Source organism: Malus sylvestris, chromosome 14 (genome assembly GCF_916048215.2).
Source record: "Malus sylvestris chromosome 14, drMalSylv7.2, whole genome shotgun sequence".
NCBI classification, from domain to species: domain Eukaryota; kingdom Viridiplantae; phylum Streptophyta; class Magnoliopsida; order Rosales; family Rosaceae; genus Malus; species Malus sylvestris.
Window position 1 is genome coordinate 13,771,176 of NC_062273.1, and position 144,179 is coordinate 13,915,354.

At 37.4% G+C, this 144,179-nt stretch overlaps 4 protein-coding genes, 2 long non-coding RNA genes and 1 pseudogene across 9 annotated transcripts; 5 read left to right on the forward strand and 2 right to left on the reverse strand.

The window, feature by feature from the left end:
- Positions 1 to 39,307: 39,307 nt before the first annotated feature.
- LOC126599597 (carotene epsilon-monooxygenase, chloroplastic) lies at positions 39,308 to 43,252 on the forward strand. Its single transcript, XM_050265992.1, has 9 exons — positions 39,308 to 39,932; positions 40,548 to 40,844; positions 40,947 to 41,144; positions 41,651 to 41,752; positions 41,854 to 41,994; positions 42,150 to 42,257; positions 42,370 to 42,452; positions 42,643 to 42,805; positions 42,975 to 43,252. The coding sequence occupies exons 1-9, from the start codon at positions 39,453 to 39,455 to the stop codon at positions 43,050 to 43,052; spliced, it is 1,650 nt and encodes a 549-aa protein (XP_050121949.1). The 5' UTR covers positions 39,308 to 39,452; the 3' UTR covers positions 43,053 to 43,252.
- An 829-nt stretch (positions 43,253 to 44,081) lies between these two features.
- On the reverse strand, positions 44,082 to 45,546 carry LOC126599598 (uncharacterized). Its single transcript, XR_007615204.1, has 2 exons — positions 44,840 to 45,546; positions 44,082 to 44,528 (listed from the first exon to the last, which is right to left on the reverse strand). It is a non-coding gene; the product is annotated as an uncharacterized LOC126599598 (long non-coding RNA).
- A 1,261-nt stretch (positions 45,547 to 46,807) lies between these two features.
- LOC126599038 (nicotinate N-methyltransferase 1-like) lies at positions 46,808 to 62,128 on the forward strand (annotated as a pseudogene).
- A 1,068-nt stretch (positions 62,129 to 63,196) lies between these two features.
- LOC126599600 (uncharacterized) lies at positions 63,197 to 64,281 on the forward strand. Its single transcript, XR_007615205.1, has 2 exons — positions 63,197 to 63,330; positions 63,493 to 64,281. It is a non-coding gene; the product is annotated as an uncharacterized LOC126599600 (long non-coding RNA).
- Positions 64,282 to 69,892: 5,611 nt separating this feature from the next.
- On the forward strand, positions 69,893 to 80,772 carry LOC126599596 (intracellular protein transport protein USO1-like). Of its 4 annotated transcripts, none has more exons than XR_007615203.1 (10): positions 69,893 to 70,321; positions 70,805 to 71,002; positions 71,180 to 71,302; positions 71,767 to 71,804; positions 71,888 to 72,056; positions 72,535 to 75,831; positions 75,927 to 76,052; positions 76,243 to 76,376; positions 76,535 to 76,805; positions 79,988 to 80,772. XR_007615203.1 is itself a non-coding variant. In XM_050265991.1 (10 exons), exons 1-10 carry the CDS (start codon positions 70,241 to 70,243, stop codon positions 76,749 to 76,751), a joined length of 4,302 nt encoding a protein of 1,433 aa, XP_050121948.1. In that variant the 5' UTR covers positions 69,893 to 70,240; the 3' UTR covers positions 76,752 to 77,007. The 4 variants fall into 4 exon arrangements, 2 of the variants coding, with proteins under 2 accessions (XP_050121948.1, XP_050121947.1); XR_007615202.1 differs by lacking the exon at positions 79,988 to 80,772 and adding an exon at positions 79,191 to 79,528; XM_050265991.1 differs by lacking the exon at positions 79,988 to 80,772 and having other exon boundaries at positions 72,535 to 72,682; positions 72,764 to 75,831; positions 76,535 to 77,007.
- A 10,179-nt stretch (positions 80,773 to 90,951) lies between these two features.
- Positions 90,952 to 92,326, forward strand: LOC126600187 (elicitor-responsive protein 3-like). Its single transcript, XM_050266753.1, has 5 exons — positions 90,952 to 91,188; positions 91,392 to 91,457; positions 91,624 to 91,750; positions 91,877 to 91,991; positions 92,162 to 92,326. The coding sequence occupies exons 1-5, from the start codon at positions 91,122 to 91,124 to the stop codon at positions 92,216 to 92,218; spliced, it is 432 nt and encodes a 143-aa protein (XP_050122710.1). The 5' UTR covers positions 90,952 to 91,121; the 3' UTR covers positions 92,219 to 92,326.
- Positions 92,327 to 126,582: 34,256 nt separating this feature from the next.
- LOC126599957 (uncharacterized) lies at positions 126,583 to 135,012 on the reverse strand. The gene is made up of 7 exons (XM_050266439.1): positions 134,782 to 135,012; positions 133,567 to 133,710; positions 133,382 to 133,483; positions 132,214 to 132,381; positions 130,964 to 131,059; positions 130,604 to 130,750; positions 126,583 to 129,708 (listed from the first exon to the last, which is right to left on the reverse strand). Exons 1-7 carry the CDS (start codon positions 134,863 to 134,865, stop codon positions 126,763 to 126,765), a joined length of 3,687 nt encoding a protein of 1,228 aa, XP_050122396.1. The 5' UTR covers positions 134,866 to 135,012; the 3' UTR covers positions 126,583 to 126,762.
- Positions 135,013 to 144,179: the final 9,167 nt, after the last annotated feature.

A 144,179-nucleotide genomic window follows, 5' to 3' on the forward strand; every position in this document is an offset into this window, starting at 1 on the left:
TGTAGAAATTAAAACAAGTTTGTCACTCAAAAGTTTCAACAAATGTAGAATGAACTATACTATTGTATAATATCCTTAGATCAATTAATAGTGATAATTACAAATAGATTTGATTAAAGCACCAAAGAGCAATTAATATATCAATATGCAATCACGAAATAGTAAACAGTTAACTAGAAAACTCAATTAATATAGGATCCATCCCAGAGAATAAATGACGGATAAGCAATATTAAAGTGCTTTGGTACCGAATAAAAAAAAATGCAGAGAATCAAAGTTGCAATGAAGGTAGTATTATAAACACACTTCTTTGCAATGAAGGCAATATTATAAACTACAGTTATTGGGCTTTCAAAGCATTGTGAAAACAGATTGTAAAAATTTGCAATTATATTATCACACTTCTACGGCTTTAGATTGTGAAATATATTGCAGAAATATAACAACTATTTATATGATCAAATATAATAAATTAAATATATAATCACTATTAGACTTAAGAAAAATTAAATTAGGAAAAAGGAATAAGAATATATGGCATGTGAACCAAAGAGAGACGCGATGTCGCTGCCCTAAAGACATAGAAGTCTCCCTACGTGCAGGTTATGGCTGTGCCTACAACTCCAAGATACAACCCAAAGCCTCACATGATGTCTAATCCGTTATGCATGCCAACGGCAGACGAAATTGCCAAGTAGTCATCAATTACCCAAGAATTATAAAGTAAGAATGCAAAATGACTGAAAGATGTCAAAAGTGAAGAAGACAAGATAGTTTTTTTTTAACGTATTCTATTTTCTGTCTGAGGTTCTTATTTAAAGAACTTCTCATACCTCTTTAGAAAAGAATTATGACTCTTTAAATAAAACACAGCTCTTAAATATTAAAAATAAATAAAATAATAATAAGTTTTGAATCTTTAAAATAAAATATAATTAAAATAACCAACAATATGTGGAACACACCTGTATTAGAGAGTGTTAATTTTGTGTATTCAATTAGTATGACTCCTTTAGTTTTTATTTGTTTGCTTTCATCATGATGTAAGGTTTGTTCTAATATGTATAATAGTACAATAAACTATTCGGACATTCAAAATTAACATACTTATTTACACACTTTTTACGTCGAGTACATGTGAGCTCTATCATTGTATATGGGTCTCTCTTATATTAAAATGTGTCAATAGAAGTGTCAATTTGTGCGTCCAAGTGGACATACAATTTGTGTGTGAATTTGTATGTTCAAGTAGCCACAACAATAGTAATATATTCTTTCTAGTTTCGCCATGGTATCAGCCAAATGTCAAATTTGAGTATTTTTTTTATATGAACAATTAACAATGTTCAATTGTTCATATAATGATGACAATTAACATCGTGAAGTAGTTTTTACATGAACTTTGGAAATATACAAAATGTTTCTTTTAATTTTGAAAATATTAGTAGTTCTTCATTTTTGAAACCAACTAACTTGAAACACTGTTAAAACTTTATTGAAATTCATTCAAATATTCTAAAATCATTACAATGATTGTTGTTTAACATATCTACTAATATTTGTTCTCAAAAGAAATGTCTACTTGAATTCCAAACTAACAAAAAGCAAATTGTGTGCACAAACTCCTCAAACTGTCATTGCTTCTCGTTTATCCATATGATCTTTTCCTCCAAGCTTGAAAACTTGACGAGCACGGTTATTCCCCACTGGGATCTGGGGTCCAAGAGGTTTGAATCACATCACGAAGCACCAGTGTTTTAAACAACTCGCCTTGGGGCGTGCCTAGGTGGCCTTGGAGGCGGGGCGCTAGGTTTTCGCCTCTATAATAATTGATCCACTCAACTTATATTTCATTTTAAATTCCCTATAATTGCTCCACTCGACATTTATTTTAAATTCCCTATAATTGCTACACTTAACCTTTATTTCCTTTTGAATTACCTATAATTGCAACATCAACTTTTATTTTCCTTGAAATTCCTTATAATTATGGCCACTCAGTCTTCTTTCTCTTGAAGTTCTCTATAATTGTTTACAATAAAATAAATAATTACAACATTTTAAGATTATATGACATAGTTTCCAAGTACAACTAACTTAGTAATGAAGACTATTATATTATCATTGATATAGTTATAAATATATTTTTTTCATAAAGTATTATATTTTATAAATATAATTTACCTATAATATATATTAAAATTTTAGGGTAAATCTCAGTTTACCACCCTTACGTTTTGTGGTTTTCAACATTTAGTACATCAAGTTTTTTTTGTCCCAAAGTCATACCTAAAGTGTTAATTTTTGGACACTCTCATACATCCGTTAGTTAAACTGTTAAGTCTGCCGTTAACTGATGACGTTGCGCTTATGTGGATAATGACTGGGCATCACGTGTCATTAAGGGGTCCACGTGGATTTTTTTTTTTTTGAGAAGAGGTTAAAAAAAAAAAAAAAAAAAAAAACTTGTCTCCTACCTCCCCCAACCCCCCGCACCCTCTACCTCCCTTCTCTCTTCTGCAACCCGCACCCCTTCCCTCCCTTCTCTCTTCTACAACCTGCACCACCCTCCCTTCTCTCCTCCTTCCTCCCTTACCCCTCCATTCCCTCCTCCTTCTTCCCTTATCCCTCAATTCTCTCATCTGCACCAACCCACCAAACCTTCATTTCCTCTCTGTGTTCAACTGTTCTCTAATGTTGCTTTCTTCTCTACCTCTGCGTTGCCACAAGCATACGCCCTCTTTTTCCTCTTTCCCACTTCGGTGCCCCTTTTCGTCATTTCGCCCCTACCATCTTCCTCCTCGAGAAATTAGACAGCGCACCTTTCTCCACGCCACCATCTTCTTCTTCATCCCCACGGCGACCTCTCATACGCACATATCTAGATTATAATTTTCATGTAAAATACCATCGAAATTATTAACCGCTTCGTCTTTTAGCTTTCTCTCTATAGCCTTTTAGGGTTTCTCATCTTCCACCCAAACGCAATCTCTCTTTTCTCTCTCTCCTCTCTTTCTCTCTCTACAAACTGTCGAGTTCTTGCACCTCCGTGCTCTACTAGTCAATTTCGCCGTTAAAGCTCACCGCAGGTATTCTTTCGTTAGATTCTCAATCTCTTTAATTTTTTTTTTTTTTTTATGATTTAGGGTAAAATTTGGTGTCAGTTATGAATCTTGCTTTGAATTTTGCATTTTTTTTTGTTTGGTAGTTGCAAATGTTGAGGATTTGTTTTTGGGTTTTAAATTAGGGTTTTGATTCAATGGAGAGAGTGGAAGGTAGTGCAAAGTTGATGAGGGTTTGGTGGGTTGATAGGAGCATATTTATGCGCCTTAGTTAGCTAGTTCTTATGCATTTTAGTTATGTTTTCTTAGTTTAAAGTAGTCTTTTAAGTTAGTTTCATGTGTTTTCAAGTTTTAAGAGCATATTACATAAATTGATGCAATTTGGAGCATTTGAGAGCAAAATTGAGCTGGAATGGAGTGTATGCTTATGGAGCACAAGGAATGGACGAGTTTGAAGGTCAAAGGAGCTTAAGAAATGAAGAAATGAAAGTGAAGAACAAAGAAGTCGGAATTGGCAACCAAAGTTTTTAAAGTTGGAAGTTTCTATTCTTAGAGGTTTCCATTTTCGAGAGTTTCTATTCTTGGTTTTGGGCTTTCTAGAAGCCCTATCTACAAACCCAAACCCTAGCCCACTAATTTGCCGCACCTAGGCCTTTAAAATTTCTAATTTCCTTGCCTTGCAAGGCTTTCTAGAAACCCTATTTTCCTTGCCTTGCAAGGCTTTCTAGAAACCCTAATTCATTGTGGATCTCTACCCTTGCCGCACCCTAAACCCTAGCCCATTACTTGTGCTGATTTCTCTAGGGTTTTGTGGTGCCTATAAATACATATTTTAGGGTTGAATCACCGAATTTTCGTCCATACTTCCAGCCACACCATTCTACACATCCAAAAACCTCAAAAACACAATTCTAGCCATTTTTCTTCCTGGCCGCAAGCCATCTACCACCATTCTTCCATATTTTCTAACCTTCCCCCATCCTTTTGCCGCAACACTTCCATTCCACCAAAGAGAGGAGCTTTGCCGTGACCTTTGGAGAGGAGGAAGGCTTTGTCGCATGCAATCTTCAACCATTGGAGTTTCTAGAGTTCTTTCTTTCTTTGTTTCTGTTTTCATGTTTAATTTAACTTGCTTTCCAATTATGTTAAACATGTGGAACTAATTTCTTTTTAGTTAGAGGTGAATTTGAAGCCATGGACATATGTTTTATATGATTTGATTTCTTCCAATTATGATTTCAGAAATTGTGAATGTGATTTACTTATCTATTTGATTGATAACTTGTTTATGTATGTGGGTTGAGGGTCGACACTTAATTTGCATGCTTAAACTTGATGCTAGGGTATAAGGGAATTTCACCTAATCGTTATTAACTTATATTCATAAGTAGTGAAAGTCGCTAGTCACGATTGTGTTAAGTAAATCCTAGGCAAGAGTAACATGCGTATCCCATAGTTATGAATGCCTCGTCAATGCTTATGATTTCCATTGAACTTAATGATCTTTGATATGTGTCTCTATCATGCGTATTCCATAGTTAGGGTCCTTGATAAGAATAATTTGGTTGTAATGCGTATTCCATTCAATTCAATGAATCTAGGGAAATCTGAGAATTAATTGGTGCAATCTAGTTAATTTGGGGCATTGTCATTCATGGTTTGTTGAAAGAGTAATTGGAGATCGAGTTGTATGCATATGTTCATGTGCGGATAAGGAACCCTCTAACTAGTTTCTCATCATTCTATTTCATCACAATCTGTTTTGCTTTAAGTTTGTTTTTAAAGTTTGAGTTTTAAAGTTTTAATTTCGTCAAAATCATTCCCCCATTTATTTTAAAGTGTTAGATTAGTTAGAAATCCATTTAGTTGTGTTTTTAAGTGTTTTGAGTCAAGTCATAGTCCAAATTCGTCCAAACTAGTGTTAGGTACTCAAAACTGCCCAGAAAGTGGTTTTAAGGCAGTTTTGAGCCTTTTAGTTGCTGTTTTGAGTTTTTAGTTTGTTTAGGTGTTTTAAACCCTAGTTTTGCATTAGTTGAGTCTAGTTTAGTGTTCTACATTATATTTTTATGTTCTTGAGTCAGTTTTACATTGATTAGCATCCCTAGTTAATCCCCGGTTAGAACGATCCCTATTTGCTCATATACTACAATTGTCATTCATAGGGTTTAATTTGTGTGTCAAGTTAATTTTCACATCATGGGTTGGTGCAGAGGAGAGAATGGAGGGATAAGGGAGGAAGGAGGAGAGAAGGGAGGGTGGTGCAAGTTGTAGAAGAGAGAAGGGAGGGAAGAGGTGCAGGTTGCAAAAGAGAGAAAGGAGATAGAGGGTGCGGGGGGATGAGGGAGAGAGAGAGTGCCGAGGGTTGGGGGAGGTAGAAGACAAGGTTTTTTTTTTTTTGAACCCTTTCTCAAAAATAAAAAAAAATCCACGTGGACCCTTTAATGACACGTGGTGCCTAGTCATTGTCCACATAGACGCCACATCATCAATTAACGACAAACCTAAAACTGATGTATAAGATTGTCCCAAAATGAACACTTTAGTTATGACTCTGGGACGAAAAAAACTTGATGTACTAAATGTTGAAAACCACGAAACTTGAAAGTAGTAAACTGAGATTTACCCAAAATTTTAAGTACCCTGAAGTTTCGCCTCATGCCTAAACAGGACTATCTATGGGACGACCTGCCTACCCCTTTACAAGCATAACAGAGATAAACAGACATAAATAAGAGGCATCACCATAAACCTACCTCTTCATGAATATTTGTAATTTCACGAGCTATGACACGCATTTTCTGCAACACAATTACACATAAAGTCACCTTATTAGTTTTTTGTGTTTTTTTTTTTGGTAAAACCATTAAATCAGTAAAATCACTTAAATGCATACATGGAAGATCAATTTGTAAATCACCATCATGGTCTAAAATATCCATAATATCCTGATATTTCCATCGAAATTTTCGTGTTTTTGGACTACCGATATTTTTTTGGACTACCGATATTTCCGATATCATCGATATTTTAGACTTTGCTAAGTCACTCATGTATCTTACCATACAATGTATAAAGTGTAAAATATTGTACTAATTCATTATATATAAATGATTATGGTGTGTTTAAACTTCTTTCATTAATTACTACATATTTTCTACACTCACAATGTTTGCCAGCTCGCTATATAATCAACTTAAATCAGTTATATCTATCATGCAATGCATTTCCTTCCAATTTTTTGTGATAAACTAATAGATAATTGACTAAATAAACATCCTGCAAAGTTTCAATAAAAATTTCCAAGTTTTTCTTACAATTTCCGTGGTTTTTATTCAATTTTTATCGATGTCGATAATATCCCGATATTTTCATCGAAATTTCCGTGTTTTTGGACTACCGATATTTCTGATATCATCGATATTTTATACCTTGATCACCATAACAAAAAACAAGGGTAAATTACATAAACTACATCAACTATTGGGTCAGTCACAATTTCATACCCCATCTTTAAAATATGTCAATGTTATACCTCATGTTACGTATTTGTTATAATTTCATAGATTTCGTCAGTTTGTCTGTCAATTCTTCAGTTAAATAATGACGTGGCTCAAGACAGAGCCTATTTTCTATTAAAAATTAATAAAATATTAAAAACTAAAAAATAAAATCATTTAATAAATTTTTTTTGCATGGAGGACGCCACCCTTATCCCCCTCACCTTTCTTCCCGCTCCCGTCTTCTCCCAACCTAAAACCAAAACCACCCAACCTAGATCCCACCCTCCCTCTCTCTCATCCGCTCCGCACACTCCCCCGCCTTACCTGCTCCCTTGCCACTTCCTCATCTTCTCAGGAGTTCAACATCACATTCACGCCATCGAAGCCCAAGCCCAAAACCGACTCCACCGAGCTTGACCAGAATGCCCTCGTCGGGCAGCTCATCATCCCCTGGATCCTTCGCGGCGAGGACGGCAACCTCAAGCTCCAGTCGCACCCTTCTGGGCCTTTCCTCTAGGCCATCGAGACCAAGAGTAAGAGTGCCAAGAAGAAGAATGAGGGTGCCAAGAAGCTCGTGCCCACGGCTGAGCCCAAGTACTCGAAAGCCGCCGAGAGGTTCTACAACGAGAATTTCAGAGACGCCAAGTAGCGGCTCAGCAAGGTTCTCGCTGCCGCTGGAGGTAATTGCATCGAATCCCTCGTCTCTGAAATGGATAAGAAGAATGGCATTGTTGACATTCAACTGCAACCTGATATAGCTTTTTGATGTGGCTCCGAGTCAGCGTGAGCTCTGAACAAACTCAGTACCGAGTCAAGGTTGTGGGTGGCTGTGGGTTCGAACTGGAGCTTTATGGAAGCAGAAATGGTGGAATCTGGAGACAAACCACATGATTTTTTGAGATGGGTGTTGGAAATGGAGGTTGGGAAATGGAGTAGGGGTAGGAGAGGGAGGTGAAGAGGACGCATTTGAAGGTGGGTTTTGGGGGATTTTACAGAGGGAAATGCGTTTTGGGAAATTGAATAGGAGTAGGAGGGTGCGGGGGAAGAGGGAGGGGGATGAAGAAGGTGGAGGAGCGAGAGGAGAAGCTGGAAGTGGAGGAGGCAAAGGCGGAAGCAGACGAGAAGCTAGAAGTGGAGGAGGCGAAGGCGGGTGGGATCTGGGTTGGGTGGTTTGGGTTTTGGGTTGGGAAAGACGGGAGCGGGAAGAAAGGTGAGGGGATAAGGGTGGGTCTCCCATGCAAAAAAAATTATTAAATGATTTTATTTTTTTAGTTTTTAATATTTAATTAATTTTTTAATAAGAAGTGGGTCCTGTCTCAAGCCACGTTACTATTTAACAAAAGAATTAACAGATAAACTGACGGAATGTATGAAAAACTAACAAATTCATAAGATGAGGTATAATATTGATATTTTTTAAAGATGAGGTATGAAACTATGACTGGCCCAATAATTAAGGTAATTTTATGTAATTTACCTAAAAAACAATCATATCAATGGATTGGTGGGGAATAAAAGTATTTACCTTGAAACACCAAAAATTGAAGAAGTCTCTTCAAGGAACTGATGAAGTTTGTGGGGAGGTACATAGAATATATGGGTCGTCACCTCATTTGCTGAAACCGTCAGCCTCTCTTTTCTAGATCCAGCATGTTGAGAGAGAAATCATACTGCAGAAGTATAATAAGTGGAGTCCTATATACCATAGTACTACTAAAACCCACATCCACCACGAAGATCGTCAGCAGCATCAATTCCATGGAAAACTTACCAAACGTATACTCATCAGTGGACAGGCCAGAGGCAGAGATAGCAGCCACAAATACGGACGGCCGAGGTATAGGAATAACAGGGATGTTTTCATCCACACATTGCTTTGCCTGCACCAAAGATTGAAATTAACAAGGTATATGAAAAGTATAGGAAAAGTGAAAGCCTCAACTGCACTACTTGTTATCAAACTTGATTATATACAATGTTCCAAACACGACAGCAACATATAGTTGAATATCAGAGTGCGAAACAAATAAGGCTACAAAATAATAAGAATATTATTAAACAAACAAGAATGCTGAAACGGTTACAAAACTCCAAGAGGCTACATTGTGAATAACTTACTTTTCTATAGAGTTACAAAGTACCATATATATAGAAAACTAACATAATAGGCAAGGAAACGGGCTAGGCCTAAAATACCAAACATTAAAATAAATCTAAATAGTAATATTTTTCCAACAACCCCTGTCAAACTCATGACGGTAAACAACATGAGTTTGCCAACAAACAGATGTGGATGTAAACTCAATTATGCTAATTTCCGATGCCAATTCCAATACGAAATTCCATCGGTACAAGTGCAATTTTCCAATATTAGTGCCAGTGCAAAATTCCAATGCCAATGCCAGTGCTAGTGCAAGATTTCTATGCCAATGCCAGTGCAAGATTCTATTGCCATTGCCAATGCAAGATTCCATTGCTAGTGGAAACTTTCCCATTGCCAATTACGAGCTTACAAACAAAAGAAAAATCAAATTCACCACGTTCACAACGTTCACAACGTTACTCGAGTGGTCTCCAGCTCAAGCACACGAGTGACCCTTGCGGTCTGCAACAACATGCCCCAAACACAAACTCATTATCAAATGTGGGCCCAAGAAAAAATCAAAAACCAACAATTTCTTCTCCTTCCCATGTGGGCCTGAAACACAACAATTTTTTTTTCTCACTCTTTCATTTTTTTTTTTTTCCTTCCTTCCTTCTCTCTGCCTTTCTTCAATTCGTGCAAAACCAATTGCAGCAAACAAGGCTTGCAAAACCAATACAAAAAAATTTCTAGTGCAAAGTCAAACTGTAGAAGGGGACTTCATAGGGTTGCTACAGATCCGACTCATAGGAGTCGGTATGGGTACCGCGAACGGGTGGATGTAGCAGCGGAGATGGTGGTACGGGTTAGACTGCAGGTGATCCAAGGCGGAGACGAACTCGATCCGAGTTTGTGGTTGTCGATTCTGGGCTTCTTCAAACAAGTGATAGGTTCGTGGTTGTCAAGCAGCAGCGGTGGTGGATGTAAAAAACAGTGAATGCAGGTGGTTCAAGAAGATGGTGGTGGGGTGGTTCAGGCAGGCGAGGTTCAAGACGGCATGATGCAGGTGGTTTGGTTGCGGTTTGGTGCGGCGGCGGGCAACAGCAGGGGATTTCTGTGTTTCCAGAAACAAACGTTCAACGATTATGGTGCGACTTGTGGTTCCGATGCAGATTCAACATAGCCGGCGAGCGGCAAGACTCCAGTTTCTCTTATCGACCATTTTTTTATAATAAAGATTCTAAACCCTAATCAAGACAAAGATCCCAAAACGAAGCCAAAATAATTTTCACAAACCAAAACTAGGCAGACAACAAAATGACATCAAACAAGAGCAGATTAAATGTTGAAGGATTGTACCTGCTGCTCTGATACCAAGTTGAATATCAGAGTGTTCGACGAACAAAACTACTAAATAATAAGAATATTATTACACAAATAAGAATGTCGAAACAGCTACAAAAACACCAAGAGATTACATTGTAAATGACTTACTTTTCTATAGAGTTACAAAGTACTATATATATATATAAAACTAACATAACCCTAATAGGTAAGGACACAAAACCTTAATACTAACGGGTTAGGCCCCAAATACCAAACATTAAAATAAATCTAAATACTAATATTTTTCCTAACAAAACTTTCGTTATTAGGTTAGCCATACGCTTTACATGTTTCTAATGATTCACATGGCATTATCAAATGATAAAAGTTTTGGATAAGAATCTACAACGCATTAGAACACCCTTGTTGACGATCCTTTACTCCGACAACATCTAGGGTTCCTCAAACAATATGATATCTCACACCGGGTAAATCCTTAACCTTTCGCCCGTTTACTAATACTACAAAATGTTCTTGTAAATTATGCTCAATGCCAGGTATATAAGCAGTGATTTCAAATCCGTATTTGTTATGTAGGATAAAGTACTAGATCAATATTGTGCTTCATTGTTGCCGATATAGTTCAAACTTTGTTGTGCACATGAGATTGACTTTTTGGAAAATGAGGTAATGTATCTAATGTGCTAAACTACTTACAAAATCAATACAAGGCTGACACATGATTAACTACTTTTTCAAAAAGTTAAGAAACAATACGGAGGAGAAGACCTTTATCAATTCTGTACCAGAATCACTGATCACTGAATCCCTAGCATCCTAACATCGCTTACGAGCCCCACGATTTCACCTTCCTTCAACCGCATGCTTCAACATAGTTTGCCCCCTTTGAGCTTCATTGAATTTGTGATAGCTCAGCTGTAATCTAAAGCATAAATTAAAACATTAGTAGAAAAAATTATTTGCGCGACGAAAATGACCCACCATCATGCAAAATCATCAAACAATGTGCGACGAAACGTTTTGTCGCTCAAAAGTGTTTGCACGATGAAAAAAAACTCTGTTGCATAAAGTGTGGGAGAAAAACACGAGTAAGTCCTTTTTTGGAGGCAAACAAATGTGCGACGAAACATTAGAGTAGTTCCGCCGTGGGATATTGTCCGGTGGATTGGCGTTGGAACAGGGCCAGATAGCCTAAGGGACTTGGTCTAACGTGTGCTGGCGATAGAGCCCGAGCGGGCCCGAGGGACTTGGTCTAGCGTTTGCTGGCGATGTGCCCGAGGGGGAGGCCCAACACAAGTTACCAGCCCGAGAGCCTGAAGGAAACGTGACGTGGGCTGACGTCAAGGCGACGTCAGCCACAATATAAAATTAATAAAAATATTAATATTAATAAAAAAATTTAAAAAATTGTAAAACCCATCAGGCTTTGAACTCAACGGTTTTCATCAGAGTTCGTCGCAGAGGTTGATGAACACTCACAGACAAATTGGCAGAGATCCAGTCCCTCTTCTGCAGCAGCATGCACTTGCGATCCCCCTCCTTCCACTAGCGCACCCAGATCGCACGATTTGGGATTTGTTTTTGGGGGAAAGAGGAGAGAGAGAGAGAGAGTTTGGTTAGGGAGCGGGGAAAATCGGGACCGTTGATGGAGGCTGAGGTGGGTAGGATGGTGAAGATGGAGGAACAAAGGCGGCGGTGGGGTGGTGAAGATGGAGGAAGAGAGGCAATGAAGGTTTAGGTGCGTTGGGGTGAGGGGACACAGGTTGAAAATATGGGCGTGGGTGTTTATTTTGGTTTTTTTTTTTTTTAATATTTAATTAAATAATTTTTTAATAAAAAGTGGTACAACGAGACCGATTAAAAATACTATCCGAAATTATAAATAAAATTATTTTGTATTATTTAAAAAAAACTAATATTTTACTGTCTATTGTCAGGGCTATTTAGTGTAAGGGTGGAGATGCAAAAGATAGTTACTGTTCATTAAAGGCAGTTATTGTTCACTGGGTGGACAACATAGTGGATAGCTCTATAGGGCCTTAGACACGGTGGAACCGATCTTATCTACGGAAATATTATGCGACGAAGGTTTCATCGTGCAAGATATGAACGTTTATGCCAGACAATCAGTTTTCTGAGTCAGAGGAATCAATACAGTATTTAGTGCACAGTTTTGCGCGACGAACCCTTCGTCGTGCAATGTCCTCAAACTTCCTTTAAATATGAAAATTCGCTCTCCTTATCTTCATAATTCATTTTAGAAACACTGTACATTTTTCTGAATTACAATTCCAATTGTTATTTAAATTTGAGTACTATGGCAGACTCAGGTGCTCGTTCGTCAAAGAGAATCAAGGATGAAAGTTCCAGAAAAGGTAATACGTACTAAACTTTGTGTTTTGTATAAAGTATATATTTTGCTTTACTATTTTTAATTTATATTTTGTTGGTGGACACGGAAAAAATAAAAAAAAATAAAAAAAGGAGTTGTGCCCCTAGTTCGATACACTTTTGGTGGGAGCTGTTACTAAATCACTTTTGAAGAATTAATTGGAGTTCAGAAGTTGAATATGCGTAACAAGTTTACGTGCGACGCGAAGGTATTAGTGCGTGACAAATGCGGTGTGGATTGGTAGTCTTGGAGAGTCGTCCCCAAGGAGATAATGACGCACTTGATCGATGAGTTAGAAGTTCATGTTAATTAATTAGTTAAATAATTATTATTTTTGTTAAATATATTATATTAGTGAAATTTATAATATATTAATTTTTGCATAACAGCCCTGGTTAAGACATTGACAAAAGTGACACAAATATGTTGAAGTGCATCGACAACATATTCAAATCCTCTTTCCGGGACTGGAAGTTTGATGCAGTGTTCTAAAAATCGGCCTAGGCGTTGGACGGTGGCCAGCCGAGGGGATTAACATAAAATCGGGACAGGGATTAGGCAGTCACCAAGACAGCCTGGGCGGCCTAGGCGGGCAACTAAGTGGCCTAGGCGGTCCAGGAATTTCAATTTTGTTATGTTTTCAAGAATGCAGATCAGCTGCATTTTTCTGGGTTTCTTTTGGTTCTCGCTCGGTTTGACGAAAAGGAAAGACGAAGAAGAAGACGTTCTCTCTCTTCCTTTCACACCACGTGACCACTCTACACACTCTTCTTATTTAATTTTTTTTTTTCTTAGTTTCTCTCCAATCAAATTTGGACAGCTAGCATCAAATTGCTTGCTTTGTGTAAAAAGCCATAGGCTGTCAGTTCGGTTCCTTGTTTTTTCTCCTAAAAAATGATGGGTGTGTCAAGTTGAAGATGTCACCATTAAGTATTGGTGCAGACTGCAGAGTTCCCATGCGTCCACATCCACATATTTGATATAAATTAATGGTAATGATGGGTGTGCCCTTTCCACATCCACATATTTGACACCTTTATTTCTCTTTAAATTCAACATAAATTAATATTATCTCTAAAAAATATTATTATGAACCACCATATTGACATCAGAATTTTCTCTTTATTATAAACCATCCAACCCAATATTATTACTTTTATTTTTTAAAAATTAGATATAATCATTCAAAATGTTTTAAGGTATATGACATATATGCTTAATGTGTTTTTAAATTTTGGATTTGTTAGATACTTTTTTTTGTATTTTATCATTCTTTTATTATCTTATCCATGAATTTCATACAAGTACAATTTTTTAGAAATGTTAATATGCACTTATTTACAAGATATACAATAAATTTACTTAAATTCGCTTAGACGCTAGGCGCTAGCCCGCCGCCCGACTAGCCCCTAGTGTTTTTTAGAACATTGGTTTGATGTTGAATGTGGGGCAAAACTGCACCGATTACCTAAACCACCACCAGCATAATAGAATTGTATTTTTGTGTTTTTTATGGTTAATTAAATAATAAAATTTGAGTTTTAAGTTTTTATTTGAACGGTACTTTTTAATATGCAAGCATGACGTTTTTGTAGAATGAAATAGTATTTTAATAAATGATTTATTAATTAAATATGCATGAATGCTTTAATTTAAACATTTGTTGATTTATTCATATGTAATTTATTATTTTGTTTATTAAATATTTATGTGATTTAAAATGAAAAAAGTAATAAATGAAAAAATATATTTTAAAATAACAAAAAAATATTTAATTGTTGCACAACAAAAATTAGTCGACCACGCAAAAAAGCTATGCACGACAAATGTTGATGTCATCATGCAAAAGTTATCAGAAAATTCGAGAATGGTCATCGAGTTGGCGCCAAAAAGTGAAATGCATATGTTTTACATGACAATATTTCGGTCGTGCAAGGTTGGGCAAAAAACGCGGTAAAGGAGAACAGATTTGGCGCTAAAGTTTCGAATGCATAAGTTTTGCGCAACGAACATTTTAATCCAGTTTCCCAGATGCAGAGAGGCAGAAACTACAAATTCATTACAGCTCTGCCTCTCCTTCTCTCTCAGCTTACTGTCTCTCAGCGCAATGAACATTTTAATCCAGTTTCTCAGATGCAGAGAGGCAGAAACTGCAAATTCATTACAGCTCTGCCTCTCCTTCTTTCTTAGCTTATCGTCTCTCGTCTCTCTCAGCTCACTATCTCTCATTTCCCTTAGCTCGATCACTGACCCTCGTTCTCCTTCTCTTCATCACCTATATCTTTTGGTAAGCAAATTTCTTTTGAATATTTTTTTGAAAATTACACAATGAAACTAACAAACTTAAATTTGTTGTATGTAGGTTTTTATTAAACAACTATTGGCGAAGAACCAATTAGGAGGTATATTTTCTTCAACTATTTCATTAACATTAATTGTAGTTTATTTATTTGTTTTTAGCATTTATGTGACATAATTTATTTGTATGCAAATACTTTTGTATGGGTTGTACAAAAAAATGTTTTTTGTTGTATGAAGTTAATAGTACTTAACTTGGTACATTTTTTTTTCATGAAAACTTAGTTTTCCGTTTAAAAATTAGATGGATTTTGCGCATGGATGCAAACAAGGTCTTAAATATCGATATTATCGGTGATATTTCGCCGATAATATCATGTTTTTGAGAGGGGGATATTTTCACACGTATCCACCTTATTTTCGTCAATATATCGGGATAATATCGATAATATCGGTAATATCGAGATAATATCGGTAATATCGGTAATATCGGGGTAATATCGATAAAATAAACATAATAATTCAGTGTGTGTGTCAGTGTGTGTGTGTCGGTGTGTGTGTGTGTCAATGTATATGTGTGGTGGTGTGTGTGTGTGTTATGATAAGTTACATAATATAATATATAATATAATATAAATCCCCCAAACGAGCCAACTTTTGACAACTTTTGACAAGACAAAAAGTAGTGGTGGTTGGTTTCATACTTAAAATCGTGTGCCACTTCCAACTCTTTCACATTCGGAGTATCAGATCATCACACCTCTATTACACCTTTTCGTTTCTTCTTCTTCCCTTAGCCCTTTCAAAGCCTTTCCGGAGCCCTTTCAGAGCTTCAACACAAAGGGTTCCATATTTCAGGTAAGTTTACAAACTTATATTTATATTATTGTAATTTATACAACAACAAAAAAATTTGTGTGGACCCGTACATGTGATCTAAGAACCAAATAATACTTGCATGTTAATTTTTTGAAGTAATTAAGTAATGTTGTATAATTATTCCCTAGGATAATTTTAATATGTTTAATGTTATTTATTATGTTATTATTTTATTATTTTATTAATATTAGGTTTTATTATCAAATTGGATTATTATTCATTAATATTAGGTTTTTTTATTATCAAATTGGATTATTCATTAAATTGGATTGTTATTAAATTGGATTATTATCAAATTGGATTATTATTCATTAATATGTTTAATATTAGGATTATTTTATTATCAAATTGGATTATCATTCATTAATATGTTTAATATTAGGATTATTTTATTATCAAATTGGATTATTATTCATTAATATTAGGTTTTATTATTCCATATTATTTTTATAATTACTTAAATTCTTACAATCATTTTCTTGACTTCGTATTTAATTCTTCTGTATAATAACTTTATTATTTAGGTTCTCTTATATAACCGTCATCACTACTATATTTTTGGCCAAAAAATAATTGCCTAATTTCGATGAAAAATAAATATAGGTACGTTTAAGATATCTAGTGGAGTTACTAAACGTGATCCAGCTTGGGAACATGGAGACCCAATAGACGGAAACAAACATGGCACAATTTGTAAATATTGTGGTCGGGTAATGAAGAGTGGCGGAGTGACACGACTTAAGTACCATCTTAGTGGATTAGATCCAGGAAATAATGTCCAATGATGCAATAATGTCCCTCCAGAAGTGAAGGCATTCATCACCACATTATTAAAAAATAAAAAACACCAGAAGGAAAAGAAAACACATGGAATGGAAAATATTCGAGCTAGGCTACAAGGAGAAGTCATTGGCCAAGCGGTTAACAGTGATGATGATGACGATGAGGACGAATGTGATAATGACATAGGACCTGAAGAACAATGTAATTTCAAACAAGCATTACGTGCCTCCAAACAGTCAGCATGGGAAAGAGAACACCTTCCTAAAATTCCTAATAGAGCACAAGGTTCCGGGACAAGTGGTGGTGCACAAATGAGACGGGGAGCAAGTGTTAGAGAATCACAACCAACACCACTAATAGCCTCAAGTTTATATAAGTCATCCAAAGCACGTCAAAAGAGTGTTTGGAGTTATTTCACTGGACGTAATGTGAAGGAGGGAATGAGGCGTCTAATTAGCAAGTTCTTTATCTATGAAAATGTCCCTGCTGAGAAGGCATCATCACATCATTTCAAAAATATGGTATTGGAATGTCAACAGGCTGGTGTTGGAGTACAACCTTCCACTCCCTATGAGGTAAGAAACAAATATTTGGAAATGGAGTATAAAGACATTGGCGAGTATGTTAATAAGTTGAGGTCAAAGTGGGAAACTAATGGTTGCACAATCATGTGTGATGGATGGACTGACCCGACCATATTGTCTATCATAAACTTCATGGTATACTCCAAGGGAAAGACAATTTTTTTTAAGTCCGTTGATGCTTCAGACCATATAAAGAACTACAAGTATATTTACAAATTATTGAGGGATGTAATCATGGAGGTGGGAGAGCATAATGTTGTCCAAGTCGTGACCGACAAAAGTTCTGCATTTGTCAAAGCTGGAAAAAAGTTAATGAAGCATCATAATGTGTTTTGGACATCATGTGCAACACATTGTATTGATCTTATGTTTAAGGCAATGGGGAAGAGAGAGAATATTGCTAATGTCGTAAAAAGAGCTAGAACGATCACAAATTATATTTACAATCACAGTTGGTTGTTGGCAAAGATGCGTCAATTTTGCAAAAGAGAAATTATTCGTCCAGATACCACTCGATTCGCCACCAACTATATTGCATTAGACAGCCTACTTAAGAAGAAAGCAGGGTTAAAGCAACTATTCACTAGTGGCGATTGGGCCAACCACAATTTCAGCCGCTCAAATGTAGGTCTTATGGTGGAAAGTATAGTGCTTGATCATGCTTTTTGGACTCAATCAGAACATGTGTGCCAACTATTTGAAACTCTTTTCAAAGTTTTACGAATCGTTGACACAGAAGTGTATCCTACTATAGGGGCAATATATGAGTTGATGCGTGTAATGAAGGAGGACTTGGAAAGAAAACATGGTGCAAGGTGGGTCATAAAGATAATTGATGACCGATGGTATAAAACATTATACCACGATTTGCATGCAGCAGGTATAAATTATGTCATAATTTGCAATTCATTTCTTTAGTTGCATAGTTATTATTTCTCTTATTAGAGTATGTGTTTCTTTGAATAGCATATTATTTGAATCCTCGATACCAATACAGACCTGGTGTTGGAGATGATGGTACCCTTATACGTGTTGTACATAGTGTATATTCTAAATTAGACCCTGCATCACCAGCAGTTTGCCAATTTGGAAATGAGGTACACAATTACTTAAATTATAATAATTACATTGTTGGATTAAACTAACACGATTTATTGAATTCAACTAACATGGTTTAAAGATGCAAGAAGAACTTTTGGAGAACCAACATCAGTTGCTGCTCGAACAAAAATGTCTCCTAGTGAGTGTAAACATATTTCACTATAGCTGAATGGTGGATCATGTATGGGACTGATGCACCAACTGTGAGAAAATTAGCAATCAAAGTATTATCACAAACAGCTTCCCCATCTGCTTGTGAAAGAAATTGGAGTACATTTGCACTCATACACATAAAGCAAAGAAATAGGTTGGCTCATAGTAGGTTGGAAAAATTAGTTTATTGCTACTACAACATGAAGCTTCAAATTCGAGATAAGGAAGCAGAAATAAATCATGTCGACCGTGGTGACCCACTAGATGTGTTTGATATTGTTGTTGAAGATGATGATACAGAGGGTAACCAACTTTATCAATGGATTAGACCTCTTCATTTAGATGATGATGAAGGCAACCCAGCTCTAAAAGTTGCTGAAGAAGCACGTAATGAAGGGATAAATGTAGAAAGAGTATTAGAGGAGGAGGTGGGATCTAGCAGCGCTGACTATTTCGAAGAACTTTTATGCCCAAGACCAAGAAACACTAGAATTCCATCTTCTTCCAATCCTACACAACCACAAGATCCTGTTCATATTAATGATAGCTCTAATACAAGATCAAGAGACTCACCTACCACTGGAGGTGGGAATGATGAAGGATATAGTGGAGCTGGAGGTAGTGGTGGATATGGAAACTATGTTGGACCACCTCCCGAATTTATGAGCCATTTCACTGGTGAGGCAAACTTCACGCATGCAACACAGGATGAGGACCATGGCAGTAAGCGGGCAAGACCAGGAATTGGTGCCATAGGGAAGGACTATACTCGTAGAGAAAAAGGCAAGGGGACTTTGTCAAGTCAAGAAGATAACTCGTTATCTATAACTTTAGACTCTGTTGGAGTGAGAAGTAGTAATTATGGTTATACTCATAACCAACCATTTATCTACCCTTCATATCCCATTCCTGTTGGGATGGAATCGAGCGACTTATGGAAAGAATCCGAGACTCAATCTTCAAATGATTTTGCTTATGGATAATGTCAACCAATCTCGGATCCATATGGGTGACATGTTAACAATTACATGCAAAACTATTTTGGGGATTTATCATGTGATGACTACTCTTCACAATACACTTACTCTACACACTGAGATGATGAAGATAGTGAAAATTTTGAACCTCATAAGAACTCTATGTGGTACTAAATCACTCATGTATCTTACCATGCAATGTATAAAGTGTAAAATATTGTACTAATTCATTATATATAAATGATTATGGTGTGCTTAAACTTCTTTCATTAATTACTACATATTTTCTACACTCACAATGTTTGCCAGCTCGCTATATAATCAACTTAAATCAGTTAAATCCATCATGCAATGCATTTCCTTCCAATTTTTGTGATAAATTAATAGATAATTGACTAAATAAACATCCTGCAAAATTTCAATAAAAATTTCCAAGTTTTTCTTACAATTTTCATGGTTTTTATTCAATTTTTATCATTATCGATAATATCCCGATATTTCCATCGAAATTTCCGTGTTTTTGGACTACCGATATTTCCGATATCAGCGATATTTTAGACCTTGGATGCAAAAGCATGACTGCGGATTAATTAATTCTTAAATTGTCCATTTTTTGGACAGTTTGGGAATGCACTATTATTTGTTGTAGTTTACGATTCACGAATAGAATAAGATTACTAGAGGCATGTTATAATTAAAGTGTTTGTAACCATTGATTTTATTTTTTTTAGGTGATGGACATACAGTGGATACATAATGCTAACAATGGAATAAATCAGTTTATTGATTTCACAATGTCACACAACTAGGGTTCACCTCTAATTCGGTGTCTGTGTAGGAAACATAACAATTCAATGGTTGAGCATTATGAAAATGTTTGATACCATTTAGTAAGACATGGTATGATGGAGACGTTTACCACTTATAATCATCTTGAGGAACAATTAATACATACTTCATCTTCACATGTGAATTGAGACAGTTGAATCTTATGTGGATCCAAACGAACAAATTATGGATATCCGAGATTATGCTTTTCCAAATGCCTCGATGAATTTGGATCAGGAAGGGGGGAGATGACGTCCCTCAAAGCATGGGTGGTGGAGCATTTAAAAATTATGAAAAACCATTAAAAGGTGCCAAACAAGAATTATACCCCAGTTGCGAGAACTTTTCGATAGTGACGACTATTGTGGAGTTGATGCATGGGAAAATAAAGTTTCGTATGTCTAACCAATGCTTTAATTATTTTTTAAGGGTTTTCAAGAGGATGATTTCAAAGGACAATTGTTTGCCTGAAGATCACAAAAGTGTGAAGAAAGTGTCGAATGGTCTCGAATTGGGCTATGAAAAAATTCACGCATGCAAAAATAATTATGTATTGTTTTGTTGTTCCGACATACGATAAACCAACTGAGCAGATGTTTCACCTTGTTAGTAGCTGTGATGTGGACCATAAACAATTTTTTCACATGCGCTATGATATCCAAGTGGAATACTAAGGGTTATTTGGCATTCCCAGTTTGCAAGGAGGATGTAATGTCTTCTTGCCATTTTCCCAAAATTCTTTCAATTCATCAACCAAGGTTGTAAATAAACATCAATAGATGTGCCCGAATCTTCGGTTATCAACATTGTCATCATCATATATTCTTTTATCATGCACTTTCAAGGCAACAAATTATACGAAATTCCGAAGATTGGCCAAGTACTGTGGTTTTGGTTTAAAACCTCGAATAGATTAAACCCGTTTGTCGCAAGTCCTAATCTAACGTTCTGGGGCTCATGTGAAAAATCGAGGTACAGACGATCAAACTCTTTACATGCCACCTCATGTCGCTTGCAGTGTGCGTCGACATATACAATCATTGCAACCTAGGCTTGAATGGGAGATAACGCATAACTTTTTGTGGAACCTTCGTTGTTCTATTCTGAGAGGGCATTTAAAATCGCAACTCATTACATACAAGGCATTTATCCAGTGCTTTATTCTCTTTGTATAACAAAATGCAATTATTTTTAAACGCATGAATTTTTTCATAGCTCAATCCAAGATTGTTCAACACCTTATTTGCACTTTTATTATCTTTAGGTAGGCAATTGTCCTTTGGAAGCATCCTCTTGAAAACCATCAAAAAGCAATCAAAACACTGGTTTGACATACAAAACTTTATTTAGCCATGCATCAACTCAACAATGGTCTTGAGCAGCTAAAATCATTTGCAACTGAGGTATAATTCTTGCTTGGCACTTTTTAATTATTTTTCATATTTTTCAAATGCTTCACTATCCATGGTGGGAGGGACGTCATCTTCTACTTCCTGATTCGTATTTGAAATGGTGTTTGGAAAAACATCATTGATAATGACCATAATTTGTTCATTTGGATCCACAATAGATTCAATTATCTCCATTGATCGAGTAATGTGTGAAGATGAAACATGCTGTATTTGGTCTCCATGATGATTCCACGTAGTATAGGTCTCCATCATCCTATTTCTGACTAAATGGTATCGAACAATTTCAAAATATTCAATCATTGAGTTGCTACACTTCCTACAAGTACATCGAATTTGAGTTGAACCCCAGTTGTTTGCAATTGCAAAATCAATGAACTAATTTATTCCATCCAAATAATCATCAGCACATCTGCTAGGATTATGTATCCACTGTTTGTCCATATCACCTGCAAACATAAAAAATTTACAAGGGTTACAACAACTTCAATTATGACATGCCACCTTATGTCTCCGATATGGGTCTTATCTCATTCGAGAATACACAATTATGTGCTGTAATTTACGGCTTTAACGCATTACTTAAAAAAAAATTCAGCAGCATCTCCCTACAGTTCTTCAAGAGCACGACGTAGGTACAAAAAACTACGATGCACCAGAAGAAAGAAAAAAGATGCTACCAAATTTCCCAGGTTCAAACTCTAATGCGTGAACCACAAAATATTCTCAAACTATCCAAAATTATGGGACAATTCAATAATTAATTGGACCACAATCATGTTTTCACATCCATTCGCGAAATCCAACTAATTCTCAAACGAGAAACTAAGCTTATATGAACACTGCAAAACATTTTTTGTACATCCATATAAAAATGTTTTCTTGCAAATATAGAAACTCACAACAATTATACACTACAAACAAAACAAGTTAAATGAATGGAAATTAAATTAGTTGTTTAAGAAAATATACCTCGGAGATTAACGCCAACGCAAATAGTTGGGGGGAATTTTTCAGGAGGGAGGCAGTTGTTGCAATCTTTTTGTAGCTTCTGCCTCCTTGCGTGCTGGTTAAATTCAATAAAGTGAATAACACGACGAAACCACCATCGCGCAAAACATGTTGATTCCATACTTTGGCGCCATCCAAGTTGTACTTTTCCTCATTTTTAACATACTTTGTGCGACGAACCAAATTGCGTTGCGCAAAGCTACATAGCGCGACAAAAGGTTATCGTTGCTCAAAGTTATCTCATGCGACAAAGCTTTGTCACGCATTATGTAAATTGTTTTCTTAATTTCTTCTTTCCATTGATTCTTTAATTTATTTTTAAACCACATAAATACTTAATAAATCAAGAATTTATTTCATTAAACCATTCATGCATAATTAATTAATATAAACATTTATTAGAATGCCATTAATTTTATTCAAAATAAACATTAAGTACATATTTAATTAAACCGTTCATGTGTAAAAAAAACTTCAAATTCATGTCATTATTTAATAAGCAATCAAATTAAAAAAAAAAAAAAAAACACACACAATTCTATTCTGCCACTGGTGGTTTCAGTTCTCACTATAATTCTGTAGTCCATATATTATCAAAGTTCCATTCTCGGAAACGAGACTTGAAGATGTTTTCGATGCACTTCATCAGATTTGGGTCACTTTTGTCAATGTCCCAATTAAGCTGTCATACGAAAATTAATACATTAAAATCTCACTAATATATTAAATTTAACAAAAATAATTATTATTTCACTAATTACTTAACACATACATCTAACTCATCGATCAAGTGCATCTTCATCTCCTAGGGGACGACTCTCCAAGACTCTCAATCCACACCACATTTGTTACTCACCAATACTCTAACGTCTGACAAAAACCTGCTCCACATATCCGACTTCACATCCCCTACTAATTCGACATAAGTGATTCAGTTGCGGCCCTTACCATAAGTGTGACAAACCCGTGGGGCAACTCTTTTCTTCTTGTCTACCAACAATATATATATATATATAATACTCAAGCTAAATATATACATTATACAAAATGAAAAATTTACAACGCATACCTTTTTTGAAATCTTCACCATTGATTGTCTTTGATGAACGAGCACCACAGTCGGCCATTATACCAAGATTCAAATAACTGGACTATAATATGGAAAATAGTAAAGCGTTTCCGAAACAAATTGTGAAGAATAAGGAGAGCAGGACTGCAAATTTATAGGAAGCTTGGGAACCTTGCTCAATGGAGCCTTTGTCATGCATACACCTACACTAAATATGGTATTGATTCCTCTGATTCACATGCATTGAATCCTCTGGCACAAAAAATGAACGTTGGTTACAGACCTTGCGCAATGAAGCCTTTGTTGCAGAAGGATTTAGTGGGAAACATTTTGTCGTGCACTTGTTTCACGCCAAAACAACATTACTCGCTGTTTTCTGACTCACTTTGCACGATGGGGATATTAATTTCATCATGGAAACGTTCTTGCACGATATAGATGTCTGTCACACAAATCATTGCTCTTGCGCGACAAATGTATGATTTCGTTGCGCAAGCACCACATGCACGATTCTTTGTTGCCCAAAAATGTCACGCAAATGGTTTTTCCTACTAGTGGGGGCTTATTTTACTCATTGTTGAAATGAATTACTTTAAACAAGACAAAATCTCAAAAACATTTTCATGCAGCCTGGGTCAAATTCTGTTGTTGAATTTTAGTATAGATGGCTTGGACCCATGTTTTTAGGTTCCATACTTCATCAACCACAAAATTATCGAGCATATGCTAGCTTTATACTTTCAAAAACCTACCGAAGGGTTCATGTTGAGACATCATTGTCGAAGAACATGAGTTCCTCTCTAATCAAGAGACCAGTCACAACATGTCACATGGTAACACCAACAAAGCTTATAAAGTCCCACATCGATCGCGGACGAAAACTGGGGACTTTCCTCAACTATAAAAGAAGATCATTGTCCCATAATTAATCCTAACTATTAATCTACTTAATCCATTATTAGAACTCACTAATGATGATTATGCTTAAACCTTTGTATCATGTAAACTGTACGTCATTAATGAGAACACTACCCCTCGTGGACGTAGCCTACCTTAGGTGAACCACATACATCTTGTATTTGATTCCCTAACTCTATCTCTTTACTTATTACCTACACTTGGTGACCAAAGCAACCTTGCGAAGGTCACACCTTGACACTTTACGTTGTTCCAAAGTCAACCCAGTTGTGTACATCAAGATTTAGCACCACTTGTGGGAACGACACTGATTCATACTCTTACCAGCTTCATCAAGCTAATTTCCATCTTTTATACACTCTCATTCAATTAGGCATCCCTCTCCAACATGGGGAGCGAAAAGAGCCTCTCTATGACTCTCCCCTTTCAACAAGTAGGGAACGTAAACTCAAGTTCTAGCAAAGAAAAAAGCTTTAACCTTTCGAACAACCATTGCATCCCCTCATTCCTCACTTACCAACCTGCTAAGTCACCAAGCTTATTCATCTAATGGCAAGAGGAAGAATGTTTACCCTCAACAACCTCATTACAATAAGAGGGACAAAACTTGTATCAAGATAACCAAGGGTGAACTTATCTTCAATTACTATTAATCTAGGGCCAAGCCTCACTCTTTCAAAGTGGGCGACTGGGTATTAAAGAAAAGGCTATTACAAATAAACGTACAAATTACAAAACCTTTAGCCGTTTGGGATCTGTGTAACACAAGACATTGGGCAAATACTTGATGAAAAAGAAATTCAGACAACTTTGTCTAAGTCTTTTAATTTCCAAACGATAAAACACTTGATCTAACTCTGACCTAACTCTATAGTCTAACTCAGATCTTCAGCATACATACTTTAACACAAAGTAAATAAAACTATGTGTGCAACCAACATGGTTGGACAAGATAGCAGTAGCAACATTATGATGCATATTCATATATTCAATTAAGCTCAAACCATGGGTCTTGTATCCAAATAATGGATTTCTTCATACATAGAACAACATTCATGAACAACAAACATATCATAAGCATCACTCATATCATAAGCATCAATCATATCATTCAACATAAACATTATACCTTCAACACATTCATACATAAGCCCATTGAGACTTAAAAGGATATAAACATATATTATTGCCCTCTAGCACATGTAACAATGCGCCTCGACAACTCACCAGTATTCTCACGAACTAGGTAATAAAGATACTCACTTTCGTATCACTATCTACATGATGAAAGGTACAACCAGTACTCCAATAAACAACTTTCTTTCAGCAACTCACTATTATTCTCACCAACTAGGCGATAAAGGAACTCACATTCGTATCATTATCTAAGTGAGGAAGGGTACAACCAATGCTCTAATAAATAATTTTGTCTTTTGACACTTCAGTCATTTTATGTCCTAAATGAAGCCTAATAGGTTTGAGCTCAATGGCCCGAAAAACTCGAAACTATTTCAAGGCCCAAAATTATCGCTAATCATTAAAATGATTAATTAAGACTCTCTAATTAATAATGCCTTTATTTAATTTATCTAATTAATTCTTTCCATCATTATGTATTTATCTCAATCCACAAGCGTATCAGTTTACGGTCCTTTAGGCTTCATTCAATGAGGCAGTGAGGTGATTAGTATTACTACAATCACTTAGCGAATTAGAACACCTTTAATTCTCCCAATCATCAATGACTATATGGTTAGTCATCGAGAGGGCTCACAAGTCATGAGTGACATCTAGTCATGACTACCCAAGCCAATATAGAATACTTTAGAAAACGTATTTGGTTGCAATTGCAATGCAATTCGATCTTTCTTAATACTCTTAATCATACTATTAACGTATGAATGGTGTGGGACCATAATATTCTAGGGACAAGGTAAGATGGATTAGAATACGTATACCTTCAAAGTTTGGTCGTGGACTCAAGATCTCCAATCAGTTTCCTATGTTGGAGATTTCAACAATCTAGGATTAGGGTGTACTGACGTAGTCACAATCCTAAAATGAAGCAATATCTTATGCTAGATATTCTTTAAGATTCTCCCAGCTTAGTACAGATCCTATATTATAAAATGATTCTCTCCCGACTAGTATTAATATTCTCATCTAGGGCCAATCTATGGTAAAATTTTTATAATGCACACTTTGCTCTCTTACCCACTGCTTGAGTCTAAGATTTTATACTAACTTAACTGTTGGAGACCCATTGGTCAGTACCACACCATTACCTAATGTATCACGGTTGTTTGCTTTTATTTGTAGATGGTTGTTCTCGCTTACTTTGCCATCTTAGGTGGTGCAGAATTTTGGTTCCAACAATAAGTATTTTCATTGACATTTAAATTCATGTGCTTACCGTAAACGAGTGCTTACCAAGTCTACCAATGACAGCTCTGCCAACACCAATACCCAAGGCAAAAGCAACCGGTTTCCAGATACCTTTGTCACTCCGGGAAACAACCCAACTCTAGCTAGAAACATAACTCATAACATGGACCAGATTTGGGAGACACTGAGGAATATCAGCACGACTATTGATGATATTTAAGAGACTTCAAAGGCTTTTCATATGGAAAACTGTTCAAACTTTATTGATTTTGAGAGGCAGATGAAGGCCCTGGAGAACGCTAGCAAATTCTCTCTACAAACTCAAATTTTGGTCTCTGGATTTAGACTTCTGAGTACTTCAACTTAGAACAGGCAGTCAGTCAAAACTTTTCTTTTGGATACTACGAAAACTCTTGATCCAAACTAACGTACAAAACAACTTGAAAATTGAATCGTCAGTCATACGCATGTGATGGTATTCGAGCTTTTTATCAAAACGCTATGAGACGGTATTCAGAGTTGCCTTCTCGCTCGATTTGTAGTTTTGATGCACTTGCTAAGATCTTCATAGCCAACTTCTCTATATACCGCGATGTCAAAAAAAAAATATGCCATGAAGTTGTTTTAGCATGGAGACTCAATCTAAACACGAAAGTATCATAAATTATCTTAATTTTTGTAGATGACATCATAAGCTAGGAGAACAAAGCCTAAAAGAAGAGTTCTGATTCAGACTAAAGTAAGAAGTCCGAGCGAAAAAATAAAAGGGGATGCAAGGACAAGTCAACTTTTTACAAGCCAAAGATATTCACTGCTCTAAACACTTTAATCAACAATATCCTTCAATGCCAAAGATAAGCCTTATCCTAAAAAGCCGAACCCTTTTCCGAATCACCTTGCCAGGAAACAATCTAATGAGTATTGTTCTATTCACCAGAGCACTAGGCATACTACGAAGAACAATCGTATGCTTCGAGAGCACATTGAAGACCTGATAGACTAAGGATATTGCTAGGAGGTCATGAAGGATAGGGTTAAGAAGGAAGAACTTGCTGATAAAAAAGGTAAAGACTAGTCCAATCGGTACGATCTCATCGACGAAGATATAAAGAAAATGAGGAGGAAGAATGAGATATTTATAAAGTTTTTTTTTAATCACACGACCGTTGAATCTAGAATGACTCGACTCGAGATTTGTGAATCTGACGGTTAGATCTTATCAAACACACAAAAAGTAGCCTCTCGAGCTTCGTGCACATGCAGAGTGACGACCCATCATCAACCTTGTCTTAATGAAACCCTATTCAACGGTCACATATTCAAATCCAAAATGTCTCCACTACCTTGCATTGGTAACGGAATTAAATTGACATGTGTTAAAAGAATTCTGAACGGTAAGCTATTTCGATCTACTCTGCCATAGCCATTGGGTAAATATTCATCCTCAATTGGGGTGCCCTTTTCAAAGCTTATTTAGGGGCATTTGTGGGACCTTAAATTTAACTAGGTTGGAGTATGGCAAATTAAAATACAAGTGTCCTTGAAGTCTAGACACGAACTCAACACCTCTAAACCAGACTTAGCCGACTAAATGGCAATGATGCCACCATATCTTGTTGGGCATTGGAATGCAGGGAAAGCCCCCAAGCCTTGTTGAGATCGACCATGGTTGTTCCACAAGACTCAGAAACCTTGTTTAACTGGGGATCATATTAGTTTCTTATATTTTTGGAGATTTCTACAATCTAAGCATTAACGTATGCTGCAAGTAAAAACAATCTAAAAAGGAAGCCATATCTTATGTTAGATATCCTTTAGGATTCAGTGGTTTAATATGTATCTTATATCTTAAAAGGACACTTTCTTGACTAGTATAATACACTCATCTAGGATTCGTCTATGATAACACTTTCATAGAGCATGTTTTGCTCTTTTGTCATTTGCTTGAGTTCTAATATTTTAGACTAACTTAACCATCAGAGATCCTTTGGTCAATGCCATACTGGTACATTAGGTTAATCATGATTGTTTGCTCTTGTTTGTAGGTGGTTATTCTTAGTTTCTCTACGATCCACGGTGGTGTGAAATTTTTATTCCAACACTAAAGAAAGTTGAGGTTCCACCATAAAACTAATCAGTAATATGAGGAGTAGCCCAACCTCTTATAGGCCCTTGCAAGGTTTCTCCTTTTATTGATGTGGGACTTTTTTACCTTCACATCCTAACAGAAACCCTCCATTCATCACAAGATCTTGTTTTGCTCTACGAAAATGTCTTATAATTAGTTATTGTAACATGACGTGGAATGGGTGAGAGTTTTAGCAAGAATAGAATATGGGTTTTGTGGGACTATGATTTTCCAAGGCTGGAGTAAGGCAGGTCAGAGTAAGCTACCCCATGGGTGAGCCCAACGGCCATATGTGCTCCGCATCACCTAATTTTTCTTGTTTACATACTAGGACTCAAAAATTCGCCACATATGACGGGTGTGTTAAGAGTATGAATCACACATCTGGAAAGGAAGAGACTTTGTATATGCTTATAAGTAATTGTAATTGTAGACATGTAAATTTTGTTGCATATAAAACGATGCATCGCAAAGCTCCACGTGACATATGACTTATCATAAATGGACAAGTCATCAATGACATGTGGCACAAATCAAGCAAGGAAAGTATAAAACATTCCCTAAATTCGGCTAATGGAAGAAACATCCTTTAAATTCGGCAAATGAGGTCCAAAATCTTTCACAATCGGAAAAAAAGTTAAAGCATCTTCATAAAACAAGTAAGATTTAAAGATTGCTCACAAAATAGGCAAGGTTCTTAAATTCGGCTAAAGCAAGGAAATCGCTGAAATTAATACACAAAACATGCCTAAATTCTCTCATGGACAAATTAGACACAAATCAAAGCCAAATGCTCCCAAAGGCAAGCCTTGAGAAGTCTATAAATACAAGGTCTTCCTACAAGCATTGGGGTCAAAAAATCTCTACACAGAGGAACCTCTGCCAAACCTTTGAAGACTAATACGCTGCCAAAGCTCTCTTTTAAGAACATTCAACCAAAGTCGAAGCTTTCTCTTGACCAAAGCCGAAGCACTTCCTTGAAGAATCAACAAGTGCTTATGCCGATTCCTTCAAGACTTTGTTGCAAGCTTATAAACTTGTAGCAATGTTCGTTTCAAGATCAAGTCACCAAGATCCTTGAAGCAACGAAATCCAGCATCAAACACCACATTTGCCGCACCCTTGAGGTGAAAATCATCCACACGTTGTTTTCAAGCTCAAAACTTGAAGCAATCGTTCGCCTGTTCGTTCAAGATTAAGTCATCGCGACCCTTAGATCAATAATCACGCATCTACATCAAATTTGAAGACTAAATAAGAGGAAAAGTTGTAAACAAATATTGTAACCTACAAATTCAAATCAATACAAATCTACTTTGTATAGGTGTTCTCAATTCATTCGATACAGAATTTTTTGTGTTTACAAATTTGGGTCGCCCAGTGGGACAATCACTGCCTCTCATCTCTGTCTCCAAATACACAACAAATGGCCTTAAGAAAGGATCAAGCTATTCCTGCTACCAACGCAAAGAACAAGGGCATCCTTGCCTTAAATGATGGCACTTTGGGCATCACAACCCGAAACAAGGCAAGAACTCTCTCTATTGTGCCTTCCACCCCTTCATTAACTTTGCCGAAGAAGCAAGAGCACCCAAGGCACGGATATGTGATCACCCTAGCCTCGCTAAGGGCACCAAGGGAAGAAAGTCTGAGAAGGTACTCTGAGTCTTTGACTTCTAACGCCGACTCAAGCAGCTCGTGCCCCGTAGCCATGCAAGTCATGACTACTAGCACGACTTCTATCGAGGAGTAGCTAGCTCAAATAAGTGAAGCAATTACAAGAATGACAAGGACAGTAGAGGAGAAAGACTTGCAAATTGCTAGGCTCGTTAACCGTCTAGAGGTGCAACATAACGACGAAGCTGACCTGGAGGTTGATCCACCAAAGGAGGAAACCGACGAAAAGGAAGAGCTTCTGGTAGAGAAAATTGAAGATAAGTTGAACCAAGCAACAACGCTCATGTGATCTCTATCTATCTAACTGCTGCAAGAGATGATCATTAGCACTATCAAGACACAATACCAAGGAAACTCGCATAACTCCATGTTGTACTTAAAGCCCTACTCCAAGAATATTGACGCCTTGAAGATGCCAAGGGGTTATCAGCCGCCAAAGTTCATGCAATTCGATGGAAGAGGCAATCCCAAACAACATATTGCCTATTTCATTGAAACTTACAACGACGCTGAAACAAAGGGAGACTACCTCGTCTAGTAGTTTGTGCGCTCACTGAAAGGTAACACATTTGATTGGTACACCGACCTCTAGCCCGAATCCATCAATAGCTAGCACTAGCTTGAAAGGGAATTCCTTAACCGCTTCTACAGCACAAGCCGCACTGTAAGCATGCTGGAGCTGATAAGTACAAAACAATAGAAGGATGAACTAGTGGTCAACTACATTAATAGATTGTGCTCATTAAGTCTGGATTGCAAGGATCGGTTTTCTGAAACCGCCGCCATTGAGATGTGCGTTCAAGGCATGCATTGGGCCTATACTACATCATCCAATGCATAAAGCCGAGGACATTTGAGGAATTAACGACTCGTTCCCACAACATGGAGCTGAGTATCGCCAACCATGGAAAAAAAAAGCCAATCACCGACTTCAAGAAAGACAAAGTGCTCGCTCCGAAGGTAAATAAGACTAGGAAAAAGTCCGCCAATGAAGCTTTTACCATCAACACTACCCCAGTCAAGACCTCCCCTGCGCCCGTTAAGATCTCTTCTAAGAACAAAGCGAATGAGATAAAAAAAAGGTGAGCCTTCTCTCACCCAAGATAGGTACAAAAACACCTTAAGGGAGCTGGAGCAAAAGACGTACCCTTTTTCAGACTTTAACGTGGCCGCAATGCTAAACGACTTGCTAGAGAAAAAAGTGATCGAGTTGCCTAAATGCAAGTGTCCCGAAGAGATGAATCACGTAAACGATCCTAGGTACTGCAAAATACCATCTTATCGTGAGCCATCATGTTGGCAATTGCTTCGTCCTTAAGGTGCTCATCATGAAGCTGGCAAAACAAGGGCAAATTAAACTTGACCTTGAAGACACGGCTGCAACACACACTACTACGATTGTGTTTAGATCATTTGATCTCGTGCCTCTCCAAATGACGCATGCTCATTCATGTCCATGCTCAAGCCACATGGCACCTTCTACACAAGCATCCCTGAGGACAAGTGACCAAAATGCACTTATCGACGATGAAGAGGGGTAGACACTGGTGACCTATAAGAAAACAAGGATGACAAGACCACAAGTCATTAAACCAAAAATGGAATAAGCGAGAAAACACCACAGCCGCAATAATAGGAAGCTCAAGAAAAACGTAAGAGCTACTAAGTCGACATACGCTGGGGAACTTATAGAGCAAGAGCCATTTATTCCCGTCTTCTTGCAAGAGTACTTCCCGAAGGATTTCTTCCAATAGTGCACTACCGCTGCCTGTCACATGGTTGAAGTAAAGATAAAAGAGCCCTCAAAAGGCAAAGTTATAACCATCAAGGAAGAGAAAACTCCCACACCTAAAGAAAGCCTAGAGTTATACTTTAGTATTGAGGAGGTGCTATGATTGCCCAATGAGATGCGAAAAGCACTAATAGTGGTCTTGGCGAGTCCCGACAACCATGAACTGCAAGAAATCAAGGACAAAAGCTTGGAGCTTAGGCCACATGATGTGCCACCCATGACGCAATCACCTTTACTGACGAAGACTTGCTGCTAGGGTCAAAGCCTCACAACCATCCTCCCTTCATCTCTAGGTACGTGAAAGAGCACAAAGTCAACCACATGCTTGTGGATGGTGGTTCAGCCATAAACATCATTCCAAAGTCAACAATGACTACAATCAGCATAAAGGTGGACGAACTGACCCGAAGCTGTCTTTTAATCCAAGGTTTCAACCAAGGAGGACAAAGAGCAATGAGCATGGTCTGTGTCGAGATGACCATTAGCGATTTCAAGTTGAGCACGATATTCTATGTGATTGACATGAGAACTTCATATAGTTTGCTCTTGGGAAGGCCTTAGATCCATGAGAATTAAGTGGTGCCGTTCACCCTCCACCAATGCTTAAAATACTACCGAGAATGAGTGAAGGTGATACAAGGCGACACCAAGCCATTCACCGAAGTTAAATCACACTTTGTGGACGCCAAGTTCTACATGGATAAAGATACGGTGCTTGAAGCTCTTCCAAAAGAGATCAAGTCCACAGGCAAAGCTGCACCCAAAAAGAATGAGTGGCAAGCTGCGCCCAAAGAGCAAGAAGGGAAGCCGTGCCATCTTTAAGCAAAAATGACAATTAGCCTGCTAAGCCCGCAACAACCAAAGGGAATGTAATGCCCTCAAAAGGATCAAACACACCTGTCTTCCGATACATCTCGATGTTGAGAAGAAAGAGGGGGAAAACCCCATTCGAAACAAGCAAAGCCGACATAAAGCTAATCAAGGCAAATGCAATTTTACCTCTTACATAGCTAGGCGATGCTAAAATATCAAAGTCTCATCCGCGACGATCTGCCTTGGAAAGACTTTTAGAGAACAAAAAGACTTCTAGAAAGAGAAAGATAATGCCAAAGGAAGAAAAGCTCGAGAAAAAAACGACGTTCGCAACTCGATTCCTTTAAGGATGAAGCACCAAGCAACCTTAGAAGTGGACACAAAAGGACAATTCAAGGTAAAGCAGCGCATCATCATCCACACTGACCAATCTTCACGCTAACAAGCCCAAGTGGACGACACTGAAAATGAGGTCCAAGACGTTTTCCACATCACGATCCAAGAGGACGAGAAATACGAAGTTCCCAAGGAGGATGTCATTGCTGCGCGACCACAACGCGAAGACAGGGGGAAAGCCACAGTCAATAATCTTAAGGAGCTCAACCTAGGCACAAACGATGAGCCAAAACCTATCTTCGTAAGTGCTCTACTAAGCACATATAAGATCGATAAGTACTACCAACTGCTCTTGGAGTACAAAGACATCTTTGTTTAGACTTACAAGGAAAAACTCGGCCTTGACCTTACCATTATTGTGCATCACCTGACAGTCAAGCCTGGAACACGACCAATAAAGCAAACTGAAAGACGTTATCGATCTGAACTCATCCCACAAATTGAGGTCGAGATTGACAAGCTAATCGAAGCAGGCTTCAATCGAGAGGTGCAATACCCTAAGTGTATCTCTTACATCGTCATTATCCTTAAGAAATCTAGACAAATACGTGTTTTCGTAGATTTCTACGATCTCATCGATGTTTGCCCAAATGACGACTTTCCCTTGCCAATCAGTGAAATCATGGTGAACGCAACCACTAGCTATGAGGCACTATCATTCATGGACAGCTCATCTGGGTACAATCAAATCTGCATAGCTTCCGAAGACAAGGATCTAACAGCCTTTCGTACTCCAAAAGGTATCTACTCCTACAAGGTAATGCTCTTCAGCTTGAAGAACGCTGGAGCTACATATCAACGCGCAATGCAGATGATCTTCAACGACATGATGCACAAAAACGTAAAATGTTACATAGATGGTGTAGCTGTCAAGACCAAGAAGAGATCCGATCACTTAAAGGATTTATGAATGGTGTTCGACGGACTATGGCATTACAACCTCAAGATGAACTCGTTAAAATATGTATTTAGTGTCACCTCTAAGAAGTTCCTCGGCTTCATTGTCAAGCACCGTGGCATTGAAGTGGATCAATCAAAGATTAAGGCCATTCAAAGCATGCCCGAGCCAAAGAATCTACACGAGCTGAAAAGTCTATAAGGACAATTTGCCTTCATCAAACGTTTCATCTCCAACCTCGCTGGACGCTGTCAACCCTTTAGTTAACTCATGAAGAGTAACACTTCATTCATATGGGATGACGCATGCCACAATGCCTTTGAAAGCATAAAAACATACCTGGCAAGCCTACTTGTCTTAGGAGCTCCCATGCCTGGAAAGCCGATCATCCTGTACATTGCTACACAAGAAGGTTCCATTGAAACACTCTTAGCACAAGAAAATGAAGACCAAAATGAAATAGCACTCTACTACCTAAGTAAAACCCTCACTGGGGCTGAGCTCAACTACACCCTAATCAAGAAGATATGCCTTGCCTTCAGATTTGTTGTCCAAAAGCTCAAACACTACATGCATGCTTATACCATCCACTTGGTTGCCAAAGCTGACATTGTCAAATACGTCATGTCCAAGCCAGTTTTGATGAGGTGACTAGCAAAATGGGCATTGTTTCTCAATCATTACGAGATCATATACGTTCCAACTAAAGTCATCAAGGGACAAGCGCTAGCAAACTTCCTTGCCGATCATCCAATCTCAGCCAATTGGAAAATCTCAGATGACTTGCCTAACGAGGAGGTGTTTTACATTGACTTCTTCCCGACATGGACAATGTTCTTCGACGAATCTGCACAAGCAAATAGAGCATGGGCATGAGTAGTATTCATGTCACCACAAAGACAAATACTACCATATTTATTTTGGCTACGCAAGCTATGCTCCAACAATGTCGCTGAAGTATATGAGGACTCCAAGTTCATAATCAATCAACTCTTGACTAAATATAAAGTGAGGAAATATGATCTCGTCCCATACTTCCAGCTAGTAACTCAATTGCTCTGAAAATTTGAGGTCGTGGCATTAAAACATGTGCCAAGAAAAGAAAATCAAATGACAGACACTCTTGCTAATTTAGCCTCAAGTATGGCGCTATGAGAGGACGAAGCTGCAGACGTGCCAGTTTGCCAAAGATGGGTGATCTTGCCCATTATTGAAATGCTACTAGATGATATAAACATCATCTCAGTACTTCCAGTCGACACTGAAGAGTGGAGATAGTCACTGATCGACCACTTGAAGCATGGAAAGCTTCCCGACGATCCTAGACACCACTTTGAAATACGTCGACGAGCACCCTGTTTCCTCTACTACAAAAGAACAATCTATCAACGTTCTTTTGAATAAGCACTTCTAAGATGCCTAGGTGAGGAAGAAGCTAATCAAGCCATAGAAGAAGCACACTCAGGCATATGTGAATCGCATCAGTCTTAACCAAAGTTACATTTCCAGCTCAAAATGATGGGCTACTACTGGCTAAGTATGGTGAAGGATTGCCTGGAACACGCCAAAATGTGCCAAGCCTACCAATTCCACACCAACTTCATACATCAACAACCTGAGCCATCACACCATACGGTTGCTTCATGGCAATTTGATACATGGGGATTGGACGTCGTATGACCAATTGCACCAAAATCATCTACCGGAGAGGTCTACATCCTAGCCGCAACAGACTACTTCTCCAAATGGGCTGAAGTCATACCTAGAAAGGAAGTCAAAAAGGAAACTGTCATCGATTTCATTAAAGAGCATATCATCTATCGATATGGTATACCTTCCTACATTATCACCGATAACGGAAAATAGTTCTCCAACTGACTCGTGGACAAGCTATGCGAGAAATACAAGTTCAAGCATCACAAGTCTTCTATGTATCATGCTCCGGCCAACTGTCTTGTAGAAGCATTCAACAAAACATTGTGCAACCTCTTAAAGAAGGTAATCGGCCGAACAAAGTAAGACTGGCATGAAAGAATAAGCGAAGCACTTTGGGCATATAGGACGAAACATAGGACTTTTACCCAAGCGACGCCTTATTCTCTTGTATATAGTGTGGAAGTTGTTCTGCCACTCAAAAATTAAATCCCCTTACTAAGGATGGCTATACAAGAAAACTTGACTGAAGAGGAAAACGCAAAGTTGTGACTTCAAGAGTTGGAAGCACTCAACGAAATAAGGCTCGAAGCTCAACAACACTTGGAATGCTACCAAGCATGGTTATCCAAGGCGTTCAACAAAAAGATCCGCCCAAGGTCTTTCCAAACTGGAGATCTTGTCTTGGCATTATGCAAGCCCATCATCACAACTCAAAAGACAAAAAGTAAGTTCACATCAAAATGGGATGGACTTTACGTAATACAAGAGGTCTACACCAACGACACTTACTTAATCATGGCAGAAGATGGCTTGAAGTTCGGCCCTATCAACGGCAGATTCCTGAAGCGCTACTACCCCTAAGGCAAACACACAACGCTCATCGCCTGCATGAGCCTAAATTGCACACGGCACAATGGTCCTTGTTCACATGAGCATAAAAGGCGACACCCAACGCTCCTGGCACGCAAGAGCATAAACTGTGTACTGTAAAATAAAACAAAACAAAAAAATCACCATCCAAAATTGCCACAATCCGTCATTCCTGACTTCATCCCTCCTCAACCAAGGGTACGTAGGCAACTTGAAACTTCAAAAATTTCAAGTACAATCACATCACCAACAAAACACAAACACTTTGAAGAATAAAGAGCAAATTCAAATATGAATACTTTATTTCTTTAAAAAAATTTGGCTACAAAACCTTATTACAAAAATGAGCAAAGGCAAAAAAAGGCATCAAGCTCAAAAATGGAAGACACTACTTGAAAGCTATATCCCTAAAACTACGGCGACAATCTTCAAACAAGCCTTCCAAAGTCCTCAAAGTCTCTACATCGGTAAGAGACAAGGTGGGCACTTCCATGGCTGCACCCATCTCTTGCTCTAAGCGTAAAATCTCTTCTTGATTAATACACTACCAAAGCTATCTTCGAAGAACATTCAACCAAAGCCGAAGCTTTCTCTTGACCAAAGCTAAAGCACTTCCTTGAAGAATCAACAAGCGCTCATGCCGATTCATTCAAGACTTTGTTGCAAGCTTATAAACTTGTAGTAACATTCATTTTAAGATCAAGTCGCCAAGACCCTTGAAGCAACGAAATCTCATATCAAACACCACCTTTGCCGCACCCTTGAGGTGAAGATCATCTACACGTTGTTTTCAAGCTCAAAACTTGAAACAATCGTTCAACCGTTCGTTCAAGATCTAGTCATCGTGACCCCTGGATCAACAATCACGCATCTACATCAAATTTGAAGACTGGATCAGAGGAAAAGTTGTAAGCAGAGATTGTAACCTACACAGTCAAATCAATACAAATCTACTTTGTACACATGTTCTTGTTTCATTCGATATAGAATTTTCGTGTTTACAGTAATACTTCTCATATTACTAATTGGTTCAATGGTGAAACCTTAACTTTGTTCACTTACCCGTGTTGGATAAAGTACGCGATGTTTTTCTAATTCTTAGTTTGTGATATAGGGTGGATTTCCGATTGTATTCAGCTAGATCTTGATGTAACCAATGATAAATTATCGTTTTGAAAACAAAAAATCTAGAATATATAGGATAATTAGCACGAATGATCACTTTTTAATATTTAGTTGCAGAAACAATCAGGTGTCGACATGTCTTTATTTCATTGTCTTGTCGTTGATATACAATCAATATGTCGTCGGTGTTCATAAATGATCATTTATTTAAATGTCACTAGAGACCATTCTTGCTAATTGCCCTTTAGTATAATACTTGTGTTTGGTTTGAAGTAACCATTAAGCTTTCTTCTTTCTGATGATCATTATTGGGATTTTTTTTTTCTAAATATAAAAATATATTTGCACTTTGATGTAAGAGGTTCCTCACTTTATTCAAAAAATGGAGATTAGTTGGGAGACCTACTTCACATCAAATTTCAATTATCTGAACCATTTATTTTATAAGTCTCGATTCATAGATCATTCTTGCAAAAATTCAATTTAATATGAAACCATTTGCCTATTTAATTATGAAGAAGAAATTTCAATGTTTTCTTAGGAACAAAGTATTCGTCAATTTCTTTGAACTTAATTAAATGTCTCAAATATTTTTTATTTGACTAATATTTTGTAAGGATGATCTATGAGGTGCAACTTGAAGGCCTTATAGAATAAACGGTTCAGATCGTTGAAGTTAAAAAAAATGGGGATTAGTTGTGAGGCCCACTCCACATCGAACTTCAAATATTTGAAACGTCTATTTTGTAAGTCTCGATTCATATATTATCCTTACAAAAATTCAATTCAATTCAAAACCATGTTTCTATTTAATTATCACAATGAAATTTCATTGTTTCTTATAGATCAAATATTCGTCAATATCTTTGAACTCAATTAGATGCCTCAAATATTTCTAATTTGACTAATATTTTGTAAGGATGATCTATGAGGTGCAACTTGAAAAATAGATTGTTCAGATTGTCCTTTAAGGAAGGGGATCCCTATTTTATTTTTCAAAAAATTAGGATTAATTGTGAGTGAGTTAATTGACACAATGAAGTAGTTATTATTATTGATATCGATCTCATTATTTACGACTTATAACTAGGAAGAAAGAAAAGAATGCCGAACCGGTTCAAGCCATAGAGGACTTTAAGCCCAACCGCAGCCTCTATAAACCCGGACCAAAACATCTCAAGGATTTTCCTTTCTTCCCACCGAGAGTAGCACAAGCAGGTGAGGCTGAGTTGGAGATATCGTTGGCTGCAACAAAGCCTACTGAGTGAGTTTGGTTTTGTAGGGACGAACAGACTCTCTCCATTCACAGCAGCGATCCATGGCTCACTCTCTCTCATCATTCTCCTCCTTCTCTCTCCACCCAATCCCTCCTCCCAAACGCGCCGCCCCGTTCAACTCCATCTCCTCCCTCAGAGCCTCCATTGACAACAAGGAACCCACCACCACAAACTCCAAACCCAGCTCATGGGTCAGCCCAAATTGGCTCACTTCGCTCACTCGCTCCCTCACCATTTCCAAAAACGACGACTCCGGCATCCCCATCGCCAGCGCTCAGCTCGAGGACGTGTCGGAGCTTCTGGGTGGCGCTCTGTTTCTGCCGCTGTACAAATGGATGAACGAGTATGGTCCGATTTACCGGCTCGCCGCCGGGCCGAGAAATTTCCTTGTGGTCAGTGACCCTGCCATTGCTAAGCACGTGCTTAGGAATTACGGGAAGTACGCGAAGGGACTTGTTGCTGAGGTCTCTGAGTTTTTGTTCGGCTCTGGTTTTGCAATCGCTGAAGGCCCGCTTTGGACGGTAATGCTTTTCAGTTCCCTGTTTCGGAAGAAAAAAACTTGGAAAATTGTTGAATTACAGACGTGGGTTTGTTGAGGAATGTAAGAATCCCATGTCGGAAAATTGACAAAATAAAATATACTATATAATGAATCGTGTTACTCCTAATTGCACCGGGGCCTTTTGTAACACAACTCCGCGTTTATTGTGCTAGTAGGTGGTAAGGTGCAAGTTGGTGACAATATCTGTGATTAGTAGTGAGCCACTAATCCGTCTCTCTGAAATATGAAATCTAGACATGGTATAGTTTGCTCTGATATGGGTAGGGCTGTTTATATGCTTTGTGTTGTTCTTAGTTATAATTCGATATACGTGGTGATTTCTTAGTAATGGATATGTTGATAAAGAAGAGCAGAATGTATCTAGTGAGCTTTGATTTTCTTTATCAAACTGAATTTTGCATTTCATTCGGGTGTTTGCCTTGCTCAACTTGTTTTGTTGAGCTACATGGAAATTTGAATTGTGATCTTAATAATGCCTCTTGCATGTTTCATGGAAATATGAAACCAGATATATGGTTCAGCAGGTTTTTCTTTTCTCCCATCTCATTTGGAGTGAATGTCTTATTCATAATAGGCGAGGCGCAGGGCTGTGGTGCCATCTCTTCATAAGAAGTACTTGTCCGTGATAGTAGATCGGGTATTTTGCAAATGTGCTGAGAGATTAGTGGAGAAGCTACAACGTGATGCACTTAATGGAACTGCTGTAAACATGGAGGACAGATTTTCTCAGTTAACTCTTGATGTTATAGGCCTGTCTTTGTTCAACTACAATTTCGATTCGCTAAATGCTTATAGCCCGGTTATTGAGTCTGTTTACACTGCATTGAAAGAGGCTGAGCTTCGCTCTACTGATATATTACCATATTGGAAGGCAAGATCTCTCTCAAGTTTGCTAATATTCTGCTGCTGTATTTTTTCCTTTCAATTTGGAATGTGATCACAGTTACTGATTTCTTTTATTGGGTTGTTGTAGGTTGATGTTTTGCGGAAGATAATCCCAAGACAAATAAAAGCTGAAAAAGCAGTTCAAGTGATCAGGAGTTCTGTTGAAGAACTTATTGCTAAGTGCAAAGAAATTGTGGAAGCTGAGGGCGAAAGAATTGATGAGGAAGAATATATAAATGACACTGATCCAAGCATCCTTCGCTTTTTGCTTGCAAGTAGAGAAGAGGTTGGTATATACTAGCGTTCAATAATAACTGTTCTGTTATCTTGTTAGCATCCACAGTTTGAAAGGTCTATTTTGGATAGGAATCTCAGCTACTTTGCTTCAATAAACATTTACACTACATTGACAGAATCAAGGTTAATGTTGAAAAAGGGAACACTATTTATTTTTTTCCAAAAGAGCGTTGATCATACATAATAACAGTGTTATGATAAATGATAGTGTATTATCTGCATATGCGTATGTGGAAAATTCTCGTCTCATTTTTCTTTTACTGATATGCTTGATTTGAGATGGACTTTATAAGTATGTAAATGTTTGTACAAGAAAGGCTACAAATGTTTTTCGTTATTCATTTTTTGAAGAATTATTAAGACTGAGTTAATGAGCCCAACAGTAATCCAAATCTTGCTCAATCGTTAATGTTAGTTGTAAAGTAAAGACTCCGGTCGCTATACTTTTTAGTTGTAAAAGTGAAGATTGAGGACTGAGGATGCAATACTTTTCAGGTATCAAGTGAGCAATTGCGGGATGATCTTTTGTCTATGTTGGTTGCTGGACATGAGACGACTGGTTCAGTGTTGACTTGGACGCTATATCTTCTAAGTAAGGTATCATTTCCTTCTGTGTTTCTCTCATTCCAATAGGTTGCTGAGGTACAAGTGTGTACTCATTTTGTTTTTCTTGTATTTGATTATTTTTGTTACTGTAGAATCCCCACACCTTGGTGAAAGCACAAGAAGAAGTTGATAAAGTTTTACAAGGACAGCGTCCATCCTATGATGACATAAAGAACCTTAAGTACTTGACACGCTGCATAATGGAATCATTGCGTCTCTTCCCACATCCTCCTGTATGTTAAGTTCTCTCTTGTTCATATCAGAACCTAAATAAATTAGAACAATGAAACCACATACAATTAGGAAAATTTGAAAAAACAGTCAATTGTCTAAAGTTCATATCAACTCATGTTTGTTCTTGGTGGTTTCATTGTTCTAATTTATTTAGGTTTTGATAAGAAGAGCTCAAGTAGCTGATGTGCTCCCGGGAAATTACAAAGTCAATGCTGGTCAAGATATTATGATATCAGTATACAATATCCATCGTTCTTCAAAGGTACCATCTTATGTTAAGTTTTGAACAAACTTTCTTGTATTTTATGAATTTCACATTCTATTTTAGAAATTAAAAACGTATTTGGTGTGTATTTTTCCCATGGTTTTACAAGGTGTGGGAGAGAGCAGAAGAGTTTGTACCTGAAAGATTTGATCTTGAAGGCTCCGTACCTAATGAAACAAACACAGATTTCAGGTACTTATAATTTATGCCCTTTTCATGATGTTGCAGTGCCTACATAATCTCTGGACTTCTCCTCGATAGCATTCTTTTCAAGAAACGCATACTTATAAACATTCAACCTAGAGCTCGAATGGCTTCATTCTTTCCATTTACATAGCCCATTTGGCATAAAATTGTGGTTGAACAGAATTATCTGCTGTAGGTTCATTCCATTCAGCGGAGGACCACGGAAGTGTGTTGGTGATCAATTTGCTCTGCTGGAAGCGACTGTTGCTCTCACAATCTTTATTCAGAACCTGAACTTTGAGCTGGTTCCGGATCAGAAAATTAGCATGACAACCGGAGCAACAATTCACACCACAAATGTAATGTTTTCCAACTCACATGCAAGAACTTTATTACACATCCAAATCTGGATAAGAAATTTAGATTCGTACGCATGGGATCCTTGTGGCATAATCAATAAAACCGATTTGTATTGTATAAACTGGCCGCGAACAAATGGTCTCCTAACAGTTTGCTTCTTTGTTGCAGGGTTTGTACATGAAATTAAGCCAACGACAGGCAAAATCTGCATTCGCTACATCATCCTCGTCTTCGTCCGCCACTTAGCATTCAGTTAATTAAAGAATGCATGTCCCAGTGTCCCTTAGAAGTGTCAAGAGTCTGTACAAGTATTTTAGCGGAACAAAGTAGCGATGCTTATAGAGTTTTTTAGTGACTGTCGCACTTCAAAGAAGTAAATAGATGACACTACCGGGCACCAAATCGAGTTTCATAATTTTTATATGGTACGAAAATATATCTCCTCATCAATATTCTTTCCTAATTACAAATCTCAACAAGACGGGCACTCGCTTTTGCTCTCAAATGCAATATGAAACTCTGGGATTCTGTAAAAATGAGATGGATGTAAAAACGTAGAGATGATCATATTTCCCTACAACACTAAATGATATATTCCAATTAAAGAAATAGATGAAATATCAACCCTAATATATTTCAATTACTCAATTCTGATCCCTAAATATTCGCCCATGAATCTTATTCGAAATCTGCTCTTTAATGAATTATCAATTTATAGTAATCATCCTGATTTTCAAAATCTGCTTGGGTCCAAAATCAAAGTGAAGCAGTTGTTGTGATATTGACTGGTGATTCGTGCATACTAAACTATTTTTCGTTCGGGTTTTCAGCACCAATTCCAACCAATTCATCCATTATGACAGGTGATGCATTCGTATCTTGTGTGAACAAACTGTGTAACTATGTATTCATACATCTTATTTTCTTAGGTGCACATGTTTAGTTCATTATACTCACTTTCTTTGATGTTTTAGTTGTTTGTAGGAGAAATGGAATTGGCTATCATTGCCTCCTTCAGGTAGTCCAAAAATGGTAGCAATATCTGCAGCTGTTTTTGCCAAACGCTTACCGCCTATATCAAAGCAATTAAGATCCTTATTGTATGTCTCTAGCATATCAATAACATCGTAGTCGTTCTTCCATGCATCACCTGTCGCAATGCCTTCTTTGTATGTCTTGAACAAGCCCCAAATTGACTGTACTGAATGGATAGAACCTAATTGACCAAAGTAAATGAAAAAAGAACCAACGTGTACAAAAACCTCCACAAGGGCATTTCAACAAACACATGGTGTGCATTGCAAATATAAATTCTTGCTAAAACAATGAAACTTTTCGGATCAATACATATAAACCATACCAACAAGCTATACAAGTATCAATTGGTGTGTTGGCTATGAGAGCTAAGCACATTCTCCACACCATATAGCTTATGATTAAGACAAACCGTACCAACTGCTATGTTGATTAAGACAAAAAAAAAAGAAATATATATATATATTTCTATAGAAATGATTCGTGGGTTCCGACGAAGGCAGCGAATCGAGGAAGCCGAACAATCGTAGCTTCAAACAGATTTTCATGGAGCATGGGTCCATACGGTAACAACACTGTTTGGGAGAGTAGACAACCTGTTTGAAAATTTGAAAATTTTTATTGATTACAGGTGCAATTCAAGCTTGCTTTAACGTCGTTCTCTCTCTCTAATTGATTGTTACGTTTCTGAAACAACAAAGTTGAGGTTACATTTCAAACAATTAAGAGGACATACATGTAAATAGTGGTAAAATGTTTGGTATTATTATAGGTGACATGTCAAGGTGCATTGAAATAGATGATTCTTTTTTAGATACTAAAAACCTCTTAGGTTATATTCTAAAAATCATCTTTGATAAGTCCTTATCTTTAAAACCCCCTTATTTTATTTTATTTTTTTGGTCAATGGGGACAAGTACAACAAAGGTTCTAAACCAAATAATTACAACAAAAGAAAAATGGCCACAACACACAAAAGACAAAGGCCTAAAACCAACCTTGGTGCCAGCACACACAGACAAGCCACATAGAAAACCTTAGACAACTAGGCTTCTTGAAGCTGCATACGGTGTCGACGCTGCTAGAGAGCCACATCATGATCGACCACCCTTCACGATCACCTGAGATCAGACCATCAAGAAAATCAAAATTGGTGAAAACATAGGTCACATCGTCCTCCAAAGGCTAGCACCGAGATAGCCGCCATGAGATCAAAGAAGCACACAAGTATAAAGAATCCACAAAAAACACCGCCGACAAGAATGAGCAAGAGAGGGACCAACAAGGGCCAACATGGGTGGTGGTGCGGACACGCAAACTAAAGCTCTAAACACTCTCCCAAATATCCACAACAAAACAAGGTAAGCAGAGGCGGTACTTGATCGAAAATGAGAAGAGAGATGATGAAGTCAATTGAGGAAGATGATGGAGGGGAAGAGGTCAAGGAGGATGGAGGAAACGAAGGATTGGGGAATAGGGCCCAAGATGGTGAAATCAAAGGCAAAAAGAGAAAAAGAAAGAATAGATTGTGCATATTGCATGGATGGGAAAGGAAAAGTGAGGAAGAAAAAACTGAAAACAAACAAAGCACAAACCCTAAAGGAAATTCACGGGGTTGTCATCGACCCTAGCAAAAGCTAGGGCTAGTGTCGAAGCAAAACAGAGAGAACAAAACCCAATCACACAACGGTGAGAAAGACTCTCATAGAGGAGAGAAAAGCTATCATAGGGGAGAGAAAAAAGGGGGGGGGGGGAGCGGTTGGGGTGTGATAGGTTTATAGAATAAACCTATGGTATAGTGGTATTCTTCTTCACTTGTAAGTGAGGGGTCTTAGGCTCGATTCTTGCCAAAGAAGAATTTGAACCACATTATTGCTAACTCATTGTGAGGCTAAGCTCACCCCCCTATTGTAGATAATATCGTTTATTCAAAAAAAAAAAAAAAAAAAGAAGCAGCTTGCACTTTCTTTTTTAAAAGAGTTGTATTTCAACCAAGCAACATAAAATAAAATAAAATAAAATATAGAGTAAAATATCCATATTGTTCTACTCATATTTTCACCATAACTTTTCATCTGGTTAATCAAATCAAAAGTCTAACAAGGTAATGATTCATTCTCATCCATTCGTGTATATTCAAAATCACAACGAAGACTTTGTAATTTCTCTAGCCTTACTTGTTTATCTCCCACAAATTCTTACTTCAGTGCGTCTCAGGCTCATTTTACAGTCTCCTGAGTTACAATCGTGGGAAGATCTAATCAGAAACAACATCTTGATTGATTCCAAGTGCTTTTGCGTCTTTGACAACATTTTCTATCAAAAGCTTACTCTCCGTTGCAGAGAGTTCTTCCTCCTTCTTTGTTGGAACATTGAAGCATTTCTCAACAATACTTTAAAGCTCATGAGATCGGAATATAGTTTTCATTTTGATTTGCTAGAAACCAAAGTTTTTTTCCATTGAAAACTAGTGCTAGAACAGCACCACTCGATTTAGCCATGCTAGAATTGTAATTGAATAACCCAGAGCTTTCAGAAATCGAGATTTGGTACGACGAAGATCGAATCGATTCGAGTTCTTCAGCCACCAAGAGTAACAGATTCACGCCAATGTAGATGATTGTAACCTGGCTCTAATGCCATGTTAGAGTTTCATAAATTTGTATATTGATTTCTTTTTTGAGATCAAGAAGAAGAATGAGCTCAGTAACTATAAATTACAAAGATAATGAAGAAGAGGATAATGTTGCAGAGAGAATACTCCTTTATTCTTTCATTGGATTAGTTACTGTTAGAGGGAGAGAGGAAAGCTTTCTCTATTACATCATTGTAGCAAAATCCAACCATCCAAACTTGATTCATCTAGTAAGATGATCAAACTTTTCATAAGTTATGACTCATTACAATCTAATCTAAATTATTGAACACATGAATTATGATCCAAGGCCTCACATTACATCCTATAAAATGCCGTTGTTCGACTTAACGTTCTCGACGCCATCTGACAGGGCGGTTCCAACACTCCCCTCTCCGCCACTGACATCCTCGCACGCCTTCTCTCCAACGACAGCGGAGACGCCGAGAACCTCCAGCGCATCCTCCGCATGCTCACCAACTACGGTGTGTTCACGGAACATCTGAACGACACCATTGACGGCTCCGACGACAGAAAGTTCTCCCTCACCGCAATTGGTAAAACCCTCGTCACCGACAAAAACGGCTCATCGTACAACCTTTATGTCCTTCAACACCACCAGGTTTTTAAATTTTTTATTTTTTTTTAACAAACGATATTATTTACTTAATTTATTAGACATTCAATTTCTTCACCCTCTAACAAAAGTTATTTTATCAATAATATTGTTTATCAAGTTTGAACTGAAGATCTCCTTGACACAAATAGATTTTCTTAATTTATTTATAAATTAGGTGAAATTAAAAATGACGAGTGAATGAGCGTAACATCATTTTTTTAATATTAAATGTCGAATTTTTCAGGATGTGCTCATGAGTGCATGGCCAATGGTGCACGAGGTTGTGGTGGACGCCACGATGGAGCCATTCGTGAAGGTGAACGGTGAGCTGGCTTACGAGTACTATGGGAAGAAGCCGGAAATGAACGGCCTGATGCAAAAGGCGATGTCCAGTGTATCGGTGTCGTTCATGAACGTAATATTGGACGGCTATGATGGATTTGAAGGGGTGGAGAGATTGATGGATGTGGGAGGGAGCGCAGGCGATTGCTTGCAGATGATCCTATGGAAGCACACCCTAATATAAGGGAAGGGATTAACTTTGACTTGCCTGAGGTCGTTGCCGAGGCACCAACCATAGCTGGTGAGGTTAATTACCGGAGTTATTAGTAATAATTTTATATATTGAAAATTTTGGCCTTTAGATTTTGATTAATGATAAACTGACAACTATTTAACGAACAAAAAACTTAATCTATAAAATACATCAGAACCGAACAAATTTTTGTTAATTATGAGGTGCGTTATATATATATATATATATATATATATATATATATATATATATATATATATATTTTTTTTTTTTTTTTTGAAAAACTGGAAACGATTAATAACCAGGGCAAAGATGCCAAAGAAACATAATGAAGCCTACCCCGAGGCAAGCATCAGAGAAACCCGGGTAATGCAAGGGGTTGAAGGAAACAGACCCAACAAGCAAACAACAAGTGTCACCCCTTCCATTACCAAAGCTAACTTAAGGAGGACAAGAAAGTCCATCACTACATAATACATGAACCAAAGAAGATGGAGGCCTATCAACCCAAGTAAAATCACACATCTCCCTATTTCTTCGCGACACTAAGATGTCCGCCGCCATATTGGCTAATCTTGGAGTCCAAGACCAATGACAGTCTTGAAAGGAATCTCTAAGTAACTTACACTTCGTCAGCACTGGAAATGCCTCCCACCTGCCATTTGAAATCTTACCCTTGAGGCAAGAAATAGAATCCTGGGAATCAGATTCAATCATAACAAAGTTGAAACCCATAACAGCTTCCATCTCATAACCATGACGGATCGCAACAACCTCTGTAGCTGCCGTAGATTGAGCAACAAAACTACTCCTTCTAGCAACAATAAAGGTGCTAGAAGAGTCCCGAGCAACAACCCCCGAGAAACACGATTTTGTAACTTTGTCCCAGCTAGCATCGACATTGAGCTTGACAAATAGAGAAGAAGGAGGAACCCAACGGGCTGGCACCTGGGCAACAAGGTTGGCCTGTGGTGAAGTCAGCACCGGGACCCTGGAGGCTTCATGGAATGTACGAGCAGTATTATCAATGGCAGTGATCACATGTCTCGGGTTGATAGATTGCTTCTGGAAAAGGAAATTGCATATAGTTTTCCAAATTTGCCAACACGTGAATGCAACATATGATAACACTCTATCCACCTCAACCTTCGAATTCGAAGTGGAGTTAGTGAGGGTGATAAGCCAATTCACCCAAGTTGTGATAGCATTGCGATTAAGTCTAAGATTCAACATATCACCAAACCATATCGGTTCCACCCATGGGCATAGAAGAAAGAGATGCTCAATGGTCTCCTTATGAGTTTGACATATTGGACAAAGAGGTGAGGGCGCCACCATTCTCCTAAATAGGCCCGCCGAGTAGCCAAAGCATTATGAACTGTCTTCCAAAAGAAACATCGAAGCTTAGGTGGGGTATGTAGCTTCCAAATAACTTTCCATAAATTTCATGGAATAGACAAGGAGGAAGACAAACCCAAATTAACCCTTTGAGCCGGCTTTGCATGAACGCAGTGATAGCCCGATTTAACTGTATAAATCCCTCGACGATCATAAGGCCAAATCAACTTGTCCCTTAAACTAGGATCACCAATATGAGTATCCACAATGGCGTCGTACTCCATCGCCGAGATGAAAGGTTTTAGAAAATCTATATCCCAGCCACCAGTTGTAGGACACAATAATGCCACCACCTGAGTATTCCTGTTAACCTGAACACTGCCCCGAGGAAAAGGGTGTCCATCCGGAAGAGTGGGGAGCCACTTATCAATCCAAACCCGAACCTCATTCCCATTGAAAATTTGCCAATGGGATTCTTTCAGCAGTAGATCTCTTCCTGAAAGAAGGCTTGACCATGCCCACGAAGCTTTTCCACCACGCTTAACTTCAAGGAAAGAGCAGTGAGGGAAATAGCGGGCTTTCAGAACCCGAGCCCAAAGAGAGTGTGGATCATGAATCAACCTCCAACATTGTTTAGCAAGGAGGGCGTCGTTGAAATCCATGAAGCAACGGAATCCTAGACCCCCCTCGGCCTTCGGTAAACCCATAGTGTTTCTAGAAATCCAATGAATATGCCTTTCGTTGCCTTTGTGACCCCACCAGAATTTTGAAATGATGGAGTCAAGATCATTACACACATTGGCAGGAAATTTAAATATATTCATCGGGTAGCCCGGAATAGCCTGAACCACCGCTTTAATTAAAACTTTCTTTCCAACTGGTGATAATGTTGCTTGCTTCCATCCTTGAACTTTTCCCAAAACCCTTTCTTTCACATAAGCCAATCCCCCCTTCTTAGATCTTCCCTAGATGGCAGGCACTCCTAGATAGATCCCAGGGTTTTCCACCGCAGGCATCCCCAAAATACCTTCTAGATCCACTCTTAGAGCACTAGGAAGATTTTGCACCAAAGAACACACTGGACTTTTGCATATTAACCTGCTACCCAGAAGCCAAACAATACTCCTTGATTAGATTCACAATATTGGAGCAGTTCTTCTTATCAACCTTAAAAACATTTAGAATGTCATACGCAAAGAAGATGTGAGAAATACTCGGCCCTTGGGGATTAATTTAAACACCATTGATCTTGTTTGTATCACTCGCCCTTTGAACCAGTAAGGATAGGACTTCACTTACCAACAGGAACAAATAAGGTGAAAGTGGATCACCTTGTCTGTGGCCACGAGAGGGAGCAAATTTCGACCTAGGTTGGCCATTGAGCATGATAGCAAAGTTTACAGTTGAAATACACCCCAATACAAGGTTGCGCCACTTAGGATTAAACCCCATCTTCTCCATAATTGCCATCAAAAAATCCCACTCCACCCTATCATACGCCTTGTGCATGTCAAGTTTAATCCCAAGTTCGAATTTCCTCTTGGCTTTCCGAGTTTTGAGAATATGGAATAGCTCATGCGCAATTCCAATATTGTCATGGATTTGTCTTCCAGCAACGAATGCATTCTGCGAATGAGAGATCAAATTCGGAAGCAAGGGCTTGATGCGGTTTGCCATGATTTTTGACAGAATCTTGTAAGAATAATTGCACAGACTGATTGGTCGGAATTGAGAAACTGTATCCGAGTTTGGGACTTTTGGGATTAGAACAACAAGTGTAGCGTTGATTTTGAGTAGGTTGCCATTTCCGTTCACTATTTCCTCAATCACACCATTAATCTCCCCTGCTACATTATCCCAGAAAGAGTGACAGAAAATGCCCTAGAAACCATCACGGCCAGGGGCTTTTAATCCACCCATTTGCATCGCCGTATCTTTTATTTCCTCCACAGTTACCAGAGCTACAAGGGATGCATTCATCTCAGTAGTCACCCTTGGATTAACACAATCCAAATTAGACCCCCACTCTTGAGCCCCCATTGAAGTGAACAGGTTAATAAAATGGCTACCAATGGTTTCCCTCACCTTCCTTGGGCAGTCAATCCATACATCATTCGCATCCTTAATTTTTATCACTTTATTTCTCCTTCGCCTCTGTAAGGTGGATTGGTGAAAGAAAGTCGTGTTAGCGTCTCCATCTTGAAGCCATTTCACTCTAGATCTTTGCTGCCAAAAGCTTTCTTCTTGGCTCCATAGTTTGTCCACTTTGATTGATAGATCAGCGATCTGCTTACTATTCCTTCCCCATTCCTCTTGAAGCTTCCCCAGCCAGGACATCATCTCCTCAATCTGCTGCCCCCTGTACTTAAACTTTTTCTTACTCCACCTCATATTATCACCCATGCACATACTTTCCCAACAATTTTTAACAATATTCTTGCACTCAGGTTCACAGGACTAGAAAGCTTCAAACTTGAAGAGGCTTCTACTCCTTGCCCCACACGGCTCCCCTTGCACAATCACCGGGCAATGGTCAGAGCCCAGGACTGTACCATGGATCACCGAAGTGTTAGGCCAACTGTCATGCCACAATTTATTTATCAGCCCATGATCCAACCTTTCCTCCACCAAGGTTCCATTACAGGTTCCACGCCAAGTGAATTGCGGGCCGTTGAACTCCAAATCTATTAATTCCATCTCCCTCATAAAATCATCCAGATATCTATGACGATTGGACCTAAACTCCGTGCCTCATTTCTTCTCCCAATCCCACAGATATTCATTGAAATCACCTCCGTAAATCCAAGAATGGTAGAAGGATAGAAGTCGTTAATCATCCCACTCCAAAAAGCCACTTTTTCAGCTCTATAAGAAGTACCATAAACCCTAGTGAAACGAAAGACAAACTGTGACTCCTTACATCAGCATTGGGCATCTATATAATGTTTCGCATAATCCACACCTTCAACCTCAATCAAATCATCCCACCATAGACTCAGACCTCCAGCCTTTCCGATCGGAGCAACATTGATGCCATTCAAAAAACGCATCATCCTTCTAACACATTCGATTCTATGATAACATTCGACCCAAGACCACGGCAGTTCCAAAACAAATGGATCATGGTAACCTTGCGGCTGTTGAAGGCCAGCCGCCACCACCTTGGGATGCAATTCCCGTTTTCTTCACTTCGATTATGGGTTTGCTTTTTTTCATCGGGGTCTGATCCATTTCAGTATCTCCTTCCTCCGTACCCTGCTTCGTTGTGCTACATTCGGCTGCATCTTTCTGACTATGGTGGCAATGATTTTGACCCTCTTTGTTTCCCAGCATGAGTACGCCAGTTGATTGAGATTGTGCCGCCTCGTTTATCTCTTCTATTGTTACTGCTGAATTCCTTGCATACATGTTAAGCATATCCATAAAGTGGGGGTGTTGTGAACCCACATGGTTTGTCGTAAATGGGTTATTCACATTCACAATCCATTGTATCAGATCTCGAGACACACCTGTTTTCCTTTTTGTAATTCTATGCCAGCGCTCTTGACTCTCCTTATTGCCACCACTTCCAGCAGACATAAAGGGCCCCCTCAAGGTTTCAGTATTAATCACCCTTCCACTCTCTGCTGTTATTGCATTGTCCGAAGAGCTAGGTCTTGATCCACTTCGTCTAGTACCAGCCCTTCTCTATTCACCATACCTAATGGCCAAAGGTGTGTGTGTCATCTCTATATCACGTACTGGCGCCGTTCTTGTCCACTCGCCATATCCTGCTGCACCACCCTTCGTGGGATCATATGAACACTCCGTATTTGAGTGACCAATTGTTGGAAATTTGAGTTTGAGTAGAAATTTCTTTGTCCCACATTGGCCATTCCCAAAAGCTTTCATCACTTTATAAGGCTTTGTCCTTTATAGAAAGTAATTGGAGTAATAGGCATTGAAGAATAAAATTGGGCTCACTCTTAGAGTTGGGCTTTGAGGTGCACTAATTAATTAGTAATTAATATATAATATATATAATTAATATATATTTAATTATCAAAAGATGGGCCTTGGGGCTCTTGGGCTCTCAAAATTAAATTCTGTAATTAATTATTTTTAATTAATTTCAAATTTAATTAATTTAATTATTTTATGAAAAGACTCATCCTTTCAAATGAAGTCTGAGAGTTCAGAAAGAACACAGAACAAAGCACCCCTTATGAGAAGATGCTTTCCAACAGATGCATCTCTTCTCCATACATTTTGCGAACAGGCTTAATCCCTCTATATATACTTCCGTTTGCATGGCATTTAGAACACAGAAAAAAAAAAACCAAAAATCTCCTTCTATAATCCATAGCATTTTTACTGAGAGTACCACAAGGAAATTCGCCAGAAGTTAAGTTTTCTAGTGCTTGAATTCTAACTTAGATCGTTGAATCTTGGTGAAGTAGACGTCCGTAGAACTACAAGCATTGAGTAGGGACGAAATTTTGTTTCAAGGACATTGCGGTACGCAAGCCTCGATCTTCAAGTTGTTTGTTTTATATTTTTGTTTATTGATACTTTGTTAATTTTATATATTTCATTTATTGTTTATTAGCGCATATATTTAAATCACAGATTGTTTACTTATATTCAACAATCTTGAAACAAAATTTTATGGATCAACAATCTGTAAATGTGAATGGCGCTGTGCCAAAATACTCTGAAAAGCCTGAGAAGTTCAAAGGGTTGGACTTCAAGAGATGGCAACAGAAGATGCTGTTCTTCCTGACAACAATGAATCTCGCTCATGTTGTCAAGGAAGAAGCTCCGAAGTCTAATGAGAATCTAATGACGAAAGAGACTGTCATGGCAATCGAAGCTTGGAATCATTCCGAGTTTTGTTGCAGGAATTATATTCTGAATAGTTTGGATGACAATCTCTACGACATTTATTCTCTGTGCAAGACAGTGAAGGAGTTGTGGGAATCCCTAGAGAAAAAGTATAAGATTGATGATGTCGGTTCAAAGAAATTTGTTATCGGTAAGTTTCTCAAATATACAATGGTGGATTCCAAATCTGTTGTTTCTCAGGTCAAAGAAATCCAGAAATTGATCTATGAACTGCAGTCCGAGGGATGCGAGATCAATGAGCATTTCCAAGTTGGGGGGATAATTGAAAAATTGCCAACTTCATGGAATGACTTCAAAATTTATCTCAAGCACAAGCGTCGTGAGATCAATATAGAGGATTTGATCCTGAGACTACGAGTGAAAGAAGACCACAGAAAGGCAGACCGTTCTGGAGGGTTTGCTGCCATTGAAGCCAATGCAAATTATGTTAAGGGAGGAAACTCCAAGGCCAAGCCGAAGAAGAATAAGGCTCCTAAAACCAAGCAGTTTGTACAATCTACCCTTGCTCCCAAAGGCAAGAATATGAAGAAGATTAAGGGCGCATGTTATGTGTGTGGCAAATCTGGTCACAAGGCACAAGATTGTTATCATCGCAAGGATGGAAATCATGCCAACGGAAACAACAACAACCATGCTAACATGGCAACCACCAATGAAGAATTGGCTGCTGTTGTGTCCGATGTCAACATGGTCTCAAATGTGAGTGAATGACTGTTGGATACTGGTGCTACTAAGCACATATGCGCTGACAGAAATATTCACTGAATACCATCCTGCTGCCCATGGAGAAAAGCTGTATATGGGCAATTCTGCCTCATCTGCGGTGGAGGGCAAAGGCAAAGTGGTACTCAAATTCACATCTGGAAAGAGTCTCACCTTGCTGAATGTGCTGCATGTTCCTGAAATAAGGAGGAACTTGGTTTCTGGACCTATTCTGATTGCTAAGGGTTCTAAACTTGTAATGGAATCCAACAAATTTGTACTTACCAAGGGTGGGATGTTTGTTGGAAAGGGTTATGTGGCTGATGGCCTCATGAAACTCAATGTAATTGCCATTGATGATGCTAATAAAATAAATGTTTCTACTTATATTGTTGAGTCTTATAATATTTGGCATGCTAGATTATGACATGTTAATTTTCGTTCCATGCATAGAATGGTTAAATTAGACTTATTACCTAAATTCGAAATTGATTTTAATCATAAGTGTGAAACATGTATTGAATCGAAATTTGCTAAGCAAACGAGAAAGTCAATTTTGGAAAGATCAAATGAATTACTTGGATTAATTCATAGTGATCTTTGTGACTTTAAATCCACACCAACTCATGGAGGAAAGAATTATTATGTCACTTTTATTGATGATTGCAGTAAGTATTGCTATGTTTATTTGATTCATAGTAAGGACGAAGCTTTGAATATGTTTAAGACATATAAAGCCGAAGTTGAAAATCAACTTGAGAGAAAAATCAAAGCACTTAGATTTGATAGAGGAGGAGAGTATGAGTCTACTGTCTTCTCAAATTTTTGTGCACAACATGGAATTATACAACAAACAACGGCTCCTTACACACCACAACAAAATGGTGTTGCCGAAAGAAAAAATAGAACATTCAAAGATATGATTAATTCCATGTTAAATAGTTCAAGGCTTCCACACAGTTTGTGGGGTGAAGCTTTACTTACTGCAAATACCATATTGAATAAGGTTCCTCTAAAGAAGATTGACGAGTCACCTTATGAACTATGGAAAGGACATAGACCCACTTATAAAACCCTTAAAGTGTGGGGTTGCTTAGCAAAGGTGCAAGTTCCGTTACTAAAAAGAACGATACTAGGACCTAAAACTATTGATTGTGTATTCATTGGATATGCAAATAATAGTGATGCTTATAGGTTCCTTGTTGTAAAATCTTCGATTTCTGACATACATGTCAACACTATATTATAATCAGCGGATGCGAAATTCTTTGAGGATATATTTCCTTACAAAGAAAAGGAATCTGGTTCTAATACAAAGAGGGTTCATGATCATAGTCATGATGAAGTCTCTTCTTCTGGTGTCCAAGGAAATGATGTGGAACCAAGAAGAGGAAAAAGAATCAAAGTTTCTAAAAACTTTAGACCAGATTTCATTGCTTTCTTGTCGGAGAATGAACCTAGCACTTTTAAAGAAGCAATGTCTTCTTCTGAGGCTCCTTTATGGAAGGAAGCAATTAAAAGTGAAATGGAATCCATTATGGAAAACAACACATGGGAATTGGTTGATTTACCTCCCGGTAGTAAACTAATTGGCCATAAATGGATTTTCAAGAAGAAACTTAAGGCGGATGGAACCATTGATAAGTTCAAGGCATGTTTTGTAGCCAAAGGTTATCGCCAAAAAGAAGGGTTGGATTATTTCGACACCTATTCTCCGGTTTCTCGCATAACGTCAATTAGGACGTTAATAGCGATTGCGGCTGTATACAATTTTGATATACATCAAATGGATGTAAAAACAACATTTTTAAATGGAGAACTAGATGAAGAAATATACATGGAACAACCTGAAGGGTTTGTGCTTAAAGGACAAGAAAGCAAAGTGTGCAAATTAGTTAAGTCATTATATGGACTTAAACAAGCACCAAAACAATGGCACGAGAAGTTTGATCATACTTTGTTGACACATGGGTTCAAAATAAATGAATCTGATAAATGTGTCTACATTAAAAGTAATGATAAAACTTGTGTTATTGTCTGCTTGAATGTGGATGATATGCTCATAATGGGAAGCAATAAAGATGTCATAAACAAAACACAGAAAATGTTGAATTCCAGTTTTAACATGAAAGACTTAGGTCAAGCCGATATCATTTTAGGAATTCAAATTAAGAGAAATAGTGAATGATATGTCCTTACACAATCCCATTATGCAGAAAAAATATTACGAAGGTTTGGTCAATTTGACTGCAAACCTGCTGCAACTCCTTTTGATGTTGGATGCAAGTTGGAGAAAAATAAAGGCGATGCCATATCTCAACTTGAATATTCTCAAGTAATTGGAAGTCTAATGTACTTTATGAATTCAACTAGGCCCGACTTAGCTTATGCAGTAAGTAGGCTTAGTAGATATACAAGTAATCCGGCACAAGAGCATTGGGATGCTTTAGTACGAGTGTTAAGGTATTTGAAAAATACACTTGACTACGGATTACACTACACAAAATATCCACCTGTTGTAGAAGGCTTCAGTGATGCCAATTGGATTTCTGACACTATAGAATCCAAGTCGACAAGTGGATATGTTTTTACCTTGGGAGGTGCAGCAATATCTTGGAAATCCTCTGAACAGAAATGTATAGCTCGGTCCACCATGGAGTCCGAGTTTATAGCTTTAGACTTGGCTGGCGAAGAAGCCGAATGACTAAAAAAATTTCTGGAGAATATTCCAATGTGGCCAAAGTCGGTAACGGCTATATGTATACATTGTGATAGTATGGCCGCGCAATCAAGGGCCAAAAGTCATGTATACAATGGGAAGTCACGTCACATCAGGCGTCGACATAATACTCTTGAGAAGTTGCTCTCCAATGGAATAATATCCATTGATTATGTAAAGTCAAAGGAAAATATAGCTGATCCTTTGACAAAAGGCCTACCAAGAGAGCAAATATTATTTACATCGAGGGGAATGGGTCTTAAGCCAATTCAATGAATCGAACTGGGCGGAAACCTAACCTAACTGATTGGAGATCCCATGGTCTAGGTTCAATAGGCAAACTGGTTTAGTTTGATTCAAAAGTTGAACACACAACTTACCCATTCTTATGATAAAATGTGTGTTGTCTGTTGACATTTGAGGGATTATGTTTTATACATTTAATGACATTAATATATTGTTATCAAGAGGAATATGGCAGACTATTCTTAATTAATGTCACCTATATAGGAGTAAATGGGGCCACATTTATGAGAATTGACATGGCTAAATTCTCTAAAGCTTCTACAAAATCCGGGATCTGTTCAGGGCCAAAATGAACACAACCGTATGAATTGACGTGTGGTAGACATGATATGTGTGTAGCATATTGTCTCGGTTTACTACTGTGGTGAACAGTTCAAGATCTTCCACATCCACTGCGTCACCAAGTAAACCCGATATGTTTTCACTAGGGTAAGTTCAAGTCCAAAAGACACTTCACCCAATGTATATCCTGTCTATTCTCTCTCAGTTTTAGGCAGCTTAGTCATCCATTTGCATTTACATTTGCATTCAAATGTGGGGTAATTGTTAGAGTTTGAATGAAATTTCAACTCAAATGTGGGGTATTGTTGGAAATTTGAGTTTGAGTAGAAATTTCTTTGTCCCACATTGGCCATTCCCAAAAGCTTTCATCACTTTATAAGGCTTTGTCCTTTATAGAAAATATTTGGAGTAACGGGCCTTGGAGAATAAAATTGGGCTCACCCTTAGGGTTGGGCTTTGAGATGCACTAATTAATTAGTAATTAATATATAATTAATGATATTTAATATATATTTAATTATCAAAAGATGGGCCTTGGGGCTCTTGGGCTCTGAAAATTAAATTATTTAATTAATTATTTTTAATTAATTTCAAATTTAATTAATTTAATTATTTTATGAAAAGACTTATCCTTTCAGATGAAGTCTGAGAGTTCAGAAAGAACACAGAACAAAGCACCCCTTATGAAAAGATGTTTTCCAACAGATGCATCTCTTCTCCATACCTGTTGCGAACATGCTTAATCCCTCTATATATACATCCGTCTGCATGGCATTTAGAACACAGAGAAAAAAAAACAAAAATCTCCTTCTATAATCCATAGCATTCTTACTGAGAGTACCATAAGGAAATTCGCCAGAAGTTAAGTTTTCCGGTGCTAGAATTCTAACTTAGATCGTTGAATCTTGGTGAAGCAGACGTCCGTAGAACTACAAGCATTGAGTAGGGACGAAATTTTGTTTCAAGGACATTGCGGTACGTAAGCCTCGATCTTCAAATTGTTTGTTTTATATTTTTGTTTATTGATACTCTGTTAATTTTTTATATTTGCATTTATTGTTTATTAGCATATATATTTAAATCACAGATTGTTTATTAGCATATATATTTAAATCACATATTGTTGACTTATATCCAACACCAATTCTGCCACAACGATAGCAGAAGTCTTGGAGCCTTTCATAACGAAATTCAATCCATGTGTCTTCGTTGTTTCCCCATGGCAGCCAGCATCCAGTTATGAGGGGATTCTGAGTATTCACCATTACCTTGACTCTGAGAAAACCTCTGTTCTTTGACAGATCTTCAACCTCAACAACCTCCCCAATCTCTTTGGCAATTCGTCTGGCATTTTCCTCTGAACTAAGGTAGAGTGGGACCCCTCGGATCTGAACCCAGAAGGGTATGAGCTCCATCTGTATTTCTTCCAAAGCCAGTTCATGTCCACCTTTGGACAGAGAAGTTCTGCTTCATTACCGCCCATGGAACTTGATTGAGAATTTTTGTTGCTGTGCTTTCATCTTGAGCAGTGATTAAGAACGTATTATCCTTGACCCATTTTATTTTAACCTCCCCTAACTCCTTCCAAGCTGATATGAGAATATTTCTCACCCCCCATCTATTGAGATTTCTGTTAACCAAAGCCATACCCACGAGTTTTACCCCGTTTTCCATGGTCGATAAATCCATGGTCCTTTCCAGATTGACTACCAGTTCCTCAACTTCCTGGGTCACCATTTGTCGTCGATTGCAGTGATTAAACAGATCATAGCTCCCACAAGTATAATACAGGTATATCTCAATATCACCCCCCACCTTTTTGTGCTGAAAAGTTCTTGTTCCCTTTCTCGATTCCATGTATTGGTAATCGTTTTGTAAGTAGAAGAAGACCAGAAGAATAAAGTGGGGTTGCAAGTACTTGTTTGTTGCCCTTGTGCAGTAGGTGTCATTACTTCTAGATCTGTTTGAGGTATGAATGTCTGTCTTATTCTTGGCCGACTCGGGTAGTTGCGGGTAATTACTTCTCCAGAAAGGGTGAGAGGATTTATTCTGATTGTGATCTGCCGAGTCGTCAGATCTATGATTTACTATGGCTACTTCTTTCCAACCATTTTCGTCTTGACCCTTCCATCCCCCTGAAACAACAGGTTAGGCCCACCATGTAGATCAAAGAAGAAAAAAAGAAAAAGATTTGGTCTTTAATGGAAAGGAAGGTTGAAAATTGCAAGTTCAGATCAAACTGTTCAAGTCAGTTCCTAGTGGTGATGCTATTTTCATGAAGGTTCGTGCAAACTCTGCAAACTCCTATTAAAGAAATATATTTTGAGAAGGGGTGTGCTATTCACACACCTCTTTTTACTTCTCCCACACCCCTTGTTAATTTATGTCCTTTGATCTTCTTCAATTCATCCGATCCGACGGCCGAAAATTAAAAAGGTGTGAGAGAAGTAAAAATGGGTGTGTGAATATCACATCCTTTGAGAACTGTAATTGACATTTTGAAAGATTAATTGTGCATTTTAAAATTTGTATATTTAAACACAAAAACATTTTTATAATAAATGCAGGATTAAATTTTTGGAGTATAAAAAATAGTTTTCTACTTTTTTATTTGAAAAAAATGTATGATTAATAGAAGGGAACTTTAACGAAAAGCACCCGGTACTGTTCACTTTAACGAAAAACCACATTTTTACACTAAAAAGTCAATCCTGGTACTATTCACTTTACCCTTTATTTTGTCCTTATCATTAAAACTCAAAGTTTTCAAGCCCTTTTCATTAGTTTTCCTTTAATAGAATGCATGTGCCTCCCAAAATCAATATCATCGCTGTCCATGCTTGAACTCAAATTTTATGAGTGGTGACTTATTTAACTATATTTAGATGCATGAATGAGTCTATTCATACCCTATATTCTAAATACTTATAGTCCAGACCAAGTCAATTTATTTCTTATGTTAGTCCTAGCCAATTTAATTCTATGTAACAAATGCACCTTTAAAGTTTCAAATTTCTAAAATCGAGCCAATATTTCAATTGTTTGGCTTGGGTTCATTAAAAAACAGTTAATATATACTACCCCTTATTTGATGAATTGATAACTCTACTATATATTGCTGTGTTTGGAATAGAGTTTTTGATTGGAAGGATTACATGCTAGTCATAGGTTTAACTAGTAATCGGCCTTGTATGAGACTGTTTTACGTAATAAGATATTAACTTCATAAGTGTTTATGTTAGAAGTGCTTTTAACATAAAGATGTAGAAATTTATTTGAAAATCAAGTGTTTTATAGAGAATCACTTGTAAAGAAGCACTTCGTAGATATTTCTCTACAGTGTTTTTACAACCTAGAAGGGCTTTAACGATGTACAAGTGCTTTTGTAGTTTAATGTCAAACACATTAAGAAAGTGCTTGTAGTTTAGATAACACTTTTAGCTTTTATAAAAGTAATCTCAAATGCACACTACTAATATTTTTTTCTTTTTTGTAAGTTTATTTATGGTCCAAAATTCAAAATAAAAAATGTTAGTGGGTTTGTGGAAAATCCTTAACAAGTTGGAACCAAAGTAAAATTTCTTACCTTCATTTCAGTAGCTCTTGATTCCAAAAAGCTAGCTAGCATTCCACCGTGACCTTAGCTAGCATGTCGAATCAGGAACTCAAATATCTGTACTAATTTGATCAAACATGTGCACTAATTATGCTTGATTGCCTTGATTAATTAATAGAATACATATTATAACTTGCCAGTGGGTTTTATCAACGTGGACGGATAACGAATGCAAGCTGATAATGGAGAACTGTTACAAAGCACTTCCGGTAGGAGGGAAGCTGATAGCTTGTGAGCCGGTGTTGCCGGAGAAATCAGACGAAAGTCATCAGACCGGTGCGCTCCTAGAAAACGACATATTCGTGATGACCATCTATACGGCGAAGGGCAAGAATAGGTTTGAAGATGAACTCCGGCAGCTCGGTCTCTCTGCTGGCTTCTCTCATTTCCGACCATTCTACATGGATTATTTCTACACCGTCTTAGAATTCCAAAAGTGAAGTTTCTTTTGGCTTAGATTCAACTTTTTTGTGCTTCTTTTGATTAAGATTTGGACTTGTAAAACATGTGGGGTTAGACAATTCGATCCAAACCTCCACCGAATTTTTTTTTCAAATCACCAATCTTTCATTAGTGTATGTAGCACTAAGTGGTACGACTAGCTGAGGTCGAAGGTAGAAGATTTAATAGTTGTGAATATTAAACCTAACAGTTGAAGATGTTGGTGACAAAAATCAGAGTTCGAATTAGGTCCACACGTGATTTGCCCCAAGTGTTTATTTCCGTCTCAGTGCCAAGGAGAGGATTGAAAGAAAGTAGGAAAATAGGCATGGCACTGTTGGAGGCCCCCAACAGATAGTGTTTTATTTGAGTTTTTTTAGTAGAAATCACAGCATAACTCATTGTCCCACATTGGTCACCATTAAAACTTTCTCACACTTTAGAGCAACTCCAACGTGGGAGTTTGCTCGGGGGACAGGCTACACACTCCAGCGTGGGGAGCTTGAGGGACAGTGGAGGCCTGAGCACCAGGCCTATGAGGAATTGCCAACCTGCAAGCCCGAAGTGGATCTGACGCAGGGTTGACGTCAGCCCAATTATTTATTTGTTTCTGTCAGGCGCGTGCATCTCATCTGCGCGTGGGGGCGCATCACCCGACAGGGTTTCAGTGCCTGGGGCTCGCAGCGCAATTTCAAAAAGTTACCGTTGGGAACCCACGTGGCTTCCCATGGTCCATTGGATCTCAACAGCTATATAATGTGGACCGTCCGATTTGCACCAGTAAATAAAATAAAAAAATCTTAATATCAACCGTTGGATCTAAGATCAATGGTTGATATTATTCTCCTTTATAAAAAAAAAAAAGAATAGTTTTAAAATTAAGAAAAGTTACCGTTGTGCTACGTGGCACAATCTGGAGTGTTAGAATTCAATTTTTTTTAAATCCAACGATATAGATTAATTAGTTGAATAAAAAATTGTAAAATATCCGAAAAAAAATTTGTTTTTACTTTTCTATAAATACCTTCTCATTATCATCTACATTCCACCACAATTTCATATTTTCTCAACTACTTTCAATCACATTCCTATCTTTCTCTCAAAGTTTCAATCCAATTTTTATCAACAAAATGACTACTGATGCAGTTACGAATTGGTTGCTTCTTGAAGATGTTGCGTTGTGTACTAGCTGGGTTGAAGTTACTCATAGTTCGCTTACGAGTAATGAGATGCAGTTGCAAGAAATGTGGAGTCTTATTCATACTAATTATCTTGAGAAAATTGGTAGGAAAAGAACCAAAGAATCGATGTCCAGTCATTAGAAATTACTTAGCCAATCGTTTTGTACATGGAGAGACGCCTTGGCACAAGCTAGTACTAATATTCGAAGTGGGGAAAATTACGCGGATCAGGTAACAATATATTATTTATTTGTTTGTACTATACCCAAATTTACATTATAATTATTTGTTTGTATTATTTATTTGTTACCTACTTTCATTATAATTATTTGTTTGTATTATTTATTTGTTACCTACTTTCATTTTAATTATTTCTTCTCCCGCATTGTGTAGCAACTTCAAGCACAAGCTTGGTATGGTGTCAAAACCAAAAGCAAAAATAAATCATTCAACCAGTGGGAATGTTGGAATATTGTCAAAAATTGTCCTAAATTCAGAGTTGTGCCTGTCGGTCCAGAAGTTTTCATGAATAGCATCCCTCTACACTCTACACCCGATCATGGCTCGCATGTTCATGAAGATGATGCAGAAGAAGTGCACAAAACGCCCCTCCCTGAACAAGCGTCGGGTTCGTCCCGTTATCCAATTAGGCCTCAAGGTAAGAAGGCTTCAAAGAGAAAAGGGAATGCTTCCAAGAATGATTATGCAAAGTAAATGGAAGAACTTGCTCGCCAAGGTGAATTGACTTTGGTGCGGGAAATTGCGAAATTTAAGGCTGATAAGGCTAGAAAAGAGGCAAAAGTTGCAGCTGTTGAGAGAGAATTTCAAGCTAATGAGAGAGAAAGTGCGCTACTTAGGCAAGAAAGGGAACATGTTAGAGAAGAAATAATGGCTCAACGAGATTGTGAAATTATGAACTCGCCTTTAGAAGGGAAGTCTCCAAATTCTAAATATTTTGGGAAATCGGAGAAAGCGGACGTGGTGCGAAGGAGGCGTGCAAGAGAAGCGAGAACAAGAGAATGTGGTCCTAGCACTACAAGAGAAGATCATCCTAGCACCACAAATTGGTTAAGTGATGATGAATAGAGTAGTTTTTATAATTGGAGCCCATAATTTTTCAATCACTTTGGGTTGTAATTTATTATTTATTAAATAGAGTACTTTATGTTGTTTCCAATTTATTGAATTTAGTACTTTATTTAAAGTGAGAGTAAATTGATTTAATTTGGTAAGTTATTTATACTAAGAGAATATTTATTCAAATGACAAAAACACACCAAATAAAATTACATAAACATACCAAATAATAAAAAACTCACTAAAAATGAATTAAAAAAAAACACACCAACTAAAATTAAATAAACACACCAAATAAAAACAAACACATTAAATGAACTTAATTATCTTCAGCTTGTTTCAATGCCTATTGGTGCTCTATTAAGTCATTTTGCCGGGCATTGTGCATATATGGCCTTTGAAGTGCAGTATATCGTTGAATGTCCAATTCATTGTAACGTCCATCCCTTTCTAATGGCTCATGTTGCACGGGTTCTTCGGTGACGTCATGAGCACAATATATACGTGTTCTTGAATTATTCATCGTGTCTGGTTCATATTCATCAACGACATCATAATCGTACTCATCTTCCATAATCATGTTGTGAAGAATGATGCACGTCATCATGATGGATCGAAGCGACTCTACATCAAACATTCTGGCAACATCCCTGACAATCGCCTATTGAGCTTTGAGGATACCAAAATAACGCTCCACATCCTTCCTGCACCTCTTTTGACAGCTGGCAAAGTGTTTTTCCTTTGCATTTCGTGGACGTGGCACTGTTTTGACAAACGATGCCCACCTTGGGTAAATGTCGTCTGCTAGGTAGTATAGCCCGTCGTACATACGTCTGTTGACCCAGTAAATGACTTTGGTGCATTTCCTTACAGGACATCGTTGAAGACTAGGGATTGGATAAGGACGTTGAGGTCATTTTGAGCTCCTGGAACCTCGAAAAAGGCGTGCCAAATCCATGTATCAAAAGATTCCACTGCCTCTAAAATGATACTTTTTGATCATTTTCTGTCCCTATAAGCATCTTGCCATGCACTTGGACAATTTTTCCAGGTCCAGTGCATACAATCGATGCTTCCAATCATTTTAGCAGGTTTCCGGAGGTACTCTGCGGTGTAGATAGATTCGATTGCTCCGTAAAATCTCATCAGGGACTCAAGACTGATTGATTTCCCCATCCTCGTTATCTCATCCACTTGGTCTGCAGATGCTCCATATGCAAGCATCTACAAGGCAGCAGTAATTTTTTGCTAAGGAAAGAGACCCATAGCACCAAAAGCATCTTTCCTTTGCACAAAGTAAGAATCATGGTTGCAAACAGCAATCATGATTTTGTTGAACAAATGTCATTCCATTCTAAAACGACTACTAAAGTACGTATCAGGGAATCCACTATTATGGACAAAATAATCGTCCAAGAGTTCCGTACCTCGTCGTTGCCTATTTTTATCAACGTTTTCAGAACGGCTGGGCCTGCAGATCTGACCTACAGCTTGGATGACTTGACGGGAATGTGAGGCTCTGCCCATTCTTTCTTTATCATCTCTCCTTCTACGCTCCTCATCCTCTTCCCTCTCTATTTGGGCCACCTGGAGATTGAACATTCCTTTTGATTGGTTAAACAATTCTTCCTCTTATTGATCGATTTCCCACATCATCCTTGAAGAAGAAGACACTGTAAAAAATGAAGCAGAAACTATGAATAATGATACAGATTTTGGTGAAAAAGGAAGCAGAAACTATGAATAATGATAGAGATCTTGAGAAAATTGGTGTGAGAATTGTGATGATGGATGGTCGATGATATGGAGGATTCAGAAAGGATTAGGTTGTAGATAATGTCACGTGGCATGCCGTCATTCGTTAAAAATCTAATGGAAATCTATCCTCAAAGATTGTAAATAGATTATGACACGTGGTGCGACGTGATTAGTTAATAATCTTATTGGAAATCCATCACCAATAATTATATTTTCGGATAATTACACATAGCGCAACAAGAACAATTAAAAATCTTATCAGAAATACATCACCAATAATTGTCTTTTTCGGATTATGACATGTGACGCAACGAGAACGATTAAAAATTTTATTCGAAATTACAAATAAAATTATTTTGTATTATTTTATAACTTTTCGGATAATGGCACGTGGCACAACGAGAACGATTAAAAATATTATCCAAAATTACAAATAAAATTATTTTGTATTATTTTATAAATAAAAAAAATACTAATATTTTATTGCCTATTGCTAGGGCTATTGAAGTGCAACGGTAGAGATGCAAAAGGCGATTATTGTTCATTAAAGGCAGTTAGTGTTCACTGGGTGGATAACATAGTGTATTGCCTAGGGGGGTTCCCACGCTGGAATTGCTCTTATAACACTTTGTATCTCTTACCAACTAATTGGAAAGATGAACCATGATAGCAAACAACAACAACAAAGCCTTTTCCCACTAAGTGGGGTCGGCTATATGAATCCTAAAACACCATTGCGCTCGGTTATGTGTCATGTCCTCCGTTAGATCCAAGTACTCTAAGTCTTTTCTTAGGGTCTCTTCCAAAGTTTTCCTAGGTCTTCCTCTACCCCTTCGACGCTGAACCTTTGTCCCGTAGTCACATCTTCGAACCGGAGTATCAGTAGGCCTTCTTTGCACATGTCCAAACCACCGTAACCGATTTTCTCTCATCTTTCTTTCAATTTCGGCTACTCCTACTTTACCTCGGATATCCTCATTCCTAATCTTATCATTTCTCGTGTGCCCACACATCCAACGAAGCAAACCATGATAGCAAAATTGGGCTTAAATCTTGTGTTTGGGATTTGGGGTGGATAATTAATATCAAAAATGGGCATTGGGCCTTGAGGCTCTAGGTGATAATGAATGTATAAATAATTATAAACAAATGGGCCTTGGGTTTTAAATTTAATCACTTCATAATTGAAAACACAACTACAATTCTTGAAAAGAAATGTGCTATGAGCCAATCTACATAACTAAGTGAACTGGAAATAAAATCCACTTGAAATGTAAAAAAAAGAAGAAAGAAACGAAGATTCAAATCATGTAAGGCATGATACTGCTGAAAGAAAGTGACAGCTTTGATATCGGGCTGAGTCAAGTAGGAAACGTTGTGCCTTAAAGAGGTGAGTGGTCAGTTGGAATTATTGTCAACCTGAATCATACTAAGAGGTAGCAGAGCTAGTAACATTTTAAATCTTAGGGATCATAAGAGAAAAAGCTTTGAAGAAATGTTAGTTCATATCTATGGTAATTGGCATTTTCCTAGCCTAAACCTTTGTCGTTAGAATTGGTTCTACTCAAGTTGCTAAAGATCAAACCCCAACCTGTAATCGTAGTTCCACGATAACTAATCAAACCCCAACCTGTAATCGTAGTTCTACGATAACTAAGTCACCATCTCAAATTTAGGACGGTAAGTGAGACTTAGAGACTTTCTTGCATTCTTAGGTGGTTTAAATACATACAAATGGTTTTCTACATATGCAAGACTGAACTGTCATTTAGTTATATGGTGTCTGCAAAGTAATTGGGCTTTATTTGAAGGGGTGTGTTATCCACACATCATTTTTTACTTCTCACACACCACTTGTTAATTTCTGTCCGTTGATATTCTTTAATTCATCTGATCCGACGGCCGAAAACCAAAAAGGTGTGAGAGAAGTAAAAAATGATGTGTGGATATCAACCCCTATTTGAATTAAGCTAATTAAGTTACATTATATAATTCCAATAACTTTCCTTTTATGGATTAGAATTTAGGTGTGAGTCAATATAGTTGACTAGTTGCAAGTGTTCATTTACTACAGTGGTGGAAAAATGTTGAGTTATTGCATGACAGCATGGGTTCAAATCTTGTTGGTGACTAATCTAACATCTAATCTAATAAAATCTATTGTATGACAAAAAAAATATAATTGACTAGTTAACGCTTTAGAAATGAAGCCCATCTATTCTTCTGCTAATAAACTTTGAAAGGCTTCACGAAGTAAGGATCATACAAAGCTTGTCGAAAGAAAGGCCAGAAACAAATGAAAGGCAGCATGTAAAGAGAGCCTAGGATAGGGATTTGGATGATGTCCACTCCTCCCACGACGATGCCTCGGTCATCAAGGTTCAGATCTCCAATGCGATGGTCAGTCATGTCTTGGTGGACAACAGGTATGGGGTCAACATCCTCTTTAAGGATGCAATGGAAAGGATACGAATCCTAGACAACATCAATAAGAATAAAATCACTCTTCATAGCTTCAACAAAACTCATGTCCGATCCCTCAAAAGAGTGAGGTTGGTGGTTCAGGCAGAACCGTAATTTTGAAATTAGTTTTTCTAACAACTATCTTTTTCTTTACGAACGTTTTAATGTAAAAAAAACATTCAAATTCCAAAAAAAAAAAGTTAGGAATATTTTAGGATCTACACACAAATAGATAGGTATTTATAAAGTTTTGGTGTTGAATCTGATTTGGATTAATTAATAATATTATTTTGACCATTTAATTGAATTTGAGTCATTGAGTTTTTTTTACTACGGTTGAAATTAATTAATTAAATTTGAGCAGTTGGATTCTAAAAGTAACCGAAGAGATGAGAGAGTTGAAGAATGAACACGGTCATGAAATCACATTCGCACATTGCGGTCTTATTATGTGTTGCGCCGCACTGGATAAACCTGCGCAGTAAAAATGACACGCGGGCCCTGTTGTGGCCCATTTCACATGGTTTTGCAACCGCGATGGGCCCCATTTCACCCAAAATCCTATCCGGCGAAGGTGAATACCCAAAGACCCACGCCAATCCAAAAGAATTGTTTTTCCCTCGCTCAGAATACTCTCGTTGTAGAAGAAATGGACCCAAATTTTGAAATTTATTTTCACACCCCGGGTTTGGAGACGGTCATAATCGGGCCCACCCATGAGCAAATTTCCGAATTCTAATCGCTGAGGTTTTGTCCTCTCATACACACAAGTGAAGAGTACATTTTTGCTCACAATCATTTAGTGTGGTGTATGTTCATTATCTTATTTATTACCGTTAGATAAGTTTTAATTTTGAGATTTGTTCCTATCCACTACACGAATCTCGAAATTGAAACTCATCTAACGGTGATAAATAGAATGGTAAGCATACACCACACTAAATGATGGTGAGCACATAATCGAGCCCACCGAAAAAAGCACAACAAAATGTGGGAAAGATGGTCGATGGCGTCGAGACGGAAGAGGCTAGAAATAGAAAACAACTGTACTCATATCCCCTCCCCAATCCCACAACCCTCACTTATTACAGTTATATTTTACTTTTGTTATAACACGTAAAATAATACTAAGACATCACGTAACTAGTATTTTTATAAAAAATTGTCAACTTCATCAATCTTAATTTTCTATTAGCATGGCAGGCTTGGAAGCTCTAAATCCTCCGTTAAATTAAATATCAAATTCTCAGTCCCCATTACTCGTACTTTTGTTCCCATTTGCCGTTGCAAAAACGAAAGTATAATTCTTCTCCGGCCAATGAATGCCTGACACGCTAAAACCCGAATGCAGTGCTGACTTCTATGTCCCACGTGTCGCGGAGAGAGCGCGAGTAGAGGAACTGAGCGCGTACACTTGAGGCTGAGGGGGTCATTGTCTGTACAGTGTACAGTACTGAAGTAGCAGATGCAATTAACGCGAGAAAACTGTTTCCGGATTCTCAGTTTCAGGCCGGATAAATTCGATTCTACTCTCTCTCTCTCCATAAGAAATGGAAGAAACGCCAAAATGTTGGAAGGAAAACAAATAGCTACTTTCGCAACAATGACCGGCTAGCTAACGCATTCTCTCTCTCTCTCTCTCTCTCTCAACTTTGGTTCCCTCGCTTCAGCGAAAGTGATCAGTCAGACATTCTTTGCTTTCTCTCTCCAGCTGGTAATGGTGGTTGTGAGAGAGAAAGTGCATTAAGAGAGAGAGAAAGCAATTAGTTATCAGCAACACCAACAACAAGGAGAGGAGAGAATCTAGAGAGAGAGAGAGAGAGAGAGAGAGAGAGAGAGAGAAATGTTCAGGCTACACAAGAACAGGCCTGCTAAATCAGGGGAGAGGGTGGATTTCAAGTTCTCCCACTTTAAGGCCCTCCAGGTATTAATTTAAATCCTTCTAATTAACTGTTTGCATTTTGATTAAATTTATTGGTAATATAGTGTAAAATGTAGCATTTCTGTATCAATTCTAGATTTATGAAGAGTGACCGGAAGTTTATGTGAATGTCTATATTTGGAAAGTGTAAAATGATCAGACCAAACTCGCACAACTGTTGAATTTTTCGATTAACAATAAATTATCTCGTTCAATTTCTATATTTGTATTATGGTTATGGACACCATATTATGCGATTATGGGATAATTATGTTGCCAGACTGTGAATCAGGACTATTGATCGAGTGGAATTATGTGTTTATCTTTATCTAATTTGCGCAACGTAACACGTCAGATATCTAGAATAATATCATTGTGTTGTGTTGAATGGGTTTGTTCTTTGAGTAGATGGGGTTGTTGATGTATTTCTGTCAACAAGTAGATATAACTTTTTTGCTTGCTTGATGATGATGTTTGGGATTGCAGGTTCCCAGAGGGTGGGACAAGCTGTTTGTATCAATTGTGTCTGTAGAAACTGGGAAACCAATTGCTAAATCAAGCAAGGCAGTGGTGCGCAACGGAAACTGTCAGTGGACTGAGACTCTTTGCGAATCTATATGGATTTCCCAAGACGAGTCTTCCAAGGAGATGGAAGATTATTTCATCAAGCTTGTCATTTCCATGGTACTGTTATTTTCGCTGATTATATATACCAGAATATGTTATTTTCGACAATTTTCTTAGTTTCTGTGACTCGATGAGGAATCTGGTTTATGTACTTGCAGTGACTCGTTTCCAGAATAAGAGTTTTTGTATTTCTGATGTTTTTTGCTGATTTCTAAATGGATTTTATAATGCTAGGGTTCGACAAGATCCGGCATCCTTGGAGAGGTTTCAGTCAATATGTCAGATTACATAAGTTCAACCTCTTCTGCTCCAGTTTCTCTTCCATTGAAAAAGTGCAGTTTTGGGACAATTTTACAGGTGCCTTTTCTATGCATTTCTTATTTTTCCAATGTACCTAGTATGCCTAATTCGCTCAAATCGTAGCAGTCTCTGCCATCTACTTATGTTGAAAATACTTGAATATGTTTTTCTCGCGTCTTAAAAAAAATAAAAAGTGATACTTATCGCCTTAAAACATGCTCGGTTTATCTCTTTTTCTGAATGTGTGTGCTTGATACTTTCGTTGTTTGGTATGAAAAGTTCCTTTTGTACTATATTTAGCAATATGAGGGAGGATACTGGCTGGATGGCCTGTTATTGTTCATCCAGAAGGATGGATGCGTGTGCATATCGAAGTTATTTACATAAGAACATGATTTCATGAATATATGCATTTGAGTACTTATTTTCTTTCCAACATCTCTTTCTCCCCGCTCATTACACTAGAAATTCACCTCAGAGTTGCCTTTTCAGCAGTGTTTGCTTGTCTTTCTTGTTTGCAGGTAAAAATTAACTGCCTGACACCAAGAAAAAAGCTCAGGTTAGTATTACGCAATTGCTTGCATTAATCTTTAGATATTTAGTTTACTACTTGATAGTGAAGATTTTCTGCACTTTTTTCAGTGATGAAGAGTCAAAAGAGACGAGCTATCATTCAGAAGAAGTAATTGAACATGGTCATGATGCGGACAGCAAGTCAGATGGATCTAATAGCTCCGTTGTATGGAGTGCTGGATCTTCCTCCAGAAAAGATTTTGGCTTGATCTCAAATCCCGGAGAGCCTGGGAGTCGAGTATGTTTACACTTTCCCCTAATAATTTTTCTTTCCCATTTACTGATCGATCATGTCTTTTCATAATGCTATTACGATACAGCATTACCTTCTTCATTTGGTGGCTTTATTGGGTTTGCTTCATTCAATCCAGAGCATGATCTTAAACTTAAGAATGTTGTGTTTTTTGACACATAGATTTAGCTAATGACGATACAGCATTACCTGCTTCATTTGGTGGCTTTATTGGGTTTGCTTCATTCAATCCAGAGCATGATCTTAAACTTAAGAATGTTGTGTTTTTTGAAGCATAGATTTAGCTAATGATGATTTCATCGAAATTTCATTCAGTTTTTTAGTACTGAAGTGACCAATATCTAGACCATATTAGCTTTATGTTTTGCGTGCTGCATAACCAGCTGATGGATTAAAATGTTTATTAACAGGCTCTAGTCTATCCTTACCATGGAAATTAATAAACCTTCCTCACTTCTTGTAGGATAGTAGTTTCTCCGCACCAGGTTCACATCGCAGCTATGACTCAGCAGAGGGCTCCATAAGAAGGGATAATATGTCCGCAAGAAGCAACCTTAGTGTTGAAGGCAACCACCTGATAGGAAGACAAGATTCAACCACCTCCCTAATTAGTACAACTCATGGAAATTTTCCTGCTGATATTCGTTCTCTGTCAAACCATTCATCATTTAATTCCAGGGTTAATGGTTCAGGAATTCAGACTCAGAATTCCAGGAAAGATTTTACAGAATCTTCTTTAAGCACCACTGATTCTTCTAAAAACCTTCTGGATGCGGCAGAAGTTACGATTGAAGAGTTACATGCGGAAGCTAAGATGTGGGAGAGGAACGCCAGGAAGCTAATGCTTGATTTGGATATACTGAGGGCAGAGTTCTCTGATCAGTCCAAAAAGCAGGCAAATATTCATGTGGAGCTTTCAGCAGCATATGCAGAACGCGATGGCTTGAAGAAAGAAGTTGAACACTTGCATTTGTTGCTTGAGAATGCAATGGTAAAACAAACAGCCAGTGAGGATTTAACTTCTCAGGATGGAGGAACGCCCGAGATTAAGAAGGCATTCCAAGATGAACTGAACTTTCAAAAAGAATCCACAGCCAATTTGTCCCTGCAGTTGGAGAGAAGTCAAGAATCAAATATTGAGCTGGTTTCAGTTCTCCAGGAGCTGGAAGAGACAATTGAAAAACAAAAGGTGGAATTGGAGAATCTTTCAGAACTACAGTCGACATTTGGTGATATGGAAAACTTGATCAATTTAACTACAGAGGAAAACAGAAATTTAAAGCTTCAGCTGCAACAATTGCAGGAATCAGAGAACAAGTTGCAAGTCGTGGTGCAACAGCTGGAACAAACCGTGGAAGAGAAAAATCATGAGATAGAGAATGGATCGAGTCTGAACGAACACTCCCTTTTGGATATTGAGACAGAATACAAAAGTAAATTGCTTTTGAAGGAACACGAAATTGTTAAACTGAAAGAAAAGGTGTCCGAGTCTCTCAAAGAAAGGCATTCTGCAGAAATGGATTCCATCACCATGAGTGGAAGTGAAGCAGATCTGATCAGTGAAATTGAGGACTTGAAAGAAAAGGTGAACGAGCTAGAACGAGATTGCAATGAGCTGACGGAAGAAAACTTAGAGCTCTTATGCAAGCTTAGGACAGCGAAGAAAAAATCGTCAGGGGGATACGCACCTGTTGAACTTCCAGCCAGTGAGCTTTTAGTCGATTCTTTTACCAGCTTTGAGTCCAAAGTGACTGAAAATAAACCCCAATTACAGAATGCAGAGGAGAAGCTTAACAAGAAAGTGCTTGGGGAGATTACAAATAATAATGATGCTTCAGTTCAAGTACTTGACGGCTTGAAAATGGAACTAGAAAGTAAAGTAAAAGAGCTGGGTAAAGAATTGACGGAGAAGATGTTTGAGATAGAAAAGCTTGAGGTGAACTTACTAACCAAAGAAGAAGAAATTGGTCTTCTAAGAGGGGTCCAAAATGAATTACAAGCTGAGGTTTCCAACCTTCAGAAGGAAAAAATAGAGTTAGAGGAACAGATGGAAGTTGTATTAAGGGAAGGCGATATCAGCTCTAAGTGTTTGAATGATTTGCGGAATGAATTAATGGTGCTTAGCAGAAGTGTGAATTCCCATGTTTCCACACATAAGGTACTTGAAAGGAAATCTTCGGAGCTAGAAGCTGATAAATGTGAACTGGACCTTCATCTATCAGAGTTTCAACAAGAAAACATACAGTTGTCAGCACATATTTCTGCACTTGAAGCTCAACAAAGATGCTTGACGGATGAAAAAGAGGCCAATCAGTTAGAATTAGACAATTCCCAATCTTATTCTCTGAGTCTCCAAGATGAGATTAGTAGATTAAACATTGAGATGATATCTGATAAAGTTGAACTGAAACAGAAATTAAAGGACTTAGAGAGGCAGTGGTCAGAAGCTCGAGAAGAATGTGAATTTCTGAAAGGGGCAAACCCGAAGCTACAAGGTACTGCTGAGAGCCTCATTGAGGAGTGCAATTCTATTCAGAATTCAAATGATGAGTTGAGGAAGCAAAAGCTGGAGTTGCATCAGCTCTGTTCCCTCCTGGAGGCAAAGTTGAATCAATCGCAGGAGAGCTTTACAAATTGCTCCAAAAGAGTTGAAGTGCTGGAAAAAGATCTTTCTTTAATGCTGGAAAATGTCACCTCAAAAGAGGAGAGCCTGAATTCAGAATTAGATGCACTTCTTGATGAAAACATGAAATATAAGGAGAAACTTACATTGGAAGAAAGTTTGTTCAACAAGATGTATTTGGAGAAGACGATTGAAGTTGAGAGCCTTCAGGAAGAGGTAGAACGACTTACCAAGCAATTTGCTGCTACTCATGAAGAAAGAGAAGGACCAGCTTCAGATGCTGTCCAGGAAGCATCCAGACTACGAACTGAGAAGGAAATGCTTCAATCTACTCTCCTAGAGTTTCAATCTAAAGCGATACAGATGGAGGATGAATTGAATATTATGAGAACAGAATCTGAAGCGAAGTTACAAGGCCTATTCGCTGAGCTTGCTGATAAACAAAATCAGGAGTCAACAACAGCTGACCATGAAAAGCTATTGAAGTTGTTGGAGAATTACAAATCAAGTGAAGCAAAACCGAAGACCAATGTGAATGATCTTGAACCAAAGCTTACAGTTTCTGATTATGAACGTCAACAGGTGGTGGAAGAATCCACCAATATGAAGGTTGAATTTGAGAAACTAACTCGTTGTCAGGAGGAAGTTTTGGCTTTCAAGAATGAGCTGGATGCAACCAAGTTCGAGAAAGAAAAATTGGAAGCGTTATTGGATTCAATATCTGAGGAATGTGAAGATCTGAAGGCAGAGAAGAGTTCATTCCATGAGAAGATATCAACATTGGAGAAGGCCTTATTTGACTTGGAGGATTGCCAACGTAATAAAGTTCTTTTGGAGGAAAAATTTCTGCAGATGGAAGGTGATCTAACTGCAAAAGAGGCTTTGTGTGCACAGTATGCCGAGCTGAAGAATGAGCTCAACCAGATCAGGAGAGTCAACGAGCAGTATCAGCTGGAAATACAGCTACTTGAGGATGAGAGAAGTGAGTTCCTAAGAAAGTCTCAAGCCCTTGAACAAGAATTGAAAGTGACAAGGGAAGAAAAAAAGAAACACAGGGATTGTAGCAGTCCAATTTCCAGCTCATCAAAGGGCGGCACCAGAGTTATTCCTGTTGGTGAAGATATGAAGGTCCCAAAAGTAAGTATCATTTTTTCGTTATATGCTTATTAACAGTTGGTGTCAAGACTGTAAAGGTACTACTTTCTGATATTCTTTGATTTTTCTCTAAACAGAATGAAATGGTGAGGAACAGCATTCACCGTCGTGATTTTAGAAGGAAGCCAATTTTGAAGAATGGTCAGGTGCTTGGAAATGCAACAGATCAGAATTATCCGTATAGAAACCAGCATCAAAGAGAGGTTAGACATTTTATATCTTGCTTCTACAGCTGATCTTGCAATGCCAAAATATGTTCTCATTTTCTTTATGTTGACTTAGTACAACAAGACATACGCATAATAACAGTGTATATGAATATATGTTTTTAGTTTCATGTAACTTTACAAATCGTCTACTTTGTTTTCATCCTTTTACTCTCTGCCATTACAGGATGATAACGGAGTCGAATTTCATGATGAAAGTCCAAATGACGTTGAAGAACTTGGTTTAAAGATTAAGTTGCTTGAAGATGAACTTGTTAAGGCATTGGAAGTAAATAACACTTACAAAGTTCAACTTGATAGGTGAGTGTAAGAGGAAACACATTAGGCCTTCAAAACACATTAAGTATCATGTGTCCGGAAAAAAAAAAAAAAAAAAACTCATTAAGTATCATTTGTCTTCTTACGGTAAACCTATTATGTACAAGTCATTTAACAGACATATACTATCACCCCCGCAGGTGCTTGTCTGAGGCTCGACACAATCATGCAGATGCTCATCGAAATTCAAAAGCTGAAGAAAGACACGAATACTCAAGGTCATCTCTAGAGACGGAACTGAAAGACATTCGCGAGCGCTACTTGCACATGAGCCTGAGATACGCGGAGGTAGAAGCTCAGCGCGAAGAACTTGTGATGAAACTCAAAGTAGCCAAGGGTGGCAAAAGGTGGTTTTGATGAATGACCATGACAACTCCATTGATGCCGTTTTCTTGAGTCTTCCACTCTCAGGTAGCTTTTTCGCGTAACTCTGTATATCACAATTTTTCTTCTTCATGAATATGCAAGTGAAGTGAGTGAGTAGAGGAGAATATACGTCGTAGCCAAAGGTCGAAAGTTTCACAAATTGTTAATTAGAAGTACAAATTTTAAATAATATGATAGGTAGTAATCAACGTTTTGATAGTATTATATACCAGATTATTTGCCTGCACATTTTTTTTTTGCACAAACAATATTATTACACTAAAGGGATGAGGAGTGGGCTAAAGCCTCACAATGAATTAGCAATAATGTGGTTCAAATTCGCTTTTGGCAATAATCGAGCCCAAGACATCTCACTTACCAGTGAAGAGGAATATCACTAGACCATAGTGGAAAATCAGTCTTGCAAAGTATGGCTAGGCATTAGGTAATATTCTTCCAATTAGAATATTGCTCAAATAAAAAAAATAAAAAATTGAGCGATGCTTTTCTTTTTTGGACCAAGTTGAGCATTAGTTCGCTTCTTTTAGAAAGGAAAATAATATCTGCACTCTTTTTCTGCTTATTCACACCCCTAATTATTTATGTATTTTAATTTTTCTTTGACTAATTGGCAGCTAGGGTCAAATATAATTTTTTATTTTTTTTTGTGGAAAAGAAAAAAAGAAAAGCAAAAAGAAAAGGGAAGCTTCATCCGCAAGGCATTACGCAAGCGATTGAAAGCTTTTTAACATTTTTTTTTTTTGTGGTTGCTGGTGTCACTATGAGAGCATGAAATCTCACTCACATTCTCACACTACATGAAGCAAACAACATTCAAGAAAAAGGCCTACCGAACCTTACACATTTAAAACAAACGCATTACATCACCAAAGTGGTTGATATAGATAATTTTTTTTGGGTGATTGTGTAGAAAATTAATAAAAAGTTACAATATTAACCACATATTATAATGTTTATGTTAAATATAAATAGATCAATCATGTATTATAATACTTAAATGCATTTAAAATAAACAAAAATTACAAAATCTGTCGCTAGAGCTGGCACCCACTTCAATTGACACCCTCATCTCTTATATTTTTATATTTTGGAATAAGTCAATGTCTGCTTTTGATTTTGTTTTAGCATTTCATTTAGACGCTGGTTGCAGTGTCTGTTTTTCGATTTCGTTTTTTCCATCATTTGCACGCTTCACACCTCGCGTGGCTCTTGATTTTTACATTTGGATTCAAACGCTACAATGCAGAGTTTGTTTCCTGGTTCTGTTTTTTTACACTTGGATTCAGACACTACGTTATAGTGTCTGATTCCCATTTTTGTTTTTTCCATTAGTCACGTGCCTCCTACGCTTCACATCTTGTGCAACTCCTCATTTTTACATTTGGATTCACACTACAAATGCAGTGTTTGATTCCACTAATGTTTATATGCGGAAAAACAAGTATTCTAACTTGATGATCCAAAGGCACCCGGGGGGGGGGGTGTTGGTTGGAAAGTAGTCCAATTTATACAACATAGAAATATTTGGGATTAGGGTTGAGGTTAACAGAAAGGTTAAAGTTTCATCAGGCAATATAACCTTGCTCAACGGAAAGGTTAAAGTTTTGTCAGGCAAAGGTTTGATTTAGGGATTAGGGTTGAGGGTTAAAAGTTCGTTGGGCAAAATGAATGATTTTTTTGGGCAAAGGTGAAGGACATTTTTGCATATTTAATTCCTTCGATGGTTTTCACAGTCTGCAAAACTAATTTCAATGATCCAATCGTCAAACTTGTGGAATATAGTAGGAGATCGCATACGTAAAAAATCACCAAAAGCAAATTTTTAGGGATTAGTAACGAGAAGAAATCCTTAGATGATTAGAAATGTATCATCATTATTTAACGGTTATTTTAGCTTCGATTGATGATCGTTTACAACTACACTCCTCGACTCTAAAAAAATACAATGAAAGGACCTGATCATCAATTTAAATTTTACAATAAATTACAAATTTGGAATTATTAGAAATTTTACAATAATTAGGAAATTTTACAAATATTATAAATGTTTAGAAAATATTAGAACTTTTTAGGAAATATTAGAAATTTTAAATTTTTTTGCAATATTTTCCACTGGTGTTGCCATCGCGCATTTCAAGCATAACGCACTACAAGATAAGGGATCATTTACGACAATTGCAATATGCGTGCGGGCGTCCAAGTCCACATGCGGTTGAGTGCACATATAGAGCCATCATCCGCACTAAGTGCCCTACGAAAGCCTCTAGGTGGAAAAAGCTTGCCCCCGAAGTGAAGGAGGCAATGATAGTAGTGCTCTCAATAAGTGTGTGTGTTTTTTTAATTTAATATTATTAGTGTATTTTTAAACTAACACTTTTTTTTTTTTGTCTATTTCTGGACTATTTTGAGATTGACTTGGAAGAGCGGGGTATGTCCGACTACATAACTCGATATGGATTGTTCGTTTCAAGGAGTGGATGCACCAGATGCACAATTCTACGAGACTTTTGCATCTCACGATGGATCTCTGTTCCATCCACCCTAGATCATGTGGAAAGGATAGACGATTGGCACTGGCTCTGCGACCATTTTCAAAGCTTATAATCTATTTGATGGACGACTTTTGGACTGAAGCAGTTCGACATGAACTTAGAGACAATGCGTCATGGAGAATAATTTAATATTTTTAGTTTTAATATCATTGTACGAACATTTCAGTTTTAATATAATTAAATAACTTTTTCATATTGTGATATCTTTTGAGATTAATATAATTACAACTAATCAATATAAATTAAATATATTTATTATAAACTAAAAAAATTTAAACAGTTTGCTCGTCGAAATATTTGTTGAGCATGTATTTGTCGGGCAAATTGTTTTTTTTTTTTAAATTTTTTTATTCCATAAATACACCATTGACTGACAAAAATCTATTGTCGGGCAATATTCGTTGGTAATTGCGTCAACGCACTTTGCTCGACGTAAATTTTCATCGGTAATTGCATCGGGCAAACGAAAATGAAAATCTGTCGAGCAAAACTTCGTGCAACGAGCTTTAAGCTACGAACATTGCTCGACAAAGTTTATGGGGCAAACCTTATGCGACAAAAACTTTATTTGGCCTGATGAAATTATTTATTTTGTCTGGAAAGGTTTTTTCCGGTGATTGTCAAATTGAAATTTTATGATGTGTGCATATACAGGTGTTTTGCAAAAAGGAAACATGAAAGAGCAAGAATGAAAAAGGTGTCATGCATGGATATCAAATGCGGAGGCAAGGGTGGTGCCAATGGCATATCCTTTTGAAGATGCTGAATCTCCGTTTCTCACTTTTTTTTTCTACTTTTCCTTTAGCACTAAAAAGTCATCACTCCCTTTCATTGCCCTCATGATCTACCTAAAATTCCTATATAACAACCAATCTAACATTTCTGATCAAACCCTCTTTACTACAATTCATTGCAGTTCTAACCCATCATCTCATTCCCGGCCACCCCCGCCACGAATGGTAGCCAAATGCTTGAACTGAAGGGCATAGAGGGGGTGGCTTGGTCAGTTCGTATTTTGCTTGTTGGATTGGACGATGATGTTGGTTGTTTTAGTTAATTTCTGTTAGCTTTTCAAGCTAGTGTGTGTTTTTAATTACTTTCTCATTAGCCTTGGTTTCAGCTTACAAGGCAGCATAGGAGGAATAAGAACGTTGAAACTGGTTGAATCTACTTCTTGAAGGTTGGAAGATTCTTTAAAAGGGCAACTTCAATCCTTTGGCATTTTGGCTTCTGCAGCGTCTTTCTTCGCCTTCGTGTGTGTTCGTTCTCCAGAAAACTTGTTAGTGTGTAATATTTATCTGAGTTATGCAAAGATGGTGATAAGAAAAGGATTGTAGAATGTAAAAAGAATGAATGTTCTCCTTCTCTTTTGCAAAAATTGCAGAGAGGAATATATTTCTCTTAATAGAAAAATGAGCACACACACGTGCATTTCATAACCATTTTCGCCTTAGCTAGATCCACACACATCACATTTGATCTCAGCCACACATCTAGCTAACTTCTAGGATCACTACACATGGCTATTTTAGTCTTACATAATGGAGCCTCACACTTGTCATTCTATAAGATTAAGTGCATACACAATTAACATTAAGGGGCTTCTTATTTACTAATCAGATCATTACTTACAATTCTACACTCCCCTTTAAGTTTTGAGCTGATTTCACTCCAAGTTTATCCCTGAGATAGCAGAACCGATCCTTAGCCAATGACTTTGTGAAGATATTTGCTACTTGCTCATTTGTAGGACAGTAAACAAGATCAATGATTCCTTCCTATAAAGCATCCTTGATGAAGTGATATCTTCGATCAATATGCTTAATTTTCTGATGAAACACAAGGTTCTTTGTGATGGCAATTGCAACAATATTATCACACTGAAGTGGAGTAGCCTCAGTTTGAAATTCACCAAAGTCCTCTAATACAAATCTGAGCCAAATTGCTTGTGCAGTTGCCTCTGATGCACTAATATTCTCTTCTTCAGCAGTAGAGAGTGTACACAGTTTTGTTTGATTGAAGCCCAATAGAAAATCTCACTACCAAAAGAGAAAGCATACCCTGTGGTGCTTTTACTGTCATCAACTGAGCCACCCCAGTCACTATCATAGTAACCAATTAGAATTGCATTTCTTCCCTTCACATATTCCAAACCATAGTCAAGTGTTCCTTTAATATACGTGAGAACTCTTTTGGCAGTTCCATAGTGTTAGTTGGTGGGACAGTGCATGAATCTTGCAAGTAAACTAGTTGCATACATTACATCAGGTCTTGTAGCTGTGAGATACAATAAGCTTCCCACGATCTTCCTATATTGTTCTTCATTTGCTGGACCACTGCCATCATCTTTACTAAGCTTCTCAGTTGTAACCAAAGGTGTAGCAGCAGATTTACACTCACTCAAGCCAAAATTGTTCAAGAAAGATATAACATACTTTCTTTGATGAATAAAAATGCTTGTGTGTGTTTGGATGACTCCCATTCCCAGAAAAATGATGCAAGAGCCCCAAATCTGTCATTTCATACTTTGCATCATGTCTCTCTTGAATTCCTTCAACATTGTTTGACTATTACATGTGTACACAATGTCATCTACATATAGAGACACAATCATAATTTATGTTTCTCCTCTGGTTTTAGTATATAGAGTGGCCTCACTTTGACTCTTTTCAAATCCATATTGAGCAAAATAAGAGTCATTTTCACTATACCAGGCCCTTGGTGCCTGTTTTAAGCCCTTCCAATTCTTCTGTGCTGCCAATGCAACTAGTGTTCGAATTGTATCGAGTCTAGCCACAGGTGCAAAAGTCTCATTATAGTCAACACCTGGTTTCTGAGCATATCCCTTGGCTACCAGCCTTGCTTTATTTTTCTGCACTGATCCATCAAGGTTAAGCTTGGTCTTGAACACCCATTTAACCCCAATTATAGGTTTATCAGTTGGTCTGTCCACTATCTCCCATGTTGCATTCTTTTCAATCATTTGCAATTCATCTGTCATAGCTATCATCCATGATTCATCCTTAGTTGCCTCATCAAACTTTTCAGGTTCCATAATGCAGATATTGCATTGAGCTAGAACATCATCCAGGTTCCATAATTGCTTGAGACTTTCTCATACTGCTACTTATATCACTTGCTGATTCATGAGAAGATAACAAGCTTGGTGATTGAGTATGGTCCTGACCTTCAGGAGTTGCTCCAAGTGATGTACTATTAGGCATCTCAAATAGCTCATCATGATTAAGCACAATTACATAATTCTCAGAGACCTTCTTCCACTCCCAAGCTGCATTTTCATCAAACACAACATCTCTTGAGAGTATAAGTTTCTTAGTAAAAAGATCATACACTCTATACCCCTTTTCACAAGTGGCATAACCCACAAATATGCCCTTGACACTCTTTGCATCTAGTTTTTGTCTCAACTCACTTGATATGTGTACATAGCACAAACAACCAAAGATTTTGAAATGTGCAATCCCTGGTTTTCGATCACTGAATGCTTCAAAATGAGTTATATCTCCGAGAGCTTTTGTAGGACACCTATTCAGTATGTAGACAACTATGTGTACATATTCTGCCCATAAATAGTAAGGTAACCCTTTATCATGAAGCATAGCTTTTGCCATTTCAACTACCGTTCTGTTCTTTCTCTCTACAACTCAATTCTGTTGTGGAGTATAGCCATAGAGAGTTGTCTTTGAATACCGTCATCTTCGCACAACTTGTTAAACTCACAAGATGTGAATTCACCCCCTCTATCACTTCTCAGGCACTTCACTTTGAAACCACTCTGTAGCTCTACCATGGATTTGAATTTTCTAAAACAATTCAATACATCTGACTTGTATCTAAGAAAAGAAACCCACATCATTCTTGTGCAGTCATCTACAAGAAGCATGAAATATTTATTACCAGCTATGGACTCATTTTGCATAGGTCCACATAAATCCACATGAATCAACTCTAGTGGATTGTTTGCTCTCCATGCCTAATTCTCTGGGAACCACTCTCTATGTTGCTTTCCAAGCTAACAACCTTCACACATTTCATCAACTTCTTCTAAGTATGGAAGTTCATGCACCATTTCCTTCTCTTTGAGTTGTTTTAACCTCTTTAGATGCAAACGGCCTAGCCTTTTGTGCCAGGTCCAAGTAAAGTGAGACAAACATGTTTTCAAAGCTATATGATCATCAAGTAATAGTGCTAAAGAATATCATCTATTCTTCTTCATTTCTACTTTAATTACAAGACATTCTAGTTAAGAACTATAAAAAATGATGCACATTTTACCTCCAAACAACAAATAATACCCATGCTCATCCATTTGTCCCACACTTAGTAAGTTCTCCTTCAATCTAGGTAGATACATTACCTCTTTGATGTATTTTCTGCCCTTACTAGTATCAATTACTAGAGTCCCTATTCCAGCTACATTCATAAGCTCACCAGTTGGCATTTGTACTTTGCCTACCACATTTGTCCTTATATCAACCAATAACTTCTCATTTCCAGTCATGTGGTTGCTACAACAACTGTCAATATACCATTCACCATTGACAACTGATCCAGAAATAATGCTATTTGCATAAAACAAGTTCCCATCTTTATTTGATTAGCACTGTTAGCCTTTTGCACTGATTTACCTGCAGTACACTCTCGACCCCAGTGTCTAAACCTTTCACAGTTATAGCATTTAGGCTTCCCCTTATATCTACACTCACCAAAGTGAAACTTAGAGCATACCCTGCACTGTGGTTTTGTAACTGTCGAACCTATTAACTGTGCATTTTGTGCAGGTGCATTCAAAATTGAGAGCCACGGGCTTGTGGGCGATTCTACTTATCACCTTCAAGCTATGCCGAGCTGCCCGAAAGGTCACATCAGAGGAAGAACGAAAGCAGAAGGAGGTTCCATAGTGCATGGAGTTAAAGTAGGGTACTGGGATCGCCTACCTAAAGATTAGTTGTCTAACACAGAAATTAGGGTGGTAGACCTCTAGCCCATGCTTATAACCGGTTCGGTCACCCTGCATTCCCCAAGCCAGGTCCCATTATTGGATGCAGCTTATGAATTTCTCTTTGCAAAGATCGCTGGCATCCTTTCCAAAAACATCTTGAAAGATCTGGTCTGAGAACCATGGGTACCTCCTGAGCACAGAGGCACCCCACTCCAAGTTTGCCCGATTTTGACAAGCTCTGAAGAAATAAAGGCAGGCAAGGCAAATGGTTCGTAGGAGAAGTCTCTAACAAGATGCGGGCTGGAGCTATGCCCTCAAGGAACTCCAAGTTAGGCGCCCAAAACTTAAGGAAATACCATTGGAGCCAGAGTTGGACCATCTAAGTTAGCCCGTTGAGGTTGGTTTCGAAGAGCTCGCCTCTGGTCATCTCGAAGAGGAGATGGTACGTCATCAAAGGAATGCAGTGCCTCCACCAAGGGAATCCACTCCAATTTTACTCATTTGAACTTGTTTGGGAACACATGTTTGTTCAACCAGTACAGGAGAAAACACATGTGTTCCTGAGCCCTATCTGCAGTAGAGAAGGGTAGGCTAAAATTCTTTTTTACAAATGGGATGAAGCCCGCGAATGATGTCTCTAGCTCTTGAAATTTGATGAGTTATACTCCAGACAAGTGATGGACTCCGATGCGCCCAAGCTTGTAGTGGTCGGGCATAAGGGCGAAGACCAATCATGGGTGATGTCTACGCACCTGCCTGAGGGCCTCAGCCCAGAGACTTAAGCCACGTCTAGGAATGTAGGAGACATATGACCCATTCTGAAATCGAATGTATTGGTCTCATTGTTCCAAAAGAGAAGAGTTTTGGTTAGGAGCTAGGGCTTGGAAATCACAGTGATCTTGGAGAGAATAATGAACTCGTAGATCCCATGAGCCATCCACTTCTACTTCTAAATAGGCTCGAGCTCATCCACCCACTGCGACCAAGTTTCATCCTTCATTAGTGGGAAGCCCTTTTAGAAATTGGACCATTTGGAGGCCGAGATGTAAGCCTCGATGGAGTAAGGGCTGGGAGTGAACCAATTAGCTACAGTAATATTGTTCTTCACTGCAACAGGGACTCAGGCAGTCTAAGCTAGCCCCATATAATGGACACCTCATTCTTTGAAGAAAATGGATAGGTTCAAGCCAGCCTGAGGATGAAAAAGGTCATTGAGTCGGCATCGCAGGTTGATGATCCTCTCACCAAACTCACATGTAGGGTGAAGTTTAGGTGTCATGGTTAATATTGAAAGGAAATAAGGAAGATTGAAGGAAGATGAGGACTTGCCCGAAGCCTAATGGAGAGGCCTGAAGCAAAGTGAGGTTGTCTCAGTCGCAATATAGGTTATGTGCCTATGACTAAAGTGATGGGTGACAGAGACCAGCTCACTACTAGCCAAAAAGCACTTTTTGATGGCATAAATAAGTAAATAAGAGATGACTCACTACCCCTCGAAAGCCATTGGCCAAGAGCAAAGCCAAGACAGTTGGGCCAAACTACCTATAAAATGAGGAAGAGACACCAAAGACAATGACACTCACCTAACCAATCAAAAGACATACAAATTCTGCTCTCAAGGCAGTTCATACCTAGAAAGCTGAAACTTATCCAGGATCAATCCTTTGAACAATAGTTCCCTTAGGAAAAGCCATCTTTTGTCTAGTATAGAAGCTCTACTACCTTCCCTTAGTATGGTAGTATCGATTTCCTCATGTAAAACCTATTTACTTTCTATCCTTCTTAACATACAACCCTCTGTAAACCCAAAGAGAAGTGGTTGCAACAAATTTGACCTTGCCCGACAAGGTTAAATGTTGCCCGAATCTCTTTATTTACACTTTTATTTTGTAGATCTGTCGCTTAATTTACTTTCCAGCATGTATTTAAGATGATTTCAATTGTTCTCTACTTAAGAGTCCCATTTGCATTCAAATCTGGTTACGTTAATGAACCTGTTCTCATTAAAAACAAAATGTGATCGAGGAAGTGGTTGAAAGGGCCTTGAACTCCCTTTGTTTTGGACATACAAGATTGAAGATAAGGAATTAGCCAAAAAGAATGAACATTATCCAAAACATTATCCAACCTTATCTTATCCAAATTAACCTTATCTTATCTTATCCTATCTTAATCTTATCTTACCTTAATTCCAACTGAAAGGGGGGGGGGGGAGGGATCAATTTCACATTAAAGTACCTACAAATCAGGTTTCTAGAAGCCAAGATCCTATCCTTAAATTGGTGCTGCACCTAGCCCTTCTAGAAGCTGTATTTCTTGATGCAAAGACTACTCATTTTCCTCCCTGAAATATGATGAGAATTGTCCTATTTCCTTGCTAATTTGGAATCCTAATTCCCTTCCTTCTCAGCCTATGCCGTGCCTTCCCTTCTCCCTATAAATATATTGTGCCGCAGCATTCATAATTCACCCATCTCTCACCATAAAATCGCACCACACATCCATCATACACAGAAAATCCCTCTTGTGCCGCAACTTTGCAAGGAGAAAGGAGAAGAGACCCTTTATTGTGCCCTACCATTCAAGCTTGGATTGTTGGAGCGTTCTTAGGTGTATTCTATCTCTTGTTTTCAATGTTTAATTTAAGTTATCTTTGTTTACGTGCGAAACATGAGGAACTAAACTCGTTTTGGTTAGAGGCGAATTCAAAGCCATGAACATATATTGCATATGAATTGATTACTTTCAGTTATTAGTCCATGAATCGTGAATGCAATTTGCTTAATTGTTTAATTCAGAACTTGTTCTTGTATGTTGATTAAGGATGCATACTTAGTTTGCATGCATGAATTTGATGCTAAAATATAAAGGAGTTTCACCTAATAGTTATGAACTTATATTTATAAGTAGTGGAGGTCACTGGCCATGATCGTGTTAAGTGAATTCCTAGCAAGAGTATCATGTTGTTCAGAGTTACGAATGCCTTGTCAATGCTTATGATTTTCATAGAACTTAATGATCTTTGATATGTATCTCTATCATGTTGTTCGTGTAGGGAACTTGATAAGAATAATTTGGTTGAGACGCTGAGTCCAATTCAATGAACTTAGGAAAATTTGAGGGTTAATTAGTGTTGTTCACAGTTAATCTAGGGCATTGTCATTCATGGTGTATAGAAAGAGTAACTGGAAATCGATTCGTATGCATATGTGTCATGTGTGGAGAAGGACCCTCTAGCAAGCCATTCACCTCTTAAAAACATCGAATTTCGTATTAGCTTTAGTTTGTGTTTGCAAGTACTTAGTTTAAGTTTTAAATTCGTCAAAAAAACCAACCCCCCTTTCTATTTTGTGTTTTTAGGTTAGAATCTGTCCAATTGGTGTCTTTTTAATGTTTTGAGTCTTTTTAGTTTAGAATTCGTCCAAAGTCATCTTTAGTGTTAGTTTTGAGTCAGTTTGCTTGTTTTGTGCTGTTTTGAGTAGTTTGAGTCAGTTTTGAGTCATAAGAGTCTAGTTTAGTGTTTTTAAGTCTAGTTAAGTAAAATTGAGTCTAATTTGAGTAGATTAGCAGTCCTTCCTGATCTTTGGCCTAGAATGATCCCTATTTATCCATACTACAATTGTAAAAAAGAGGGTTTAATTTGTGTGCTAGTTTAATTTCACATTAACAACCAAGTCTCAAAGCCATCATCATAAAAGGCCATAAGCCAAGCCTAAATACATAAAAAGGCGCGAAATCGAGAAAATGAAATATTTAAAATCATGCCACGCTACGATTATTAAAATGGACATCTATATAAATCACATCATCCTCACGCAAATCCATGCATATACGTCATGCCAAGCCTTATCACGCTAAACTACTATTCATGCTAAAGTAAGCCCAAGTCACATGTCTGGCGCTTGCCAAGTGAATTGTTGTGTGAATGATTACGGAAGCATATTGGGCCTACGCAGAGTCAAGATTATAGAAGACTTTGGGCTACTTGGGTGCCCAAATATCCAAGCCAATAACCTTTGAAGTCCATATGGGTGAGCTTGAGAGAGAACAAACCTAGTTTCCTTCTTTCCCTAGCAAGCCAACCAATCTAGTTAGGAAGTAACCAAATCCTAAGCCTTAAGTTAACGTGACAGTCCAGTAAGATGTACATTTAATGAAGAGGAAGGCTGACTTTCCCTTCCTAGCTCACATAGAAGATCAACGCTTAAAAGCCAGGAGACGCATTACCAAAAGTAACTCTTGTGGAAGACTAACTTGGGAAAGCAACGCCTCATAATTTCGGCCAAGGGAGTAAAGTGGCTGAAATTAAGACACAAAACATGCCTAAATTCTCCCATGGATGAATCAGGACATAAATCAAAGCCAAATCCACCCAAAGGCAAGCCTTGAAAAGCCTATAAATACAAGGTCCTTCCACAAGCATAAGGGTAAAAAAATCTCCACATAGAAGAACCTCTGCCAAACCTTTGAAGAGTAATATGCTGCCAAAGCTCTCTTCAAATAACATTTAACCGAAGCTGAAGTTTTCTCTCGACCAAAGCCAAAGCACTTCCTTGAATAATCAACAAGCGCTTGTGCCGATTCCTTCAAGAATTTGTTGCAAGCTTATAAACTTGTAGCAATGTTCATTTCAAGATCAAGTCACCAAGACCCTTGAAGCAACGAAATCCCATATCAAACACTACCCTTGCCGCACCTTAGAGGTGAAGATCATCCACGCGTTGTTTTCAAGCTCAAAACTTGAAGCAATCGTTTAAATCGTTCATCCGAGATCAAGTCATTGTGACCCTTGGATCAACAATCAACCATCTACATCAAATTTGAAGATTGAATTAAAGGAAAAGTTGTAAACAGAGATTGTAGCCTACAACTTCAAATTAATACAAATGTACTTTGTACACGTGTTCTCGTTTCATTCGATACACAATTTTCGTGTTTACAGATCTAACCAAGAACCCTATTCAACCATGCAAACTCTCTATTTCTCTCTCTCTCTCTCATGCTAAATTGATGAACTTCTAGTTTCCACACCATGCCTCACTTGAGCAAGCCATATTTGCTTAATGATGCTATCTTTGAGTTATTGATCTAACCAGAGTATTTCCTAAGACGTACGAATTCTTTCGAGATATTCAGGGGCCTAGTATGAAATCAAACCAAGGGAGACAAGAGGACGTTCACAAAGCCCAAGTTCACCTCGACCTAAAAGTCTCCCCAACAACTAGCATCAAATATCTTATAGGTCTTCCATCTCATCTCTTCACATCACATCCTTGGTGTGGAGAATTAGAGGCACCAACCTTTTGGTGCTTGGAGAATCCTTTCACCAAATCTTCAAGAAGCAAAGGAGCAGGGAAGAAGCAAAATTCCAAGGATTCAAGGAGCCAAATCCGTGGAGCATATGAAGAGGAATGAAGGCCCTCGCATGGGTGATAACCTTGTGAAAACAAGGATGAGCTTGAAGGGAATGAAAGCTCAATCTTTCTTCTTCATTTTATGAAAAGAGTCTTGGTTCACCATCCACTAGGCCTTGAATTTCATGAGACTTAGATTTTTTTTTAGTTCATGCTTTACTTTAATTTAATATATGCATTCGTTACTCAAAATCTATACATAGTGGGAATGAGAGGGAGGCAGAGGTAGAAGGGGAAAGAAACAAATTCCAGAAAATAAATTCCCATCATTTTAAAATTCCTTAGAAATTTTAAATTTCTTCATCCAAAGATAGTGTAAGGGAAATGATAAACGCACATGTTTTTTAGCCTCTTGCACACCCCATTTAAACATAATCGTTGATTTTGTTTGGCTTATTTAATCTAATGGCTAGAAAGAAAGATGGGTGTGTGATAAACTAAAAAGAATGTGCGAAAATTATTTCTAGAAGAGTAATTATAATATCACAGACTCCAACAAAGTGAAAAGGCTAAACTAAACATACTTGTAGCTATACCCATTTGCAATTATATATGTACATAAAAAATAAATAAAAATAAAATGTTACGAGCCTCACTGCCCAGTTTCAAATTTTGAATAGAAGGCTCTAGATTATAAAGTTTAGCCTTTGTCATGCAGCTAATTAAGTACCTTTGCCATTGAACTAAGTTTTCATTGCTAATAGTAAATATGACAAGCACCAAATCAAATTCAATTATTTCATATTAACACTGGCCATGACTAAAATGCCCAAGAATGCATCTCTAGTCTCGAAAAATTATATAGTGATCGATGGTGACTCGTGCCATAAAATAGTCGTGAGTATTGATATTTCTGGTTTTTGTTCTTCTTTTACACTATTAAAAATCACTTACAATTCTCTCTTTCAGAAATCTTGAAGATCATGCACACCCTCCATCTAGATTATAAAGTTTCAAACTTACTTTCATGATGCATTCCAAATATTATTTCATCTTATTGTGCTTTGAAAATGTAAATTTGTAGATGAATTAAATTAAGACATGCTATCCAGTTAAGTGTGTTAAACCCCCTCATATTTAGGCCTCAAAGTCGATGGTAATGATCATTGCTCATACCCCGATAAACACGGCCAGGTTATACACCAGCCATGCACTTTGACCTGGTTCTCATACCCTCCAAACCATCCTTTGTCCGAAACAACAGTTGAGAAAAGTATTAATACCTGGCGGCAATTTCATAGCCCGCCAAAAGGAAAGAGATCCAGAATCAACTCTTGATCTCTTCTCCTTGGGAGCTTTTATACCTTTGTTACGCACTCTCCTGGGATTTGTATACCTTTAATTGTTTTCCTCTTAAGTTTATACCTTTTAACTGTTTCTCTCTAGAGATCTATACCTTTCGATAGCGAAAATGCCTCGAGGAACTCTTGAAGTTAACCTTGTTAATGCCAAGGGCCTTAAAAACACAGAGTTTTTCGGTAAATTTGGCTCTCTTTGATCTCACTCACAATTTTTTTGTGTGTGCAAATATATATTTTTTGTAATGGTAAATATAACGTGACCTGCTGATGAGTTGAGTTTGGTATTGTCATTCTGTTTATCAAGTTTACATTGTGAGCCCTTTAAATAGAGTTTACAATAAATTTTTCTCTTTTGATGTAATTAAAATGTTCAATTGTAGGCAATATGGATCCTTATGTCATCATCACCTGCAAGAAACAGCAGAAGAAGAGCAAGGTCGCAACAGGTGATCAGTTCTAGTCCGCCAAATCTCATACATTTATTTACATTGTAGAGTAATATTTTTTCTACATGCAAACAAATGGGGGAGCTAGGAATAACTTGTTCGTGTTTAAATAAAATTAATGTCTTGCCAACGGTCATTCGAAAAATATAGTTTTATGTTTGTGCAGCACAAGGGTCCAATCCAGAATGGAATGAGAACTTTGTATTCAGCGTCGCTGATGGTGTGACAGAACTCCACCTGATGATCATGGACAAGGATACTGGTACCGCCGATGACTTTGTGGGAGAATTAAGGCAAGTTGTGGCCAAAATATGTAAAAAAAAAAAATTCTAGTCAATTAACATTCAAGTTAGATTTACATTCGCAGTTTTCTTAATATGTACTTTAACATAAGAACTATGGTTTCATGATCATTGCAGTATTCCACTAAGAACAATTTATGAGGAAGGGAAACTACCACCAATGAAATACAATGTCCTAAGGAACAAAAAGTACCACGGAGAGATTAAAATCGGATTCACGTTCACTCCAGCTGTAATTTTTCTTTTTCATTAATTACTTTCATGCTTAAAATCAAAATATTGAACCCAAATTATTATCAATAGATAACGCGATAGCGCTTCTAAATTCTGAATGTGGGATTTTATATTCTCAACAGAATTATTCTCTGAATATTTTCAAGTAATTATGTGTTTTTTTCTCAGGTGACCAATGATCGAGAGTTGGAATTTGTAGGTGGATGGAAAGAGTCGTCATACTAGACTAGTTCTATGTGCTTGAAATTTACACTCTTGGCTTAGGACATTTCGGGGTTCCGATTCTAATAAATTGTATTATCCCATTAATTACAAGAAATTTTCATTTTTGAAGTTGAGCATTATTATATTTATGTGCATGTTAATTTTCATTCATTTTTTTTTTAATAAACAAACAACTTCCTCGCACAACAAAGGCCGGGCCAAATACATCTGCAAGTAAAACAAACCCTAATAGAGAAGTATCCTCCTTCCAAAGCAAAGAACAAGAAATTCTTAAACGTAGTATAGCAAGCAAAAGTTTACCCCAAAATTTCACACACAGAGTCGGAGTAAGAAGATCATTACTGATTACCCTACACGAACACAATCTTGTGGGAAGCAAGGGAAGCACCAAGAGTGATGCAGAGCACCACTCCTTATCAAAGATATGTCACTTTACATGATCAACCTCCATACACCACAAGGGCACTGCCTCTCAACAACATTTTTTTGAGTGAAAAATACAGATGCACCCCTAATAGTACAAATGTGTCACCTCCATTTGATTCTGTCTAAATTTCTTTTAAATGATTCTAATGTAAGAAAAGTGTAATCACCTCAAACCAAAGATCACAGATATGCCATTAAGACACGAACTCAAGAACAGCACTTGTAGCTTGTAAAGACCGGATGGAGGTAAAATACCTTCGCAGTTGTAACCCAGCCTCTTGATAATTATCTTAATGAAAATCTTCTCTTGACAAAAATAAAACTTGCACTTGGTCCATACTTCTCTTCCTAATGTTACACGAGATCCATGTTCTTTCCCTATTATTAATTAAAAACAAATAAGAAGTCATGAAATATATTACTCATGGATCCCTTCTTTCTTAAAAAAAAAGTTTGATTGATTGAGCAAAGCTTCGTTAATGCTCAGTTACGAATATTTCTACTATGTAGAATCGATTACAACCTATTTGGCATTATATCGCGATTCTTCACAGATTCACTCATCACATGATTATATATAATTATCTAAGCTTAAGTCCAACTTAATATTTATGTAAGCTTCGGACCAAAATATCAAAAATAAAAATCTGTATGTAAGCATGGACATCGCTTAAGTAGGCATTTGCTTGTCAATCTCCAGACCCTGATCCTTGGTTTTTATTTACCAAAACAACTAAAAAAAATATCCCTTGCCAGAGGAAATAATTTGTCTGGTCAAATTGGGTTTCATTGAATATCCTTCAGGACAAATTGGTCACGCAAAAACAGTCGCTCGAAGTCTTATTCGATGAAAAATACACATCCGTCGGGTGAACTGAGTTTGACCGACGAAAGAAGTCGCCGAGAGTAATAAAGAAGCATTGACTTACTTCACCCAACAAATACATCTAATCCGATGACATAACTTCGTTGCGTCACTCGAAATTAATAAAATGAAAATTTTGGCCCGACGAGAATTTCGTCCGGTAACTGTTAAAAAAAAAACAATAAAAGTTTGCTCGGTGATATATTCGTCCCCTAACCGTTTTAATTTTTTTAAATACTCAAGATTAAAAAAAAATTAATTTAAATAAATTCTTTAATTCTCATTATATTAATTAAAAGGCCAAAAATCAATCACAACCTTAAATATTTATTTAATTATATTAAAAATTAATATTTGTACAACTACTCGAATGGCAGCTGAGGTGGTTGGCAGTGGAGCCAGGAATTATTTTGTGGGTGGCCTAAGCTAAAATTATTACTACGAAATCAAATGTTTAAATTTTTTTGTTACCTACATAAAGGTATATGTGATAACTTGTCCCTGATTTTACGATTTTATTAATTTGAAAAATGTGAAATTGACGAAAATGCTCTAGAAGTGAGATTGTTGACTTTAGTTGACCATGTTTTAATAATGCATACGAGCTATTATTTTATCGTATTCTCGGAGTACTCGACGATACGAATGCGTAGGTGCAAGCAGAATCAAAATCGGAGCTACGGTTAAAATTTTACGAAACATCGAATACTGAGGACAAATTGATAAATTTCATTTTTGGGAGATATTTTTGTGACTTTTTTTAGGGAGCCACGTGGATGATTGTGATGAGTGAGAGAGACGGATGAGAGGAGGAAGAAAGGAGAGATGGGAGAAGGGATTGCCCCAATTGGAGGAGAGAAAAGGAGGGTGGATGGACCAACTAGAAGAAAGAGGTGAGGAGATGGACCCATTAGGAGGAGAGAAAGGAGAAACATGAGGGAAAGGAGAGAGGAAACTGGCCTTGGACCCGCGAGTTGGCCCAGTTTTGGGCAGAAAATCCGACGGTTTTTTCGTCCAATTTCCATCATCATCAAACCTCATCACAACTTCCCGAGCACCTAATTCTAGCTAAACTCGACGAGTTTTAGCCTGATGTTGCTAGAAACCCACCGACTGGTTCGAGTGGTTCCAAACTTTGAACCACCATTTGTGAAGCGAATTCTTTCGATCTTCACCACCATTATACTCCCCTTGAAGCCTAGAACAAAGCCCAAACAACTATAGGGGTGGCGGAGCACCGGAGGTGACGAATCGAAGCCACCTATTCCTAAGGTTTCCGGCGAGTTCGAGGGAAATTGGAGCTTTTCCCGGCCAAATTGGACTTGGCCACAAGTATAAAACTTTTTCTACTCATTAAGATCTTCATTTCTATGAAATTTTGTAATTTTTGGAAATAATTGATTTTTTCCCACGGGTCGGGGCGGCGCGTGGGCAGAGACACCATTTGACCTCTCTAGGATAAAGTGAGTGCCCCAATTCCATATTAGACATCTGATTGATGAAATTCCATTGTTTGGTTATATTTCTATTAAGGGCTGCCACTTGGTTATTATATGATTTGATGATCCGATCATTGGATCGTCACCAAACTTTGATACGTAATAGTACATAATATTTAAGGATATTAAGAACTGACGGATAGAGAATCTGACATATGGATCTTCTCGAATGGGTTTTCTAAGTTTGTAAATCTAAACGTCAGCTGCCACTTAATTTTTAACAATTGGCGGAGATCTGATTGTTGGATCATTCCGAAACTTTAGGACATTGTTCTAGAAGCTTATTGAAACCCTTGGGAAGTTGCGGATAGGAAATCCAAGGTGCGGATCTTCTGGATCGAATTACATAGGGTTGTGGACCTTACCGTCGGCCTTTGACTGACAATTAACTTTTGGTCAATGGGTCACAAAGCATTCTAGAACATCCTTGGGAATGTGTTTTATGTAATTAGGTGTTCTATCGATTAGAATTTTGAGACATGATTTGATATTTGTTCTAGACGACGATCGCTCGTGACGCGATACTCGTGCTAGGGAGTTGTAGTGCGTGTTGGAAATGTGCCCTATAACCAATCATATGATGATACTTTACAGATATTTCACATGTTAAACTATTCTAGTTTAATATAAAGGGCAAAGATTATTGTTTTAAGCTGTCTCATATAAATGTTATATGCTCAAACGATAAGTCCAAGGAATATGTAATTGGGATAATGTGATCTAAAGAAGTTAGATTTATAAGACTATTCTCTTTCATATACATATCCTAAACATTCCTGATCATAGGATTGCCAATTGGGCATTGACATTCCTGATCTTAAGGAGAATGACTAGTCTCGAGTCATTGGTGTGACTGACACCAAGATAAGCATATAAGTGCTCAATAGAGAATAAGTCCACTGAACACGATCAACAAGGAGTTCTCATATTCATGTCACATGAGAACTCATGGTTGGGATAATGCAAAGTAGTTTTTTGACCTGAGGCATCATAGTTGTCTTGTGGTTAGGTCCTTGATCTTTGACTATGTCAAAGTCACTCCATCAGAGGGTGTCCACGACATAGTTGGGGTTAAGCCACTTAGCCATGGAGGCAAGTGAATGCACAACAAGGGATCTCTAACCTTCAAACCGTTTGAGGGAGAATACTCTATGATATGATTAAGAATCTCTGGCCAAAGTATGAATGAGATTTAAGAAGTCATTCCAAATCACATTCAAGGTAATCATATAAGTAAGAGAATACATTGAATAATAGACATGAATAAACTATCAAACCAAACAATGTGGTCAAGAGTATTATATTAGAGAAATACCATATTGCATTGTAATCCTAAACTGAATAGGTTATCCATCTCTTCTGATTAACTTGGGTTGCCGTAACATACTGCTAGGTGTCACTCATGGTTTGTGGAAGCCCTAAAGATGAGTAATCATTAAAGGGAGAATTGAAAGTATGTTTCAATTCACAATTGTTAGTTAAGAGTAACAATCGCCCATTGCTTCGCTAAAAGGAACCTAATGGATCATACACCGAGTAAGGTAGAGATTGAAGAAACAACGGAGATAAGTAAGGATAATTAAATGGTTTAATTATTTATGGCTAGGATTAATTAATATGTTAATTAATCAAATTAATATGTTAATTAATCAAATGAATATGTTCGTTATAGACCTCGGGTTAGTTTTGGACCGCAAGGCCCAATGGGATTTGAATGTGAAGCCCATTAACTCAAGTTGTATGACAACTTGAAAACACAAAGGGCTTGAAAGCCCAATGAACCCTTAATGGCTGGCCATATAGAGAGGGGTAGCGAACTTGGCTTAATTGCAAGTTTGCCAGTCCATTGTGAGGTGGTATAAAGGCAACTTTATAGCCATTTCATCCTAAGGGTTTCTTTCGGAGAAAAGATGAGAACACAATGCTCTATGTCACTCATCTCTAAAGTAAAATAGCTAGCAATCTTACTTCCTCTAGGTCACTCATCTCTTCATCAATGCTCTCCTTGGTGTGGAGACCTAGAGGCTCCCTTTCTTGGGAACTTGGAGAATCCATTCCACCACCCTCCTCCAAGAAATCCATGGAGCAAAGAAGTAAGGAATGAATGCCGTATCTCTTGGGTGATTAGCCTTTGCTTATGCAAAGAGGAATCAACAAAGGTATAAGATTTCTCAACTCACTTTGTTTTGAGTTGAGTCTTGGTTCACCATAACTACTAGGCTTTGAATTTCATGGGTAAAGTTTTGTTTTTGAGTGCATACAAGCATGATTCTGCCTTTTAATTGTTAATAGCATGTATAGATGTTGCTCAAATGAACTAGTTTTCACAAATATTTCCTTCAGTGCGGACTTCAGGTGAGTGGGTCGTTTCTTTTATATAGTATATACATATTTGTTAGTTTCCATTCATGCACACATATGCGTATGTTTATTGATGCCATGATTATATCTACGACTGTGAATGATATTATGTTGACTAGAATTATTGAATCGTTATAGCATGCTTATATTTATGTAGTCTGCTCATCATTAGTGCACCCTGGTGTTAGTTCTCGCCTAGGGCCAGGGCCAGTCTTTCACATGTATGTTCACCTCTGCATCGCACGCTTGCCTTAGATCTAAGTAGGTGCCAGTCCTATCATATAGGCTGCATTTGGTAACTTCGACTCATAGGTGACCGCGAATAGCGCCAATCTTCACATGATTGTAGCACTAAAGCGTATATTATGATTACACCCAGTCCTGTCGTACAGGTTACATTAGGCAACTCTGACTCGTGTGCTAGCATAGATTGATGAACATCAGTTCAATCGTACAGGTCGCATTAGGTGACTTCTACTTGTGTGCTAGCATAGATTGACGAGCACCTGATTTTACTTATATTACTATTGAGATTTTGTGATTTTGGATGTGCTGCCCTTAGTTACGAGATTTTGCAGGCTACGGTAAGTATTTTTATACTATACATAGTAAGTATATTTTGGAAACTATACTTGTTTTACAGCGAGGGGTTACAATGTTTTCAGAAGGGTTTTTATAAAACTTTATTTTCAGACTCACTCACCCTTGTTTTTCGCCCCTCCAGGTTTTATTAGTTGAGCTTTCTTAACGATGAGGATTCGTGGAAAATCTTGGTATTGGAGATTACCTTCAATTGTATGATTCTCAATCCACTCTACTATACTTTACTTATGCTCTAACATCACGTGTGAAATGGGTTCATTCCCGCTCATAGCGCACTCTTATATTTAGGCACTTTTAGGTTTATATTTATTCACATTTTCCATTATACTACACTTTATGGCTTCGTCACCTTTCAGGTGTCAGCCAGCACAGCTCGATTCAGAATCCAAGTGGGCATTCTTGGTCAGGGTGTGTCTGTTTGGTATAAGAGCATAAGTTTGGGCAGTATTGCATTCATCACACGCGTGATGTATACATTCTCGATTCTTGAGCCTAAATGTTGAATTTTGCCACCTTGTCGACTACGAAAAATGTGTTAGGTTTTCCTAAGTTTTTTGTGGATTAGGTGACTTATTGACATTCGAGAAAATCACTTTGGCGATAGCCTCTAAAATTTAAGTGAAGAATTTCCTTGCCAAGGAAAGATGTAGATTTGAGACAATTTGTAGGCCCTAAATCAAGGCTATTATATCGATAGTTGTGCATCACGGGAAATTTGGTAATTCCATTACCATCTAGTCATTTCTACCAACCCTTTCGAGAATGGAAACTAGAAATAGTTTTGATTCCTTGGTAGAATCCGTTAGTATATCATCTATTAGAATTCATACAAAGTTTACTTCGTCAAAATTTCCGTAAATGTCTCATGTGACAATGTGGTGCTAAAACAGTAGCATTTGACGAAAGAACATCTTGGGACAATCACTTTTGGTCCTCGATAACACTAATCTTTTCAAATGCATTAATGATGATTCCAGATCTTCAGGAGGAAAATCGACTTCCGTTTAAGTCCGTTCTAAATTAGATTAATAACAACTTCCTTTCCGGCTTTAGGATGTTCCAACCAATACTAGTTTTCCGAATTTCTTTTGGTGATGTACTTGTCATTTTGACAAGCATAGGCGCAAGTGTACGAGTTGTTATACCTACGGCCAATAGAAAACCCCGAAGTAGTAAGTATTTTCCCTAGAATTAATGACCCAACTCACAAGACCAGTTCCTTACTAATCGTCTGAAAACAACTACCCGAGCGAACTCTAGCCTGTAATCAGCCTATGGTGGTGCTACTAATTGATGATATTGTTCGATATCCAGGAACTGTCAACCAGTATTCAGGCAGTATGATTTTTAATACCGGACACATGTGCTAGTATCTGGGAGTGATACCTTTATACCAGAATGTCGGTTTACAGTTTCAGGGTAGTGAACAATATTAAAATATCTTATGTTCATTAATTAGCGACGCGACTGTTAAACTGATTAACAATAACTATTTGAGCTAAAGAAACTAAATCATGGAAATTTAGGAGCAAGCCTTGTCTTAGGACAGTAAATTCCTAGTGGTGTTAATCATATTACCCAGTTAGGTAACCCGAACGTTCTCACCAAGTCATTCGTGTGGTAACGTCCACCGACAAACATTAGAATCTAAGTATGAGTTAATCTGACACTATTAGAGTGAATTGAGTATCGAGAAAACTGTGAAGACCTATTAGCACGTGGCATAGTGAAAGGAAGTAATATGGTACGTTTTGAAGACGTACATCCAGGCGTCATTTCCCAAAATTTTACCTGGAATATCACCAAAATGTGAAATGAAGTACATCATCGACCCACTTCTTAGTATTACACCAATTTTCCTTGCTTCATATTGAACGTCTCTGACATCATTGAGAAACTTAGTTACTAAAGCTTACCGATTATGAATTTATCCAACCAAACACCTTATCTAGGAAACCTCAAACCTATTCTTGAAGGCGAAAGGCCGAACCTTGAGGTCGTACCTAGATTTTAGCAACTCTATCAGGTAATGATTAAAAACCATTTAAACCCTACTTCGAGTTAATGGTCTAGCCAACCAACCTTTGTAACTCGAGCTTTCTTCCATAGCCTGACGAATTCGTGGTGGTCTTACCGATGACTTTCTCATCTACCCAAGCAACGAGACCAAATTTTCTTAACACTGGCATTTAGTTTTATATCAAATTTCTCAACTGTAAACCTTGAATAAATTAGTACTTTTCTCAAGAGATGTGATCTCAATAAACAATATCCTTTCTTTTTCCCAAAAAGGTTTTCGTGGAAAAAGGTTGAAATTCTCGCAAAGTGTTGTGAAATTCGAGATATCTTTGGTCTTGTCGATTTTATTGACAATTGGTTAGCGATTTTTCAGCTATAGTGTCTTTCCTCACTTAAGACCAAGGAAAGTTAGTTTAATTTAGGATGTTGACTATGAATAAAGTTCCTGACAACTAAACTGTTGTCTCATCTCACATTGGTTTTACACCTTTCGATAACTTTGACTATCTTGAAAATCCAGGATGACATGTTATTTGGATGTTTCGACTGTGCAGAAGCAGTATGACAAAGTATCACTTATATTTAGAACTGTACGAAATGAATCATCTTACTTATGACTTTAAGTCAACAGTTACCATCTTTACTTGGAAATCGGATGACATTTCTCTGTGGAGATACGTGTCCAAAATATTTATCAACCTTAGACATCTCAAGTACATATTCATCTGAAAATAATTAGATTTCTGACACTAACGATGGAAGAACCAAGACAATGTCTACACTTGCACTTCGTGTATCATCCCGGTTGTGCAAACGTAGTTACTATTTACAGCAGCAAAAACATATTTACCTTTGAGCATTCCCAGCCTTTCCTATTTCGTTTCAGTTGGAATTCACAAGTTTGGATATGATGTTATTTGCGAATAATCAATAAATCGTTCGAGTGGTTATAATCACTTTCTGTATGAGGTATCTTGAGGTATCTTGTGCATGTGGAGATTATTATGATGTTTCAATGATTATAGACCGACTTGACAAGTCAACTTACTTCCCGTTGGTCCAGATGGACAACATTTTAGATCTCTTGATAAACTGCTCATTCTTGAATTTATCGGGTTTTATGACGTTTTGATCAACATCTACTTTGACCATGATGCCATAGCCACCTTTTTGTGCTATAAGACATTCTAGTCAACTTTGGGTACATGTCTACTCTACTGTAGTTCGTATTATTTCAAAGGCAAGTAGATTGTTTAGAAGAATTGCTCAGATAATGAAATCTAGTTGTGATCATTAATTCTTCAATCACCCGACAAATACTTTGCTAAACGAATCTTTATCGTTGGTGATTGAATATTCCAAAAGTTACTGTTGTAGCGACATGTAATACGTTTAATCCAGTTACCTTGTATTTTAGATTTGATGGATTTGTTTCGACTATCAAATCCTTGATTGTTCTTTTAGTCTTCTCTACATAGTTCTTTGCTAAATTCGAGAGAAATTCAATGTGAATCTGTTCACTTTGGCGTTGTGGACTACATGGTTCAGCTATATAGGGTGCATGTCACTACTGTACCTCACAGTGATACGTGTTTCATTTTCAAGTTTAAGGAAATCTTCTTGAATGCCATACATACTAAGTTTTTGGTCTAATACCACATTACACCTTCAGACTAATGGCTAGTCTGAATGAACTATCTAGACCTTAGATGACATATTGCTTTTGAATGTTTTACAGTTTTAGCCAGTTATGTTAGACACTTGCCTTTGTTAGAGTTATGTGTAACTACGGTTACATTTCTGGTTTGGCTATGGTATTGTTTAAGCCTTGGTATAGAGATCGTATGATTGGAACATGTTTGACAAATGAGTATTACGAACATGTATTTAAATGATCAAGATTACGATATAGAAAATTTATTAATATTGTTGATGTTACCCGTGAGGGTCGTGCGTGAGCATGATCGAGACTTTGGTCAGACGATGTATGTGTATTTCCCAATGAGGGACAAGATGGTAATATTGCACCCTCGGGAATTATTTGCTTGCTTATTGTGACAACAGTGAGTTGTCAGTGTTGCGAACTGCAGACCTTAATATCAATAACTTATTCGTTGGATTCGTTAAGCAAGTGGATAGGTTTACGTTAGTATTTCTATTTATTTATTTATTGTTTGGGCTTAACCCAAGGATACTACAAACTTACTCACAAAGTACGTTACGCTACGAGTGCGTAGGAGAAATCTTTCTATGTTCGGTTTTTTATTTCAGTACAACTATTTTAACTTTACTTCACTACATACGTATTTGACGTTATGTTTTTATATATCTATTTTCGACCTTATATTTTTATAAAAGTATTATTTCAGTACAACTATTTTAACTTTACTTCACTACATACGTATTTGAGTTTGAAAGGATGAAAAAGGAATCATTGCAATCCGATCGCGGCAGAATGGGAATCTCTTTTATGCAACCGCTCTAGCTTGATTTCCTCCTTATATATACTTTCTTCCTATCTTCTGGAGTATATTATGTTTAGTAAATGATTGCAAATTTCGGGGATAAATTTTTTTTAAGGTGGGTAGATTGTGATAACTCGTCACTGATTTTATGATTTTATTAATTTTAAAAGTGTGAAATTGACGAAAATGCCCTAGAAGCGAGATTGTTGACTTTAATTGACCATCTTTTAGTAACACGTATGAGCTATTATTTTATTGTATTTTGGAAGTACTCGACGATACGAACGCGTAGGTTCAAGAGGAATTGAAATCGAATCTACGGTTAAAATTTTACGAAACATCAAATACTGAGGACAAATTGATAAATTTCATTTTTGGGAGATATTTTTGTGACTTGTTTTAGGGAGCCATGTGGATGCTTGTGATGAGTGAGAGACGGATGAGAGGAGGAAGAAAAAAGAGATGAGGGAAGGGATTACCTAATCGGAGGAGAGAAAAAGATGGTGGATGGACCAACCAGAAAGAAAGAGGTGAGGAAATGGACCAATTAGGAGGAGAGAAGGGAGAAACATGAGGGAAATAAGAGAGGGAGGGGATCCGGACCCCCCCCCGAACCAATTGTCCTTGGACTCACTCGTCGACCCAGTTTTGAGTAGAAAATCTGACGGTTTTTCCATCCAATTTTCGGCCTTCTTCAACCTCCCATCATCGTAGAACCTCATCACAACCTCCCTAGCACCTAATTCTAGCTAAACTCACGGAGTTTTAGCCCGATGTTGCTAGAAACCCACCTACGAGTCCGGGTGGTTCTCGACTTTGAACCACCATTTGTGAAGCAAATTCTTTCGATCTCCACCACCATCATTCTCCCCTTGAGGCCTTGAACAAAGCCCAAACAACTATAGGGGCGGCGAAGCACCGGAGGTGACGAATCGAAGCCACCCATTCCTAGGGTTTCCGACGAGTTCGAGGGAAATTCGAGCTTTTCCTAGCCAAATTGGACTTTTACGCAAGTATAAAACTTGTTCTACTCATTGAGATCTTCATATCTGTAAAGTTTGGTAATTTTTTGAAATAGTTGACTTTTCCGAGGAGTTGGGGCGGCGGCGTGTGGGTAGAGGCACCATTTGACTTCCCTAGGATAAAATGGGTGCCCCGATTCCACATTAGACATCCAATTGATGAAATTCCGTTGTTTGGTTATATTTTATTAAGAGCCGCCACTTGGTTATTATATGATTCACCAAACTTTAATGCGTAGTACATAATATTTAAAGATATTAGGAACTAATAGATCGGGAATGTGACACATGGATCTTCCCGGATGGGTTTTCTAAGTTTGTAAATCTAAATGTTAGCCGCATCTTAATTTTTAGCGATTGGCGGAGATTCGATCGTTGGATCATTCCAAAACTTTAGGATGTTGTTCTAGAAGCTTATTGAAACCCTTGGGAAGTTACGGATAGGAAATCTGATGTGCAGATCTTCCAACAGGTTACAAATCATTCTAGAACATCCTTGGGGATATGTTTTATGTAAGTTATGTGTTCTATCGATAAGAATTCTGAAATGTGATTTGATATTTGTTCTAAGTGATGATCGTTCGTGACGCCTCGATATTCATGCTAAGGAGTTGTAGCATGGACTTCAAGTGAGTAGGCCTTTTCTTTTGTATAGTATATACATATTTGTTAGTTTCCATTTATACATTGAAAGAAAATTTACTACGTATGCCTAGCTTAGACTAATGCTTATAAGAATTAGCGAAATAACAGAAAATTACAAAGTGATCATAAATCCTATGGGATGTACAAGTATGCGTATGTTTATTGATGCCATGATTATAGCTATTCCTATGAATGATATTATGTTGACTAGAATTATTGAATTGTTATGGCATATTTATGTACTCTGCTCATCATTGCTGCACTTCGGTGTTAGTGCTCGCCCAAGACTAGGGTCGGTCTTTCACGTGTATGTCCACTTCCACACTGCACGCTTGCCTTGGATCCAAGTAGGTGCCAGTCCTGTCGTACAAGTTGCATTAGGCAATCCCGACTCGTAGGTGACCACGAATAGTGCCAATTTTCACGTAATTGTAGCACTAGAGCGTATATTATGATTACACCCAGTCCTATCGTACATGTTGCATTAGGCAACTCCAACTTGCATGCTAGCATAGATTGATAAGCATCAGTTCAGTCATACAGGTCGCATTAGGCAACTCCGACTTGTGTGCTAGCATAGATTAACGAGCACCTCATTTTACTTATATTACTGTTAATATTGTGACGTAATGAATTCTTGAGATTTGGCAAGCTACGGTAAGTATTTTTATACTATATGTAGTAATTATATTTTGGAAACTATACTTGTTTTTCGGCAAAGGGTTACAATGTTTTCGGAAAGGTTTTTATAAAACTTTATTTTCAAGCCCACTCACCCTTATTTTTCGCCCTTCCAAGTTTTAATAGCCGAGCTTTCTTATCGAGGAGGATTCGTGGAAAATCTTGGTATTGGAGATTACCTTCGATGGCATGATTCTTAATCCACTCTACTGTACTTTACTTATGCTCTGACATCACGTGTGAAATGGGTTCATTCTCGCTCACAGCGCACTTTTATATTTAGGCACCTTTAGGTTTAAATTTATTCACATTTTCCACTACACTACACCTTTTGGCTTCATCACCTTCCAAGTGTCGGCCAGCACAACTCGATTCGGAGTCTAAGCGGGCATTCCGGGTCGGGGTGTGTCAGTATATAATAATACACTTGAAACTTTCAAATTAGACAAAATTAACACTATTTTATATGATAAATTATATTTCTACCAAATCTATCAGAAAAACATATTCAATTCAAAATTAAAATTTCAAGTACGAACTCTTAAATTCAAAAAATAAAGAAACTAACTCAATCAAGAAATAAGAATAAAGTGGCGAAAATCTTACAAATTGACAAGAGAAATCAGTGGGACTTTCACACCTGCAGGCTGTTTTAGCCGCGCCTTCAAAAAACTGAAAGGTTAAGTCAAACTTAAAAGCTAAGAATTACTCCTAAAAAAATATGTAATGTTGTAGGCCTATTTGATTGAATGGTCTTAGGGTTTAGAGAGAGAGAGGGGTCGGCGGTATTGAGGGAGAAGATAGAGTGATTTAATTATGAGGTGTGTTTGTATCACCCTATTATGCCCTTATTTATACTAGTAGGATAGGCAAAAACCTTACCATTTTAGGATTACAACATTTAATAGGTAATCAACTCCTAATAAGAATCTAAGATACATTCACATATCTACTAGGATTTACACAATCACATTCCTATCCTAAATATGACTGCAACACTCCCCTTTGAGTGTCTAAATACTCAACAAACCATCGCATTAGATCTTTAGCAGATAAGGTAGAATAATTAATGACGTCATCGGCACAATGGGTGAACGTGAGTCTCAAATTTAAGAAAGTAGGAATTTGTAGTAAAACCCACAAAACCTTGCTATGGTAAAACCTAAGGGTATAGGGAAAAACCATATACCAAAGAGAAAAGTGAGAAGTATGCATAATGTCTAAAACAAACGTCAAACAGAATAAAAGTAGTGAACTCAAGGAAGTATGATCATCCCAGGATGGGTGCCTCGTTAAAACCTAGTTAGGTATCAAAAACCAGTGGGAAAATGCTGCTAATTGTAGGAAACAGAGTACATTAAGATAAAGTGAGTATGCTTCTAGATACTCCCCCTGAGTTAAACATAATTTCTAAATAAGAGAACTACAAGGGATTCAACTCAGATAATTTATGCATACCAATTCCTTGGATGAGCTTCTAGAAAATAGACTTGGGCAACGACTAGGTGAAGAGATCAGCCAGGTTGTCCTGGGAACGGATCTTCATGACTTCAATGTTCTAATGCTGTTGTTGCTAGTGTGAGTAAAAGAACTTCGGCGCTATGTGTTTGGTGTTGTCTCTCTTGATGTATCCTTTCTTTAACTGCTTGATACATGCTACATTGTCTTCAAAGATTGTCGTAGGAAGTTCAACGACTGATGTAAGACCACTAGTGCTTCGAATATGTTCCATAACTTCTCTCAGCCAAAAGCATCCACGCAATGCTTCATGCAGGGCGAGAATCTCAAAATGGTTCGACGAAATCGAAACTAACGTTTGCTTGGTAGACCTCCAATATATAGCAATGTCTCTAACGGTAAAGACGTAACCCGTTTAAGAATGTGCTCTATGTGGGTCAAATAGATATCCATCATCTGCATAACCAACAAGGGGAGAATCAATCCGAGAACCATAAGGGGCGGCAACACTCAAAGATTCACGGGTATAGAACAAGCCCAAATCCATCGTACCCTTGAGGTAGTGGAAAATGTCTTTAACACCATTCTAGTGCCTGCGTGTGGACGCATTGCTGCATCTAGCTAAAAGATTAATAGCAAATAAGATGTCAGGTCTAGTGCACTAAGCTAAGTACAATAAAGCCCCAATTGCACTTAGGTAAGGAACTTTGGGTTCCAAAATCTCTTCCTCATCCTCCTTTGGACGGAAGGGATCTTATTTAGCATCTAAAGTCTGAATGACCATGGATGTAGTCGAAGGCTTCAGTTTATCCTCATTAAAACGACGTAACACATTTTGGGTGTAGTTCGATTGATGTACTAGGATTCCATCCGAACAATGCTCGATCTCTAGGCCGAGACAGTATTGAGTTTTCCTAAGATCCTTCATCTCAAATTCCAATTTCAAGTGTATAGCAATTTCCTTAAGCTCTATGGGAGTCTCGATGAGGTTCACATCGTCAACATATACTGGAACGATTGCAAATCCGGAATGTGACTTCTTTATGAACACGCATGGGCATAATTCGTTGTTCACATTACCTTGACTTGTCAAATATTCACTCAGACAGTTATACCATTTCCGTCTAGATTGTTTCAATCCGTAGAGTGACCTCCTCAACCTAATTGAGAGAGTGTTCTGTGGTCTAGAACTATTTAAACCAGTTAATGGAAGTCATTCTGGAACTTTCAGGTATATTTCCGTATCTGGATTCTGATAGAGATACGTGGTTACCACGTCCATGAGCTGCATATTCAGTTTTTTGAAAACTACCAAACTAATAAGGTAGCGGAACATTATAGCGTCCATTACAGGGGAATACGTCTCCTCGTAATCAATCCCAGGGCGCTGAGAGAAGCCTTGCACTACAAGGCATGCTTTGTATTGTACTATTTCATTCTTCTCATTACGCTTCCTTACGAAAACCCACTTGTAGCCAATGGGCTTCATGCATGATGATGTAGGAATGATAAGTCCAAACACTCTACGTTTCACAAGCGAATCGAGTTCGACCTAGATTGCTTGTTTCCAGTTTGACCAATTGGTTCTACGTCGACATTTATCGACAGAATGTGGTTCAATGTCATCGCAAAGCATGATGACAATAGCTACTGAGTACACAAATACATTGTTGACGATCATCTCATTCTTATTCTAAATCTCATCCAAAGCTGTGTAATGGATCGAAATCTCATGATTCTTAGAAGGCCAGCATGTTTCGTCTGAAACATCATCATAATCTAGAATAACCTCATGCGTAGGAACGGATGAGCGAGCGGTGGTTGGATTTAAACTAGGGTCACTAGTTGGTGCCATTATCCTTTTCCAGGGTTGTGAATCTTTTGAGCCAAGGGGTCTACCACGCTTCAGGGTCAGAGCAGATGATTGGCTAGCCACCAATGTACCTTACCATGTGGAAGGTGCGTCCTCCCCACCTTCGGGGACGATTTGAGCTTCCCAGATGGGTTGTGGACATACGTGATGTACATATATCCTTGCAGGTGTGTTTGTAGCAGGTATATGTGATCTTGTCACCTTTGCTAGATCATTAAAAGCATTTGGCATGCTTTGAGCAATGCTATGAAGATCTATGATTTGTTGCACCTCAGTTTCAGATTGAGTAGTGCGGGGATCTAAATGAGACATAGTGAGAGCATACCATGACAATTCGCTACATTCTACGGGAACATTAGCATGCTTATCTCCCCTTAATGACGGGAATATTGTCTCATGAAAATGACAATCCATAAAACGTGCGGTAAAGAGATCTCTTGTCAAAGGTTCTAAGTAGCAAACAATTGGTAGAGAATCATAACCGACATAGATTCCTATTTTTCTCTAAGGACCCATTTTGGTACGTAGTGGCTGCGCTATTGGCACATAAATGGAGCACCCAAACACCCATAAATGAGAGATGTCAGGCTCGTATCCAATGACTAATTGTAACTGTGAATGTGGTTGGGTAGCGATGGGCCTTAGGCGAACCAACATAACTGCGTGTAATATTGCATAGCCCTAGGCAGATATCGGCAATTTGGTTCTCATAACCAAAGTCTGAGCTATCAATTGAAGGCGTTTTATGAAAGCTTCTGCCAGGCCGTTTTGGGTGTGAATATAGGGTACATGATGTTCCACATCAATCCTTACTGACATGCAATAATCGTCAAAGGTCTGTGACATAAACTCTCCAGCGTTATCCAGTTGAATCGACTTAATCGGATAATCAGGATATTGAGCCCTTATCTTAATGATTTGAGCTAGAAATGTAGCAAACGTGGCGCTATGTATATACAACAGGCAAACATGTGACCATCATGTCGATGCGTCAACCAACAGCATATGAATAAACTTTGGTAGGTCATGAATGATCTTTGTATGTGATGGTTGAGTATTCAACTTCCCTAAAGAACATGTTTTGAATGGCGAGAGTCCAACATAGGGATGTAACTTATGCCCGTGTGATGATTTGAGGATACGGTGCATCATGTCACTTCCCAGATGTCCCAAATGGTCATGCCAAAGCAACAAAGTGTCCTAGAACTCAGGCATAGGGCCCTCCACACTGTGGGCTTCTATGCCGCGAATGGTTATGATGTACAACTCACTCGGGAAACATTCCAACTTCTCGTGAATAAGCTTCTGGCCATATTCATACGAAATGATACAAAGAAATTTAGAACCATTATCTTCAGTGGTTTCAATATGATATTGATTATCTGGAATATCTCTAAAACTCAGCAACGTTCTTCTGGAACGTGGAGAATAGAGTGGTCCTTAATGGTTAAGATAGTACTATGGAACAACATGATACGTGCCTTTCCATATCTTTCAATTAGGTTGGATGGTCCTGAGAGAATTGTCAAATGAGCTTTCTTGGGTATTAAGTTAGTAAAATAGTATCGTTCACGCAAGATGGTGTGCGTGGTTGCACTATCTGCCAGACAACTAACTTCCCCACTAGACATACCTAGAAATAAATTGATTGAATTGGTCACATGCATAAATATAAGTCCATTCATTCAATTAAGCAATTCGAGAATATATTATCCATTCAAATAGCATTCCATAATTCAAAACAAACCAAAACCAAACAAATTATTCCAAATACTTAGAAAAATTATTCAAAATTAATCCATAAACCTAGAGAAATAAAGGGGAAAGGGCTGGCAACTCTTAGTGGGTTCCGCCACTAGGGATAAACACCCTAAAAATATGTCTAATTTATTCATCCATAGGAGCTGACACCTCCTGAAAATTCGATATCTCCATTGATGTAGTTACATCTTCCGGATGATCCATATGTGCAAAGTTAGACTCACGACGGGAATGATACTTGGCAATAGCCTCAGGGAAAACTCAGCATACGTGTGATTAATGATCCCTTGAACCACAGAGGTAGCACATGTCCAGTTCAGTAGAAGCGGGTTGAACAAGAGCTTTGCCCTTATTCTTGAAGTTTGGGGCCTTAGGGGCAAGTGGTGGACGTTGTTGGGTCACATTTCCTCCCTTAGGTACTGCACTCTATTGACCTTAGGCTCGTGGTTGAGCTTGTCGACCATTTCCATGACCATGACGATTCTTTCAACGTTTATGGTAGCTAAAATTGGTTGCATGCACTTCAGGCGCAGAGTTCGAGCCAGTGGGTCAAGCTTGATGATTCTTCATCAAAAGTTAGTTCTGCTTTTCAGCGATAAGTAAAATAGAGATCAAATCTGAACACTTGGTGAATTTATGTGCCCTATATTGTTGCTGCAGGACAATATTGGTAGCATGGAAGGTCGAATAGGTCTTATCTAGGAGATTTGATCAGCCTAGTTCCAATTTGCAGAATTTCAGCAATGAACGGGTTCTACAAACTTCAGAGTTGTTTTCATTCACAAACTTAAACTCCTGGAAGTGAAGGTGCTACCAATCGTGTCTAGGTTCAGGAAAGTATATATATTTCTGGTGATCGAAAAGGTCGACCAGAGCAAGCCTGATGGTGCGTGGGTCCTCATCAGCGAGGTACTCAATATGCAGTACATCATGGATGTGTCTTTGAATGAAGATCATTGCATTAGCCTTCTGAGCTTCCTCAACAGGTTTGTCGACGATAGGTGCCTCGATGGTGGCTCTAATACCCTTTGCAGTGAGATAGAGCTTCACGTCTTGAACCTACTTCAGATTGTTTCTTCCAGAGACTTCTAGAGCGGAGAAATCGAGCTTGTTCAAGTTCGACATGTCCCTAATGGAGAGAAAAAAATGTGATTAGTCATATGGTAAGCCATAGACATATATCGTAGAACATACAGGTTCTATAGACATGTATTGGTTTAATTTATGCATGAAAACTACATGTTTCACGTGGTATGTTTTGAATGAAAACTTCGGGTTTCAATGGCACTAAATTTGAAACTATAGGTTCAATTTAGTTTTATGAACAACTAGTTCATAAGGAAAGGTTCCTGCAAAAAACACAGAATGCAATATACTAATTTAAATATAGTGGATTTGAGTTTCTTCAGGAACTAAAGTGTGAGAGCTTCGTTACTACGAAAGTATGTCAACGGTTCAAAGTATAAAAATAAATTTTGGATTCATTATCAGATTAATGTACTGCATATCACTTTTAATTAATTCAATAAATCGGGCCATACGGGGTCAATTGTAGAAGCAAAAATAACAGCATTGGGTCAAAAATACCATAGCCCAAAAAATTGGATTGGGTGCCATGAGCAAAAGTGCTCGGGTTGGCTACAAAAGACAGCCCACGAAGTGGTCTTCAAGCCACGGGCCAAATTTGGAAGCCCAGTAGCAACGACTACTAGCATTTGGGCCAAAAAGTTGGGTACGGGAGCAGGCCAAGCAAAATGCTAGCCTAGGGTTCGCATAGGCTGGCTTCTTATGTAGCGGGCCGGGGTTAATACAAAGGCCAGCAAGTATGACAACTTGTTGGTGTGGGCCGAGACTAAGAACTAGGGTTGCATGTTTGTGTCTGGGAACAAGCCCAACATGCTTCTGGCATGCGAGTTTGGGCTCGGGTGGACCAGGGCTTTCAGGCCCTTGTGACAGGGTACCCAAGCTGAAGCTTGATTATGTACAAGAGGGAGTAGCAAGCCCAAAAGGACTGCGCAGGTGGTCTAGGGCCTCGGGGCGATGCCATCCCATGGTGGTGCTGTAATGATGCCATGATGGTGCCAAAAATACCCAATTTTTTTCAAACCTAGGGTTTAAAACCCTAATTGCTTCTAATTTATGAATACACTTTAACTCACATATTCCACATAGCAAATATAATTGCGTAATGCATGAAACAAATATATATATATATATATATATATATATATATATATATATATATCATAAGGAAAATATAAACAGAGAAGGGTTCATGCATCATGGGGAATGTTTTCATGCTTCGTGGACGTTGCAAATATCTTCTTTTATTTTAAGCATACCTGATTAGTAGAAAACAAATATAAGTCTTTGAATTTTGTATAAGATAACCTCCTCCTACAATCCATCAATGCCTCAGCTTCTGGCAAGAGCGTGCTGATAACGTGTTGTAGGCCTATTTGTTTGAACGAACTTAGGGTTTAGAGAGAGAGAGGGGCCGGCGGTACTTTGGGAGAAGAAAGAGTGATTTAATTCTGATGTGTGTTTATCACTTAATTGTGCCTTTATTTATATTAGTATGATAGGCAAAGACCTTACCCTTTTAGGATTACAACATTTAATAGGTAATGAACTCTTAATAAGAATATAAGATACTTCTCATATCTACTAGGATTTACACAATCACATTCCTATTCTAAATATGACTGCAACATGTAAGTATTTATTCAAATGAATAAAATAGTAAAACCTAATAATTGCGTCCTAAAAATCCTAAAACCGTGTGGGTTTTTGAATTGATAAAATAATAAAATATTAAAACTATAACTACTCCCTTGGAAACCTAAGTCGGTTTGGATTCATAATTGAATAAAATAAGGGTTTAGGGTATACTTTATTCTTTAATGGGCATGTATGTATAAAATTTGTAATTTAAATATAATAAATTTCGATATTGGTCACGGTAAACAATTTATTTAACGTTTTTTAACTCTTATTTTTTATCAAGGTATAGTCTTAGTTTTCTGTTGGCTATAACAATTAAATAATCAAATAATCAAATGATTAGTAATTTTGAGCTCAAATAACTAAAACTATCACTATGCTACAGCTCACGGCAACCTTATTAGTGGCTTTGCCGGTGGCTGGCAGAATGGTGGCTGGTAGAATGGAGCCTGAAGATCACTCAGGGGCTCGGGAATGCGAATGGAAGAAACTGACATGCTTGGGCTATCCCAGCAATGTATTGTCAAATATATTTGTCGCGCTGATGCACGCCCAAGAGATGAATTCCCACTTCCCAACATGGATATCATGATCGATTCCCCCTCATGGGAATGTTAATGTCATTTATGGATAGCTTCAGTGGCTACCACCAATATGTCCATAAATGATGTACAGAAGACGGCCCTCCGCACAACATTTAGGACTTTTACTACATAGTCATGCCATTCGGACTCAAGACATACCAACAAGCAAATGACGACTGTCTTTCACGACATTATGGGAAAAGAAGTGGAAGCTTACGTGGACGACCTTGTTGTGAAATCCAAAATAAGGGAGGGACGCTGGGAAGTTCTAAAGGACGTGCTGGAAAAGGTGTCACTATATGGGTTGAAAATGAACCCACCCAAGAAGTTCGCTTTTGGTGTTTGCTCCAGCAAGTTCTTAGGATTTTTGGTTCACCAATATTACTAGGCTTTGAAAGTTATGGTTTAAGTTTTATTTTAAAGTGCATACAAGCATGCTTACATCATTTCATTGTTAAATGCATGTGTTATGTTGCTTAATGAACTTAGTTTATCAAGTATTTTCCATCAAAGCATTAGAATAACTGAAACAACATTATTCCTACTTACTCCGAAATGCATGATCTTTGAATAACTATCCAAACAAGTCCTTTCAGATACATTGTTAAGGACAAGAAAAAACAGCACCTCGAGGCAGTAGCGGAGAGAAGGTGGTGTCATTGGGATCCTATGACCCCAATAAGGCCAATTGTCTCCCTTTAGGTACACCCGGAGAAGTTGGAGGCATGTTCTTTTATATGTTTATGTAAATAGTTAAGGGTATATATTATATATTATAGATGTGTATCAGGAGTCGAATATATATACGAGGTGAATATTTTGCTTAGAGAAGGCTGGAATTCATTGGCTTCAGTTTACATAATTTTTTTTAAATTTTGTTATTATTAAGGGGAGAAGGAAGATTCAAAACTATTACAATAATTTAGAAAAAGGGGAAATTTCAAACCCCGGACGCATGGGTAGAAACTCAACACCCTATCCACTAGGATATTATTAGATCATATGCATCAGTTTACATAAAAAGTTGAATTTGATATAATACATCTCTATGAGTAGTAGTAATAATAATAATAATAATAATAATAATATTATTATTATTATTATTATTATTATTATTATTATTATTATTAAGCCCCTATTAAGACAAAATCTGGACTCCGCCACTACCTAAAAGAACCCTAGATGTTCAACTTGCTGGTGCTAAGTTTGTCTTCCGGCTTCGAATTTGTTTCTAACACCTAATATTATTGCATGTTAGGCTGATGGGTCTTTATTAGGCCTGGCAAACGGGTCGTGTCTGTCGTGTTCGTTTCGTTTTCGTGTAACACATGTTATCTTAACGGGTCGTGTCGTGTCACACCCGTTATTTTAATGGGTCCTTAACAGGTCGGGTCACTTTACCCAACGGGTAAAGTGACCCGACCCGTTATGACCCATTAAAAAAAAAATTTCTTAAATTTGCACATACCACACATTACCACATAAATATTACTTCAAAACATTAAAACACATTTGTCGTTTAAGTACTACATCTACACTCGAAAATAAGAGTCTAATAAAAAAATAATACATACACTACTAATCTATTACAAATATTAAATGTGCAAGGATATGCAAAATGAAAGAATTTTTGTTTTCAAGGTTGTGAAGTCTTTCTCAAAAGTTTAAACCTCAATTTACAAAATCCTCGATTTACATCAATCATCATGAAATTGTATTGGAACTTTAGCTTGATCTCAGCCGATCCAATAGTCATCAATTTTTTATATTTAATTTAATATATATAATTATATTATATAATTATTATAGTTTTTAGGGGTATAAAATTGTTAAATTAATATATATAATTATTATAGTTTATTCATACTTTTATTAAGTATAACATAAGATTTTGTGATATCCACTAGTGTAAATATTTTAAATTGAAGATCGAATTCATTCTTTGTATTCATATAGGGTCAAGGAGTGTAGCTATAAAAAATCATCAAAGTCGGAGTTAAAATAACCGTTAAATCGTGATTTTTTGTTTTATAACCGTCGAAAAGTTTTGTCCCGTTACTTGATCTCTGAATGTTTGTTTTTTGCAATTTTTGGCGTATGCGATCTCGAAGTATATACAAACATGTTTGACAGTTGGATCGTTGAAACTAGTTTCATAGAATGCGTGTATCTCATCAAAACAATAGATTCACTAGCACTTAAAAGTTTATTCATACTTTCATTAAGTATAACATAAGATTTTTTTGTATCCACTAGAGTAAATATTTTAAATTGAAGATTGAATTCAATCATTGTATTCATATAGGGTTAAGGAGTGTAGCTGAAAAAAAAATCATCAAAATCGGAGTTAAAATGACCGTTAAATTGTGATTTTTCTTTTTATATCCGTCGAAAAGTTTTGTCCCGTTACTTGGTCTCTGAATGTTTATTTTTTGCAATTTTTGACGTATGCGATCTCAAAATATATACAAACATGTTTGACCGTTGGATCATTGAAACTAGTTTCATAGAATGAGTATCCCATCAAAACAATAGCTTCACTAATACTTGAGAGTTTATTCATACTTTCATTAAGTATAACATAAGATTTTGTGGTATCCACTAGTGTAAATATTTTAAATTGAAGATCGAATTCATTCTTTGTATTCATATAGGGTCAAGGAGTGTAGCTGTAAAAAATCATCAAAATCAGAGTTAAAATAACCGTTAAATCGTGATTTTTCATTTTATAACCGTCAAAAAGTTCTGTCCCGTTACTTGATCTCTAAATGTTTGTTATTTGCAATTTTTGGCGTATGAGATCTCGAAGTATATACAAACATGTTTGACGGTTGGATCATTGAAACTAGTTTCGTAGAATGAGTATCCCATCAAAACAATAGATTCACTAATACTTAAGAGTTTATTCATACTTTCATTAAGTATAACATAAGATTTTGTGGTATCCACTAGTGTAAATATTTTAAATTGAAGATCGAATTCATTCATTGTATTCATATATGATTAAGGAGTGTAGCTATAAAAAATAATCAAAATCGGAGTTAAAATAACCGTTAAATCGTTTCGATTACTTGATCTCTGAATGTTTGTTTTTTGCGATTTTTTGTTGATACGATCTCGAAGCATATACAAACAAGTTTGACAGTTGGATCGTTGAAATTAGTTTCGTATAATTCGTATCCCATCATGTTCAATGGTGTGTGTGTGTATATATATATATATATATATATTAAGTAGATTTAAATCTATTTATTTTGTACGTATAATTGACCTGTACACGGAGTAGTACATCACGTGTCATTATAAAAATAGTGGGATATGTCATATGTGTGATAAAAAGTTAATAACTTAAAAAAAAAAAAAAAAATCTCACCACTTTTATTAATTTTCATTTTTCCCTCTCTTTTTTGTTTCCTTTTCAGCTTTTCTTATCATTTTCATTTTTCCCTCCCAGCAACCTGCCCATCTCTCCCTCTCTTTTTTTGTTTCCTTTTCAGCTTTTCTTATAATTTTCATTTTCCCTCCCATTTTCTTCAAAGGGTGCGGCAGAAATGGAATGGAATTATGGAATCAATTGATGCATATTAATTAATAATTATTGTAGTTTTTATAAAATTTAATTTAAAATTTAATATATATATATAATTATTACAGTTAATATTTTGGGGGTATATGCCACAGCCCGTCCCAGGATTCTTTATATCGGGGACGTGAAATGACGGAATTACCCTTGACGGGTATTAAGGTATGTGTGTGTGTGACATATTATTTGGACTAAATACACATATTTCATAAGCTTTTGGAAAATAATTTAAGTTGGATTAAAATTGGTTTGTAATTTTTGTGGTTAGGGAGTTAGAAAAAGAAATGGATGGTGATGGCTTGAGATGGACCACACACATACACAAGGTCAACCCTTTCTCTCTCTCTCCCCCCCCCCCCCCCCCGTGCTCTCTCTCTCTCTCCTCTCTGTTTCAATCACTCTCTCCCTCTCGAAACCGTACGGACGAGACCAAATACCCTCGAACTTTCACGGATCGACGCCAAAAAGGTAAGGTTCTTCATCCTTTTGATCTCCTGAGTCGTTTGGTACTAGTTTTAGAACGAGAAACCTTCGAAATCACGTGAAACCCGAACCCCAGTTTTATGTCACTGTTCATGCATTCGTGATATGTTGATTTTCAGGGAATTCTAAGCTTATAATGAGCTTAGTGAGGTCCCAAGGAAGCTTGGAGTGCTTTGTTTGAAGGTTTTGGACGTCAGGATCATTGAGTTCGAAATTGGCCGGTTTTCTTGGAATTTCTCCGATGAGATTTCGTAGTTTTTAGAGCCTTAAAGTAGTGTAACGTGAAACTACATGCTTAGGGCTTCATTTTGATATAAAATACGAAGAAAATGGTTGAGAAATGACGGAGAACAAGGAGATTGAAAAATCTCCAGTTTTCCGGCCACCAGAAAAACCAGTCCGGCGAGCCCGAGGTAGGAGACGCGCTTGGGGGGCGCGTGCAGCCTCAGAAAATTTTTCTAAAAATTTCTCGACGTCCGTGATGTCGAGTAGGTCGATGTGGTATATTCATATACCCAATTTGAGCACCGTATGAGAAGTTATTACGAATTGTCGGTTATGTGCTTCAATTAACGTTTTTATAATTGTTTCCCATATAAGTGACACCTATCCCGAGGACAAGTGCATCCAGGGACGTCACGGGGGTTACGACCCATCAACTTACCAGTGAGTGGGCAGTATTTCTGTTTATACCTATATACTATTGATATTTTTCCCAGAAATTGAGTTTAAATGAAAGTATGTTTTAAAATGGCATGCATTCATATTGTGAGATATATGAATTGATAATTGATGCATATATATATGTGAATTGGTGCTGTGGACGCACAGGTGAGTATCAGGTGAGTATTATGTTATTCATGTGAATCATTGATGATGTGAATTGTGTTGAGAGCTCATAACCTGCACCCCTGGTGTTAGTGCTTATATTATTCACCGCACCGCATGCTCACCTTGGATCCAAGTAGGTGCATGTCGTACAGACCATGTGAGGGTTCCGACATGCTAATCGTATAGATCACTAGAGGTGGTTCCGACTAGTAGGTGACCTTAGATTATGCGCGCAGATGATTGATGAGAGAAGCACTAGAGCGTATTTTTACACCTTTCTTATCGTACAGACTACTTTAGGTAGTTCCGATTTATGTGCAGAGTAGTGCCGTACAGGTCATCGTGGTGACTCCGGCTAGGTTGGATATTGAGCTATAGAATGAACCGTACAGGACCAACTGCGGGGTCTCCGGTTGTTACATTATATCACCTGTTATATTGATGCATCCATATTCTGTCATTGACATTATTGCGTGGCATACTTGCTGGATTTTGGTAAAGATTAATGTTTTGAGAGATTTGATCAAATATTATGCTATTATGTTATTTTTTGGGAAAGTATACAGGTTTTACAGTGAGGGGTTAGAAATGTTTTAAATGAAATGTTTTGGAAAACTTTGGTTTTACTGACCCACTCAATTTTGTTTTGCGCCCCTCCAGGTTCTAGTTAGCAGCGTTGGTGGCCCACAAGGATCCCCACGGCGTACTGACAGACTACATAAATGTAGGACTCACATGCGGGTGTTGTAATCTAGTTATGGTCCTACTTGACTGCACCTAGTTCTTAGACTCTGAATATGTGTGTTTCATACTTAAACTTATTCTAGCGCGTTACTTGGTCATTCTGCTAGTATCTGGTTCTTATTACTCATATGTTCTTATCTATTGCTTCCGCGTCGCACTTTTGGTTACGTCACGCTCATGTGACAGCCAGCACTCCTTGATTCTAGGATCGGGGTGTGTCAGTATAATTATTATAATTATTACAGTTAATTTAATATATATATATATATATATATATTTATAATAGTTTTTAGGGGTATAAAATTGTTAAATTAATATATATAATTATTATAGTATTTGTTTAGGGTTATAAAATTATAAAATTAATATTCTGTTTATCGTGTATCGTGTTACCCACGTATATACCCGAATCAACCCGTTATCTTAATAGATGCTTATTGGGTTACCCGATTCGTTATCATGTCGACCCGAACACCTGTTAATTTAGTGTCGTGTCGTGTCGGGGTTATCGGGTCATGTCAGAAATTACCAGGCCTAGTCTTTATGTTATAAACAGTCTCACCTGCACAGATCAGGGGAGAAGAGCAAGGTGGCACACGGTCAGTTTTCCAGTCTACCAACTTTTTATGCAATGCTATTAGGGCACACAAAATTAGTATCGCTGACATATTCTATAATACAGGTGGCTTTCACATTCATGAAGTAGAGAAATTTTTAGTTGTGACGGAAACACGGATGGTACACCACATGTTTTTATGTAAGTGGTGGGAAATTTTATTTTTTAAGTTATTAACTTTTTAACACACATATCCCACTATTTATATAGCAACACGTGGTGTATCATCTTGTATTACTGTCACACTGAAAAATCTATCCATGAAGTAATAGAATCTTTTTATTTATATTATTTTTTTAAAATACATGCATTATAAATGAGTAATGTCTTATTCAAAGGGACAAAACTAATACAACTACCAACACATTTTCTAGTGGAGTTGTGAATTCGACTATTGTGAATGACAAATTATTTTTACAGAATGCAAAGCAAAATGATATTGAAAACAGCAAGAAAAAAAAAAGAATATATTCACGTTGAATCATTAATTGCATATTGCAGCAAAATTAATATTGAAAACGAACAAAAATGATGGTGCAGGTAATGGGTGTTGGTGCTTAACACCTTTGTTGATTTCTTAGAGCCAAAAGCTATATTTGGAATTTTATTTTATAATGTTTATTTCGATGTAATGAGAACCATTGGATCATAGTCTAAATGGCTCCCTTAGCTAGTCTAAGATTTAAGTAATAGATTATGAAATGTGTAATCATCTCATAGGGTGATAGAATCTAAGGCTTGGATTTGATCTTGTGTTGGTTAGAGAAGCATCTCACTTCTCTCTCCTCTAACGATTATATCACACCAGAGGTGTGAGAGAATAATCAATTTCAATCATCATATTCGATCACCATTGCTGCTGACTCTCTGCAGCTCACTTTCTCTCTCTACCTAGAAATCGAAATACACAAAACTAAGAAAGGAAGCCATAAACATTAACATGGCCTCAGAGCCATGTTTCATCACCTAAACTGGAAGTGAATCTGTGAAAAGAAACTAGAATTGATTCGAGTTGTATTTGAGCTTATTCGACATTTGGGGTTGTGCAGTTTCTTGAATCCAATGGCTAATATGGTAGGATCGAGTACTGCTAAATTTCGTACTCAAATTTTCAATGCAGAAAACTATGAGTTCTGGAGTATTCGAATGAAAACCATTATGAAATCTCATGGACTTTGAGATTTTGTGGAAAATGGTCTCAATACTTCAGATCTAAAGAAAGAGAAAGAGGAGATCGATGATGAAGCTAAGAAGGGTGAGATCGCTGGAGTAGAAAAGCTCTCAGTGACTAAAATCCTGATAAATGATGCTCACACTGAAATCTTGATGAAGGATGCTCGCACACTTGAGTTGATTCAAGGGGCTGTTTTAGATCAAATCTTCCCCAGAATTGTGAATGAGGAGACCTCAAAGGGAGCGTGGGACATTCTAAAGCAAGAGTTCAAAGTAGACAAACAAGTAAGGAGCGTAAAACTACAAGGTTTGCATCGAGAATTTGAATATACTCATATGAAAGATAGTGAATCGTTATCTGCATATCTTACTCTGTTTGATATACTAAATCAAATGAAGACTTATGGTGAGGATCTTTCTAGGGAGAGAATGGTACAAACATCGTTGATTAGTCCACCTAAATCGTGTGTTCCTATTTGCTCTGTGATTGAACACTCCAAGGACCTTAAAACTCTCAAGGTTCATGAGGTTGTTACTTCTCTGAAAAGCTTTGAACTAACGTTAGACAGACATGCTGAAAATTCACAGAAAGGGCTTTTGTTAGTCTAAATGTTGGAGCCAAGAACTCTAAAATTGGAGGTTGTTCTGGAAATCAAAAGTTCCAGAAGAACTGGAAATCCAAAAGGAAGAGTATGGGATAATAAGTCCAATTTTACTCCCAAACAAAATGTTGCTCATGATGGAAACAAAACAAATTGCAACCATTATGATAAATTGCATAATGGAAAGTGTTGGTTTGAAGGAAAGCCTAAATGCGTACTTAAGGTGAATTAAGCAAATCAACTTGAAGAAACAGGTTCTTTGTTCTATGCATGCAATGCACTAACTAATGTGAAAGTGAATCATTCCTGGCATATTGATAGTGGTTGTAGCAACCACATGACAGGAGATGAGAAATCACTTGTCAATATTCAGAGAAATTTGACTTCCAGAATAAATATGAGAACATGAGAAATAGTAAAGGTGGTAGAAAAGGGAACACTGGTGATAGAGACTAAGTTGGGAATGAAGCATATTCAAGAGGTGATGCTTGTTCCTGGACTTGAAGAAAACCTTCTCAGTGTTGGACAGATGATAGAGCATGGCTATTACTTGTTGTTTGGAGGATAATGGTGAATATCTTTGATGGTTGGTCACTTGACAACTTTAGCGTGAGTACAAGTGACTAACAATAGGTGTTTTCCTCTATCAATGATGACTATAAATCAATTGGTTATGAGAGCAAGTGTGTCACATTGTTCACTTACATGGTACAAGAGGCTGGGACACTTAAATGATAGAAGTCTCAGATTATTTGAAGATCAAGAAATGGTCCATGGATTGCCTCACTTGGAGAAAAACACTGTCATATGGGAAAATTGTATGCTGGGAAAGCAACATAGAGAATCATTCTCATCAGAATCCACTTGGAGAGCTCAATTTCCACTGGAATTGGTTCATACAGATATCTGTGGACCAATGCAAACTGAATCCATATCTGGAAACAAGTACTTCTTATTATTCACTGATGATTGCACCAGGATAACATGGGTGTGCTTTCTTAGAAATAAATCAAGTGCATTTAAGTGCTTTAAGATGTTTAAAGCAATGACAGAGTTGCAGAGTGGTTATAAGGTGAAATGTCTCAAAAGTGACAAAGGTGAAAAGTTCTTATCCACTGAATTTGACAAGTACTGCAATGACTTTAGGATTCGTAGCCAATTAACTATGGCATACACTCATCAACAAAATGGAGTTGCTGAGAGGAAGAATAAAACTATGGTAGAGATGGCAAAGTCTATGATGCATGAAAAGGATCTTCTTTATGCATTTTGGGAAGAAGTAGTGAATACAACAATCTATCTACTTAACAGATGCCCTTCCAAGGCTTTAAAGAAGATGACCCTATTTGAGGCCTATAATGACAGAAAACCAAGTATTGCACACTTGAAAAATCTTTGGATCACTGTGCTATGTGCACATCCCTTCAACATTGAGACACAAGCTTAAAGAAAATAGTCACAAGGGTATATTTGTGGTTTATGGAATCAGTGAAAAGGATATAGGTTGTTTGATCCAATCTCCAAGAGAATCATTTTGTCCCGAGATGTCATTTTTTATGAAAATGCTTTATGGAAGTAAGAGTGCACAGAGAAAGGTGAAATGAGAGTCCCTATGGTTGCTGAGTATCAGGGGACAAAATGTAATGATGGTCAAAAGTCAATTGAGATTTATGAATCAAGTGAACCAATGGAGACAGTATCTTCAATTGATACTCAACTAAGTAGAAGTGAAATTGAGAGTTCTCATGCAGTTGATCATACACCACATAAGTGGAGAAGTCTAAGTGAGATCATGGCTCAGTGTAACATGTGCATTATGGAGCCTGAAAACTATGAAAAAGCTACACTAGATGAATCTTAGAAGAAGGCAATGGAATCTGAACTAGAGATGATTGAGAAAAACAGTACATGAAAGCTAGTTGATAGACCATTTGACAAACTAATCATTGTTGTTAATTGGGTTTATAAAAATAAGCTAAACCTAGATGGATTTGTGCAAAAGAACAAGGCTAGACTAGTTGCAAAGGGCTATTCCCAAAAGCCAAGGATAGATTACAATGAAACTTTTGCCCTAGTGGCAAGGTTAAATACTATTAGGATCTTGATAGCTCTTGCTACATAGAAGGAGTGGAATTTGTATCAACTTGATGTAGAGTCTACTTTTCTAAATAAAGTCTTGAAAAAAGAGGTTTATGTCAAGCAGGCACAAGGGTTTGTCAAGGAAAATGAAGAAATTAAGGTGTACTGGTTGAATAAAGCTTTGTATGGGCTAAAGCAAGCTCCAAGAGCCTAGTATGATGAAATAAATGCATATTTCAACAATGCTGGATTCAAGAAGAGCTCAAGTGAAGCAACTTTGTATGTCAAGACCAGTAAAGGTTTAGGTATCATTACTATCTCACTTTATGTGGATGATATTGTATACACTGGGAGTTATCCAAGATTGCTTGAAGAATTCAAGAATGACATGATAAGTCACTATAAAATGACAGATTTGGGACTACTTCATCATTTCCTTGGCATGAGAGTGATACAAAATGAGAAAAGAACTTTTATACACCAAAAGATAACTGCAATGAAGCTCGTTGAGAAGTTTGGAATGAGAAATTGCAAGTCTGTGGCTACTCCTCTTGCAATGAATGACAAACTGTGTAAAGTAAATGGCAGTGAAGCTGCAGATGAGAGTGATACAAAAAGCTAGTAGGTAGCTTGTTATACCTAATTGCCACAAGACTAGATATAATGTTTGCATCTAGCTTACTTGCTAGGTTCATGCATAATCCCATGAAGAAACATATGGGAACAGGCAAGAAAGTATTAAGATACATCCAGGGCACTCTTGACTTTGGAATTGAGTTTGTGAAAGGAAAATTAACTACTTTGATAGGGTATTGGGACAATGACTGAGCTGGAAGTGAGGATGACATGAAAAGCACCTTAGGTTATGTGTTTTCACTTGCCTCAGGTGTGTTTTTGTGGGCTTCAATCAAACAAAACACTATGGCCTTATCAACTACAAAAGCAGAATATGTAAGTGCTGCTGAAGCTACATCACAGGCAAAATGGTTAGGCTTTGTGCATGAAGATTTCGGTGAGGAGCAAGTGGAAGGCACACCAATTCTGTGTGACAATACATCAACTATAGCAATGGCAAAGAATCTAGTTTTGCACAGAAAAACTAGGCATATCAACAGGAAATTCCATTTCATATGGGAAGCTATTCAAGCAAAGGAAATTGAGCTGGTTTATTGCAAAACTGAAGACTAGATTGTAGACATACTCACCAATACCTTGCCAAATGATAGATTTGCTAGTTTGAGGGAATTACTTGGAGTGAAATCAGCTAAAGGGTTGGAAGGGAGTGTTGGTGCTTAACACCTTTGCTGATTTCTTAGAGCCAAAAGCTATATTTTGAATATCATTTTTTAATGTTTATTTCAGATATAATGAGAATCGTTGGATCATAGTCTAAGTGGCTCTCTTAGCTAGCCTAAGATTTAAATGATAGATTATGACATGTGTAATCATCTCATAAGGTGATAGAATCTAATTTGATCCTGTGTTGGTTAGAGAAGCATCTCACTTCTCTCTCCTCTAATGGTTATATCATACCTAAAGTGTGAGAGAATAATCAATTTCAATCATCATCTTCGATCACCATTGCTACATATTCTTTGCAAGCTCACTCTCACTCTCTTCCCAGAAATCCAAATACACAACACTAAGAACGAAAGCTATAAACACTAACAATGGGTCTATGCCAAACTGGAAATAAGATATTATATTCACCATTGATGGTGCTAAAGGTGAGCTCAGAATAAAAATATATGACGACGACTCTGGTACCACTAATGATCATGTACGAGAATTAACGTAATAAGAACTTTGTACTCCATGCATGCATGGGGATACAATATTTTGCAAACGTTGGATAATGTAAAGCTTACGTGGCGTGCATGCCGCAGTAACTATGAGTTAACCACATCCTTCTTGTAAATGCGGGTGTGCCAACTCGCAATCGAGCTCAGTCAGGCAAGTAGAATAGATATGGTCACGATGTCAAATACGTTGCTAATTTTTGCACTTGAGAGACTACGAACAAGCAAGGAACATGTCTGGGACTTGGGTTCTAGTACCTGAATACAAGGTTGCTAAATCACTGCGAAGTCATCACATGAAGTAACATGGTAACACCTCATTTCGCTTGGAAGCTAATAAAGTGACCTCTTTAGGCGAAAGATCAAAAAATCTTTGCCATCCAATAACCAACCAACCTAAAAAGTTATGTTGTTTACTTGTCCAAACTAAAGGTGCTCCTAAGCCGTTTGATTCAACGATGCCAGTGTTGTTTATTTATACAAACTGAAGATGTGTTGACATGAGGGTTAGGATAGTTAGTGTTTTTCTCAGGGGTGAGAAGGGTTTCTCATAGAGCGAAGGGTTCACGTGGAGCGTTTGAGTTGTTTGTTGAGTTGAAGGTGCTTTCCATATTGCAAAACCCCTTCTATTTATAGGGATGATCTTCATGATAAACAAATTTGTTGAGGTAAAGTCCTGATGAGACTGTGTTTACTCGACATATACTTGAATATTGGTAAAGTCTTGATGAGACTGTGTTTACTCGGCATATACTTGAATATTGGTAAAGTCCTTATGAGACTGTTTACTTGGCATATACCTGAATATTCTAATTTTATCTCTCTAGTCCCCTTCTTAGCTAAAACTCATATCCATCTAGTCTCAACCAGTTTGATTCAAACCAGGATTTGAACCTAGTCTCTTTATGTGAATAATTCATTCTTATTTAATCAAGAATGAATTCTAGTCCTTAAAACAATTCGCATCTAAATAGATATGGTTCTGATCCTTGACAATTTTAGTTCACTAAGGACTCGACTACTTTCACAAGAACTTAATCGAATTAGTCATTTCTTGGGCTGAAAGCCCGCTAGACTAAAGGATAGTTACTTAACAGGGGATTATGGCTTTCAACTCAGATTAGCCCACGCTCGGCCCAAGCCATTTTTTAAAGACAAAACAACTGCGTACCACAAAATGTCTTACGAATAAGCTTGTCGATAGAGAAATTGATAAAGAACCAAAACTTACTCTAAACGTAATCTCGATTCAGAAATCGGCTAGATTCAATATTAACAGACACCGGATGCGAGGGAGAATGCCACCAACACCATACGAAAAGGAATGTCTAAGTCAGATGAGAGATTACCAGTGAAGACCGTGATGGTGATTGCTGTGATCACGAGGAAGAAGAGTGGCATGGTGGATGCCGGAAGGATGCAGTTTTGCTCGATGCCAGTATTTTATACGCTAAATAACAGTTATGACTTGCGTGACCCCTCGAGTTTAAATTTATGTTGGGCAGTCGATACACAGGAAGAAAGCACTTGCAGAATAAATGAAACATGCACACAGATTACACTGCTACATCACAACATACAGTTACAGGGTTTCAAGATGTAGAACTTCTAGAAACCTGTCTATTTGCAGACAGGAACTACCTTTGTTCTAGGACTTTACCTTTCCATGATAATCATCTACGCAAGGCCACTGCGAACCAACCAAGCTTCCGGCAGGCAGTAATGAAGAATTTACAGATAACTCTTGGCCTGAACACACCCCGCTGAAATTTGATGTGCTCATGTTTCCAGCGGGCTGAAATGAAGAATTCATGGATAACTGGTGGCCTGAACAAACCCCACTGCAATTTGAAATGCTCAAGTTTCCTGTAGGGAGGGATGTAGGATTCCTAAATAACTGTTGGCCTGAACAAACCCCGCTGCAATTTGACATGCTCACGTTTCCTGGAGGGAGGGATGAAGGATTCCTAGATGACTGTTGGCCTGAACCAATTCCACCGCAATTCGGCATGCTCACATTTCCTGAAGGCAGGAATTCAGAATTCATGGATAACTGTTGGCCTGAACAAACCCCGCTGCAATTTGAAATGCTCACATTTCCTGCTGGGAGGGATGAAGCATTCCTAGATAACTGTTGGCCTGAACCACTTCCACCGCAATTCGGAATGCTCACATTTCCTGAAGGCAGGAATGCAGAATTCATGGATAACTGTTGGCCAAAAGCAGATTGTTCTGGTGGATTGAACTGAGGTAAATTATCACTTCGGAACAAGCTTGGTGAGCCAAAATCTGATAGTGCCATATTGTGAGATGTGTCAAGTTTTTCTTGGAAGTAACCTTGATAATAATCATCCTCTAATGGAATTGCACCTGTAAGAGTCTTGAATGCAAAATCGAGGCATGGGTCAGACCATGAATCCGTGAAAGGAAAAGGGAACTGTGGCTCTGGATTCTCAACATATGCCTTCTCGGTTTCAAACTTCTGGGGTTTCTCCTGAGGAACAGCATGCTCTTCAAGAGCCTTCGCTCTCTTGTATGACGTCTCCTCTTGCATTGAATTGTATATAGCAGTACAAGCACGACTGGCAAGCTTCACCTCTGGTGTAATCTCAAGCGGTTGAGATGCTTCATCTGCCAAATCCACCGGGGGGATGGCTATACTTTGACATGAATTTTCAGTTGCATTTGGGATAGCTCGTTCCTTGGACGTAGTATTAGCCAGCAGCTCAGGTTGAACCCCAGCATACTGTTTTGAAGACCAACTGGACAACTTAAGATCTTTATTTTTCTTGGATTTGTTAGCCCTTGGTTTTCTACTGCAGTTCTTTTCCATCCCACTGTCAAGTAAATTTTTTTTATGCAGCATATCAGCTGCAGGTCTCAAAATGGATCTGTTATCCACAGTATCAGCTATTGGCAATTCCCCTGTAAGCGTTTTGAATGCGAATTCTAAGCATGGGTCTGAACCAAACAGAAAGCTGAGCTCTGGCTCTGGCTTCTCAGCATCCATTATCTCAGTTTCCAGCTCTTGTTGCGCTCTGGGAACCACTGGGTCATCAATTGGCATCTTGTCCTCATGTGATATAGATTTTATGTCAGTTAAAGCATGATGTGAAACCTCTGCTTCTGATGCAGCCCCAAGCTGCTGAGATGCTCTGTTTACAAGATCTGAAGCCAAACCTACGTCTTGACTGGTATCACTTTTACTAGGCTTCCTAGTTGGAGCTTGAACAACTCGTTCACTGGAAGCCAAGTTAGCAACCTCCTCTGGTTCAAGCCCAGCAAGTCGTTTTGAGGACCGACGAGACAAAATAAGTTTTTCCTTGCTTTTTGATTTGCTCGAGCCTATTGGAGCTTTTCTGACGTTGCTTTTTTTCTCAACAGTCTTATGCGAATTATTCTCATTCAGGGTGTAAGAAGCAGGAGTCAAAACGGGCTCATTTCCAGCAAACATCATTTTTTCTGGGTCTATCACAGAACCTACAACTTCAAGCAATGACCTTTCTCCTTCCTGTCTCTCCGAGAGTTCAGCTTTTGGGTATGATGACCCGCTTGGAGAACCATCTTCCTTCGTTTTGGCACATTTTTCCAGCAAGTTATCAGTTAAATGCTTCTCTTGAACAACATCAGCTGTCATAGTAAAGGCAACTCCACTTACTGAGGGTGCCATCTTGTCTGGCAACTCCGAAATTTCAGTTTCCGGTAGTTCCAACCTGCTCCCAGCAAGTCGTTTTGAAAACCGGCGAGACAAATTAAGCTTTTCCTTGTTTTTTGATTTGCCCGAGTCTACCAGGGTTCTTCTGACATTGCTTTTTTCCATCACAGTGTTTGGGGAACAATCTTCCTTAGTTTTGGCACATTTTTCAAGCAAGTTCCCAGTTAAATTTTTCTGTTGGACAACCCCAGCTGTCGAAGCAAAGGCCAGTCCATTTTCAGAGGGTACCCTATTGTCTAGCAACTTGGAGCTTTCAGTTTCTGGTAGTTCCAACCTGCTCCCAGCAAGTCGTTTTGAGAACCGACGGCAGAAATTAAGCATTTCCTTGTTTTTGGATTTGCTCGAGTCTATTGGGGTTCTTCTGACATAGCTTTTTTCCATCGAAGTGTCTGGAGAACAATCTTCCTTAGTTTTGGCACATTTTTCCAGTATGTTCCCAGTTAAATGCTTCTCTTGGATGACATCAATTGTTGAAGCAAAGGCCACTACACTTTCAGAGGATACTCCTTTGTCTAGTAACTTGGAGATTTCAGTTTCTGGTAGTTCTAACCTGCTCCTAGCAAGTCGTTTTGAGGACCGACGAGACAAATTAAGCGTTTCCTTGTTTTTCGATTTGCCCGAGTGTACTAGGGCTCTTCTCACATTGCATTTTTCCATCACAGGTTCAAGTGAATTGTTCTCATTCAGGGTATAAGCAGGAGGAGTCAAAACAGGCTCATCTCGAGTAGAACTCAATTTGCCTGGATCTCTCGCAGAACCTTCACCTTCAAGCAATGACCTTTTACCTTCATGTCTGTCAGAGAGCTCAACGTTTGGCTGTGATAGCTGTCTCCTCGTGACTGGGTGCTCAAGTTTTTGCATTTTGATTGTAGATGATGGCTACAGTAACAGAAAAACAAGGATAAGCATATTATTAGTAAAATCTCCCACATGCACAGAAATAACATATAACAGATAAAAGTGATAAAATTGTTGTTAACAAGCCTACCACAATCATCTGGTCATAGTTAGAGAGAAAGAGCAGTTTTAACTTGGAGTTCCTTGTTTCATACTTCTATAATTTTATTCATTAAAGAGAATTTACTAAATACCTGCTATTTCTTTAAGAGAGAGGTAATCAGAACAGTATATCAGATAAGTATGAAAACTCAACAGCTTTATTTATTAATTGGGAATTCTATCTTTGCTAAAATGGGTAAGTTAATACGCATGAAATTGACCTAGTACAACATCAAAGAATGTTAGCCAAAGCAGAAACAATGCTCCAAACCAATTATGAAAACAGATACTTTAAGCAGCATAAACCAAATAGAAAATCGAAACGCCACAGCACAAGAAAGCTTTCACTTACATAATTCCAAGAGTCATATTTCATTTGGGGCCTGTATATTTTTTTTTTTTTTAATTAAGCCTAATTATTTATGCAAAAAGCATTAGAGCAACACCTAGACCAACTATTTAACCAAAGTCGTATATATGAATCTCACTTAGAACTAAATTATGTTTTTGCACATGCTAGTCATACATCACACAGTATCCTGTGTGGTCAAATTATTTTCAAGTAACTATGGGTTATTATGTTTCTAGCACTGAAGTTTTTAAGGAAAACAACAATAAGTATTCTGATTTTTTACAAGTTGTAAATTCCAAACCGATACCATCAAACATAAAACTGTTTTACGTAAATAATGTAGGTGTTGCACTAGTGAACAATAATATTGCAGTAGTGAAGAACATCGGTGATGGAAACAAACAGCAGGAATAGAGCACTTACTGCAATTTCATCATTAACCAACTTCAGATCATTATTGCACATATTCTTGGGTTTAAATGCATATTTACTGATCTCTCCAGTTTCAAGATAGCGAAATACATCTTTTTTGGAGCGGAATACATATCCAGAGTCTGGATCTGTGTAATACTGTACAAGGGAATGGACCAATATAAATCAACATATAATACATAGTAAAGAACACAGAAAAAACTGCAGTTAGTTGGATTATTAATAAAGCAACACTAAGCATGGAAAGCACACAAGTGCATGTGTATGCATGGAGAGAGATAGAGAGGCACAGAGGTGATCAGCAGAATTAACACCAACCAGAATAAGTATCAGGGTAACTAAATTTTATACCGGGTCTCTTCTAAATCGATTTGCATACTTTGTAACTTTGATCTCCTTTATCCATCCTGGTGGTAAATCCTCCACATGATGTTTCTCAACATAAACCTAAATTATACATCAACAGGCATACTGGATTAAACAAATGTAATAACATGAAATTCCTAAACAGAAAGCAATCATGATGAATCTTCAGTATGTCATGCAATAGAAACCTTCGTACTTAAATATGGAAGTGAAGTATCCTCCATATCAGGACACCTCATGCTTAGAATGATTTTTGAAGAAACATTTTACAACTCTTATTTCTTTCTTTTATTTTTTTAGATGAAACATAATATACAGTTTACAACTTCTCTTTTTCACAATACAACTACAATGGAAATTTTAATCCATTCATAGTGTAAATACGCAACCTCTAAAATTTTCTTGTTTCCCTTAAAATAACTCAAAAGATGGCTGAAATTCTTCAGAAAAGCTGAATGGCTACAGGTTAAGTTATTTGCAGGAATACAGAGATGGATGAGGTTCAGCAATTGGATGTTTGGCAGGCTGGATTCACATTAACAATCTCACTCTTTGCTAGGCTCTAGTTGTAGAAAAGTTTAGTGAGGTAGCTGACTGGTCTGCCTTTCAGGTATCCCCATTACATCATCATTCAACAATAGTGGAAGAAATGATCCTAAAATACCACAACTTATACTTATCTCATAATCCCGTATACAAGTATTTCAGCTGAAACCTATTTCTCTAATCCGTTTTATTCCAATGATTAAATTGGTAAGCATACTTAGCCTAGAGAAATCTTATACCACTTTCCATGCTTTGATTTTTACATACTAGATGACCCACATATAATGACCTAGGCAGGATACCTCACTCATATGAAAAAGTAAAAATATAGGACAATTCTAAAACTCGTCATCATGTTGAAGTTTTCAACCATTTAAGAGATGGAATGCGATTGTTGGAAAGAAAAAAAAGAATTACATTGGAGGCAGACGTTTCAGGACTCTCAAATGGCAAACTTCCATGATATATTACATCACATGGAATGCCAAGTGTTCTGAACTTTAGGCCTTTCTATAAACTTAAGCACACTTCTAAAGAAAATTAATTGTAGTTAGATTTTGATTTCTTTCTCGATTGAGGATTTCAATTTATAAACCAATTCTGGGTCTTTTTATTATAGAATTTTTGTCCCTATCCAACCAAATAAATAGGAAAAGAATTACAGCAAGAGAGTATGAAAGGGAACAAACATTTTTTGCCAACTGCACGGTAGTGACAGCCTTCTTTTCCGTTATGCATCTCTTGCTGCTTATAGTTAGAGTTCCAGACTTCGAACTCTTCCGTTTTACAGTTTTGAGATATCGAAATACCTCTGGCTTGGAATAAAATGTACATTCTCCGGAGGGATCAATGTAACACTGCAATAGAAAAAGTTAATCAGTCAATACAACAGTAAAGTTACAACACTATTTTTGTAAAACCACATAGACCCTCTCTTTAAGTTGTACAATAGACAGGTGCTTACACCGCATAATACAATAGCAAATATAATCACTTTATGAATGGATGAAAAAAACAACATGGTACAGCTTATGGTTGACACAAGTATGCAAGACAAGGATTGGAGATAAAGAATTTCTAGAATTCTAGCAAAATTATTGCTAACGACTTAATGACATGTCACATGTTACCATTAAAGATAAGAGTCGAACCATAGAATTTCATGCCATATTTCCTTCATAGCATATAGTTTAACACCTAGCATTAAGATGAATAAGTGTAGCAATAAATTTCAGATGAAAACAATGTAGTTTAACAACTAGATTCCTTCAAACATGCCATAACCATTATCCTAATACTTATTTCCAACCTATATCATGGAAGGCATAAATTACTACTTCCTTCAACATATTCTTTTTGAAAGTTTAATATCTTATATCTAAGTAATGTTACTAATATAGTTGCTAAAATAACTATAGCACTAATATGTGCACAACTATTTTGACGTACCCTTAGACCAAATTTTGGATGGAAAATATCTGATAGACCTAAATATGTATTCAATCTAAATTGCCATCAAATCATCAATACAACAGTAAATATTGAGCCTCGACATATCTCACACACATGTCAAATATGCATGTGCCGTGCCAACCTTGCATTTTGGAACACTAGCTACACGTCAAATATGTGCGTGCCACACCAACATGGAATATTAGCTAAATCATTATCTTTTTTTTTTTTTTTTTATTTTGCAAATACTACTAACAATATCATCATTAATAACAACCTAGGAGTTCCTAAGTAAAACTAATAAGCAGCCACTTGTAATGGCCTTACAATAAAAAAGGTATTAAGTATAAATTCACCGGACAATAACGGCAATAGACACATAACATAAATTCACATAAATGTTACCTTGTATTCTTTTCCAACTTGCACACCACTCTGTCGTGTCCTCAGCTCCACTTTCCAACCGTTAGGCAACCATTCAGGACATTCCGTTGGATCCACTTCAAGCTTTTGATAACAAACAAGATCAATCAAATAAATTAATTTATTAAATGGATTAGATAAAAGCCCAAAAAAGGAAAAAGACTCACTTGAGAAGGGACTTCTTCTGAGTGATCTGGGATGTTCACCAAAGTTGGCTGAGGCTTTTCACCACGAGTGTTTTGCATTTTGATATAGCGCATAGCATCATCTTTAGAAAAGAACTTTTTCCCAGTTTCCAAATGGGTATAAAACTGCAAAGCCAACGTGATTATGCGCTTAGTGATAACACAGTGACATAATAGTTTGATTCCAAACTTCCCATATGAGTTCAGTAATATCTTTCCTGCTTTAATTTTCGTACACAGTAATATTCTCTTCTGTTCCAAGTTCGCATATTTTCTAACTACATTGCTCAATTAGGTCACCAAAATCAGAACAGAAGAGGAAGAAGTTAAACATTATTCCTCCAATATAAAGAAATCCATTTTTGTTTCAGACTCCAATCCTTCACTCACAACGGTCGTGCTGCAGCTACTTCCAGTTCAAGCATTATGTCCATCATCAACACCAGAATCACACAGAAAACCACAAAAGAGAGCTTAGTGAGCCAGGTCACGTTTGCATCTAAACCTACTATACAGACATTTATGTGCAACAAGATCCCTTAGTAATGCCTCATACACTCTAGCATTGAGCTCAGCTCAACAAAACACTCTCAAATTGTTTTAGGTCACCACCACTGTTTCTAGATATTATTCTGGAAGCTGCACGGAGAGAGCGACAACCCACACTGCCAAACCCCGAACACGACAAACCCTTCCTATACAAACTAGATTGTTGTCAAGCAGCGAACAAACCAATTGTTGTCAAGCAGCGAACAAACCAATCACATTGAGACCGTTGCAGCATGTAATTTAAGTCAATCTACTAATCCCAGTACAGAAACCTTCAGAATTTTCCTAAAAATGTAACACTTATTAACTAAAAACCAACTGAATCACTCAACATCAACATCCAACTCCTTTTCATCAAGCAAACACACATTTTTCGCACACAAATGCACTCGCATATCATTGAAAATCATCAATGGCATGCGAATGTAACATGCAAATATCATATAAGACTTGTATTATGCTAAAGAGAGAAACATGGGCCAAATAACACAATCAAATCGATAAAGGCACAAGCCTTCTGCCATGGCAGCTCAGCCACAAGCTAACCGGAATCAACCAATTGAAAACTAAACAACCCAGAAACCAAAATAGTGTGTTAGCAAAGTCAAAACCTAGAAGGCAGAAGAACGAAATTAGCCAAAGTATTACCTCAATTTTGCGACCTCTCTTTTGGGATCTGGATTGGACAGACCATCCGGGCGGGAGCCAGTCCGGCGAACTCCTGGCTACCATTTGGCGGGAATATAGAGTTTCCGGTGAGAAGACGCCGGAATCTCAGGGTTGTTGGGGCAATCAAAGTTTGGGTTTTACTTGAGGGTATTTGGTGTCTCCAGGCCTTAGAAAGTACAACGGAAGTGAATAAGAATTTTTTTTTTTTTTTCTGTAGAAAGAAGTTATTTATACCAAATCACAGTTACCTACTGTTTTCGGCCCAAAGAGCCATGAAGAATATTAAATCCGAACCTGCTATATTTTTTGAGAAAAACTAATAAAAATAATTTAAAATTTTTGAGTTTTAACGATAAGGACAAAATAAAAGATAAAGTAAATAGTACTACTGCAAATTTTTAATTAAAACTTCCTATTTTTTGTTTATCGAAAGCCGTAGTTTGCACTCTTATACTGTGTCATTTGTTAAATGAGAACTAGTAAACTGCTAAACGTATGTTAATATCAGTGCACGTTGTGGAGTGGATAGGACCGACCCGAGTCAAATGTTGCGGCACACTCTCTCTCTATCTACACTTTATCAGTTCATCCGTTTGCATTTTTGCCTTTTTTGTATGCTTTGGTACTTCTCCTAGACTCCATGGTTATAAAGATTATAGTAATTTACTGTTCGATATTAATTTAATTAAGTGATTATTTTATTTATTTTTTAATAGATTCTCTCCTCCATTATTATATTAGAATTAGACGGTAATAATGTAGAAACATGTCTCTCACTAAGTAGGTAAGTTAGCATTTTTAGGATTAAAAATGGTTTTGAACAAGAGTGTTAGATGCTTGAATATGGAATCATATTCGAATGTTCTGGTTTGTATTTTGAAAGATACCCTCAAAGAAATGTGAACCTTTTTCTTTTTTGTAAAAAGTTTAGAAGTATTTTATAGAGAGTAAAATAAGAGTTGATAGCTTGGCTAAATTGAGTCTATTTTATCTTCTCTGCAATAATGTCTTATGGTGGGGACGACTCCAAATCCTTTCTATATGACTTCCCTCCACCCTCTGGAAGGTGAAGCTACAATGGATTTAAAGTCCTCTAGTCGGAATTTCAAAAGCATTATCCATGTGCAAATTGAGGGATCTTGCAAGGATAAGATAATGGGTATTGTGAAGCCAGTGAAGAGTTATCCCTAGTGGGCTATGGAGGATGACATTTCAATATTGGGTATGGAGAATTTGAAGTCACTAGTACGTTGATATTCATTTTGCTGCTAAGGTGAAGGAACAAATGTACATGTACTGCCATAATTCAATCATTACTAAATTCGTGGGGAAATGTTATACCTATAATTTTGTGCTTGCTCGTTTAAAACAAGGGTGGAATTTGAAAGGATCGAAATGCAATTGGTTGAAATGGAAAATGATTTCTTTATTGTCCATTTCTCATTAAAAAGTATCAAGTATAGTCATCATAGTTAGTTTCTATTTGTATAAGTTGTTGTAATTGTAAATGTTTTTTTTTATTTTAGTACAATGATATATTTTACACTAAGGGAAAGGGAGTTCGGCTAAGCCACATAATGGACAACCTAATTTGGTATCGAATTTGCCATCTAGGAGATTCGAACCTAAGACCTCTCACTTACAAGTGAAAAGGAATACCACCAGACTGTAGTACTGAATGGCAACTGTAAATGTTATTAGTTAGAATAGTTAAGAGTAAAATTGTCAATTGCTATCACAACTCAATGCTATAAATACCAAATGTATCTTATAATTATTGTTAATAAAAGTATGAGGTATATTCAGTAAAGTTGCTTCCTATCTAAGCTTCCTTCTTGGTATCTCTTGCCTTTTGCCTATCAGCATCTTAAATCTTTCTAACTTTCACTTGTTTTCTCTAATCATTCACTCAAGCCAGCTTTTGAGCTATGGTATGAAAAAGGTCAGAATCTCTTCATTTGGTTAAACTCTACCTTATCTGAAGAAGTCATTCCATTCACTATTGGTGTTTCATCCTCTCAAGATCTATGGATCAAATTGGAACAACTATTTGTTTTGTATTTGATGTACATATTCATCATTTGTGATATCATCTTCAATCTTTTCAGAAAGGCTCTCTGTCAATCTCTAGGCACCTCTAGCAAATTAAGGAGATCTATGATTCTTTAACTTCTACTGAAGCACCTGTTACTGATCATGATTTGATCGCTGCCACTCTTGATGCCCTACCAAATGAGTTTGAATTGTTTATTGATTCAATCATGCTTCACCTCTCCTTTACTTCAATTGATGAGCTACATGGTTTACTTCTCATAAAGGAATTGTCCATGTCTTGAAGGAAGAAAGTTGTTTCATCAAGTGTCACAAAAACTTTTTAGGTACCTTAAGAACCACTTCTTCTCACACCACAAGCATTTGTTGCTCTATCCACAATCACAAAACTCCGTGAAATAAACTCTAATCATGGAAGGAAGAATTGTGGACATCGTGGCTCAAATTATAACTCCAGAGGTAACAGTTTCAATCATCGAGGAAACTATCATGGCTCTCGCACCTTTAACTCATCTGATTGTCGCATTCCTATCAAATGACTTTGGTGTTACATCGCACATCACAAATGATATTTCAAACATTCAATCTCCCAGTCCTTATCATGGAGAAGACAAAATGTGCATTAATGATGGTAAAGGTTTGTCTATTGACCATGTTGGCTTTTCTACATTACATACTCCTTCTTTATTTAAGTTGCACAATGTTCTTCATGTGCCTAAAATGCAGCATAATCTTCCTTTTGTGTATTGGTTTATCAATGATAATAGTTGTTTACTAACTCTTGATATTAATGGCTCATATGTCAAGGATTGTACTATGAGAAAGATAATTTTGCGGAGACTAATTAAAGATGGTTTCTACCCACTTCAAAGCTCCATTATCTCTAGTCACTCTACTGTCTCCTCCAACTCCTCTAATAAGTAATAAAGCTTCTTTCAAAGTGTGACACAATAGGCTTGGTCACCCCTCATCATCTATCTTTCGAATAGTATTTTCAAATCATAAAATTAGGTAAAAGTTTAGTGGACTTTTTTTTTTGTCCAGATCGTGCTTTGGCAATGGATCATAAGCTTCCATTTAGTATTACTAGTTTTGTTTCATCTAAATGTTTGGATTTGCTACATTATGATCTATGGAGATCTTCTTATGTGACCTCTGTGAATAGTTATAAGTATTATCTGCTTATTGTTGATGATTTCAATAGATATAGTTGGGTTTTTCCCTTTAAAATTCAAGGTAGATTTTTATTCAACCTTTGTTGATTTTCAATGCTATGTAGCAAAATATTACTGGTAATAATATCAAAATTGTGAGATTTGCTTCAGAGGATGAATTCATTGGTTCTAAGTTTCAATCTTATCTCAAATTACATGGTATTCTTCAACAATTTAGTTCTTCACATACTCCTAAAAGTGGTTGTGTTAAAAGGACACACAAACATTTGGTTGAGACTGCTAGAACCTTTTTAGTTCAATCTCAGGTGCCTCACTTATATTACGTTGAAGCTTTTTCTACTGTTGTTTATCTAATTAATAGACTTCCCATCTTTGGTATTACAACATCTTTATGGGAACTTCTATTTTATATCCACCCACATTACTCAAGATCGAAAGTTTTTTGATGTAGTTGTTTTCCATGGCTCAAACCTTACACATCCTCCAAATTAAACAATAAAAGCAAACACTGTGTTATCTTGGGGTACAATCTTCAACATAAAGGGTACAAATGTTTGGATCCAATCACTGAGAAAGTACATATTTCAAGACATGTTTTTAATGAATCTAAGTTTCTTTTTCACAAAATTCCAATCCTTTCAACCCTCTACATCATCAATACCCTATGTACATTCATTTATTAACCTTGAATTTACCATTCAACATCATAACTCTTGTCTGCCATCAGTTCCTGTTGTTTCATCACCTACTATATCATCTACTGATGTATCTTCTTCAACTGATAGTCTTGTTGTTCTCAATACATCTACATCACATCTACTATCTCCTAATACTATTGTTACCAATGTTCATCATATGATCACCTGATCAAAGGTAGAAATCCACAAACCTAAAGTTACTTAGCCACTAAACATTTATTGCCCTCCTTAATTGATTTTGTCCCTAATACCTACCTTTAAGCATCCAAACATGCTCACTGGAGAACTATTATGCAAGAGGAATTTAATGCATTACAATCCATTAAAACATGGACATTAGTTTCTCATCCCCTGCTCAAAATATTGTTGGTTGCAAATTGATGTTCAGGATCAAGAAACACTATGGTGGTACCACTAACAGATAAAGCCAAGCTTGTAGCCAAGGGCTTTCATCAGCAAGCAGGTTTAGACTACTAAGAAACTTTTAGTCCAATGGCTAAACCTGTCACTATCAGGATTATCTTGTCACTAACAGTTCAATATGATTGGTTTTTTAACCAATTAGATATTAGTAATGCCTCTTACATGCTGATCTCAAGGAATGTCTATGCACCAACATCATAGTTTCTGGAACCAAATCATCCAACCATGTGTAAGCTTAGGAAGTCCTTCTATGGATTAAAACAAGCTTACAGAGCTTGGTTTGAAAATTTGTTTCAACTTTTACAATCATTTGAATTTCATGATTCAACATCTGATGCTTCATTGTTTGTGCTCAAAGCTTTTATGTTGGTCATTATTCTAGTTGATATGGATTATGTTCTTGTTATAGGCCTTAATTAGCTGTCTACAACCTTTTCATCAAGAAATTAAGTGCAGTCTTTCCTGTCACCTCCACAGGTAATTACTTCAAAAATTAAGCAAGCTAGCAACCTTTCACCTCCACAGCCATCCTCTGAGGCTCTAATGAGGTAATTTTGGTTTTTATTTTTTAGATTATATGTATTTGTCCCTGGCTATTTTATTTCGGGTAATCGTTTGGGATTATTCAAATGATTTATTTGCACATATGAAGGCTTTATTAAGTTGTTTTATTTGGTCTTTGTATTTTAGTTTTTTGTTTGTTATGAACTTGCAGGTTGGTATTTTTTTTCTGGGTTTATTGGTTTTCATGGTGATTGAAGGTAAAAAATTTGAGTTGTTGATACCATTTATTGAAAAGGAAAGTTGTTTGATTCGGCTTTGAATTTTTGTGAAATTTGAACCATAATTCTTTTTAAGTGCTCTGCATTTGAAATAATTGAAAATTGTCTCTTAGGCAAGCATAATGATTTCCCCCATCATAGATGGTTATGTTATTTGTAGGTTGGTCATGGTTTTTTATAAGGGTAATTCTCTTGTTTGTATTTTTACATCAAGATGTTGTCGGTATAAGTTTTTTTACTATGATATTTACATCTTAATCTCACTTTATCAACATTCTTGTAGTGTGCATACCCGAGCCCAATTCCACCTTTATCAATATTCTTCTGTAAGGTAAAGATCCCAAAGCTTGTTCCATGTATATGTTCTATGTGATATTGCATGTAACTTGTGAAGAATGGTTGAAAAATATGACCACAATATGGATTGGAACTCTCCCTGGATACACCATGGCCTATGTGCAACTTGTATACTCTGTTCTCAAACTTTGTTTGCACATAATTTCTGTCGACAACCTTCGTACCCATATAATCATCATTTTCTTGCAGGAGGGAGAGAGAACCTAAAGTGGTTATCAAATTTGCTGCCAGTAATTTGGGGCAAGTATAGTATGACCACCAAGTGTTTGATAAAATCTCAAAGAGTTATGACATTTTGGAATCCATTTGTAAACAGGGTTATTTGCTTCTCTATAAATTTGGTATGAATTGAGTGGTCTTTAGTTACATATGGTTACTCCGCGAAATCTCTCTCTAAATTCGTTTTTTCTTCTAGGACACAAAACATTCTTTTGTTAATCTCTCTACGAATTTGGTTTCAATTTTAGGTGTCTATGGATTTTGATGGTTTGCCAGATGGTGACGAGATGCACTCAAGTGATGATGTCAATGAAGCAAAAAAGAGAAAGGGAAGAGGGCCAACAATGTACTACTTGTAATATTTGAATTTGTGATTTTTTATGTAGTTATTATATTGTAGTAAATATGGAATTTTGTTGGTTATTCTGTACTAAAATATATAAATATAGATATATATTTGTTAAATAGTTTTTTTTAATTCTGGAAAATAATTTATAATGGGCTTTAACTGTGGTCAATTAGAAATCGACAACAGTCATAGCACGTGGCGTTAGATCTCAATCTATCACAGGTACAATCTGTGGTTATATTTCATTTGCCAATGGGCATAGCCCATTGGTTCAGGGACTAGTTCTCCTAAAGTGAGAACCAATTTGAGATTAGAAAACAACCACCAAACTCTTGCTCTAATTATGCCTCATTTTTCTTCTGTACTCTCACCAGTTACACAGGGAGAATATATTGCGAATTGACCTTTGTCTCGTGCCACTTACAAATTATTATTTTAGGATACTCTTAAAGTACTAGTCATCATAAATGCATTAGCACAAATGGGGTGTCAATCGGAATTTAAACGAAGAAGTTACATATTTTTTTTGTTGATGAGCAATATGGTAAATTCCGAAAGGGATTATTCTTGAAGTCAACATGCCTTTTTCTTCTTCACTGCACACTGAATGAAGAGCAGAGGAGTTGTTCTTATTATCTCCCCCTTTTCAACTACTATCCAAAAATCTTCATATCTCCTTCATTCGTTCATTGTTTTCAACAAATTTATCATCTCGCTGAGCCCAACACGTGTAACCTTTATTTTTCTCAATCAGCATCACACAAAGTAGAGCTGAAATGATGAAGAAAGCCATCATTGTCTAATAATTCAATTTTTCAGTCGATCTTGCCAGGATTGGACCTCAATCCAAGAAATGAAAATGATCCTCTTCTAGTGGGCTTTCATTTGGCAGATGTCAAGAGGCCATTGATAGTTACATTTTCTGTTAAAATTTTACCGCACATAGAATCATATATGGTACTCTATAAAATGACATCATTCTTCTATTCTCTTTAAGTAATGATTGGTTAAGCTACTTTTAGTTGAAACTGTTTTATCAATCTTTGAATATGTGGGCTGCATAACAAGGTTGCTGCCACATAAAGGTGTATATATTATTAGACATGCAATATGAAAGCTTAGATGACAATGTACTTATGGGTTTTAGCCATTGCATCATATTCAGGCACTGCTCTACCTTCAATTTTGAATATTTATCCTGGTTATGTTCATTACTATTATAATATTTTGTTGTTATATTATATTCAAGAAGGGATATGTCTGGGTAGTCTCTTATTATTTAATTTGGGTATTATGAAAACTTCACCCATTTTGCCTTTTCCTTTTATATATATAGCTTAATTTTTTAGTTGATTTGATGAATGTACCCATTGTATGTGTGTGTGTGTGTGTGTATACAATATGTTTTTCTATTTCTATATGTACATATTTTTATATTGTAAAACATGATTCAGAATTGACTTGATGTTTTCTTTTGAGGAGTGGAAAATATAATTCATCTTATAATATCTTCACTCCTACAAATCATGTATATTATTTAAATTCTCATAATTATAAAGAAGTACAATTTCTATAATTAAGTTCAAAAATAAAAGAACTGACATAAAAATACATTAATATTAAAAGTCATGTACTTTGATAAAAAAATAAATAAAATAAAATAAAAACTGAAAAATCTATAAGGTTTCAGTCAAACAATATTGATGACTAAGAACCTTATCCAAAGTCTCTTCCCTACTTAGGTTCACGTTAAATCTAGTATTAGCTTTCTGTATGACTTTTCTACTTAAGTTCTTTCAACTTAGATAACGCAAGTTTTTAGAATAATGTGTTTTTTTTTCTTTGCGCCAAAGTTAACATCCTTACCCTTGCAGTCAATAATTTTGTCGATTTTTATTCAGCTGCAACCAGGGTATGAATACAAACTTCTTTCTGACCGTCAATTTGATAATGCGGTTAAGATTGAGTGACTTGGTGATTGGCAACAAACTAGTGTTGAGGCCTAAAACTGTCATATGCGAGCCCAACCAAGTCTCGATGCCCAATTATCACACAACCTCAACTCAAGCAAAAATACATGCAAAGGTGTGGGATCGAGGAATGAATATATAACACGTCATGCCCATGCCTATTCATCATGCTAAAATGAGCCCAAGTCACATGCTCGGGGCTTGACAAGTGAATTGTGGTGTGGATGGTTACGAAAACTTATAGGGCCTATGTGGAGTCAAGATGATGGAAGACTTTGGGCTACTTGGAGGCCCAAAGATCCAGACCCATAACCCTTATGGTCCACATAGGCAAGCATTGAGAGAGAACATACTTAGTTTACCTCTTTCTTAGCAAGCTAACTAATCCAATTAGATAGGAACCAAATCCTAGCTCTAAGCTCACGTGAAAGCCTAGCAAAACATGCATTTAATGAAGAGAGGCTGGACTTTGCAAACGAAAGCCATGAGGCACTCTACCAAAAGTAACGCCTATGAAAGGCTAACCCGGGAAGGCAACACCTCGAGAAGAAGGCATGATGCAAGTTCATAGGGTGGCAGCGGTTAGCAATTTTGCACCGAAATGGAGGGTATAAGAAGAATTAGGGAGAATGAACCAAGCCATAATTAGAGATTCCTTAGGAAGGAATCATTCAACTACAAATATGGATTAAGAGCTTTAGGAGCCAAATATGACAAAGAGCAAAAGAAACCTTGAAGGCATCACTTTACAACCATAGTATTTTCCATAACCTTCTTCTAAGTATTCCAACCATCGAAAACCTTGCTACCACCCTAGGAAGCCCAGATTATCCAACATAGAACACCTTACAACCACTCAAGCTCTTTCTCTTTCATGGTAAACTGATGAACTTCTAGCTTGCACACCATGTCTCACTTGAGCAAGCCATTAATTGGTTAATCATGCTAATCTTTGAGTTATTGATCTAACCAGAATATTTCCTGAAATGAGCTAACTCTTTCAAGATATTCCGAGACTTGGTATGAAACTAAACCAAGGGAGACGAGGAAGTTAGCAAAGTCCGCCTTGACCTAAAAGTCTCCTAACAACTAGTATATTGGCCAAATAATGAAAATTGCAAAGTAGGCAGTTTTGTGTGAAAATATGGCAGCTATTCGGTTGTTTTCGGATAAGACCGAGCAAAATGGCTGGCTTTTGGAATAGTGACAGAACCTTCGAACTGCCGCCGTCACTGTGGCTGTTGTTGCACCTAGATGCCAATTCATTTGCTCCACCGCCATTCAATCCCATATTCCCTCTTCCATATGAGATATGTAATTGTGCATAGTTGCAAATCGATGTTATATTTTGT

Coding starts and splice junctions, on each gene's coding strand:
- LOC126599596 (XM_050265990.1), top strand. CDS start 70,241: ATGTTCAGGCTACACAAGAACAGGCCTGCTAAATCAGGGGAGAGGGTG. Junction 71,303..71,766: donor GTTTTGGGACAATTTTACAG/GTGCCTTTTCTA, acceptor TCTTGTTTGCAG/GTAAAAATTAACTGCCTGAC. Junction 71,805..71,887: donor ACACCAAGAAAAAAGCTCAG/GTTAGTATTACG, acceptor CACTTTTTTCAG/TGATGAAGAGTCAAAAGAGA.
- LOC126599597 (XM_050265992.1), top strand. CDS start 39,453: ATGGCTCACTCTCTCTCATCATTCTCCTCCTTCTCTCTCCACCCAATC. Junction 42,453..42,642: donor GAAACAAACACAGATTTCAG/GTACTTATAATT, acceptor TATCTGCTGTAG/GTTCATTCCATTCAGCGGAG. Junction 42,806..42,974: donor CAACAATTCACACCACAAAT/GTAATGTTTTCC, acceptor TCTTTGTTGCAG/GGTTTGTACATGAAATTAAG.
- LOC126599957 (XM_050266439.1), bottom strand. CDS start 134,865: ATGGTAGCCAGGAGTTCGCCGGACTGGCTCCCGCCCGGATGGTCTGTC. Junction 133,711..134,781: donor AGAGAGGTCGCAAAATTGAG/GTAATACTTTGG, acceptor TTGGCTTTGCAG/TTTTATACCCATTTGGAAAC. Junction 130,751..130,963: donor ATCGATTTAGAAGAGACCCG/GTATAAAATTTA, acceptor TCCCTTGTACAG/TATTACACAGATCCAGACTC.
- LOC126600187 (XM_050266753.1), top strand. CDS start 91,122: ATGCCTCGAGGAACTCTTGAAGTTAACCTTGTTAATGCCAAGGGCCTT. Junction 91,458..91,623: donor GAAGAGCAAGGTCGCAACAG/GTGATCAGTTCT, acceptor ATGTTTGTGCAG/CACAAGGGTCCAATCCAGAA. Junction 91,751..91,876: donor GACTTTGTGGGAGAATTAAG/GCAAGTTGTGGC, acceptor TGATCATTGCAG/TATTCCACTAAGAACAATTT.